At 37.1% G+C, this 144,179-nt stretch overlaps 1 pseudogene; it reads left to right on the forward strand.

Moving 5' to 3' along the window:
• Positions 1–35,760: 35,760 nt before the first annotated feature.
• On the forward strand, positions 35,761–106,651 carry LOC100057654 (kanadaptin-like; annotated as a pseudogene).
• Positions 106,652–144,179: the final 37,528 nt, after the last annotated feature.

The raw sequence follows: 144,179 nt of genomic DNA on the forward strand, positions 1-144,179 counted from the left end.
TGCTGAAATTTGTAAGAGTTTAACTTCTAGTAATACCAACTCTTCATCAAACTACATGTTAATTCATTTTTATACAACAAATATTTTATTTCACAGCTCACGTGCTGGGCACTGTAATACAGTGGTTAGAAAGAAAGCTGTTGATGCCAGGGAGCTTAGAGTTTAACCAGTGCTGTGTTAGTATAGTTGCTGAATTTCTTTTAGTTCCTCAAACGCATGGAGCATTCATGTCTCTCTCCCATTCCCTTTTCATCTTCGGGGCTGCACAAATGCTATTCCCTCTGCCTGGAGGACTTTTTCTCTGTTCCTTTCCCCAATCCTTCAATCCCTTTCATCTAGATACATACTATTTAGTCTGCCTGACTCAATATGGATTTTATATCTACAAAACAAATAATTCCCAGACCGACCTTCCTACCCCACCTCTACCCATACAAACGCTCTGCATTAGCACACTTACCTTGTGCTTCAATCAAAACAGATACTCTGTCCTTGCTTGGTACTTAGTACTTAACAAACTAGAGATTACCACCAGCAGAGGAGAATCTTCAAAGGCCAAGGGCCCTTATTCTGTTCCCTATTTTTTGCTTACTATCTAGCAAAACACCTGGGACATGGTGGCTATTGGATAAATATTTATTGAATTAAATATTTAATATACATTTAGTGTGCTCTGTGATGAACAAGTGAGGCATGTGTTATAACTAGACACATTTTTATAAGATAAAACTGAGTGACAATTTCTTCTTGATACCGGCTCAACACAAGCTTGACAGAAAGGAAGCCATATTGTAGAAAAGAAACCACACCGTAACTTTAAATGACCTCTGACTAACTAGCCTAGACACGCTCCATAGATTTTGTGGCCCCTCCCAGCTGCTTTAAGATGATAACTTTGTTCTTCGGAGCTCCTTAGGAATGTGATGACCCCGGGGCAGAGAGCCTATGCTGATAGCCATCTTCAATGACAACTGAAAGATCAGGGCATAGGGCAGCTGCTCCATTCTCTGACACATATCCAGTAAAACAAAGGACTATCAGGAACTGGGACCAGATGTCTGCCCCACCCAGACACCAGCCTCTTGCCCAACCTGGAGACCAGCCCCTCTATATCATTGGCCTGTAGCTTTTGTTCTGTGAGATGGTTCTTTCTGACATGAGTGGGCCATCTTCCCTCTTGCTAGCAAGCTGTAATAAAGTCCTTTCTCTCCTACCACCTTACCTCCTGACTATTGGCATGTCTTGCTGAGGGCAGATGAGCCCACTTGGGCGGTAACATTCTTTTGATAAGTTTAAAAGATAAGCAATGATAGCTATGTGATAAGGATACAAGGTATGTCAAATACCATCTGCACTGTTATCATTGGAATCATTTCACTCCTCTATAACACCTTAGCTTCTCCTTGAATATTTCCAGTGATCAGATCACTAATTTTTGAAACCATTCTTTCTTTTGCAAAACAACCCTGATTGTCTTATAGTTCTTCTCAATAATGAGCAACCATCCACCTTCTGATAGCTTCCACCTCTTTGTCCTGGACCTGCCATAAGATGCTAACTAGAATTTTAATCCTTTTTCTGAACGAACGTTAGTCATATATCTGAAGCCACCAATAATATATAAATCATATATCTGATACCAACCAGATATCATACATGAAGCCTTCTCCTCTTCTGCCCAAATCCTTTCTTCTTAAGGAAAAGAGCTGTTGGGTTTCTAAAGGAGGCTTTATAAGATGTGGCTTCCAAATTTTCATCATCTTATTTGTCTTTCTTTGAAGATGCTCTTACTTTTCATTGTGCCATTTACATTGAATAAAATATTTCTAGTCATCTGGACAATAATTTCTACTGACTGTCTTATTTTAATACTTTTCAGCAGGTGCTGTGTATTGAGGGCTTATCCTAAGCTTGAGGAAAACCCAAAACACTAGGTCATCTTCATTCGATGACAAACTTTGCAAGATGCTTAGATTTCTCCCTATTTTCGTAAAGTCTCCGTTGAAACCACTACTATGGTTATCAAGACCATATATCTAGTGTGCAGAAAAAAGGTCCTAAAGGAAACTGCAGTTTGTAGTGTCTGGGGCCTTGGGGAATAGCAAAGAAGACATGGACAGTATCATTCTGACTGCAGAATATAAAAAAGGATCAGGAAGCAATAGGTTGATGTTGACATCTAGACTCGAAAGTAAGTCTGCCTAAGAAAACGTGGTTCCTGGGCTCTCAATTTAGCAAAATGTTCCAAGGAGACTGGCACGTCTTTCTCCAGAACAGTTTGTCTTCTATTTAAGCTACAGGCCCTCTGCTCCCACCTTCAGATTCTGGAAATCCGTATCATTTCTTACAGAAGGAATGTGGAAAACACAGCGTTCTGACACCATTTTACAGCTATTCTTGTACTTTTTAATTTTTGTTAAGTGCCTTTTAAAATTAAAAGGAAATCCTCAGGACTCCAGTTGAGTTTTAGCAATGAATCTACAGTCTATTACATTTTAAGCCCTCACACTTTTGCCTTCTTTCCTCTTTTAACATTGAGAATATGGGATACAATAAATTATAGGTGTTAGATTACTGGCAAAATGCAGTTTAGCATACTGCACATTTTAGCACAAAGTGCAAAAAAGTCAATCTTTTCTGCTGTCATAAAGCTTATTGAAAACTACTATTGTGCCATTAAAATTAATGTAATCGCTTTTCTCTTTCTCTCTAAGTCACATCGCTCTTTCGCCGGAACCCTTCAGGTCATCTCCCCTTGAAGACAATGAGCCCTTTCTGGTTCTTCCACTTGAATTAAACACTGAAACTAATGCTGTGAAATGTTGCTTTTCTAATTCATACTTTACACAAAAAGATTTAATTTTCACATAAGATGGCTAAATTTCCATTTGGATATTTCCCGTACTCTTTGCATCATTGAAAACCCACTGCTACAGGAAAGTAGCAGGAAATAGGCTTTTTGAAATATGTTTGAAAATGCCTTCAATTCTGAAATAATTTATGGCAAGATTTTGATTTAAGACAAAACTTTGGGTGTTTTATTAAGCTTTAGCATGAGGCTTGGAAGTTATCTCCAGTATGATAATATTTAAATATAAAGAATGATGTATGCTATGTAATATAGATCTTAACTCAAAACGCAATTACGATGCATTCAGTATTAATTTAAGCATTTGCTTAAGAAAATGTAGCCTCATTTACAATGTTCTAAAATTAAATTTGCACCAAAGTTTCCTTTATTGATATCCAACCAGCTTGTGGGTTAACCTCACTGACCGTGTTAACCCAGAGAAGAAACTTGGGGACCACTTGCCTCTCGAGGGGGGTTCGGGTGTGTGGCAGCTGCTGAATGCAGGCTCTTTGAAGAGTGGACCCACTGGAGACCCAAGCTTCAGGTCCTCGAACTGGCTTTAGCCGGAGCAGATAGATTTGTTTTCCTTCTACCTCTTTCCTCCATCTCCAACTCTGGTAAAACATTCATTAGCTAATATAAAATTACTAAGCCCTCATGGGAAGGTGAATTTGTCCCAGGTCCCTGCTCACCTTCAACAACTTGTATTGACACACTGATTGGTCCTTGACCCTTAAATAGTCAGGGTTTAATGCACATTGCTTTTATGGACATGCATACCAGGATTAAGATGAAATTACATTCATATAAACTTTAATAACATAAAACTCACCAATGAATTTATATTAAATTTTACTCACACATTTTTTTCCCTGTCAGGTACATACACATCTATTTGGTCAAGAAAACCTATAATATATTTTATTGCATGATTGTATGGTATTCCCCACTTTATTTTCTGGCCACATGCAAGCAGGAACTGCGTTTACGCTTGTCTAAAGAGAATATTCCTGGGACTTGCCAAAAGGAACAAGTGGGAAATTAAAGAAACAGTTTACTCTTCACCATGGGCTCAGTAAAGAGAGAACGATAATTAGGAATTGCTTTTCCGTTTCATCATTGTAGCCTTTCATCTCTTTTCTTGCATACGTGTTTCTTTCTATCTCCTTTTGCATACGTTTCCTTCTATCTCCTTAGCGCCGAGATTGCCCTTGTCCCATCAAATACTGAGAGAGGTGTAGGGCTGTTGAGTAGAAAGCATAAGAAGCAGGAGCAGCAGCTCTCCGTTCCTCCATCCTGCGTCCCATCCCCCAAGACACGCAGCCTGCACATATGGAATTGGCATGCAAAACAACACCGAAACACAAACACGCCTTTCAGGCTATCGTAAATCATCCCTTTTGCCTTTTCTGACTCATAAAAATGTGCTCATAACCTAAACAAATGACTGCCTTCTTTAAGGTCTCATTTTGATATGAATGGTATTTTAAAATAATAGCATAAATTGCTAAAGGAAGAAAGAACTATGAAGAGATTTGAATTCCAATTAACTGTCAGTGATTGCTTTGTAGCTCTGGGTCAATTGCACTGAGAATTCCAGAGATCAGTGTTTTCTGAGGGTGCCAAAGGACAGCGTCCTGGAGACTTGCAAAGCTCCTCAATAGTCTTTGAGACCATGAGTTAAGCTTCAGTTATCTTGGAAATTTACTTAAGGAGTGCACCTCATTTCCTAAAGTCAGAAAAGTGAGGGGGGGTTTTCTATTCTTTTATGCATTCATATTGGACTATTTTCTTCAATTTTCTGAGGTTCTTTTGCCCTTCTGCTCTGTCTTCTTAATCATTTAATTAATAAATACCTTCAAAACAAAACATTTGAAATTGTTTAATCAAAAATTTTGCATGGATCAAAGGAATGTGGGGGAAGGTAAATTTTATATCTCAATCATGGAAAACCGTTAAATGGATGTTACAGTAACTAGCATTAACTGAGGCTTAATAACGTGCCCATTCAATAAGGGGATTATTTATATTAATTTAAACTTCATAAAAATCTTGTATGATACTATCCTCATATTATTCATGAGAAACTAAGATTTGAAATCTGTCAGTTTAGCTCCAAATCCTTTGATATTTGCCAAAAGACTACATAAATAGTTGGTATAGAAGTTACAAAGATGAAGTAAATGGCTTTTTCTTCAAAAATGCAGTCTTGAAAATAAACATGGTATTAGGAAAGAAAACCATGTATGGTGGGCAATGTCTTTCTTTTGCTTTGTGTGTCAGTGGCATAATGCTCTTGCTTTCCTTCTGCCTGCTCATTGACATCTCCAATTGGTAGTTGAGTATGTTTTGAGAAAGAGGTGTGTGGCTCAGCTTCCCCTCTTCCTCTAAGACCTGGTCACCTGAATGACAGCATGTGCTCTGTTCTGTTCCGAGCCTAAGCACCGTGTCACTGGATTGGTAAGTCTGTGTAATGCTGGAGTGCCAAACCAGGAAACCGTTTTCGCCAACAGCTCTATCATTAACAAAGCTGACATTTTAATTTCCATGTAGCTGTTTCCTGTGTCTTCCCTTGGTAGGTGTCAGACTTTGAAAATGTGGGTGGAAGAGAACAAGGATTTATTGGTTTTGTCAAATACCAACATGGCACCAAAGGATAAATGTTATTTCAGTGCTATTGAATAAAATGTCAGAATGTTACAGGACCCACTAAAGGAAGTCTCCAATTCTGCCATGAGATTAGAGGCAGGCTTCATAGAGAACGTAGATTTTAGCTCAGTCTTGAGTTAAGAGTAATGATTTACCAAGCTGGGGGAGATGGAAGTTTCAGGCAGATGAAGTATGCGGTATATACAACATGAATGCATACCAAAAGCTGAGCATGGGAGCATTCAATTCATTTTAACCAGACCACAGGGTGCATAGGGAAGGGGGTGGAGAGATTTTGGTGGCCAGATGATGAAGCAAAGCCATTTTTATTTGGTATGCAACACACTCCACAAAGATCTGTCATGCAGGTAACAAACATATCCAGAAGAAGCGAAGTCTGGAAACAGTAAAAAATGGCAGGTTAGAGCTTTAAAGGTTGAGAGGACATAATTTTGTAATCTGCTGAGACTATACCCTCCCCCACAGAGAGAAAATTTATCTAATTGTTGAAGGGACTCAAGAAGGCCTACAGAGAGAAGCAGAGAGAGAGAATGAGTTCCTCAACATTCAATGTGTTTTCAATCATTTTTGCGCTTCCTATGATTTGGCTCTTTGAGCTGATCCAGCTCCCTTGATCGTGTAAATTGTCCTTTTCTCGCCTGCAATCAAAGAATACCAAAGAATGCATAATTTTGGAGAGGCTAAGTGGGCAGAGCCCAAATGAGAAATTGTTTAAAAACACTTGCTTGCAAAATATGGAGTACATTTGGGACCAAAAATTGCATACAATTTTATTTCACTTCAATGACGAATGATTACTATTAATGGTAAAAATAAATGATATTTAATTAACACAATATAGTCGCAATAAATAATGACACAGTGACAGTATTACTGATTAGCGGTGTACACAAACTCTACCCTTTATTAATGGTCCACTGTGTGCCCGGAACCAGCACACTTGTCCCTTACATTTTTCAGTTCTTCTCAGTCACCCTGAAATATAGGTTAACTTACCCCGGTTCACAGCCGAGGAAATTAAAATCAGAAGCTTAGAGATTTGCCTGGGACGGCTATGAAATATCATTTTGGCTTTCAGCCTACTTTTGGCTACCTTTAATAACTCTTCTTTCCATTAAAATTTAATATATTTTAATTAAAAATTTTAAAAGGACACTTAGTGTGGCTTCTGATAAATAGGCAAAGGACTGTTGTTATAGGACATATCCAAGTTCTAAAATTACTTTCAAATATTTAGCAAAGGACAAAATAGATGGAGAATAGAATCTGTTTAGAAAGTCTACAAAAATTTGGGGGGTAAATAATACATAAAGATAAATGAACTTGCCAGGAGGAGACAGAGGCAACTGGAATATTTACAGCATGTCTGAATCTACTAAAATATGAAGCCCCATTGCTTACATATCCTCTCTTGCTTTTGCCAAAGTTTAAGACTGTACTGAAAATTATTACTGACTACCTTCCTACTCACTAGTGAATACAAACATCAGAAATTAAAATTTATTCTCAGGTTATTTATACCTTTACAATTAGAAAATTCTGTAAGTTTTTTACTATATGGCTAAAAAATTTTTTTTCGCCTCTATTTATTTCTGTAAATTGACAGACCCCTCCGGGCCAATCTTACTAATATCGTGCTTCGTGCTTATAGAGTTTGTGTGCGGGCATTAATAGTCACGGGCGTTCTATTTATAAGAAATATCTCCACTCTTCAATTATATAGATTTTTCAGAATATTTTATAACATTCATTCTTTAACTGATTAAACCCTTTGGTCCTATATAAGTGCGAATTTAACATTTACTTTTGGAGTGAACTATGAAATTCTAAGGCCTTGTCTTCTCCTGTGTAAAAGAAATTTACAAAAATTCACGTGCATAAATCAGGCAAATCAAGGTACATTAAACAACCCTCATAAATAATTAACGTGAAGGGTAGCTATTGCTGGGTGAAATAAACTGCACATTTTCCCATAAAATATTTATACTTGTTTATATATTAGCACCAGTACTTATTGAATGAATTCTCCGCATTGTTTGCCATCTATAAATCTAGACATTGTTTTATTGCTGGTTCCCCACGCAGTTAACTCTTGGTCCTATATTTTTACAATTTCATAAGAAACATCTCTCATGATCTATAGTACTTCCGAATTAAAGATGATTAATGTCACAAATTCCAGTATTCCATTTTCAAAAGTTATACATTTTTGTTTTCAGTAACTAATTACAAAAAATACATTTTGTATTTTCAGTAACTAATTGTCAAATCCTTCTTTATTTCTAACTCAAAAACATCTAAATGAGGCGCACCTTGGGGCCAGCCTGGTGGTGCCGCAGTTAAGTTCTCACGTTCTGCTTTGGTGGCCCGGAGTTCACCGGTTCGGATCCCGTGTGCGGACATGGCACCGCTTGGCAAGCCATGCTGTGGTAGGCATCCACATATAAAGTAGAGGAAGATGGGCACGGATGTTAGCTCAGGGCCAGTCTTCCTCAGCAAAAAGAGGAGGATTGGCAGCAGATGTTAGCTCAGGGCTGATCTTCCTCAAGAAAATAAAAAATAAAAAAAATAAATGAGGGGCACCTTTATGGTGAGGGATGAGAGAGGGAAAGAGATTCTAGGCAGTGATTCTGAGCATTGGCTGCACATTAGAATCACCTGGAGGGACTTTTAGATTCCCTGATTTCCAGGTTACACCTTGGGCAAAATAAATGGGAATCGCTTGTGATAAGACCCAGTTATGAGGATTTTTAAAGTTCCGAAGAAGTTAAAATGTGCTGCTGATTCTGAAACCAGTAAGGCACATCTAAGTGTGCATGTCCTGTCAATTGCAATCTGCCTGAATTCTTCTCAAGCTCTGGTCTCTGCATTTTTTTTTCTTTTTGGTGAAGTGGCAGCTGAGGAGACTCCAGTACTTACCGTGGCTGATTAAAAACAAAGCAAAACAAAAGGAAGACATCAAGGCAGTGCACAAATACCATATTAACACGAAAGTGGGGATGCTGGAAGTTTCTGAGATACAGAAGACGGCTGTACCACTTTGAACCTAATGAAAGCCATTGTGAATGTGCCCATGAGACAGATGAAATTCTGATTTAATGGGCTCCAACCAATGAAGCAGGCACACCTGCACAAAACTATAAACGCCACATTCCAGCAACAGGCTCACGGGAGGTGCCCACTAAAAAGGAGCCTGCTGCTTTTGTACCATACACGTTCCCGTAGATTTCCAAAATTCTCCATGAGCAAACCCCAATTTAGTTTCCCCACTTTCTGACCACTAAAGTATAGTTTTCTCTTTTGCCTCCAAAATTCCCTATTGTACATAAGGCAACAGGTAAATGTGCATGAGTTATTAGCCAATGTAAATTTTTCATTTATTTTTTTTTTGGTGAGGAAGATTGTCCCTGAGCTAACATCTGTGCCAATCTTCCTCTATTTTGTATGTGGCATGCTGTCACAGCATGGCTTGAGGAGCAGTGTGAGGCCCACACCCAGGATCTGAATGAGTGAACCCCGTGCAACTGACGTGGAAGACTCGAACTTAACTGCTACACCACTGGGCCAGCCCCTCACGATGTAAATTTTAATTGACAGCAAATGGAAAAGAGTATAGAAAAAGAATGCATAAAAGGATCCTATTTCTCTATTTGAAGTATGCTTATTATTTATTTTTATATTCAAGTAAGTTATTTTACCTGTACTGCAAAATAAACATCTTTCAGCCACAATCAGAAAGTCACCCCAAACTTAAAATACCATGACCTGGGAAAATATTGCTCCCATGGCTATCTTTTTCATGTCTTTTTTTTTTTTTTTGCTACTTATAGGTAATAAAGTTTTAGTGAAAAAGTTAATTTTTACATCCTGTTGATATCTATGATTTCTTTTAAAGTTAGGCTTTTCTCCATAGTTTGTTGAGTGCATATTTTTTCTTCTACTCATCATTTTTCTTTAGATTTGTTGGCTTATACTTGTGAGTGAATAAAAAGAGGAAAAAAAAAAGACGGGAGAAGGGAAAATTATGAGAGAAAGTCTAATAAGTTTATTTAGCAGAAAAATTCCTCCAATCACACAATAACCAGGAGCTTCTATTTAAAATTTAAATACCACCTCATTTTGTATATAAGTTCAAACAAAGATTTAAGTTCGGTGCTTAAAAACAATGTTGCTGATTTTTTCACATCAGACCCTCACTATACATGCTCTTTCTCTCTAGAATTATTGATGCTTTTAAGACAAACTAGGATTTTTGAGTGGATTGTATACCAGTGTGATTAATTGATTTATGACCTCAGTAATTGTTTATGAGAATTTAGCATGGGCCAAACGTTGTGTGGGCACCGGGAAGTCAATGGCAAAACAAGATAAATAATAAGAGTGTGTTGATGCCCTTAGAGAGTTTACAATCCAAGGAGGGAGAGAGAGAAAGAGAGAGAGAGGAGCCACATAAGTATAAAATTAAAACTGTGCTAGACATGGAACGTCACATGATGGGGACATGGCAGGGTGACTGGAAAGCTGCCTCTTGGGAAAGGGAAGTTGAGGAAGCTTCTCAAGTTAAAATCACTTTGGGCAGAGCAAGTGGGAGAGCTAGAAATGTGGAAAGTTGAGGCGCTTGAGAAACATTCTAGCAAGAAAAAGCAAAACCTGTGGCTAGAGGAAGAGAGCGGAAGATGAAGGGAAAGAAACAAGCCAGCTTTGAGGCTGTGTAGACAATTCCTGGATTATCTTGAAAACAGCAAGAAGCCAGGGACAAGGGATCAACATGAGCACACTAGTCTTTTGAAAGGTTCACTTTGCTCCTATTGTGAAAAACTAGTTAGAGTGGAACAAGACTGAATATGCTGAAATGAGTTGAGACCCATGTAGTAGTGCGTGTGACTTAAGTTAGAAGCAGTTTCCTGTTAATATTTTATTAACTAATTTACATAACTTAGAACTATCATTGTTTGGAAGTATAAACTCTTTAGCTATGGAACGATGCTATCTTCCTGGCCATTAAATAAAATGGATTCCTTATTAAACTTGTATTAAAGTGGAAATCTTGATGCCAGCATTCGTTAAAATAGCAAAAAAAAAAAAAAAAAACAATTTGCAAGATTGCAGGGATAAAAATAGAAATAGAAACTGCCAGAACAAAAGTTGATTGACTCCAAGATTACTGCGCGTGACATGAATTTTTACGTAAATTATTCATTTCACTTGCTAACCAAACTCTGACTTCTACAGGAGGCTGTATAATCATCATTTTAATGCTAGTATTTTAATAATTCCCTAATCAATTTTAAATTTCTCTTGTATAATAAATTTGCAACCTGAGAATTAGAAACCCTAGTGATAGTCTAATATGCATTACATGGAAATATAGGAACCGTCGTCTTTTAGGGAAAAAGAAGAGGCTTTGTGGGATGGTTAGGGTTCTCCAGAGAAACAGACCCAATAGGATTTATTTATTTATTTGTGTATTTCTTTATTTATTATAAGCTCACCCAGTATGGTGGCTGATAAGTCCAAAATCTACAGAGCCAATGTCTCAGTTTGTCTGAAAGATGGATGCTGCTATAGAGCCAAGAATGATGTCACAGTTCAGAGGCCATCGGGCAGGAGAATTTTCTTTTCCTCCGGGGAGGGTCAGCCTTTTCTTCTCTTTAGGCCTTCAACTGATTGCATGAGGCCCAGTCACAGTATGCAGAGAAACCTGCTTTCCCCAGTTCATCTCATCCAAAAACATCCTCATGGAAACATTCAGAATAACGAATGACCAAATATCTGGGCATCCCATGGCCCAGTCAAGTTGACACATAAAATTAGCCATCATAGATGGATTTAAGAAGGATTCAACAACAAAAACTTTGCATAAATTTAAAAATTGAAACCTAACGTCTTATTTTCATTTGTCAGTTAATTGTCATACATTGCTACTATATTTGCTTTACACAGTTATCTTTTAACATAACTAAAATCAGAAAACTGTCTTTTATAATTACCTTTATTTATACCTTTTCCAGAGTTTTTCATTTCATTTCTTTTTTTGTTGTTGTTGTGAGGAAGATTGGCCCTCAGCTAACATCTGTTGCCAATCTTCCTCTTTTTGTTTGAGGAAGATTGTCGTTGAGCTAACATCTGTGCCTATCTTCCTCTGTTTTATGTGGCATGCCACCACAGCATGGCATGACTAGTGGTGATAGGTCAGTGTCTGGGATCCAAACCTGCGAATCCCAGGTTTCCAAAGCAGAACAGGTGAATTTAACCACTACACCACCACACTGACCCCTTCATTTCTTTATTTACATACAATGACCTACCTCGGTATATTCCTTCAGCCTCAAGAATTTCTTTTGGTAGACAGTGGCAGACAGCAGGCTGTGCTTGCTGCTCTGTTAACACCTTGCTCCCATGTAGCCAAATCCTGTCCCAGTTCATACCAAAGCATCCCTTAACGGAAGCCAGTGTCATGGCTTACACTTTAATGAAAAAATGACTGCACTCTGCTGTGAATCTCTATCCTGGCTGTCAGACAGAGCTTCTTCAAGCCCCTGAAGGAATGAAGAGGGCAATCCTCCTATTTGTTATTTTTAAATAGAAAAAGAAAACAGGAAGGAAAGGAGAATTATGTGAAGAAAAATTATGTGTGGGCTATGTTTTCTTTAAATTTCTTTAAAAATGGTAGTGGTAACATTGGTTATTATAATATGATCCTGAAATAAACAGTTCTATTCACAACTGTGTAAATTACTGAAAGAAGGAACCAGTTAAAATATTTCACCTATTATTTACATATTGTTTCCAAATGAAAATTATTGTCCAGACTCTCTTAAAAAAAAGCTACCAAGAACACTGTATTTCCCCCATCAAAATGGGAAATTAAGGACAGATTTGCATACTTTGCACACATGGTGGAGAGAGTGGTGACTGGATTTTCAACCCCCGATTTTCTTGCTTTACAACAACATGCAGTGACCCAGATTCCCAGTTAAGTCGAGTGCCTGGATTTCCTTCCGCTTTTCCTGCCCACAGTGTTGATTGACATGAAGGAAAGGAAAGATGTAAGGAGGAAGGAAGAAAGGTCGGGCGATGCTTATCAGGCAGTACATGGCAGGAGCATTTCATTCAACAAACGCTTTCCTGACCGATAAAAACAAAAAATTCTTTTAATGAATTATCTCAGTCTTGTTTGTATGTATGCTTTCTCATTTAGACATTATTTAAGAAAGATATTTTATTGGACATAGAATTATGAATTGATGTTTTTGTCTTTCAATGCTTTCAAGGTGTCTCAATTGTATACTTCCAGATAAGGAGTGTGCTGTAATTTTTGTCTTTGTTCCTTCTTATGTAACGTCTCTTTATTCCCTTACAGCCCTCAAGTTTTTCCTGTTTCTCTTCATTTTTTTTGGCAATGTGAATTTGATGTGTTTGGAAAATTGTTTGGCATGATCTCTGAATATTTCTTCTTCCCCATTTGTTTTCTCTTATCCCTCATGCTAGATAATTTATTTTCCACAATCTTAGATGTTCCATTCTGTTTTTTCCCCCACCCCTTTCTTTCTTTGTGCTTTTGAATTTGAGTAATGTATGTTGCCCTATTTTGACTGGTTATTTCCTCAGCTATGACAAGTCCACTGATGAGCTATGAAGAAGTGATGCCATGTCTGGTCCAGCGGGGGGAAGAACATTTCGGGAAGCGTCAGGATCAATAGCAAATGTCATCAGGTGGCATGCCTACTGTTTTCACAAAACAGGAGGAGCCAGTGGGGCTGCAGGAAAGTGAATGGGCATGAGCGGCAACGGGGTAGCTGGAACTAAGAGGTATGATCAGAGAGGTAATAGGAGGTGGAACTCAAAACAATGAGGATATCATACATAAGAGTAAAGACTTTCAATTTCACTCTGAGCAAAATGGGAAGCCACGGCAGAGTTTTGTGCAGAGAAATGTCATAATCTGTCCTCTGTAGTAACAGGACAACTACGGCTACTATATTAGGAACAGAGTAAATGAGCCCAAAGATAGAAATGAGTAACCCAGTTCAGAGGTTATTATCATGATCCAGGAAGAGATGATAGTTAATTAAGAGATGTGATGGCTTTTCTGAGGTGTCAATCTGGCTCAGTTACAGTCCTCAGTTATTCAATGGATCACCAGTCTAGATGCTACTATGAGGGCATTTTGCAGATGTAATTATAGTCCCTAATCAGTCGCCTTTAAAGTAAAGGAGGTTATCCTGGACAATCTGGACAGGCCTGACTTAATCAGTTGGAAAGCATTAAAAATAGGGCTGAATTTTCCTTGTGGGAGTAAAAAGAATTCTGCTTGTTGGCCCCTTCTTTGGCCATGCACATGAATTCCAGCCTGCTTGGCATCTTCTTTTCCAGACAGCCTGCACTATTGGTTTCAGACTTGCTTAGCCAGTCCCCACAATCATGGAAGCCACTACTTTTAAATCTCTCTCTATGCATGTACGCACGAGTGTGCACACACACACACACACATATTCATTCTACTGGTTCTGCTTCTCTGCTTTTCTGAAGCAGAACAGTGATGAGATTGTGAATATAAGTCTGTAACTGGAGATCTATATCAACACCATATATTTATATATCCACGTACCAAAAAAAATGCATAAATTTGACTGGAGACCTATATCTATACCACATTTTTATATATCTACATACCAAATAAATGCATAAATTTGATCTAACTATTCTTCAATATGTCATAAAAATTGACTAGTCAATAAATATAGATCTATACCATCATTTTAATAGTTACGTTTCCTTTTGCTATATGGGAACCATTATTATTTGATTGTTTTGGCTTATTTCCTGTTTCAATATTATAAATAATGTTGATCTGAGCTCTTTTGTGTGTATGGATATGTGTGTGTCATATTTAAACATAATTTTTCAACTAACTGCATGGATATCTCATTACAAAGCATGCAAAAATTATGGTTAAATGTAACATCAGATGCTGACTCTAATACTATTTATTTGGTGAAAGTGTGTTTTTAAAAGTTCACTGTTCTTGGGGCTAGCCCCATGGCATAGTGGTTAAATTCGTCCTGCTATGATTCAGCGGCCCAGGGTTCATGAGTTTGGATCCTGGGCTCGGAGCTACACCACTCCTCAGCCATGCTGCAGTGGCTACCCACTTATAAAGTGGAGGAAGTTTGGTACAGATGTTAGCTCAAGGCTAATCTTCCTCAAGCAAAACAAAAAAAAAAAGGAGGATTGGCAGCAGATGTTAGCTCAGGGCTAATCTTCATCAGCAAAAAAACCCAAAAAAAGTTCAGTGTTTGTAAAGTGTATGTTGTTGACTATGTTAAATTTAGTTACATTTTAAGTATGAATGCACACTTAGATGCATGCAGGTTATAAAACTGCACTATGGGTGATTTGTAAAATCATAAATAGAAAGACTCTGAACATTAGATGACAAAGTAATGAATTTTACTCCCCAAAGAACTTTCTAAGATTAATCCAGAGTCCATTCCTCTTTAAAGAAAATTAAATGACCCCATTTTCCTCTGTTCGTTCATTATTTATGCAGTAATCCCCACATGATTTAATGGCTCGTCTCGAAGTGGAATGTGCAAGCCCCCTGAGAATGGAAATCTTACACACTGAAAATAGGCTCCTGGTAAGATTTTGAAAATGTAAACAGACTTGTCCCGCACAGTGAACTCCACAACTCATCCTTAACTTACTGGTATTTCAGTGGGCAGGGTCATCCTATGAATTCAGGGGTGTTTGCGGTTTGATAGAGTCACCCTCTACATATTAAAGACTTCTGCAAGTTGACATTTCAGAAAAGGACAGATAATAAAGAAGGATGGGAGGGGCGGGAGGCTGTTCCTTGTTCTCACAGCTGTGAGGACTGTTATTAGTGAGAGACACTCTAAGAATATATTTCGTTTTTGACAAGCAATCTCTGTCAAATGACGGCATGTCAGCATTTGGTGGTATTTTGAAAAGAATGTCAGGTGCAATAGAGGAAAGGATCACTAGTTTAGTGGATAGTTAAAACAATGCATTCCATTTGATTTCTGAATACGTTTGATTTCCTCAAACCTGAAAGCTTCATTTCTTCTCATTCTTGAAAAATGTTTCCTCTATTTTGGGAGTGGGGTGAAGAAAAAAATCGTTTTGTGTTAATCTAGACTTATTCCTTCCCCACGTCTATCTGTAATTACAAGTACAGCAGAAATATTTTAAACCGTCAGTTGCTTAAAACCTGCATTCAGGACTCTCTTCAGTCTGAGATATAGAGGATGTTAGTCTCTTAGCTGTTGAATGTATGTAAAATCCTGTACTTTTAAAACTCTCTTAATATAAACTGTGTTTTCTTTCCTGCTAAGAAAAGCAGATGTAAATTTTATTCTGATTCTAAAACAACAGCTAAATATACAATGATAAGGGGGATTCTCACCTTGCCATTTACTAGGTAGATAACTTAGATAACTTAAGGCAAGTTGCTTGTGTGTGTGTGCACACACGTGTGTGCGTGTTTGTGCACACCTAAGGTTTGTGACTGTACAATGGAGATATTAATAGGACCCACCTCATAGGGTTATTCTGTGGATTCAGTGAGTTAATGTGAAGCATTTAGAATATCACCTGGCACACAGATAAGGATGCAGCAAATGTTGGCTTCTCTTAGGTATTATGGTTATTTAATCTAAAGATGGCAATGCAGGTTCTCGTTATTGAAACCGATTTGACAAATCAATAGTAGCCAATACTATTAAATGGATCCCTTAAACATAGATTCTGCAGTTTAAAAATGCAGTTGGCGTAAAAGATAATTGTTTTAAAAGAAAACTCACTTCAATAGCAGGTTGGAGGATCAGCTCTATCTCCAGCTGAATCGGTGACCTCGGGCAAGTCACTGAGATTTACAAAATCACAGACCTTTGAAACTAGTATTTAAAGCTAGTAAATTTGACGTAATTATAATTAAGAAAATTGAAGGCAAAAATCACAGAGCTAATTGGCGGCAACATTTGAACTCTCTGTGCAGTCTTATTCAATTTCACTGCATTAATACAGTCAACAAATATTTATTAGCAACTACTCTAAGCCAGTCAATCAACGTCAACATCTATAAAATGGGATTGGAGAGACACATTATATAATGGACTTTTGAACTGGAAAATCCTCTTTCTCTCTGTAACAAAATTAAGAATCATTCTAACCACTTAATTGATTCATAAGTTTTTCAGAAATGTGAATTGAACTTTGAGACAGTTTACTTAAGGAATTGAGAATTCAGAAGCCCCGGTATCTACGAGGGCTTGTAAATAATGTAATTTCTCTGAGCTTCTGTCTTTTCATCTGAAGAGCTGGGCTAACAGGGCTATGACTCATGAAAGAGTCACGGGCACTTGGCACTACAAGCGCCAGATTCTCGCCTTTTCCACACTTAGAAGCTGGCGGGTGTATCAAAATGTTAACACTAAGTTTTATCACGTGCCCCACCTTGCTCCAGAGTTTGTGAGGTAGTTATCTTTAGGAATCAAAAGTGTCTTCCTATAAATGACATTGTAACATTACCAGGACTTATCCTTCTTTACAATTACAAAATGTTAGGGCTGCATGGGGTCCAGTCACTCAATTTTTGGTTGAGGAAATTGACAGACAGAAGCCTTATCAGCTAATCAGATGGTGAGTAGGAGGTGTCTGTAGTTCTTCTGAGCTCTGATTATTTTCTCAGTTTGAGTGAAGGGGTAACTGACATTGACTGAGTAACATCATCTTACCCCCTGTTAGGTAATTTAGTTCAGATCATCTTGAAATGACTATCTCTATACTGCTTTTTATTTTCAAGGTTATGTGATGCCTTGAGATTTAACACTATTATATCTTTCTTGAGCACTGATACTTTTATCATGATGAAATGTCTACATTAATCTCTAATAACAACTCTTGGCTTAAAATTGACTTTGTCTGATATTAGTATAACTATAGGAGCTTTCTTTTTATTGGACTTTCCATGGTATAACTTCATTCTTTTACTTTTAATCTTTCTATTTCTTAATACTTTTAGGGAGTCTTATAAGTAACATAGGGTGAGGTTTTAAAAAATTTATTGTTACAATCTTAGACTTTTTGTTTTAGAAATTAGTCTAATTATATTTAATGAGATTATTGATAAATTGGATTCATAATTGCCATCATACTATTTACTTTCTATTCATTTTATGTTTTCTATTCTATTTATGTTTTAAGTTCTTTTGTCTCTCCTTTTTTGACTCCTTTTGGAATATTCAACTTTTTTTTTTTTAAGATTTTATTTTTTTCCTTTTTCTCCCCAAAGCCTCCCAGTACATAGTTGTATATTCTTCGTTGTGGGTCCTTCTAGTTGTGGCATGTGGGACGCTGCCTCAGCGTGGCTTGATGAGCAGTGCCATGTCCGTGCCCAGGATTTGAACCAACAAAACACTGGGCTGACTGCAGCAGAGCGCGCGAACTTAACCACTCGGCCATGGGGCCGGCCCCAATATTCAACACTTTTAACATTCCATTTTTCTCTTTATTAGTTTGTTTGTTATTCTTGTAATTACCATTATGCACTGTTGTATATATTAGTTTGCCCTAAAGATCACCACATGCATACTAGGCTTATTGCAGTGTAGTACAAATTACTTGTACAAATTTCTTGGTGGTGTTAGGACTTGAGAACATTTTAATTCTATTTAATTATTTCTGTCCTTTATGTTATTGTTGTTATGAATTTGCGTTCTCACTTTTTCTTATATCCCACAAGGCATTTTTATTATTGTTTTGTATAGACAATAGTCTAATTGAGATAGGGGTTGAGATTGTTTTTTTTCCTCCATAAAAATATCTTATTGTTCTGGTACTATCCATTTTATTTGTTCTTGTTTTCCTAACTTCTTAAAGTAAAAGCTTAGATATTAATTTTACGCCTCTCTTCTTTTCTAATATTTAAACTTTAGCTGCAACTCCCAAATGGTTTTACGTATTTCAATTATCATTCTTTTAAAATATTTATATTTTTCCTCTTGATTCTTCTTTGACTAACGGGTTCTTTTGAAGTGTTTTTACTTATTTTTTTCTTCTAGATATCTTCATGTTAATTATTTTAATATTATTTTGTCAGCGAGCATGTTCCATGTGATTTCAGTCTTTTGAAATATACTGAGATGTGTTAAAGCCTGGTATATAATCTATCCTAGTGATGATTGCCTATGAAATGGGGAAAAAAAAAGGTGTGTTCCTTGATTGTTGGATGTAGCTTTCTATAAATGTCAATTAGGTCAAGTCAGTTGACTGCAGTTTTCAAATATCCTATATATTTGCTGGGGTTTTTTCCTAGACTTGTTTTAATAGTCATTGAGCAAAGTATTAAAATCTTCAATCTTGGTTATCGATTTGTGCATTTCTCATCTGAATTCTGTCAAATTTTTCTCAAGGCATTTAAAGCTCTATTTGAGGGTATATAAGCGTTTAGAAGTGTGTCTCCTTGATAAATTGATGCTTTTGTCATTATAATATGGCCCTCTTTATTTTTTTACTTTGAAGTCAACCTTAATATAGCCACATCAGCTTTCTTGTTCTTGGTGTTTGTATTCTTTATCTTTTGGTACCTTTTATTTTCACTCTGTAGTGTCTTTAAAGTGTTTCTTATAAAAAATATATAATTGAATCTTCTTTTTTTTAAATTTCCAGTTTGACAATCTGTTGCTTTTCATCATAGTGATTAGTCCATTTATGGAACACTTTGGTGCCCCTAAATTTCCTGTAATCATTTCAAAATCCAGCTCTCTAAAGTAGACTGAGAGAAATATACTTACCTGGGGAAAAGAAGTTCTCCTAAACACAGGTTGGCACCTATGGCAGGGTGAACAGAGAGACAACCAGCCTAGTTTCCCTGTTGCAAGCAGAGGCTGGAGGGACAACCTTGGCTCAAGATGCCCATCTGTTGACACATAGCATCCATCCCTGTATAAAAACCCACATCAGTAGCTGCTGAGGAAGGCTGACCATCTAAATGGCTTGCGCATAAGTGTTGAGAATGGTTTTTGGGGCTCCTGTCACAAAACCTGGGCAGGGCCTACTGATAAAGAGGTACATGTATGTCACTCAAGGACTCGAGTGGTCCTTGTTATAAATTAAAACAGATCAGGCGCAATATGGCTACACAATGGTGCTCTCAAATTCTGTATCCCCAACAGCTAGTGTGAAGATTCAAGTAGAATACAATCACTCTACACTTTTTGAAATTCTGTGTAAACTTTAATATTCTGTCAATGTTAATGGCACTTGAAGTGCCCTGTCAAAACAATTGCAGCTATGTTATGTGTAAAACATATTAAATGAGCTCTGCAAACTTGTAGTTTTCATTGTTTCTTTTCTTTTTTTTTTCCTATGGATGAACTTAAAAATAATTTTGTTTCTTAATTAAGATGCTATGCATGAAGATCCTGAATAATTTAAGACAATTGCTCTTTGAAATCGTTGTTAATTACACCCTCCTGGCATAGTTATTGTATTATGACTACACTTAGGGAAAATATGCTGTGCTATTTGGACTCGAAAATATTTCTGACATTTTAATGAACACACCACTTAGTTATATTTTGCAGAGTTTTTTGGTGAACCACAAAGGATTAAAAAATGTCATTCAGGGGTTGTAGATAATTAAACTGACTGAATATAAGATGCTTCATATGGAAGTGAAAATTATGTATGAATTTTGCTGGGCTGGAAAGGTGTTTCACTAAATGACTTTAGATTTGTTAATTTTAAGTACAACACAAAGGAAATCAAGGGGAATACCTTTTTCTCACCTCAAATTGTTCCATTTGCATACGCTACTTTATCTTTCAACGGCCCTTTTGATTTTTCATCTTAGTCTTGAATAAATTAAGAATTATTTAAAATAAATAAATGTCGACTTTGAAATATTGTTAAATGTATGCATTATAATACACCTGCTGGGAAATTGGTGCAAATCAGTCACAAAAGAACTCATAGATCATGTTTCCACTTAAATTTTAATAGAAGAAAATTGTAGATAGATGCAGTTTTCGGATAAGACAAGGTAAGAATTTTTATCAGTTCCAGAATAATGGTTTTACTTGCTTATCTACACAGCTGAACTTTCTCCTCAGCGCCATGGTCTTCTAAGTACCTCTGCTATAATTATATTAATGTCTTCCTAAATCTGCAAATTTGATTATTGTTCTATTTCCATGGACCATTACATTGTTCTTTCCAGCAGAGATCCCTGTAGTCAAGTTCCTGAGGGATTGCTGCTTGTTATTTTCTGTTTCAATTGTGTGCGTTTTATATTTACTATTAAAGTTTTGAATAGTGATACATTCTCCAAGTGGCTGTGGGTTTGATTGTGATAAACCTCTCTGGAGAATTCTGTGAGCTTTCACATCTGGTGGAAGACTCTGACGAGAACATCCTTAATGAGGAATTCCTGAAACAGGAAATTACACGTTATCTATTTTTCAGAAGACATGACAAGTTAGTAAATGCCTTTTTTTTTTTACATAAAAAGTCAACTTCTCTATTCAGTCTGAAGATTTCCTAACCAATTCATTGTTTTATCTGTTAATTGATCAAATGTTTCATTTATATTAGCTATTTTTCTCTCTAAAGTATCTTGACATAGAAATTACTTCACGTCTATATTACTAACCATGATTATGTATACCTTTATTTAAAGTATGCTTTTTATTGCATAATATCATAACTAAAATATTTTTTATGCCGAAACATTTCATCAAGCTTCAAAGGCTTTCCTCTATTTGAAGAAAGTAAAATTCTTAAATTTATTAAATTTTATCAAGGTACTTGTGTAAAGGGAAAAACTCATAATTCTGTAAAAACAACATTTTCTAGCTATTGCTCTTGGCAAGAGATTAACAATCTAAATTTTTGAAAAGAAAAAAGTGACAAATACGTGTTTCATAGTCATAATGAAAACATTTATGAAGAATTATATACTATTGCACATAAATTATGCACTTCCATTCTTAAAAATTATTTCTCATCTTGAATTGCGCTAAATTTCAAGTTGGGCTAATACAGTGTTTTTTCCTGAATCTGTATTTCTTTCCGTGGGAAATCATAGGAAATCATAATTGAATTGATAAGAAATCATAAGTTCAAATTCTTTACTGGTTTTTTATTTGAACACTACTATTCTCAGAAACCTCACCACAAGAAAGAGACATCTGCATTTGTCATTATAGGCTAGGAAATGCTTTGATAAACACCACAATCTCAGTGGTTTAACACAACAAAAATTTATTCTCTCTCACAGTACAGGTCCCACATAGGTCAGTGGGACCCATGTGCAGGCTGATTGAGGTTCCACATTCCAACCAGACTATGTGCTACACATGGTCACCTTTGTCACTATGGCAGAAAAGGATAGCACCTGGGGAGCAACCCTAGGATGTTTTACTGCCTCAGGCAAGGATTGACATGTGTCACTTTTGCTCATATTTCATTGGCCAGAACTAGTCATATGGACCCACTTAACTGAAAAGATACTAGGAAATGTGTGTGTGGGGAGAGGATAAAATATTTGGCAAATTTCACTGACCCTGCCACATGGATATCTGCCATCACTGACACCCTGGCTGTCACAATATATGAGCAAAAATTCAAGTCCCCCTGGGGTAAGTCATACATTATAAAATCATAACTCAAAACTTGGGAACAAATAATTTTCCTCCTATAGAAGACCTAACTTTAGTTTCATGTACATAACCTAAAAAATTAAGAAAATAAGAAAAATTTTATTTCTAGAAAGGACATACCAATTTGTTGTTTTAGTGTCTAATGTGGGTTGCAAATGCTTGATAAAATATGCTCCTCATGCTTTCTTTTTCTCCACAATGATATTGTGAGTTTAACAGAGTGCAGAGCAGGATTTGAAATAAAGACTGCTTGAAATTAAAATGAAATTTACATAAATATGTGTGGAAGGTTCTAAAGAGAGAAGAGCCAATTAAATATAAAGGATAGGCTAAGGGCAAAAAAGCGCATAAGAAAGACAGGTTTCATTTCAAGTGTATTAGTTTCTTGCGGCTACTGTAACAAAATACCACTGTCCTGGTGACTTAAAATAGCAGAAATTTATTCTCTCACAGTTCTGGAGACCAGATGGCCCAAGTCAGTATCATTGGGTCAAAATCAAGGTGTGGGCAAGGCTGTGCTCCCTCTAGAGGCACCAGAGAAGAATCCTTTCCTGTCTGTTCCAGCCACTAGTGGCTGCCAGCATTCCTTGACTTATGGCCATATCACTCCAATCTTCAAGTCCAGCACCTTCAGATCTCTGTATGCCCCATATTTATGTCACCTTCTCATCTGTATGTCTGTCAGATCTCCCTCTGCCTTGCTCTTAGAAGGATGTTTGGGATGTCATTTAGAGTCCACCCAGATAATCCAATGTAATCTCCCCATCTCAAGATCCATCACTTTATCGCATCTGAAATGATACTTTTCAAGTAAGGTAACATTCACAAGTTCTAGGTATTGGCCCCTAATAGCTCTTGGACTCATTAATCAGCCTACTACATCGTGGGAAAGCTTTCTTTTATTCATGCCCTAAACCTAAGGAAATCTATCTGAACAGAGGGAGATCCAAAGAGAGAAAGTCATTAAATAAAATAATCTAGGAAGGATGCTGGCCAACCTGGCTTTATGCCTTGTGGAACTCTACAGTTTTCTTTGCAGCATCATTTAAGGGGCATTGAGAAGCCTATCGGACCAAAGGTATCAACTCCTTCCTAAGCTCATTACTTTCACTAGAGCCACTCTAGGCAGAAAGGAAGCAAAAGGAGGGGTCCAGCAGATGGGAAATAAGCACTGGAAATAACTGCTTAAGAAGGTGAAGACAATATTGCCTGATTAATGATTTTATCCATGGTAAGATAGATGATTACATGATAAGTTAGAGTTCATCTGGCTTCCAGACAAAAAGGAAAGAGAGAGGTATGCAAGTCATGGCAGGTTTAAAAATGTCATGATTTTTAATGAAAACCTTAAAAAGGGCACACATCATTATTAGAAATTAATTAAGCAGCTCTTCTACCAAACCTACCAAGGAATGCTTTGTTTGTATTCATGTTTAAATAAAGAGCTAGCGAGGCCTGGTCTTCTAACCCTATACTTTTATGCTCTGTGTACACTCCCGGGCAATCTCCTGAGTTCCTGTTGTTTCATTGACTATCCACATGCTGCTGAATTTTGATTCTGTACCTCCAGCTATATCACCTGTGAAGATTTAAACACCATAGATCTACCTAATTGTCTACTGGTCATACCAACTACGTGTCTTCCACCTACACCTCAAACACAAGGGCTCCTTGTCTAATTCATCTCCAGCCCCAATCTCACCACTTGAACAAGAGCGCTTCCTCTTTCACCTCTCAGTTCAGGCTTTACCAAGCAGCGAATCTTGATTCTTCCCTGTCACTCACCACCTTTCTGTGTTGGAGAGTAAATCTTGCCATTTGGGTAAAAGTATCTGTTAATATATTCAACCGGACTCAGAGCAGCATACCTCTCTGGCTCTATCATTTCTAATTCCACTAGAAGCACCCAGCTCCTTCTCTAACCACTTCCAAGACTGATACTTGGCCTTTTGACTATAGTGAATAGAGTGAAAAGGAAATTCATTCAAATTATGACTTAGATAAGAATATAATGGCAAGAGGGAGGGTGTCTGGAGTGTGAGAAAAAGATGTGGTGATTGGTGGAGTGTGTGTTACACAAGTGTTAGAATGGGCTGCTCTCTGACTCTAGTTGCAGGGGGCCAGAGTGTGCCTGATTTATAAATGACACTCCTCAAGACATTGTGAGATGGTTTTGCCACCAAAGAATTTCCCACAATTAACAACAAATTCTGCAACTCTTATGAATTGAGATCTCAGGACTTCTCTTTATTTATGTCAGGATAACCTGTCCTAAATCTTAATATTTCTTTTCTGTCATCATTATATCTTCTGGCCAAATAGAAGACATACTTCCACATTATCTCTTCCCCTTGCCACTTTGGAATCTTGGAGAAGCCCAGTCTAGCACACATACAACACACATTGCACCAATTCAATGAACCATTTTCTTGATCGACTCTTTGGGTTCAAGTAATAGGAACCCCACTCTAACTAGTTAGGCAAATTGGAAGCTTGAAAGGGTAAAACTGGAGTGTAATAAATATCCGCTGTCACTCTTAGGTATTTTCTTCTGGGAAGACAGCTTTCCAGGTTCACTCTAGTTATCATCCCTGCTTCTCTCTTACTCTAGATTATCTTTTGGTCTATAAGAAGGAACAAAGAGCTCTCAGGACTCACAGACTTCGAAGTTCAAACCAGCAGGAAGGAAACGCTTTGCACTCATTGGCTCCAGTTTGAGAAACGCCAGGGAAGACTTCAAATGTGGCAATTTGGGTCAAGTGCCACCCTTGGATCTATCAATGCTGGCTACAGAGCAGAATCATCACATAGGAAAAACACCATTACTGCTGGCTCACCCTTTGTATGGGGTCATTCCCAGAGGATGCGGGAATATTGGTAGAAAGGTAATCCTCCATTTTATATCTATTTTTATTATCAAGTATTATAAAAACGCCTCCAAAATAACTGATTACTTCAGACACTTCCCTGTCACTCCCACTTTATATAATATCAAGACGTCATGGTTTCCGGTTCCCCAAACAGCTTTACTCTGCATTTGAATTTGTGTTCTCTCTGCCTGGAATGGTCACTCTCCTCCAAGCCCCCTCAACATGGAAATGTTTGACTTAAACCTCAGGTCTCAGCTTAACTGTCCTGTTCTTCCAGAAGTCTTTTCTGCTATCTACCCCTAGACTATGCATTAAGCTCCCTAAATTGTCCTGTGGCACCTCTATCGCCCCCATCACATTACTTTTAACTGTCTCCTCAACTTAAAGTGTGTGTTGTTTCAGAGCAGTAACCATGTTTTATTGCCAATTAATACAATGCAAGCATCCACTAGATACTTAACAACATATTAACTCACCTCCTAACTAGTGCTTCCTTGTTACTTAATCTTTCTGTGCCCCACTCTTCTCATTTCCAAAACAGGGATAACGATAGAATCTAATAATAGGATCATTGTGGGAGCAAAGCAAGAAAAGAAGAGCAAAGCACTTTCAGCGGTACCTGACCCAACAGTGATGGATAATAGGATGGCCTCTGGTCACACTTTGAGAATTTTTGATGACTTACAACAGTATGGAAAATGTGTGTGGGGCTGCTAGCACTATTACCGTGCATTGATGGAGGAGGTAAATGATGGCAAGGATTACTCTGAATTTCATAATTTACACATTTTATTAATCACCAGATTATGTATATATTTCAAAAATAATGCCTTTTTGGTATTTATATAATACTCAGTGCGCATATGAACATCTTCTTGATATTCAGGAGATTATAATTACAGTGCTAGTTATTACTACATCACTAGTCTTTCACTAGCAACAGTGACACTAGTTATTCAACTAGCATCTGAGAGGGAGAAAAAGAGCTGCTAAGCCCTCTGGATTCATTTTAGGGGACTTCAGCTGGAATAACAATGTAGGGGAGCTTCCTGACGAATAGCAAGATAACCTCAGTAGGGATGATGAGATCTGGGTAAAACCCGAGTGAATATGCCACCAGAAATTATAAAGCAACAAGGAAGGGATAAGAGCATGTGATGGCAGAGCCTGGCGAAGAACACAGAAGGGAAGAGGGGTAGAATTGCCTCTACGGAACAAGCAGAATATAGAGAGAATTCTGTCTGAATGGTGAAATGAAGCTCCATCTGCGGGGAAGTCAGAAATCCAGATCAACTCTTGGCACTGACACAGTGAGGAGGAGCGAAGACAGACTGGACAGAGAGAACCAACCACTGAGGAACTGTCCTTGGGAGGTATTTGGACGCTGACATGACTCAAGACTTCCTCGACTGATGTGACTTTGAGGGAGAAGGAAAAGCAGGGTCCAGAGAAAGTCACTCTTTCTCTTAAAGGAACTATGTGCTTGGTGTATAAATTTCACTCTAGGGGCTGGCCCAGTGGCATAGCACCTAAGTTCACACGTTCTGCGTCCGAGGCCTGGGGTTCGCTGGTTGGGATCCTGGTTGTGGACAAGGCTCCACTTGGCAAGCCATGTTGTGGCAGGCGTCCCACATATGAAGTAGAGAAGGATGGGCATGGATGTTAGCTCAGGGCCAGTCTTCCTCAGCAAAAAGAGGAGGATTGGCAGCAAATGTTAGCTCAGGGCTAATCTTCATCAAAGACAAAACAAGAACAAACAAACAAAAATAAATTCCAGCCAAAATTTCTGGGGGAGAAGACAAACTGAAGCAATCAGACAGCATTTCACGGAAGCTATGGGACGAGCATTAAATTCTGTGATGGGATGACTGGGAGAATAGGGCCACCAACATTAGGAAAAAGAAAACACGGAAAGGAACTGGTTCCCTCCCTTGCGGAAAAAGCAGAGCGCATGCCCTGGGCAAATACATTTATTCTTGTGTGACTTACTATTGGACCATTTCTATTTCTTGCTCCTCCAGTTTGCAAACTCTCAAGGAACACTTTTGGTTCTCCTAAAAATTCTCCCTACAAGACAGTGTCAAATGGCCTCTGTGTGATGGTCTATGATTGCACTCAGCTCAGGAAAATCAGTTAACCTAATCAAATATGTAAATTTCCGTATTTAATTTTTCTACCCCCAATAAAGAAATTAGGCTTAAAAAACTAAATCTACTAGTGGGAAAGATGGAAACTATTAAAGAATTTTTATTCAACTTATTTTCCAGGACAAAAAAGTCATTATTTTAATTTCTTTTTCACCTCCCCAAATAATTTCCTCATTCACGTACTCATTTATTCACGGAGAAAACCTTGATTGAATGCATCTTATGTGAGGGGACCGGGCTGGGCACTGGTCTTCTTTTTATTAGCATCTGGATCCCAACTCAGGCTGCAATTATATCACACACAGATGACTTCCATAGTAGAGAAGATTGCTAGAAGGTTCGTTTGCCCTTCAACAAATCCACAGCTAAGTTCTCATATTTGCTACATTATTGAAATGGACACATAATTCAGTGTAGACTGTATTGCAAGATTCTGACCACAATGGAGTAAATTTAACAACAAGCTTAAATAATATTGTAGAGAAGGAGAAAAGAGCTGGGTAAAAGAATATTCTATGTCGGCTACACAGACTTTTCAGACAGTTTGACTTGGCTATTTCTGGCATTACAAGACAAAAGATTGATATGATTTTCCTCTGCAGAATGATAGCCCAGGAGAAATACATTTTAATGGATCACATTCATATTAGAACAAAATTTTCCTCATTCTCTCAAATGGTTATTCACTGTACTACAGGCTATAAAGGGATTTTCATCTGCTTTATCTTCTTGGCTTTTCCTGCTGTTTTTTAATTAAAGTTTAAAGAATTAAATGAACCAGGGATGCTGAGGTTACACTGGAATGAGACAAGACCAAGCTGCCAAATCCGCTGAGGTGTGATGGGTCACAGGCTGATTCTGGAATTATCATTCACAATGACTTTTTCTTTTTTTTTTTCAGTCTAAAGACTAAACATTAATGTATTTAAAAACTAGACAGATGATAGAGATCAGAGTTCCAGGTCAGTTTCACTGAGTAAAACTATCTGGGAAAAGACATGCTTTAAAAAGTATTAGGAGGCTGTTTTATGCATCATCTCTGTCCATTTTGACTATTTCTGAATAATAATATGTTCAGTCTCTTGCATTTTTTGAGAATATTTGATTCCACTTAAAATGGCAGTGTTTGAAAGATAAACAGATGCATTCTTCTTTATAAAACTAAAATCTATGAAAACATAACGTAGTGCTGACTCTGGTCTCATGATTTTGGAGGTTCAGTTTAGTAAAAAATACAATCCGAATAGGCAGTGGACAGAGCTTAGGGGCGGGGGTGAGCTGTCACAGGGCGGCAGAGGCGGTGCTGCCCCCAAGGGGGCAACTGCGCCGTAACCACCCAGACCCCCACAGCCCGGCCCCGCGGGCCATCGCTTCTGCTCTGTCCCCTGTGGGAACTGCAGACCCTGCCTGTGGCCGAGAAGAGGTAGGGTTGTGGGAAGATGTCCTTGGAGATGGACCCCTCGCTGTGGCAGCCGCCGCCAGCCAATGCCAGAGCCTTGTCATCTAAACAGCCGCAGATCGGGCAGAAACATAAGTCCCAGGATCTCGAGGGCAGCGACATGCCCGCCGTCCTGTGCCTGGGCGGTGACGCCACAGTGTGAGGCCGGGGAGGTGGTAGGAGCTCGTCAGATAAACCCTGCCATTGCCTCTTATTTCTCCTCCCCTCCCCAAAGGTCTAGTCCCGTGTTGGACCCAACAGCACCCACATGACCACTTGCCGTCCTCAGAGAATTAGCCTAGGCCCTCCGTTGGTTGCTCCCACCCCCATTTTCAACCTCAGATGACAATTGGTGACCACGGATGAGTCCCTTCTCCTCTCTGGGTCTCAGTTCCCCCAGGTGCAAAGGAAGTGGGCTGGCCTCGGTGCTCTTCAAGCCCTGGAATCTTGTTCACCTGTTGCTGAGACACTCTCCTCACCTGTCCTCTTTGGCTGCTTGGGGCATGCCCTGTTCTAACCATCCTGCCGCTCCTTATTTCCCACAGGAGGAGTCCCCACTCAGCACCGCTGGTGCAGGTTTAAAAACGTGGAGAATGAAGTCTCTAGCTAACACCGTGCCTCGAAGACAGTATTGTTTGCTAGGGCAGCCACTCCTCTGCCCACCCCTGAAGATCCTTTCCTACCTCCCACTTCAGGGTCCCCATGTGTAGTCACCTGCATCTAAATTAGGTCCACTGGATGGAGATTGTTGACGTCCAAGTCTTCTGACTTCTCTACCAGTTAGGTCTTTCTGTGAGGGCAGGCCTGGGGCTCCTCCACTCTGTGGCCAAAGCAAGGAGTGCTGGGAAATGGGCTGTCCTGTGGACACGGTTATTTTCTAGACAGTTTCTGCAATGGTAATGATTCCCATAAATCTGGAGAGACTGTTCCTTGCTCTGTGCCCCAAATTAAGGAGAGTCTGAGCAGTTCAGAATCCTTCAAGGCACTGTGAGCTTCTGGACGTGAAGAAATCATATTACAAAACAAAAACAGGGGCCAGTGTGGTGGTGCAGTGGTTAAGTTTGCACGTTCCTCTTGGGTGGCTCGGATCCAAGGTTGGGACATGACATGGCTTGTCAAGCCATGCTGTGGCAGGCGTCCCACATATAAAGTAGAGGAAGATGGGCACAGATGTTAGCTCAGGGCCAGTCTTCCTCAGCAAAAAAAGAAAAAGAGGAGGATTGGTGGCAGATGTTAGCTCAGGACTAATCTTCCTCAAAAACAAAACAAAACAAAACAACATTATTAGTGACATTCAAAGCCACTAGGGAACGAATCCCTTCCCTCTATTCATTCCTGTTACGTATTTAGAGCTGTGTTATGAGGTATGTTTTCATAGGTTTAAGGGCTTCTTGCTTACTTTTTTTGGCATTATAGTGTTAATACATTTATTTTCATTCTATAGGAATCAAAATAATATCTTGTTTGTCTAGTGATTTATAATTATAGACTGTTCTTGCTTATGTTTTATCAAAAGAAAACTCCTCTGAGTTAGGGAGGAAATTTATTGCTGTTCTCATTCTCTGCATAAGGAAGCTGAGAATCAGAGGCTGAGCATCTTCTCTCATTGTTAGCATGCGCTCTTCTGCCCTCAGCTCTGGCCTCTAGCAATTCCAGAACAACAGCAAAAGTTCCACTTGATGTCCCATTACAATGGCGTAGAAAATATCTAGACCTTTATATACCAAACTATTATCGGTGATTATATCTGGGAAGTTGTATAGGAAATGGGAAGGAAAAATGAAGTTTCTGTTTTTATTTTATCTATCCTGTACTGTCTGCATCTTTTCAACAAGCATCTGCTCTTTATATACAAGAGAAATTAATTAAACTAATGTTCCTCCACAGAGTCTCCTGTGTGGCAGAGATCGCACTGTGTTCTATCATTATAAACCTTGGTTTTCAGTATATTCTTGGTCATTGACGATCGTCTTAAAACTGTGCCATTGCGCTCCGTGAAGCACATTTTTACTAGTATGCTCATGATTTGGCTACTAAAGTATCATTTATTGCACACCAGCAATGTACACAGTGATATGCCAGGTGCTATAAAGGCCATGGCGAGTCCATATATTTTCAATGGCACTCAGAATTCCCATAGAAAAATATTTTAACATATCTATATGACGTGACTGACCAAATGAAGGGGTGCTGACATCTCAGCTTTATCTTGTTGACTTCCTGAGCATGGCCGTATATGGAATAAATCCCCCCAGATTCAATATCATCTTAAGCAATCATTCTATCAAAGGGGAACAATAATGAAGCCAAGATCATTAACATTTATGGACATTGTTATTGTGTAACACTTATTGGGCTTAAAAAGAGTAAAACATATTCACATCCCTTGATAACTAGATATTTCAAATACTCATGTATTTTGAAAAATTAAAATTCATGAAACTGCTTTAATCTGAATGATGTGTGTGTGTTTATAGGTGCAAGTAGAATGAATTGAAATGTAAGCAAGTTTTGTTTTATTTTCTCTCACTATAGTCCTCCTCTTCTTTATCCCTCATACAGACATAGCATTGAATTTTAGAATCTTAGATCCAGGAGGGTTCTTAGAGGCCTAATTTCTTCATTTTTCAGATAAGGCAACAGGATTAGGGGTGAATTAGTGCCATGGATCATACGAGGCAATTTCAACATCCATCTCTATAACCTTCTTTCTCTCTTTTCTCCCAGAACTAAACACGGTCCCTTAGGTGTTGACAAGGAAGGTTAGAGTTGAAACTGTCAGATATGTTTCAAATAAGGCAACCCAAACCCAAATCATGCTCTGGGGGAGCTGCATTCACTGTTCACACATATTCAGCTTTTTATTTACTAAAATATTTCAGTCTCTTTACATGTGATGCTTTTAAACTAAGTAATCTCTGCTTTGCTTGAGTACATATGTATGCAGTATTTGTATGTCTAAGTGTGCACTTTCAAACGTTTGCATTTATACCCTCATTGCAATGAGTTCATCAAATCCTTATAAAAAACATTGTGTAAGATATCAAAGCCATGAAGATGAACAGGACATGACTGATTGGTTACTTTTCTCCAAATATGTACAGCTTGGTGACAGAGACGTACATTAGATAATTTAACGTGCGTGTCTGATACTGTGATGGAGGTATGTAACGAGAACCAGCCGAGTCTGAAGCAGTCATTGATGGCGGCCAAGGTACAACCCTTTCAGGAAATGATGCGATACACGTGTGGTCTTTTGATGGATGAATAAGAGTCCAGGGATGAAGAAAGGGAAGGTAAAAAAGAACCATGTAAGTGCAACTCACACAAGTCAGTAGGCACACACAGCTTGAGGGTTGCAGAGAGCTGCGTGGAGTCCTGTAATGGTAGAGTGTGAAATTCCACTCAGGAAGTGAGGTGAGAATAAAGTTAAAGAGCAAGTCAGTAAAGAGGGCATGAAGGACCAGAGAGCCTGGACCTTATTCCTCAACCAGTGGCAGCTACTGAGGTGTTTTAAGTAAGAGAGTAAAGTTGGTCAGTGTTTCATTTCCCATCCCTTTGATAGAAGTTGGGAGAATGGATTTGAGGGCACATGGTTAGCAGAAGAGGGAATTGATGAAGATTTGGCCTCCTTCTAAGAAATAGAGAGTAGGCAAGTGAATTGAGCCAATTTTAGTAGGAATGGAGGAAGAGAAGGATTGATATATGCTAGGTTGGTGAAATCAACGGGATTTGCTGATTAGGGAGAGAGTGGGGAGCATCCAGGCTCACGATCAGGTTTCTAACTGAACGCATGGTGATGACACAACATGAAATATGGACTATTGAAGAATATGTGTGGAAGCAAGGATGATGGGTTTGTGTGCTTGTAAAACATCCAGTTCAACATGTCCAGCAGGCATTTAGAAATAAAGGTTTACAAAAGATGTAAGGCCTAGAGATAAGATTTCAGTGATATTAGAATACATAAGAGCTTGACATACTTCTGGGAGAGTTTGTGGAATGAGAACAAAGTGGAGGTCAAGAAAAGAGCCATGTAAAACACCAACGTTGAAAAGCCAAGAAAGAGGATTCAACTAAAACACAAAATATACCGTAGTCAGGGAGACAGGTGAGAGCCATCAGTGTGCAGTTTTAAGAAGAAAGAAGTAATCTATGGCAAATGGAATAGAAAGGTCCAATAAGATAGGGATCAAAAAGTGCCCTTTGGATTCAACTTTTGCAATATTTATACATTGTTCTAAACTATCAGGATATTTTTTGCTTTTCTGATTCTTTCATGAACACATTACATGAATCCACTAAGAAACTCTTCACTCAAAACACTGATGACAGTGCACAGCCAGCAGGGGCTGAAGACAGAGTCCGAGGCTGGCGCTCCAGTACCCACCAGCCACATGTGGTTATTAAACACTTCAAATGGTGTTAGTCTAAATTGAGAAGCACTGTAAGAGTAAAATATATGCTGAATTTCCCTTGGCTTGTGCTATGACAACATCTGGAGCATCCTTGTTTTCCCTGTGAATTTTGCATAACCGCTGGGAGCCCAGCTCCAAGCCTGCGGTCCTCTATGCCAACATCAGCAGCCTGAATCCACGGTGGCCCTCCACTTACTTAAAACATCTTTGAGTTACTTATTACAGTTAGAACATGATTACACATGTTATATTATTCTCTAATTTACAATACAGATAATTCTTTTTCTCTAATTCTTTTAAATTGTCATATTTGAGTTTTCCTTCTAGGCTTTTTATGTATTCTATATCTATGATAATCCAAAATCCTGAAATCCATAGACTAAAATCATAGGATCTGGTAAAGGCAAACTATTTCTGTCTACCAACACAGAAATAAATCAAGGGTAGAATTTTCTGGGCAGCCCTATACTCATTCCTTGACTTATGACATTGTAATCACTGAATCAGGATGATAAATATTATTATTATTAACTTTTCAACATGGAATATATTATTAAGTTGTGTAATATTTAATAATATTAACTAGATTGAATGGTTGAAATGTTTAATTAGTTTCATATATTCCAAACACATACTAAATCAGCAGATAAATAGACCTTTTCCATAATAGACTTAGAATATTTCTATCTCTACTTTGAAATATAAATACATAATTTCTCTGTAAAAATTATGATGTACTCCAAAATTTTTCGTACATGATGTATTTCACTGTCAGAGTCAAAACAACATGAATTTAATTATTACTCTCAAATTGTACTAAATCATTAATTCAACATATGCTGTTAGTCAATACATTATTCAGGATTTTCTTCATTAGTAAGACATTTCATTGCTATAAATTAATACTAATTATAAAATAATTACTTAAAAAAGCTATCTCAAACAAAAGAATTAGCAGTTTCTTATTAGTCACTGCAATCATCTATTAAACATATGATACATTCATTTGTACGAGTCAAGAATGAAATTTCAATTTAGAACAATTATAATTTATTTTCGGTATGGGTTTAAACCTGATTAAAATAATAAGAGAATGTATTCTCACTATAAAGCGGGTAGCTAGCCAATATTATTTTATCTACCTATCCTATCTATCTATCCATCCATCTATCTACTTGATATCATGCTCACTTAAAATATTTTTACTTAAGAAACAGCTTCCTACTTTTAATTTCCTATGCATGGACTGAGAACAGACTTTATCTCCTTACACCAACAATGTAAATGGATGGGTTGCACTTTTTTGTTTTCACTTGTTAAGCTTAAAATATCATTTCCTCTTTTAAGGTTACATTTTGCATTAATGAAGTGTGTATAAAAATATTAATAAGGAATATATAATTATTTTTCTGCCCCTAGCTCATCACTCTATAGGAAAGCCAAACACGCATGCCTTATTTAAATTAATTAATTCCATTACAAAGGACAAACACTATGTAACAAGAGTTTCCCGAGCCAAATGTTTTTAAGTATGGAATTGTCTACCTTGACTGCTGAAAAACTCAAATGGAATTCCCTACTTAAAAAAACACACATTACATCTTACATGAAACTTTCAAAGAAACACGAATGTAGATTTTGCTGTCAGTTCTGTTGTTTTTAAGAGAACTAATGAATCAAAAATTGATTGTGAGCCCTCTTCCCCATCCAAGTTGCACTGTCAAAGCTCTCCATGGTGACTGCAAGAAGCCAGCCCTGCCACTGCCCCCTGCAGTGCAGGGGAAGGCTGGGCCACCAGTCTTCAAACCTGGGGAGGTGAAGAAAGAATGACCCACAGCACTCCTGGACCTTGATTGGCAGGGTTCCATGGGAAGAACAGCTGTGTCCCCCACCCATAGTGGCCTCTTCCCTGGAGGCCTGGCCATGGGCCCCTGCAGCCTGTAGAGCATGTGGAGCAGCATCGTCCTTGGCACCCATAGCCTGGAGAGTCAAATTGCTGCCTTTTCTGGCCACTACCTAGATATGATGTGTATCCAGAGCATCCTTCAGTATCTCTGTACCTAGTCGTATTGCAGCACAAGCCATTTGGTCCTGAAACGTAATGCTATCACCTTCTAATGTTAATGCTGTCTTTTATCTCTGTGATCTGGAAAGCACCGAGGGATGACACTTTTCTCAAGCAAACCCAAGTGCCACAGCACACCGTTAGTTGGATCTATCTGGGGCATGTTCTTAGATTTGCAGGTAGTATCAGCTGTTTATTCTGCAAGGACCAGAGGATCTGAGTGAACAGAAACACAATTGAAGGAACTGGGCAAGCTGCGACAAAGGATGTTGGAGAAGGTGTTAGAAGACTCAGAGGAAAAAGAGGAAATGGATATTACTGGAAGGAAGAGAAATACTGGTAATATGAGATGAGGAATAAGAAAAGATGCGGTCGAAGCCGGAGTTGAACAGAAGGAACCCTCATCTTAGAGTTGCAGCAAGAAAGAGAGGTCTTCTACATAAAGCATCCAAAAGAAGCTTCCCAATTTTTTATTTTTCATTCAGAAAGAGAAGAATTAGAATATAAACCTGCTAAACAGGGACTCAGCATTTCTCTCTGCAGGGTGAAATTAGATTCAACTGGAAAACAGTTGGTGGCTCAAGCCATTCACTCAGGAAAGAAAAAAGAGGCAATGATCTAGTGGTCCCTGGAAACTTGTCAGATCCTCTATACTTTGAGACTGCTGTTGCATCAGGAGGCAGTATCTCAGAAAAGGAAGGCCAAGCTGAAGATTTTTATAATAGTGATGCTGACAGATTCCTTAATCCGACTTGGTTGAGAAGAAGCCTCTGAACCAGATGAAGAAAGCTGATAAATTGACAAGAAGTCAGAGACCTTTTAATCATAGGCACAAATTTAAATGATACTGAAGAAACACACTCTGAAATCTCTGAGAGGCTGAAAGCCTCAAGCAAATCTCTATCAGATCCACCTTCTCAGGATTCTTTAGATACTTTTATGTTGGAAATGAAATCGAGGAGCGCATCAGGTGATGTGTCATAGAATGACGGCTTGAGTACTTCGAAGTGAGGAAACAGCAACAGAGACTTGAATGGTTGATAGAAATTGTAAAGGCCACAGAGATACTAAAGCTAAAAGAGACTGAAAATCACACTAAAGTTGTGGAAGAAAAGCTAGAAAGCTTATATTGATTCTCTTTGGTGCCATGAAAAAGGGAAACAAATTCAAATAAAAAACCGGGATGGTAGGGAATCTACCCCCCCAAGAACTCCCTCTGACTCTAATAAGAATGAAAGATGAGTGCGGTGTGGAGGAAGGGGAGGCTGAGGAGGAAGAAGAGAAGGAAGGGGAGGAGGATGGAAAGAAACAAATGGTGGTGGAAGCAGCAGACTGTGGCAGAAATTAAAGCCAGAAGAAGCAGTGCAGGAAATGAGTGCTCCCGCAGATCTCACATCTTCGACAGAAACAAAAGCCAGCGAAAACATGTCTCAGACACATGGAACAGAATAATAATTATCAAAAGATTTGCAAAACATCTTTGTCACTCAAGGAATCCCCAACATCAAAGAATGAATGCGAGGAAAATAGAGAAGCGTTGAAGAAAAGAAATCTCCTGGTCCAAGCAAATTTCCACCAACACTTTCTTTCCTTCGAATATCCAGAACAACTGTGGATGGGCCCCAATTGAAGGCCAGAGTGGTGGGGGCAACACCCATTTTCATGACAATAAGGTGCTTGATTGTTTCCGAATTCCAAAAGAAGATTCTGCATGGGTCTGGCCCTGTGGCCGAGTGGTTAAGTTCACGCACTCCGCAGCAGGCAGCCCAGTGTTTCATTGGTTCGAATCCTGGGCCCAGACATGGCACTGCTCATCAAACCACGCTGAGGCAGCATCCCACATACCACAACTAGAAGGACCCACAACGAAGAATATACAACTATGTACCAGGGAGGGCTTTGGGGAGAAAAAGGAAAAAATAAAATCTTAAAAAAAAAAAAAAAAAAAAGAAGATTCTGCAGATCAAGTGGAGTGGGGTATTTGGGATACTATATCAAGGTGAATGGCCAGAGAGGGAGTTCAGATGATCATTTGTAAAATGTGGTAACTGGTTTTTTCTTCCATGTTCTTGCGTTCTGAATTTATCTACCTATCTTATTCTCCTAAATCTTATATTTATGTTTAAAAGTGTTTGCGTGTGTGTGTGTGTGTGTGTGTGTATATATATATATATATAAAAGGAACAAGATATTTTGAAAATTTCTAAAATGAAAGAGTTGACTCTGTTAAATGAGAAGGTAAAAACGCTTAATTGTCTTGAGAAAGAGAGAAATACTTTGGTATGCTATGTTCACAGTTCTAATTTTGGGTTTACTGTTTTTCTAATTTTTAAGTTAAAGTAGGATATTTCCTTTCCAGATTGCAAGTATCTTCTCCTTTAGTAAGGAACAGAGAGATTGTATTTTTGAATTTTTTTTTTACTGTTTTTTGGTGAGGAATATTGGCCCTGAGCTAATATCTGTTGCCAATCATATTTTTTTTCCCCCCAAAGCCCAAGTACGTATTTGGATATCCTAGTTGTAAGTCATTCCAGTTCTTCTATGTGGGATGTCACCACTGCACGGCTTGATGAGCAGTGTGTAGGTGTGTGTCCAGGATCTGAACCAGTGAACCCCGGGCCACCAAAGCAGAGTGCACGAACTTAACCACTACACCACCAGGCCAGCCCCCATATTTTTAAATTTTCTAGTGTGAATTGGTTTTTATTTTATCAGATATTCTGAATTTTTCTTTTGAGGAAGATTAGCCCTGAGCTAACATCTGCCGCCAATTCTCCTCCTTTTGCTGAGGAAGACTGGCCCTGAGCTAACATCCGTACTCATCTTCCTCTATTTTGTATATGGGATGCCTGCCACAGCATGGCCTGACAAGCAGTTTGTAGGTCTGCACCCGGGATCCGAACAGGCGAACCCTGGGGCACTGAAGCAGAACGTGTGAACTTAACCACTGAGCAACCGGGCCAGCCCCCGGATATTCTGAATATTTGTTTTAAAATGCTATCTCATGTAAACTTCATCAACTACAATGCTTATGAAACTTAGTTTGGGAATTTAGAATTTTTTATGGTTGTGAAAGATATTTAAGATAAATATTTAGAATGTGCATTGTTTTCCTTTAAAGGAAAAAGAAGTTGTCCGTTTCTAGGGTTATTTGTGGGCAAGAAAAACAATGTATTCATTGAGAGGAAAGAATTCAGGAGAATGAGAAGTTTGGGTACATAATACTGCTTTGAACATATTATCTGAACACAATTGTTTATGGTTACCTTGCTTTTAAAGTAGTTAAAAAAATTCTGATGTTTCATGCCTGCAAGATAACATTTTGACAGGGCATCATCAAGTTGTCACCTGGTGACAAGATTTTGAAAACTGCTCTGAGAGGAGTGAGACACGGAGCCAAGTAAATGAAGATGACCTAGTAATAAACCTATAATCACCTCACCAAGTTCAGGAGGTACTGGAAATTTAACAAGCACTGCTGAATTCAGTGTAATTCATTCAATTCCCAAATATTTATTCTTGGTCTTCTTTAATTAGAAAATAAGTTAGCATTATATATGAAGAATTCAACTTGGAGTCACAAGCTGGTTGCATGTAGGATGAGTTGCACTGGCACATGTATTTCCTTTGGCTACAGTAGTGTTTTCTTTATTTTATTTTAAATTTGACTGTTTCTAAATAGGGCATATATTACCTGCTTCAGTGTTTTTCAAAATTTGAAAGCTACTCACAGTAAGAAACACATTTTACATTGTTACTCTTCTCTTTCTGACACGTGCACATGTGCACACACAGATACACACATATAAATACAAAACAGTACTTACTTTTACTATATCCAGGGAGTATGTTCTGATCTGATCTATTCTATTCTACTGTATTCTGTTCTATTCTTTCATTGAAAAAGGGCTGGCTGTGGCCCACTGAATTCAAATTGAAGCGCGATAAACATGGTCCACTCTCTTACCCTTGGCAAATGGCAACCTTTTCATTATCTACCTTGCCCTCAATACCATTTGCATTTTTGAACCTCTAACTAAAGCAGGAAAAATTGTTCTAAAACCTGGAGAAGATTGTCAGAAACTGGCCAGCTGACCAAACAGAGTGACACGAATAATGTTGGCGAGAGAGCAGAATCTAGATTCAGGAAGATAAGATAAATAACGTAAACATCGCTACTTACAATTAAACACTGGGATAGCCAATGAACCTTGAGAATCAGAGAGCATGCTTTTGGCTATAAGAATAGAAAACCCCAAGACACGCTGTTCCAAACAGGAAGGATATATATTAAAAACAAACTGGCTCAAGCAATAAAAATATTTATTATCTCCTGTGTCTAGAAGTCCAGAGGTTGGGTGACTTTATGCATGATGGTTCAATGATATTACTAAGGAGCCATCTTTTTTTCCATCTTAGCATTTTACTACTTTGCATATTTGATTCATTCTAAGGTTCATTCTCTTTGTGGCCATTAGATAGCTGCCAGTGACAATGGCATGCTTTCTTGGCGGTGACAGAAAAGGAAAATATATCTTCCTGGCATGAAATACAAGTCCTTACTCCAATCTGACTGGGCCAATTTAGAGCATATGCTCACCTTTGGACCAACAACAATCTTCAGGGGATTGACATTAATTGATTGGCTTCAACTAATTCAGATCTATTCCTAGACTTGAGAATAAGTTCATCTTCCCCTGAGTCACACAGTGGAGGAGCAGACTTTGCACCAAAATTGGGATTCTGTTAGGATGGGAAAAGTTGGGGGCAGGAACTGGATAATAAGTGCTGTGAAGGCAGCATGCATTTTTTTATAGATTCCTTTTGATGCAACCATCTTGTTTCATGGCTTCTACGTTCCTCAAATCTCTATGGCTTCTACGTTCCTCAAATCTCTATTGGCCTAATTTCTTATTATATTTAGAACTGTAGGCTTGTCTTGTTCAAGTCAATCTCCTTACCTAGGAGTTTGAGTCCTTCTCTGATACAAGACTATGTACACAAGACCATGTTTTCTGCTAAAAGATGTCCCCCTACCTATTAGGATCTCTGAATAGCTCCTGATGCTTGTTTTCCAGTAGCCACGTTTTATGGACACATCCTTGACTTCTACTGTAATTATTTAATAATATCTGCTTTTCTTCAAGTCCTCTTATTACATCTTGCTACAATTTCTAAGAACTAATCGACTCGAATTCCTTTTCAATCTGTTTCAGATTTTCTCCGATCTCTAGTGGTCCCTTAAAATTTTGAGCACATTTAGTGCAAGATCTGGGCCTTTCCACTCTTATCCATCCAATTGCACTTCACCCTCCAATTCCTGATAAGGTACGTCAAGTACCTTATCAGGTACCCCTTTTGCCCCTTCTGAAATGTCTGGATTGAGTGTGTCCTTTGGGCCCATAATAAAATTTACTATTTTGCATGATAACATTTTTTAGAAACTATAAAATAGACCCTGAAATTCTACCTTCCCATTTTTTCTACAATTTACTTATTAGCATTTAAGAATCATGAGACTAGAAATATAGTTCATTAATTTTTTACCACACTCCCTGCCGTAGAATTTGTCCTTGTGCCTAAAAACAAACATTCAGTAAATATATATTCAATAAATGAATGAAGCAATAAATCTCTTGAGCCATTAACCTTCCTTTTGTTCCACAAATATCTCCTGGTACCTATAAGCTGCCCCCAGCTATTCCTAACTTCCCACATTAAGTCTAGATAACTCTAATGTTTAGAGCTCTGGGTGGTGAAAAAATGGTGATGTTGTACTGCTGGAGGCACTGATCTAAGATTCAAATGGGACTGATGCACCCAGCCCTGCTAGTCTTCACTGCTGCTTTAGGAGTATCCAATCCTCAAGTCATGGCCTTGGCATAAATGGGAAAGTAGAAGCCCGCTGTTCACAGGATCAGCACTTTCTAAAGAATATGAAAATATTACTTTTGAGATTGGTTCTAGATAGCACAACATTGAATAGCTTCCTTAAAGGAAGTGGATTGAGGACCTTCTTTAAAGGTTAGTTGACATGCTAACATCATGTAGAGCTTGAAACAGTCAAAAGGGCATTACAGGAGCTCAACCCCAAATCAAATGTCCTGGATGAAGTCACAGAAACATTTAATATATCTTCAGCACAGATCTAAAATACACAGAGCTGAACTGAGAAAAAATATTTACAAACAAGATATTTTTTAGGAACGGGATGTGGTAAAACACTTGATATTGCAAATTCATCTTCAGGCCAGAATTAAAGTCTCTATGTGGATATTCAGGAACGACAACCATGGGATGGTTTTGTTTGCTTGTGGGAATATTCAAGGCACACGTGGGCAAGAAAATTTTAATTCAATAGGCTACATAAATGGATTCACCTTTCTTTATATCTTTCTTGCATGTTTTACTTTTATTTCTAACAGCTGGTTCCATGACAGCAGACCTGTCTGGGAGGGACAGAATAGAAGAATGAGTGAAAATATTGACAGAGCAATCCTCTTTGGAATAGGTAGTGGCACAAGCTGGAAAATGGCTAAAACCAAAAAAAGTATTTTAAAATTACCGTTTTTCATGATCACATTCAACTGATTGAAGAAAACACTACTTTTAAAAATACTCTTTACTTCTTAAAACCTTATTAGTTTCGAAGATTTTAATGCCCTGTCTGTTATCTCAAAGGAAAGGTCATAATGTAAGTAATGTTTTCATTAAATCTTGATAGATAACCGAATACAACCAAATATATAACAACCAAATACCCTAAGTTTTTGAGATAGTCCTCATTTCAAATATTCTGTTGTCTCTAAATATATTTCTACCTGTCAGTTCATATTTTCTGGTTTGTATTATTAAAACACATTCACCCTCCCAAAGATGCATGAACTTTATTTTTATAACCACGTTCTGTTTTGGTTCCTTGCTATTCAAAACAAAAATTTTCTTCTTTCCCCTTCAACTATGTCCCTCCGCTAAGAATTAGAAAGTACTGCTAACGTTTGTTATAATCAGAAATGCCAAAGTTCTAATTTTAAGGCAATGCCAATCTGAATTTTGTGGTAGAATATCAAATATTAAAGAAGTGATAGGTTGTGGCATTTCCATTAACCGTATTCATAATTGAATGCTTTGCTTTGTGTGGGTTCCAGTCTCAGAAAAATTTCATACTCTATGCCAATGAATTATCCAGGAAACAACTGTGCCTAAAATGGTAACAAGTCACTCTTGAGAAATGAAAAACAACTGGTGCAGATTTTTCATAAAATAAGAAATAATCAAAAACACTGCTTTCTTTGCCAAATATTATGTTTTAAAGTCAAACTAACTAATACATGTGACTATAGATGACGTTCAGTTTTATAGCTGCTTGTTCTTGCGGTAGAGAGCTATAGGCACCTTAGAAATCAATATTGTTAGAAAAAAAGAACAAATGGCCCCTTTTTGTCAATTTCACATTTGTTAATCAAATTAAGAGAGGAAGTATCGAATTAGGAGAGGCAGTATAAGCAGTGTAGGTTAGCAAGCCAACTCTGAGCTCATTCAGAATTCCTTTCCAATACTGGCTGTGCTGTTATAAACTGTGTGATGATGTTGGGAACATCTCGTAAGCAGGTTGTGAGGATAAAAAGAATTATTGTGTCTAAAGTGATTTAGCACATTGAAAGTATAAATACTAGTTGTTATTATTACTTTATTATCAAAGTTAGCCACCCTGTCTGCTGTTATGGTACCTGTAGGATAGGAGTACAGAATTAAGCATCAATAGTGTCGTGGACACATTTCCACCAAGGGGAGAAAGTCAGTGTACAATGAGAGTAACGGAGGCAAAATAAGCTGAGATAAGAGACCAGAAAATTCAAGTCCATGATTTCAGCGTTCCTAATACCTGTTTGCATCCCAGACTCTTTTGCAATTAGATTGATTAATCTTTTCTCATAACTAAGTTTAGTTTGGCGCAGATTTCTATCATTTGCAGCCAAACGAGTTCACATGAAGTACTGCTGAATGAGTTCAAGTACAGGAAATTGTAAGTTGCTACTCAAACACAGTTGGTAGAGTTTGATGGATACTAAGAAATAGTATCTTTTCTATCTTCATGAATTTGGAATAAATTGAGAGATAAGCACATGCTTTTGAAAGACAGAGATAAAAATAATGCTTTTATAACTGAAAAAAGTCAACTTTGATTGGATGTGCATTGACTTTCTAATTCTGGACTCAAGAATTACACTTCCCGTTGGTCAGTCAGAGCTGGGAAACCACGAGGTCTCTGAACAGTTGACTCCTTGAACTTAAGGCATAAAGTAGCAGAAAAAGTGTGTGTTCCATAGATAGACTGGCTGACTCAAAAAGAAAACCTAGATGGAAGCCTCTATGTCCTCCCAGGGGGAAGATAGAATTAAATATTCAAAGAAAAGCCAACATTATTACTTTCAACTGCATATACGTGAGGCCATGACATATAGTGGTTACTCCCTAAAATAAAAATCTCCTTGAGACTGCAGCATACAGGGGGAAGACTGAAATCAGATAGAATTTGAATCTTTCTCTTTCAGTTTTCAGATGAGCCATTTAACTTTTTGAATATAAATCTACGAATCTTTCAAATGAAGAATGTTATCTACATTCACGTGATTGTTGTGAAGCTTATATGATATGAGACCTGAATTATTTGATCTTTTATTACAATAAAAATTTTAAGTATGTGTCATTTAGTTTTTAACTTAATAGCAATTATCAAAATTTACTTGATGCATTAGAGACACTTTATACAGGTAATGTCATAATATTCATTTTGCTCAAACCAGGTTATATTAGACCCCGTCATTACGTTTCCCAGCTGGTGAAATTCACTTTGTCGTTATTGAGACTCCCTTCTAACCCCCAAGGTTATGCGAAGATCTCCCATGTTGACATACTTACTTCTCAAGACTGATCACCGGGGATTGGAAGCTCTGCCCCTTCCTCATATCTCATGAACTTTGCTAAAGTTGGGGACCCACAGACCTAGGGTTCAGCTAACCTGGGTGCTTCATGCCATCCCACGAGGAAGAACTACCACCAAACTGGAGATCTGAACAGGCAGGGAGCACACAGCTTCTAGAAAACTTATGGATTCCTTCTTTTCCCGAATGTCTTAGCTTCTTACGCCTCTATTCTAGTGTCCTCCTACAAAGACACAGAGAAAACTCAAATGCAAAAACTGGGTTGAAAGACCATCTACTGGTAGTTTTGACTTTTGTCCTACAGCAAAAGGCTTTTCTTCCCAGGAGTTCCATGTGTTTGAGTGAACTCTTTGAACCAGAAGGAGGATATGTGATTGAAAAATAAAATCAAAATAAGCCAGAAATGGCTATGTCCATAAATTATCCTGACAGTAATATTTTATTCATTTTCCCTACAGATTTAAAAAGTGTAATGCTTACATGGAATCACTCTTATAGAAGATGAAAATTAGTGCTGTGTTCTCTTTCTGCTTCTTTGTTCCTCTTTGGGTAGAAATCCCATTGAGGGAAAATTATATTTTAAGTATTTTTGTTTTTTAATTGTTTTGAAGTGTATACTAAGAAAATAAATACTTAGCAAAATATAATAAAACTAACAAAATGTAATCCTGATTTTCAGAATGACTTCAGTATAGTCTATGCAGATCACTATGAAATGGAAACTATTTTTAGTGAGGTGACGAAAAACTCATATTCTAATATCTAGCTTTTAAAATTGTTTCTGAACCAGTTATTTTTCCATGAAAGGAGATGCAGAACTTTCCTGGGGAAAAAAAGGGAAACTCTAACCTTTTTAAAAATATGTTTTAATCCTTGACTATTTCAGCTGTTCTTAGAGAACATGAAAAATTTTAAACTAGCCCAAAGAGATAAACAAAACAAGAAAACTTCTAATTTCAGTTCAAGAAAAAGGTTCTAATTCATTGGAACTTATTTACTATATGCTTGAGCAGTCCTTTGAGCTGCACAAAAGTGGATATTAATACATGAGCAAACACAAGACAGACAAGGCAGATGTTGCATTACCCAAAACTCTCTGGAACTGGAGAGCAGCTGTGTGGTTTGAGGTGGCCATTCTGGCACATAATTTATGCAAGGACCAAAATAGATGCTCTTCTATGTTAAAAAAACAAAAAAAATGAAAGGAAGGAAACCTAAGGAGAAGAAAGGTAAATTGCATTATAAGACCTGGCTAAAATCAAATTAAATCCCCATAACAATGGAGTAGTCAATCATAATATATGAGAATTAAGGTTTTCCCCAGGCAATAAACCCTAAATTCCCAGAGTCAATTGGAATGTAAATCACCTAGCCATCATTTTAAATCTAATATATCTTCATTAACCTAAAAGTATAGCTAGCCAATGCAGAGTCCATCTCAATCATAATTCAGAATAGTGCTATTAATTCACAAATGACTTCTAAATTCTCATCTGTCAAGACAATTAAGACCTGACAGCTCAAACATTCTGTATAGTAGGCTGCGTGTTATAATGCAAAGAGGATCTGACAGAACCAGATTCTCTCAACATCAATAGTTATTAGGGATGTTTTTGAGATAAATTTTTTCTAAATTTCCTGAACCTCAGTTCCTCCAACTCTAAAATAAGAATTTCTATAGTTGCCATCTCATCTATCTCCCTTTCTCTTCTCTAGACCCCACACTGGTCAGTCTTTTCTTCCTATCACTACCCTAAGAGAGCTCTTGGCAAAGTCATTAATGACCTCTGTAGCATTAAATCTAGTGATCAGGTTTCCATCCCTAATTTACTTGATTGTCAGCAACACTTTACAGTGTATACCCATTTAACTTGACTTTCTAGGACATCATTCTTTTGGTGAAACTCCTACTGCATTGGCTATTCTTTCTTGGTCTCCTTTTCAAATTCTCTCCTTTATTCTAAAATCAAAAATACAAAGAATCTTCAAGTTGAATGTTAGAGTACATGTTGCTTTATGTTTTGAGAAATGTGAAGTGTTTGAGAGTTTCATTGTTAGCAATCTAGTTAGTTAGCTAGCTGCAGTTTCATATATTGAAACTACCATATATTGGCAGAACACACGAGAATCTTGGGTCAGAGACAAAAGACAGTTCATTACTCACAGTGGTAGCAGTAATCAGAGTAACAATGTTATGTCTGTTATCCTAGCCCCTATTCCCCCAGGGTGATATGGTGAGAGCTAGCTGCTGTCTGTATGCAAAGTAGAGTGTGTTACAGGAGAGGAACATTGATATTAGGAAGCTCCAATCTTTATAGGAGGCTGTTGGCGAGTCTGCTCATCCTCCCCTGCAGAGAGAGACAGTATCTTTATTACCCTGTAACTTAAGTATATATGCAACCCTTGAAGGAGATACTGTTGTTATCATCCTGGAATGTAAGAATATCATTTCACAGGGAGAGCCATCTTTATCTTCAATGTCCTGGAATGTGAGCAAATTTTTTTGGGGGGAAGGAGACATGTCTATCTTCCCTGGCTGCCTGCTTGTACAAACATATCTGAAAATACCATTTGGAGCAAATTAGTCGTTAATGCCCACACATGAAGACACATGAGAGAGCAATGGAAAACTGTTTCCCAACACATAAACTTAGTTCCTTTTTAAATGATGAAACTGTGTTGTCTGCTTGCCTGGATTTGGCTTTACTATTAAAATTAATATTACTTTTGATGACTTGAAGTTCAGAACTCTTTCTAATTTCATGGTGAAGTATTCCACGATAATATCTACATCATCTTCTCTTTGCAATATTTTCATTTAAAGTATTTACAAAGAATTGAAGCCTATAGTGAATATTCAAACACTGAAAAATGTCAGTGGACATTATTGGGTAGCATTTGAATAATATAACATTTGGATCTCGTGGCAAGTTTAATAGCATTATACAAAATTACTTGCTGAAATTGCCAGTTTAAAGACATATTATTCTCTCCAAATATATTACTTCTTGGAATACCGCTCATAGAGTTTTCAAAAAATACACTATGCACTTAAACTTATTAAAAGTCATTTTATGTGCAAGAGTGATTTACTGTTAGCAGCGGACAGGACTGCAAACACACATATAAAACATAGCAGCTGGTATAAGCATAGTGATTGCTTCTTTCCTACATGCTCTTGACCCAGTTCATGCAAATGTTGGCCTTAAATTTCATGCCATGTGTTAGCATTTTCTGTTTTTTCCTCTCAATTTTATGTTAGTGGGTTTCTTCTGTCTTTATGTTGGCTGCTAAGCTTTGATACTTGCAGAATTATAATCCTTTTTTTACACGTTTTTCCAATTTATCAACTGATTTTTAATTTTTTATTAAGATTATGATAGTTAATAACCTTGTGAAATTACAGTTGTACATTATTATTAGTCATGTTGTAGGTACACCACTTCACCCTTAGTGCCCTCCCCCCACCTCCCCTTTCCCCTAGTAACCACCGATCAGTTCTCTTTGTCTATATGTTAACTACCACCTATGAGTGGAGTCATACAGAGTTCGTCTTTCTCTGTCTGGCTTATTTCACTCAACATAATACCCTCAAGGTCTATCCATGTTGTTGTGAATGGGACGACTTTGTCCTCTTTTACGGCTGAGTAGTATTCCATTGTATATATATACCATATCTTCTTTATCCAATCATCAGTTGCTGGGCACTTAGGTTGGTTCCATGACTTGGCTATTGTGAATAATGCTGTGATGAACATAGGGGTGCATGGGACTTTTGGAATTGCTGATTTCAGGTTCTTAGGATAGATACCCAGTAGTGGGATGGCTGGGTCATAAGGTATTTCTATTTTTAACTTTTTGAGAAATCTCCATACTGTTTTCCACAGTGGCTGCACCAGTCTGAATTCCCACCAACAGTGTATGAGGGTTCCTTTTTCTTCACAGCCTCTCCAACATTTGTCACTTTTGGTTTTGGATATTTTTGCCATTCTAACAGGTGTAAGGTGATATCTTAGTGTAGTTTTGATTTGCATCTCCCTGATGGTTAGTGATGATGAGCATCTTTTCATGTGTCTATTGGCCATCCGTATATCTTCTTTGGAGAAATGTCTGTTCATGTCCCCTGCCCATTTTTTGATTGGGTTGTTTGATTTTTTGTTGTTGAGCTGTGTGAGTTCTTTATATATTATGGAGATTAACCCTTTGTTGGATAAATAACTTGTAAATATTTTTTCCCAATTAGTGGGCTGTTGTTTTGTTTCAATGCTGTTTTACCTTCCCTTGAAGAAGCTCTTTAGTCTGAAAAAAACCCCATATACTTCCTAAGGATTACTGAGAAGGAATTCCTGTATAGAAATGCTACCCTACCCCAAGGTTGAAATGATTTTCTGTTACATTTTCTTCTAGAAGTTGTATAGTATTAGCATTTGCATTTAGGCTTATGATCCATTTTTTTAATCAACAAATTTATTATCAGTCAGTTTTGGGGGTCAAAGTCCAAAATGGGTCCCACTGGACTAAAATCAAAGTTGTTATTAGGGTTTTATTCCTCTGTGGCATCTCTACGGGAGAATTCATTTTCTAATCTTTTCCCACTTCTGGAGGCTGCCTAAATTCCTTGGTTCATGACCTCCTTCCACGTTCAACGCCAGCAATGGCTGGTCAAGTCTCCTTCAGATTACGTCACTCTGATTATTCTTTGCTTCCATCTTCCACATTCAAGGACCCTTGTGATTACACTGGGCCAACTCAGATAATCCAAGATAATCTTCCTATTTTAAGGTCTGTTAATAATTAAGTTAATTTTAAATTAATTATTGAGTTAATTTTATGTGTAGCATGAAGCAAGGGTTGATGTTCATTTCTCTCTATACAAATATACAGAGCTCAGTACCATCTATATGTGTAAAGTAAAACATAGGCAAATCTTAAAGTCTTTTATTTTCCCATTGAATCATCTCGATATGTTTGACAAAAATAAATTGTTAATATATATTGGATTGATTTCTGGATTATTTTTTTCTTCCACTAATCTATATGTATATCATTTCACTAATTCCATATTCTTTTGATTACTACAGATTTAAAATCAGTCTTGAATCAGGTAATTGAAGTCACCCTATTCTCTTTTTTCTTCTAAAACTGTTTTGGTATGCTAAATTGAATTTGCATATAAATTTTAGAGTCAGTGTGTTAATTTCAAAAAGTGTTTAAATTTTTCTTGGTGTTGAATTTTATCAATAGGTCAATTAGCATAGAATTGATATCTTAATAATATTTAGTCTTGCAATTGAAGAATGCAACACATCTCTTCCTTTAGGTCTTCTTCAATTTCCCTCAGCAGAGTCCTATACTGTTCAGTGAAACGGCTCAGATTTCCATTTCACTTTCAGTTTTCCCAGAAAATGAATAGTTCAGTACTAAGCCAGGGATGTGGTGGGCAGTGTTTACATGCTGAATCTGAGGTTCTCTCCCTTCTAAAAATTCCCCCTTATTCTTTGGTGATTCCGGTTCTCCCAAATTCCTTCCCTTGATCTCTCTACTTAGAAAGATGTCCAGCCACCCATGCAGCAACCACGGTTGTGGCATCTCTTATGATAAAACTGTAAAAATGGGCAACTTAATTTGATTAAACAATTTCCTCCAAATTTCAACTTCTCCCCAAAATCTATTTTATTTAATTCACTTCTCAGAGTCGTTGGGGAGTTGTGCTTCAGTGTTTTGATCTATGACAAGAATTTGTAATTCTTATCTGCAGGAGGGATGGACTTAGTAGCATACTCCTCCGTGATGGAAAAGGAATTCCTCCCATCCCTTCTGTGGTATAAGTTAAATAAAAGAAAATGCACATATTTAAGTGATTTTTTCCAGGTTTATTGAGGTACAATTGAAAAATAAACATTATATAAATATAAGGTGTACAATGTGATGTTTTGATATACATATACATTGTAAAATGATTCCCATAATCAAGCTGATTAACATATCCATCATTTCACAGTTAACATTTTTGTGTGTGTAGTGAGAATACTTAAGATCTACTCTCTTAGTAAATTTCAAACACACAGTACATTATTATTAACTAGAGTTTGATGAGTCTTGGGAATTATGGATAAACAACTAATCAGCACTTAAAACAAGATATAGAACATTTCAATCATTCCAGAAAGTTTTCCTGCCTCTTTTCAATGGATTTCCCATGCTCGCCCCAACATCAAGCTTAGAGGCATTCATGTTATTATTTCTATTACCTTAGATTAGTTTTACCTTTTTTAGACATCACAAAAATAAAATAATACAAGGTGTGTTGTTTTGTATCTGGCTTCTTTTGCTCAGTTTAATGTTTTTGGGATTCATCCATATTGTTGTACGTGAAAGCAGTTTGATTTTTTGCTAACTTCATGGTATTAAATTGCAAAAATATGCCATGTTTTCCTTATCCATCTTGTTGTTAGTGGAAACTTGGATCATTTCCAGTTTTATATTTTTATGAATAAGGCTGCTATGAGTATTATTTTCTAAATATTTTGATGGGCGCATATTTTTATTCTCTTGAGTAAGTGCATGGGACTAAAATGGCTAGATATGGCAATTTTATAATAAACCTTACAATAAACTTCCAAACTATTGAACCATTTTACACTACCATCAGCAATGTGTGAGTGTTTCTTGCCAGGATGTGGCATTATTGCCATTTTTGGGTGTTTTTAAAATTATTTTTTATTGCTTTCTCTCCTCAAATCTCCCCAGTGCATAGTTATGTATTTTAGTTGTGGGTCCTCCTAGTTGTGGCATGTGGGATGCCACCTCAACATGGCCTGATGAGTGGTGCCATGTCTGCGCCCAGGATCCGAATGGGTGAAACCCTAGGCTGCCAAAGCGGAGGACAGGAACTTAAGCACTTGGCCATGGGGCTGGCCCTGCCATTTTTATATTTTAGTCATTCTAGTGTCTACTTGAAATCTTTTTATAAATATGTCTAACGAAGATATTGCTCTTTTATTTTTGGTGAGGAACACCAAATGCTGAGCTAACATCTGTGGCAATATCCCTCTATTTTGTGTGTGGGATGCTGCCACAACATGGCCTGATAAGCCATGCATATGTCTGCACCCAGGATCTGAACCTGTGAACCCCAGGCAGCTGAAACAGAGCACTCGAACTTAACCACTACACCACCAGGCCGGCCCCTCATTCAATTAATTTAGCACCTTGGTCAATAATCAGTAAGTTATATGTGGTTCTACTACTGGCTTCTCTATTCTGTTTGTTCTACCAATTTATTTGACTATAGGCTGCGTACACTACTGTAACTTTGCAATAAGTCTCAAAATTTGATAATGTAAGTCCTCCAACTTAGTTTTCCTTTTTTCAATATCGTTTTGTCTATTTCAGGTTCTTTGATTTTCTGTATATAGTTTAGAATTCTCTTATCCAATTCTTCGAAGAAGATCTACCTAGATTTTGACTGACATTGTGCTGAATTTATAGATCAATTTTGGAAAAATGAAAATTTAACGATGAGTTTATGTATTCATGAACATTTGTTTAGGTCTTAAATTTCTCTACACAGCGCTTTGTAGTCTTCAGTGTAACTCTCTTACGCACTTTTCTTTAGATTTATTTCCAGGCAATTGATGTTTTTGTATATTAAGGTAAATGTTATTGTTTTTTATTTTATTTTCCATTTTTTGGTAGCTAGTATATAAAAATACAATTGATTGTTATGTTGACCCTTTGTTGCAACCTTGCAAATGCATTTATTAATTTGAGTAGTTTTTTGTATGTTTCACAGGGTTTTCTATATACTAAATCACGTTGTATGAAAATAAAAATAATTTCACTTTTTCCTTTCCAATCTTTCTTTGTAGTATTTCTTATACTTTTATTGTATTGTCTAGAAATTTTGGTACAAAGTTGAGTAAATGTGTTGAGGGTGAACATCCTTGCATGGCTTCTAATCTTAATGAAAAAGTGATCAATATTTAACCTTTAAATCTGTGGTCCTCATCTATTTTGTATTCTTCCATCTCTCTTTGCTTCAATGTGAAAGCAGCAGCTGGGAGTCTGTCTCTTTTCTCCTTAGAAAAGCTTATCCCTTTCTGAAATTTAGTTTTGTTAGTTTTCTTTGCATCTTTAGCTCTCTGACTGATCAAATCAAACAAATCAAAGTTATGACTTCTATGTATTTTCAGCTGTTTGATAAAACTAAAAAAAAGATATGTAACTCCAGCATGTTTTTATTGATTGCCTGGGAATAATGGCTGCTTGAGAATTTTGACATCATAACTAGAAATACTAGGATTAAATCTACCTCATGGCTTTAAATACCATCTCTGAGCCAATGGCTTTCAAACTAATATCCCCTCGCTAGAGACACGGTGTATCTCTAACACAGTAGCCCAAGCGATTCTTTTAAAACAGCAGGCTTATCATGTCAATTTTGTGTCCAAAACACTACTTATTCCCCATGTCACTCAGTGTAAAAGTCAGAGTCCTTACAATGACCAAAAGCTGTCTGTGATTTGTATTCTAGCCTCAATACCTCTTTGACTCATCACCCAAGATTTCACCCTGGCTTTTTCTCCTCCAGCCACATTGGCCTCCCTGCTGTATTGGAAGGAACATTGAAGACTCTCCTCACTCAGGACTTCATACTTGTTGTTCCTCTCCCCATAATGGTCTTTTCCAGAGAACACACAACATGCTGTCTCACTTCCTTCAGATTTCGACTTACACATTCCCTTAGCGGTGTTGTCTTCCCTGATCGTCTTTTATAAAAAGCAAACCCCAGCACTCTGTTTCAACATCACGTACCACTATTTGACATATTATTTATTCTACTGTGGATTATTTGTCCTTCCCAAGTAAGAGGCAGGGGCTTTTTATTTTTACTGTTATTTTCCTAAAGCCTAGAAGATTGATGAGGATACAAGAACAACTTAAAAATGTATTTGTAAATGAATGTAAAAATGAACTAAGGAGGCTTGGTTACCTTGAGCCTTGGTTCAAATGTTTCACTAAAATATTGGTAGCTTTCGACAAAATGACAAAAACATTCTCAATGGAGATAAATGTTTGTTGGTGGATACGATCTTTGTACTTTAGATAATTGTCAGGGGCACTTACATTTCAGAGTAATTCTTTCTTTAAGGATCTTTAAGTTATTTAATTTTATCATTCTTTAGGCACCTCCTTCATCTACCAAAGGTTTTGCTTTAGAAAAGAAAAGAAAAATAAAGAAATGTGAAGAGAAAATATTCAAACTCCCTTGAATATCTTCTTACTGAATCTTTTATATCCAGGAAAACGTTTTGGGCATCTATGCAGGCTAAACCCACTTCATCATTCCTTCCCCCTTGAAAAAAGTTTTCATTGTGCTAGATGTAACCCAGATAGGACGACCTGACACCGGGTGGCCAACTGGGATGGAATAGAACAAAGATTTAAAAAATGCATTTCCTGTTTTAGGATAAGTTAAATATAAACAGAATTCTTAAAAGCCATGAAATTCCATGTCCATATATCTGAGTTAATTTTATAGGAGTTGTATCCATCTGCCAAGAGGTGGCAGAGTGAAGAAGCAATTACTTCTGGGTACTTCATTTCATATGCAAGTACCACAGTGCCTGAAAGATCACGAATACTTGCTGATTATAAGAAGAAGTGCATAATGGGTCATAGAGACACAAGAATATTTCTTTTCTCTCTCTCTTCCCCACCCCTTTTCCTTGCATTTCACAGCATAAACAACAATATCTTTTATATAAGGCAGTTCCTGTATAAAAGTAACAGTGTTGCCGTGTTGCCTTACTTTTTAAACTTTACCAACATGAGTTTTTTCCTAGTTTACCCATAATAATGTTATAATTTCTTATTGTCAACCTGGTGAAAGGTGAATGCTGCAATGAAATGAGAGAAGTGATTATCCTTTGTTAATTCTTCAAGCTTATATGAAGAGATATCTTTTATACCATATTATTGTCCTCCCTAGGGCTTATCAAATGATGAATTTAAGATAGCCCTCTACTTGGTTGCTATTTATTAACACTGATCAAGGAAGATACATAATATAATATAATACAATATATTTATGTATGTAGAGGTATATATATCAAGGAAATATTTATATATATATACAGACCCACATATATACATATTTGTGTGTCTGTATAGATATAGGGTATGTATAGCTATCTATATCCATATCTACCTATCTATCTAATCATATTTTTCACAATGGGTATTTGACTGTTGTTGATACAGCAGTTCCTTTAGATGACAGCTTGCCTTTTTTGCTTTCAATTATTACAAATCTTTAGAATCTTCCACTTTTCTCCCACTAAAGCAAGTATTTTCTTTCTGAAAGAGAATAAGAAGTGTCATTTACTGTTGCCTTATTAAAAACATCTTTAAAATAGTTTTCTTTTGTTATTGACTACACATTTATTTCTGGAAAAAAGAAAAATGTGTCCTGACTAAACTGCCTTCAATGGAGAGCTGAGAGAGAGAAAGAGAAGGAGAGGGAGGGAGAGAGAGAGAGAAAGAGAGATGGAAGAAACAGCACAGTGGGTTTAAGATGTTCTAATCATTTTGCTCACATAACCCTTATGGAAAATGAAAACTCTTCATTTTTCTTTGAGTTCCTGTACTATGCATCAGGTGCAGCACCTGGAACCAAACTCAAGAAACAGTTTGTCACTGTGTATAATTGCTATGCAGCGTTTGAGAATCAAATCATTCATTGTCTTCAGAAACAGAAAACATAGTCAAAGATATCCTTTCATTTCCCCCTTTGTAAGGAAATCAGTGTTCCCTGTTCATTCAAGCTGGAGATGGGTTGACTCTCACTGGAGACAAATGACAACGTATATAGCTGTCTGTGTTCTACTGCCTTCTGGCTGCTCATTCTACCAGGGCTAGAGAGTGTTGTTTAGGGAGCAGAACTGGGACAATAAGAAACCATCAACATCAATTTTTAAACATACTTTCAAGGTACAGAATTCATATGACACTCCAACTTTATTGCCTAACTTCTATGGACTTAAACTAGAATTTTATCTAATTGTAATCTAAGTATAACAGCAATTTTGTGATTGTTATAACGAGTCTAAAATATATAAATGTGAAGTAAGAAAATAAAAATCATCTGTAAGTCCACATTTGCTGTTAATAAAAGTGATGGTGGGCAAGATGGCCCCATAGGGTACCCAGTGTCTATTCTAGGCAGTGAAGGTCAAGTCCTAGTAAAGGCAGGGCAATGCCATGAAGGCTGAAGACACAAAGTCCAGGCCACTGAGAGCCATAATGGATTTGTAGAGGGAGAGCTGATAGACACTGGAGCAGAAGGTTTTGGTGACTGGGCCCTAGCAGGACTGAGCACTGCCAGGTGTCCTACAGAGCACCTCTGAGCATCTCTCTGCAGGTCCAGGCCGGCTTCTTTATCATTTCAACCATCAGCACTTCTGCAGAGAGCTACTGAATCAAAGGGTGTGAGTATGAGTTAGGTGGAGGGGAAGATGGTCCTTCCAGAAGTGGAAAAATATACCTTTAGCCTTATAATTCTTTCCAGCATTTTGTATTCCAGCATTTTTTCACTTTTGATTTTCATGACTATTAATGGTTATATTTTGTAATGTAAAAATATAAAAAAATAAATTTATATGAGAAATGATTTATTAAGTAATTGTCTTATTCAGGGCTATTAGACTTGTTTCCAATCTCTGATGTAAAAAATGAGATCAGGTAATGTCAGCACCATGGCAGAGTGAGCTGTTCCCTTTGTCTCTCCCCCTTTGAATTAGAATTAAGTGCACATTCATTGACCAATGGAGGAAGCTCATACAGCACAATAGGACATCTGAGAGACACACGCAGCTACACATCTAAGGTAGATTGACTGGCCCTCCAGGAAGTGGTGGAGATAGGTAAGGACTCCCTGCCTTCCTCTGGCAGCCCTGTGCACATGCACAAACACTTTCCAACCTGGTGTGAGTGCCCCAAAAGTGAGAATGCACTCTGGGGCGACTGTAGGAAGGGGTGGCAGCAGCCCTTAGCTTGCTTATGATCATTTTCCTGGTAAGGGGAGCCCACCATGCCCCTACAGCCCCAAGGAGTGGCCCTGACTTGGTCACAGTAAGGAAGCCTTGCCCACTAAGCACAGTCTACACATGCACCCAAATGCACTCCAGGGCTTATAGTACCCCTACAACTTCCAGCAGATGGGGTGGGACAAGAAACTCTGCTACTACTTACCCCCTAGTGGTAGCTGCTGGAAACTACTACCTAATACTACCACAAATGTGCCAACAAAAGGTTAGTTCATCAAACACCATGAGAAACCACAGCAGCAATGCAAACCAAAAGGAAAATGACAATTCATGAGAAGCAAACCCTGAAGGGAAAGAAATTTGCAGTCTAAATGATGGAGAATTCAAAATAGCTGTCATAAAGAAACTCAACATGTTACAAGAAAACTCAGAAACACAGTTCAATGAGCTCAGGAATAAAATTAATGAGAAGAAGGACTACTTCACCAAAGAGACTGAAACTATAAAAAAAAAAATCAAGCAGAAATTCTGGATATGAAAAAAATAGTTAACAGAAAAAAAAAAATCTAGAATCCTTAAGAAATAGAGCTGATGTTATGGAGGAAGGAATTAGTAATTTAGAGAGTAAAAATATAGAAATGCTATAGGTGGAGGAGGAGACAGAACTAAGATTTGAAAAAAATGAAGGAATTCTTTAAGAAATATATGACTCAATTAGGAAAAGAAACATAAGTATTATAGGTATTCCAGAGAGACAAGAGAGGGAGAAAGCATGAGAGAGCTTGTTCAAAGAAATAATAGCTGAGAACTTCCGAAACCTGGGGAAAGAACCAGATTTACAAATACATGAAGCTAATAGAATGCCTAATTATGTCAAGACCCTGAATAGCAAAAGCAATCATGAGAAAAAAGAACAAAACTGGAGGCATCACAATCCCTGACTTTAAAATATACTATAAAGCTATAGCAATAAAAACAGCATAGTACTAGTTCAAAAGCAGACACACTGATCAATGGAATTGAAAGCTCAGAAATAAAATCACACATTTATGGACAGTTAATCTTTGACAGAGGAGCCAAGAACACACAATGTAGAAAGGAAATTCTCTTCAATAAATGGTACCGGGAAAACTGGACCGCTACATGCAAAAGAAAGAAAGTAGAGCATTATCTTACACAATACACAAAAATTAATTCAAAATGGATTAAAGACTTGAATATAAGACCTGAAACCATAAAACTCTTAGGAGAAAATACAGGCAATACACTATTTGACAGTGGTTTTAGCAGCATCTTTTCAAATACCATGTCTACTCGGGCAAGGGAAACAAAAGAAAAAGTTAACAAATGGGATTACAACAGACGAAAAAGTTTCTACAAAGCACAGGAAATCGTGAACAAAATGAAAAGACAACCCATGAACTGGGAGAAAATATTTGCAAATCATTTATCTGATAAGGGATTGATCTCAAAAAATATATAAGTAATTCATACAATTCAACAACAGAAAAACAAACAAACCAATCAAAAAATGGGCAGAGGATATGAACAGACATTTTTCCAAAGAAGATATACAGATGGCCAACAGACACATGAAACAATGTTCTGCATCACTAGTTATTAGGGAAATGCAAATCAACACTACAATGAGATATCACTTTCCACCTGTCAGAATGGCTCTAATTACCAAGACAAAAAACAACAAATGTTGGAGAGGATGTGGAGAAAAGTGAACGCTCATACACTGCTGGTGGGAATGCCAACTGGTGCAGCCATTGTGGAAAACAGTATGGAGATTTGTTAAAAAGTTAAAAATAGAAATACCGTACAATCCAGCAACCACCTATGGGGAATTTATCCAAAGAACTTGAAATGAATGATCCAAAGACATTTATGCACCCCTGTATTCATTGCACCATTATTCACTATAGCCAAGAAGCGGAAGAAACACAAGTGCCCTTCTATGGATGAAAGTGTAAAGAAATGTGGTATATATATATACAATGGAATACTACTCAGCCATAAAAAAAGACAAATTGTCCCATTTCCAACAATCTGGATGGACCTGGTGGGTATGATGTTGAGCAAAATAAGCCAGACAGAGAAAGACAAATACTGCATGATTTCACTCATATGTGGAAGATAAACAAACACATGGACAAAAAGAAAATTAGTGGTTACTAGAGGGGAAGAGGGTTGGGGTGGGCAAAACGGGTAAAGGGGCACATAGGTATAGAGATAGACAAAAATTTGACTACTGGTGGTGAGCGTGATGAAATCTATTCAGAAACTGATAAATAATAATGTACACTTGAAACTACACAGTGTTATAAACCATTATGACCTCAATAAAATTGCTGCAAAAAAAATAAGATCAACATTTTGGACACAGACATTTCTCTGAATTGCTATTAAATTATGACAGATACTAAAAACTAAACTGTTAGTTAACTTTTAAAAATTTCTCAATACATATTGTCACATTTATATCCATACCCTGCAGATGTTAATAACCTGATCTATTGTATATTGAACAATATTAATATCATTTGACAATAGCTTCTAATTGGTAAATTGAAAATAAATTCTTGTCATTGCACTAGGTTCACTATCTTTCCTTGTGAATGAGGATATGCATTTTTCATGTGTTTAGCAACTATTTCTAATATTTCTGTGTATTGTCTGTTCATGTAATATTGCTGTTTTTCAAATGGAAGTTTCAGTTTTACTTAGTTGCAAAAATCTTTACATATTAAGGATACTAATAATTTATTTTATTCTTGCAAATGTTTTACAAACTGGGATTTTTTTTAAATTTTATTTTATATTTTATTTTATTTTTTTGAGGAAGATTAGTCCTGAGCTAACATCTGCTGCCAATCTTCCTCTTTTTGCTGAGGAAGACTGACCCTGAGCTAACATCCATGCCCACCCTCCTCCATCTGATATGTGGGACGCCTACGATAGCATGGCTTGCCAAGCGATGCCACGTCCACACCCGGGATCCAAACTGGTGAACCCTGGGCCGCTGAAGTACAATGTGCACACGTAAGTGCTGCACCACCAGGCTGGCCCCAAATTATTTTATTTTTTAACTTAGTTTTTGATAATTCTTGATGAGCATTTTTGTCTTGTATGCCTTGATTTTTATTGATATTTTGTGATTTTTTCCTACTGTTTGATATTTAAAAGTTTATATACTTTAGATTACAACACCCTTATTTTCTTCTAGTCCCATTGTATTCATGATAAAATCTTGATTGATTTTGTTGTATTTCATTTTTCCATCACAATTTTCTTTGCATGATGTACTATTTGTAGTAGGAATGCTGGTAATAGGAATAACATTGATGGTAGTTAACGTGCATTTACTGTGTGCAAAACATAGATGTCAGTAAATTACTTGCATTGCTTTGTTGAATCCAACAATCCCAATGGGAAGTGTATTATTGCTATTTTACAAATGAGCAAATTGTGTTACAATATTGAGAACCATATGCTACAAGAAGAATGAAGACTCAAGTTCTAGTTCTCATTCTTCTAGTGACAATGTTTTATGGGAAACGTTTTGAACACACACACACACACATCATTGAACAAATACTTATTAGCCACCAAATGAATATTTTTAGAGCTTAGGCTCCTCAAATTAGTACCAGTCAAGCAACTGGCATGTGGCATATATGCAGATGGATTACAGCAGCCTATCGCCAGCTGTGCGTGTCAGACTTTTAAGCAAGTTTGACACTTGTGAGACAGATGGTGAAAAAGACTATTATAAATATATACTCTGCATTTTTAAGCTGCCATTATGCTGTCTATTTTGCCAGTGCAACAATTGGCATTTCTTGCTTGTCGTTCACCTTGACTTTAAAAAGTGTATATAGATATTGTATGTAATCCCAGCTTAATTTCCTGGTCACTCTTCAGGATAGCTTAAAGTCTATCTACTTGAAAGATAACTATCTGAGTAATTTATATCTATTCTGACAACCTCACCATCAATCTAGCTAGTCTATACAATACTGAGGGGTTGATGGATTCTATTCTGCCTCTAAAAGGAAAGCTAGAAGCGTTATGGTGCATTAAAACAGCATGAGTTTTGTGTCAGGAAAAATAATTACATCGTAGCTCTGTCACTACCTAGCTGTGGAAATATAAGCAAATTAGTTATCTCTCAGTACCTCAGTTTCTTTATGAATTCAAAATAAATAATAATATATGTTTTTAGTATTAATGACTATGAGAATATTAATTATGCCACTAATAATAGTGATAAGATAATAGCGATCATATCATGTATATGTTTATAAGTTATGGCCCGACGTATGCTTGTTGCTAGCTTCTCCTGAGTGCCTCAAATATATTATCTCCGTGATATTCTCAACAATTTTCAGGGTGAGTACTCTTAATATCCCATTTTACAGATGAAGAAATTGTGGTACGGAATGTCTTAAGATCATGCTCAAGATTATATATTTATTTAGCTGAGAAATTGGGAATTTAAACACTGGTCTGAAGAAGAGAAAGCTAAAGTTTTCAACTTTTCATAGATCCTTTATCTTTTTGCCTTATACGCCAAGGACTCAACTAGATTTACTCTTGTTCAGTAGCTGCCACGGTTCCTTATGTCTTTTGGCATCTTTTCCCCTCAAAGTGTGATTCAAAATTTTCAACAAAACCAACGATGTACCCAGAGGCCCAAGAAGAAAGGAAAAAAGTATTTTTCATTGCATCGATGTTATTACATTTCTTCATGACAAACAGAAGTTAAAAAAAAGATAGAGAGAACATGCATAGTGTGATTTTAAATTTTCTGGAACCTTAGGTAGACCGTCTTAGACCTTCTATGAGGTTTTATATTTTTCTCATAAATGAGCCCTATTTTGTGATTCCAATAACTTCACAAAGTCCTTGAAAAGAATGGCAACGTTTATTTTCAACATTTACCAAAAGAAACAACCATCTTGATTACATATTAAGTGGCAGAATTATTAAAAAGATTAAATTTCAGAAAATGACATTCACATAGAAAATGGTACAACGGGGAAAAAAACTTTAAAGTATGAATTAAAATATTATGGGCAACTATGTGTAGATAAATCGATATTTTCTTCAGTATATTTAGTTTATTCTTTGTCACGAAATGTAGGTTTACACTCTATGCACATAATTCTGCCCCTAAAGCCTGGCAGATTCCAGGAGTGTGGGTTCTTAAAATCACTACTTAGAAAATGAAACTATGGGGCCAGCCCAGTGGCTTAGCAGTTAAATTCTCATGCTCCACTTTGGTGGCCCGGGGTTTGCCAGTTCAGATCCCTGGCACAGACCTAGCACTGCTTATCAAGTCATGCTGTGGCAGACATCCCACATATAAAATAGAGGAAGATGGGCACAGATGTTAGCTCAGGGCCAGTCTTCCTCAAAAAGAAAAAAAAGAGGAAAGAAAAGCGTCAGAAAAAAAAGAAAATGAAACTATGGGGATACGGGAAACTTTCACAATAACTTCTGTGCAGGAATAAATGCTAAGTTTCCTAGATTATGGACTATCCAGTACACAAAAATATGGCGAACCCATTTTTGAATGTGGATATTTTATATCTGTGTATGTTAAGGGAGGGTGGGGTTTCCCTAGCCAACACAAGTGGCGATTTCTCATGTTTTAGATGTCACGAGGCCTTAGTTTTAACTTTAGCCTACTCCATCAACCACAACCTAATTTCAGAACCATAAAATTTATGAATTGATTATTCCACTCTTCATTAGAAGCTACTCCTTTTAAAGTTTTCTCGTTCACTTTATGGTTTTATGGTGCCAAGTTACATACATGCTTTGATAGAACTTATATTTTTGCACTGTAGCCATTATCCTCCAAATTTTCTATAACTTTCCCACATGGAAAAGACTTTGTCATCAAATTTTTTTTTCTTTAAAATAGACAGATAAAGGTTATATTAGTGAGTCCTTGAAAATAGCTCCATCTATGAGTCCACAGCACAATTTCATTATTGTTGAGGTGCATATTTGTTCACAAATTCGTGGTTGTAATTTGCTATCTTTATGTCATTTGTAGTACAAGTAATTGAGGTTGCTGCCCATGTCATTGGAGCTGCTGATTTGGCTCCATGTGAAATTGTGACCTGCTCTGATTCTTAAATTCAAGTTGGATGAGCAATTTGTATAACTGTGGTTTATTCTAGGCTTCAAACTTTTAGCATCCACACTTCGACTTCATCTAGTTGGTTACCAAAATTAATTTGTTTAGTAATTAACTAAACAACATTACTTGTTTACTAACAACTTTTTCTGAAAATGAAAATGTTATTAGATACACGTTATACACATATTCTGATATAATGTGTGTGTATATATATATCATATATGTATATACATGCTGATTATTTATTTATTTATTTATTTGTTTATTGTGAGGAAGATTAGCCCTGAGCTAACATTTGTGCCCATCTTCTTCTATTTTGTATATGGGATGCTGCCACAGCCTGACTTGATGAGCAATGTGTAGGTCTGCACCAGGGAGCCAAACCTGGGAAACCCAGGCTGCTGAAGCGGAGTGCATGAACTTAACCACTACACCACCAGGCAGGCCCCAGTGCCAACTGCTTCTAATTATTCATAAAAGGCATTTTGTATCCATTCTCACTATCTCCCTTTGGTCTAATTTCTAAATTTTTCACACAAATTAATCCAGCCACCTCCAGTCCATTTGTATCAGTTATCTAATGCTATGTAATGAATTATCTGTAAATCTTAGTAAATTAAAACAATACATTTATTATTTCAGTTTCATGGGTGAGGAAACAAGGAGCAGTAGGGCTGTGAGCCTCTGGCATATGGTGTCTCATAAGGTTGTAGTAAAGCCGTCAGCCAGGGCTGTTGTCTCATCAGAAGGCCCAACTGGTGGATGATCCCCTTCCAACCTCACTCACATGGTGGTTTTCAGTCTCAGTGTTTTTCTGGATGATTGTCAGAGACTTCAGTTCCTCATAGGCCTGTCTAAATGCTGCCTGGCATGATACGGCAGCTGGCTTCTCCAGAGTAAGTGATCCAATAAAAAGTGAGGGGACCCAAAATTGAAGCTGCAGTGTTTGTCTAAGTTAGTCTCAGCAGTGACATACCATCTGCTCTGCTGTGTTCTCTTCATTAGAAGTGGGTCACTAAATTCAGATGACACTCAAGAAGAGGAAAATTCATCTCCATCTCTCAAAGGGAGGCATAGTAAAGTGTTTGTAGGTACATTTTTAAAACCACCACGCTCATTCTCTGTGTTGTAGTCATGGTAATCATCCCTAAATGCTACTGTTTTGAACATTGCATGGTATCTTATTTTCCTAGCACATCAAATCTTCCCTGTAGTCAGCCTATGCCTGGAAAAGATGCACATCACCCAAACTAAAGAAAGAAAGTAACTTTAACTTTGTATTTCTTTTTATTTTATTTTATTTATCTTTTTAGCTCCTACATTTAAAATTTCTTTTCTTTTTTTTAAATTTTTTTAATTGCAGTAGCATTGGATTATAACATTACATAGCCTTCAGATGTACATCATATTTCGAATTCTGTGTAGATTACATCATGTTCACCACCCAAAAACTAATTATAGTGCATCCCCTCACATGTGAGCCTCATCACCCCTTTTGCCCTCCCCCCTCCACCTCCCCTATGGTAACCACCAATCCAATCTCCATTGCTAAGTGTTTGTTTGTCATTGTTTTCATCTTCTACTTATGACTGAGATTATATGGTATTTGACTTTCTCCCTCTGACTAATTTCACTCGGCATGATACCCTCAAAGTCCATCCATGTTGTCACAAATGGCCGGATTTCATCATTTCTTATGGCTGAGTAGTAGTCCATCGTGTATAAATACCACATCTTCCTTATCCATTCGTCCCTTGATGGGCACCTAGGTTGCTTCCATGTCTTGGCTATTGTGTATAATGCTGCGATGAACATAGGGGTGCATGTATCTTTATGCCTTTGCATTTTCAAATTCTTTGGATAAATACCCAGCAGTGGAATAGCTGGATCACATGGTAGATCTATCTTAATTTTCTGAGGATACTCCATACTAATTTTGTATTTCTGATGCAATCAGGTGTGTGTTTATAGAGCAACCAACCACCACATTATTCAAACACTGTATTGTAGCAGGAAATGTGGGAGAACACAGTTTTCATTCTTGCCCTGTGTAGTGATAACAACTTATACCTATTTCCTTCTTTTTATCTGCTAGTCATTATTCTGAACACTTTAATTACTTTATTTCACTTAATTCTCTAATCAACCCTAAGAAAGTGCTATCATATTGCCTATTTTATAGATGAGGAAACCCAGCTTAAAAGAGATAAGTAAATTACTCTAAGTCTTAGCTAATAAGGAGAGGTACAGGGATTAAAACACAGTCTTGTCGTTTAACCAATAAGCTCTTTCTTCTTGCGTGTTACCAAGGGGACGTGTCCAAGGTTTGACATTTCTCCACATCATATCAGTAGAAGAACTTCCTTCTACCACCACTAGAGAATGGCTTCTTGACTAGCTTATGTCAATCGTAGATAGCCTATATAAATCGTCCTATAGTCCACACACATACATCAACTGACTTAAGCCCTTTTTTAAAATCACAAGGTTAAAAAAGTTAAGAAAGATATTTATTGGGTTTGGGGACTAAAGAAAGCATAGAAATGGTTAACTTGCCTTGGCAACAAGAAAGGAGAATGAGACAGGTAATACGAAGGCCAAAAAGAGGAAAACTTTTCAAGGTTGGCGACCACGTGAAGATAAGGATGTTAGCTGTATGAAATCTCTTTCTTAAAGTGGTGTTGGGAGTTCGGCCATTTTTGCATGCAGAGTCAGGATATAAACATCAAATGAATGTGGAAAACATATAAATGGAAAAATCTTGTTTGAGTCCTGTGTTTACATGAGTGTACATTTCGCATCAGCTCTACATCCTTTGATCTTGAAAATACTTATTCATGTCTTGTAAGCTGAGTCTGAGGCATATTAAGCTGCTCGCTCAAAGGTTACTTAGCCAAGAAGTAACAGATTCAGAAATAAAACCCATGTTTGTCTAACTTCAAAGTCTATGTTGTTTCACTATATCACACTATCTTCCTAAAAGTAAGATAAAAAAAGATGATTATAGTCTCTCTGAAGAAGCAGGATGGACCCTGCTACTACCCCAAATTTGATCTGGATGTCGAGACTAATGATGCCACATATGTGCTAAAAGGATATGAAGAGGTGTATTACTTTTACGATGAGGCTTTCATAGGAGAGCAGGGCTGGCCTCCAAAACTAGTCTGAGTATGGCTTGAAAGAGCAGGGAAAAGAGACTGGATTGGAGTTTTTGTGGTGTTTAGTAAGTGAGGACACAGAGTTCCCATCCTGGTATGGGCTTACGTGACTTACACTTGCTCAGGCACTAAAAGACACCCAAGATTTCTTACCAACTTGCCAAGATGTTTAATATAAGGAGAAGAGGGAAGGGTGAAGCTTAAAAGATGGCAGCACTCAAACAACAAAAAATAAAATCAGATTCTATTACCATTTATCCTGATGTTCGATTGATGACTAACAGGTACCATATTTTTTGTAGTTGAGTAAGAACTTGTTTAAGTAAACCATTATTGTGTTTATGAGGCCCGCAGCCACAGGCCAGTAAGGGATGTGAAAGTTCGTTTGACTGACTTATTCAAGAGCTCAGCTTGTGGATGGTGAGAAATAAAGTGAGTAACTATCGATAAGGTGTGGAACTCCAAAGAGAATAAAGAGTGTCTCGATAAGGACTTGTATTGTGACTTTAATATGCAAAGAGATATATGTAACATTGATTTATATTTTGAGTATCCATAAGCCAAGAAATTCCCAGAATTTTTTACCCCAAAGTGGGCAGGTCTGGACAAAGAATTGTTATTGCTACCATTGGCCAGACCAAACAGCGAGATCATTGGCAATGGCCCGAGAGTCAGTAAAAATGTGTAGGTCAGGCTGGTTTTTGGCCGGGGCATTGGTGCTAAGATGATTACCTGAAATGTGACCAATTGTGCTTACTCTTGTGTTTGTCATTTATCAGTCGTCTCAGTTAAGGAAAAAAAAGCAGTAGCTGTCCAGTGAGCATGGTGGTGAAGCCATCAGTAAAGTGTAGGATCTCTCATTGCTGCTCACTCAGTTTATCCCAAGGGGCTCCCCAGGTAGTCAAGGAGCTAAGAAGAATGGTGGCTTTCTCCGGCATCATGTAAGGACCTTAATGAGTGAGACCACAGCATTAAGGCTGTAGTTATCCAGTGTGAGTCACTGTTCCTTCCAGGATCACGAACAGGCCAAATTGGGCTGTTATATGGAGAATCAATGGGGATAATCACCCCTTTTCTAAGTAGGTCTTGTATAATGAATTTCAAACGTCAAAAATTCTGTTTCGTGGTGCTGGCCCGGTGGCGTAGTAGTTAAGTTCACCCACTCTGCTTTGGTGGCCCGGAGTTCCTGGGTTTGGATCCTGGGCGTGGACCTCGCACTTCTCATCAAGCCATGCTGTGGCAGCATATCATATAAAAAATAGAGGAAGATGGGCACAGATGTTAGCTCAGGGTTAATCTTCCTCAGCAAAAAGAGGAAGATTGGCAATGGATGTTCACTCAGGGCCAATCTTCCTTACACACACACACAAATCTGTTTTGCTTTACATTGGGTTGTATTAACTATTTTAATGGGGGGCAAAGGAGTAGGTCCATGGAGTCTGATTGTGTCAATTTGTAAGTACCAAAAATGTAATTTAATTTTAATTTGTTACTCACTGCATCATGTCTACTATGCAATATTTTAGGGTTATGGGTGTTATCATCATGGGAATTTAGGCAAGACAATACTTCCAATGGCTAAGGTGAGGCATGCTTATTTGTCCCCTTTATTTTGTATTCAGTATCTCCCCTAAGATTATAGGTGGCGCCTTGTTTAAATTTAGTGGAATCTCAGATATAATTGTAATTTGTGCCTGAGTAATGATTAAGGCCATGAAGCTTTTTCATTTGGTGTATTTCAGCAGATGTTAAAGTTGATTCAGGATCTATTTTGTAGATGTGCACAAGCCCATTATTACCCTTTCATCTTTTTGTTGTATAAATTCTTCTAGTAAATTTAGTAAATTTTGGATTTCTGATTCAGTCAAATTGTGGACCTCCGTTTCATTTTTGTTTTTAATTTCCTCCTTTGGTTGTATACAGATTTCTGTTTTACTTTCTTTCTTTTTTTGCCCCACTTCTCTCTCTCCCTCTTTCTCTCTTTTTGATGGTTACTAGATGATCTTTGAGGAGATTCCTTCTACCCTGCTATTATTTATAAATTTCTTTCTCTGAGGAGCCTCAAATCAATATCATCAGTTTGAGTCTCTCCCATGGAGACGTTTAACCCACTGGTTGTGCCACGGGGTTGCCATAGATCTTTTTTCCTATAACCCTGAAGATAAGGATTTCTGGAAATGGAAGCATAGGCGGCAGCAGCAGCAGCAAAGGCATTTTGTAGAGTCCTAATGAGATACCTGCCTTTAGAAGTGCAGACCTCAGTAATTCAGATCTTCAAACAATGATCACTATTCAAATGGTGCTGTTCTTCCTTTACATGAACGACTGTTCAATGGGTCTGTATACTGGACAGAGCAACCTATAAACCCGGGGCCAATGCCTGGCGAGACACAGAACCAACTGGTCATGGGATAGAGTCTTTCTCTAGAGTCTAGTGTCAGTCACAATTTATGTTGAAATCAAGACACATGATTCAGGGGCTGGCCCCGTGGCCGAGTGGTTAAGTCCGTGCGCTCCGCTGCAGGCGGCCCAGTGTTTCATTGGTTCGAATCCTGGGCCCAGACATGGCACTGCTCATCAAACCACGCTGAGGCAGCGTCCCACATGCCACAACTAGAAGGACCCGCAACAAAGAATATACAACTATGTACTGGGGGGCTTTGGGGAGAAAAAGGAAAAAAATAAAATCTTTAAAAAAAAAAAAGACACATGATTCAATCAAAGATATGTCTAGTAATAGACACATGATCCGGAGCCGCAATTAGGAGGATCCAATCCCATACTCTTGTCTCTAAATATGAACTTTCAAAACTTCCAACTTAGGTCAGTGAAATTCATAACAGAGGCTTGGTAGAACTCAGCAAATGCAGCACAAGGCAGCACAGCTCAAAGTGCTTGCTTGTCAGGAGGCAGCAGAGCCAGTCAGCAAGCCAAAGCAAGGAAAGAGAGACTGCTGGTGGTGATTGCCACTGTCTAGGCAATCTTGTTCACAATGTCAGTTGTGGCCACTCTTAAGACAAAGCATGAACTTCCACTCAAAATTTGGTTCAGCTGTCAAAACTGATGAAAACACCCCCTCACCCCCAAGAAATTACAAAAGGGTTCATTACTTACATAATGAGGATTTCTAGACAGAGCAGAGCAGGCCTCCAAAGCTGGCCCAGCATGAATTGAGAGGCAGCGAAAGGTGACTGGCTTGCAGTTTTTATGGTGTTTAGGGTATGGGGCCAGAGTTGAGGGTTCCCATATTGGTAGAAACTTCCGTGGTTTGAAACTCCTATTGACACCAAAGGAGCCAATACCTAGGTCTTGTGATTAGTTTGACTGGATGCAGGACACATCTAGGCTTAAAAGCTGTTGACAGTCAAATATCAAAAAATGGAGTCCAATTTTTTACTGCAACAACGAAAGCATTTCCTCATTTTACCAAGAGTTTAGAGTGTGGTAGTCCATACAGATCTATAAACACTGTAAGCTCACAGGAACAGGGAATAACCATAAGCTGTACAAAACAATTGGCTAGAACTTGCAATTTTGAGAGCACTGATAAATGATCAGTAGAGTCTTTGCGGTAGATCATTTGCAAAGATGACAACTACTTTTCTGGTATGCCTGTTTTCAATACGATTTTGTTGCTTCACTATTTCATAAGGTGGAGTCTGTTTCCTCTCCTTTGAACTTCTGTTGGTTTGTTTTGACAATAGAATGTGGAAGAAGTAACTATCTGTTACTACCCAGGTTAGATATTTCCACCCTTCTAAATCAAAACTATCATGCTGTGTATAAGTCTAGTCTGATCCATTGTAGGATAAGAGGGCCTTGAAGGATAATAAGGATGGCCAAGATGTCAGCCAGCACCAACCGCATGACATATGAGTAAAGCTTCCAGCCACGATCTAGCCATTAGATGATTGTGGCCACATTAGTAATTCTAAGCAACACCAGATGAAGAAGTTCCCAGATTAACAACTCAGGGACTTATAAGAAGTAAAAAATTCTTGCTTGCTTTAAGCCATTAAGTTTGGATGGGCTTTGATGCATAACTATAGGTAATTGATGCATTCTTGCAAAATGATTCAGTCATACTGCACTTTTAAATAAACTGATATTGTTTAATCTAAATAACAACAAAGACAGTCTCATGTAGCATATAGCCACACTATATACATTCAACAAACTGCATGTGTAAATGTTCAAAAATTTGGGATAGCACTATGCTTAAATCTTTGTTCCCATTATAAATGAATTCTTTATAAATCTATATTGCATAGATTTCAAATCAATTCAGTTTACCAAACTTTTAGGTTATAACATACCTATGTTCGTGGATATAGAATAATTAAATCCATGCAATTAAGAAATGAATTAATTTTCCTTTAAATAATCTAGAGCTCACTAAAGAGAAAAATTTAGAAAGAGAAGATAAGCAGAAGACAGACTATATATTATCTGCCTCCTGGCCCTAGGGGAAGAAGCTGCTGAGACGAAATCCTACATGTACTACATGTGTTGAAGGAAGTCTGTGTGGCTTATTCTTCATTTGCAGCATCCTTTCCATTCCCACCCCTCTTCCATTTTCCTCCTTTCTCTGCACTCCTCTGTGCTCCAGTGTCCAGTTAGGTCTGCTTAAGGGAAGGTAGGATGAGAGAAAGTCCAGGGAATTTATTCCCACCTGGGCATTATCTACGTTCTTAGTTTAGAATGGAAGATAAAAGAGCCTCCAAGCTTTATCTGGGCATCTATAACACCATTGCCAAGTGACATGTCTATTACACCACTGCCAAGTGGCCTAGGGCTGCTAATGGCTTCCTATGGTTGCTATTGCCAAGGTGTGTTAACCATCCCTTGCATGGTCCCTCAATAGTCTCCTGACTTCTGTAAAGATTCCTTTCATTACCCACAGCTCCTCAGTTAAACTCTTTGAGGCTGTCATCTTTTTCCTGCTGAGATCTTGGTTGTTACAATACCCAAGACATATTTTTAAGTGAAAATATTTGTTGAAAAATTAAAAAAAAACTTACTTACAATTCCCCATGCTTGACCCTTCAACCCTTCTTGGCTGTTTTGAGGAGAATCTACAGGAAATCTTTTGTTTAGGAGATAAACCAATAGAGAGCAAATTGCTTTAAGGAAGGAAAGAGGTGAGAGGTAATGGGGGTGCTTGTGACTGAGCGGAGTGGAGGTGGCTAAAACCTGGGCCTACAGGGGCTGCAGGAAGGAAAGAAAGCAAGAGAAGAGAGGTGGCATTTGAAGTGAGGAGTGGTACTTTGGGTATAGCTTCATTTCTCTAAGAAATTTCCAGCAATATTTTGCATTGCTTTTCAATGTTTCTCAAATCAAATCTAATTGTCAGATGTGAAAGCATCCTGGAATATGTGTCAAACTGAGCAGATTTCAGACCAGGGATTTAGAGTTAAGAGTTGTCTTACAACAGAATGCACAGAAAGATCCCGTTAGTGTAAAAATTAACCAAATCTATGCCGGCAGATGTATAGAAAAATAAAATAAAGAGATCAATGTGCAGTGTACCTTGATAGTAGATCTCTTTTTAGAATTGTGAAGAACTGAACATCTATGTCTGTATCTATCAATTAATCAATTTATCTATCTAACGTTGTCAACATCAATCTAATCTATCCATCTATCTAATCTATCATCTATCTAGTTTCATTTCTGTAGTGTTTGAATTTTGTAAGTTAAATGTGGATGAAATTTCTAATCAGAAAAATAAAACAACAGAGATAATACCTGGTAAATATTAAATACATCTTTTTGGCTGTGAATGAAGAACTGAAATGACTATAGGAAATTCGGTGTGTCTCCCGGCTTGAGTGCTGAGAGAGATGGTACCTAGTCTGTTAAGTAAAATGTGCTGACCATTGTGTCTAGCACAGGCATTACATCATCAGATTTAATCTTTAAAATAAACCTACCTGGCGAGTATTCTTATCTCCTTGTTACTGGTGAGGAACAGGATAGTGGAGAAGTTGAAGAACTTGATGACATTCACATAGCCCCTGAGCGTTCTGACAAAGCCAGTTTGTGTCAGAACATAAACAGGTTCAAACTGGAATTTGAACCTGATATTAACTCTCTCTAGAGGCTGACATTTAATAGCTTTACTCTAAGCTTCCCAATGAAATTTATGAAGATTTAACGGATGGGGGCAGATATATTAGAAAAGAGCAATTCATGGTTGTAGATTGCAGAGATCGATATTAAAAGAGTAAATACATGTGCCTTAAACTTTAATTCATCATGTTAATTTACAGTATTTCTTATTCTACTTAAAACTTCTTGAAATAATATGAGTTGCCTCATCCTTTTACGTATATATTTTCCTTCTCTTTCCTCTTCCATTAAAGATTAACTAATAAACTAATAACTAATAAACTAATAAGTTTGGTTATATTATACTATGTAATGGTTAAATGAATGTATTTGTGAGTTTCTTAAGAAAATTTTTGCAAGAGTTAAAAATTAATGCAATCAAATATTGTCAGATAATTCTCTTATGCATCATTTTTTTAATGCATCAACTCATCTAATTCTGAGATGTCTGCATGCAATGCTTGCCCTTAGCGTCTAGATGGCAGCAGAGGTACAATTATTATAAATATATAGCACAATATATTGACAGTTTGCTTATGAAGAGCATTAAAACTTTTAAAATCTTGAAATCTAATGAAGAAATTACATAAGCTTAAAATTGATACGTGATTTATTTGTGTTTTAGAGTATGTTTGGTAATTATTTCATGCTATTTACGGTATAATAATTTTAACACAGTTTTGACTTCAAGGAACCACTCTTCAATATAAATAAGAGTTAATGATACTTAATATGCATTTCATTTACTGAACTAAATTTTTCGCTTTTTCCAGTTTCTAGATTTGTGAACATCTTTAAGCTCTGTAGAAGAAGGAGATATGAATAGAGTGAGGTTGAGTGAAAGAAGGTTTTGAGACCATGTGAATTAAGAAATGCTAACATTAATTCTGCCTCTTGCAGTCCTTAGAGTAACCTGCAATTATGTTTAGGAGATTAAAAGCATCAACTCTAGCAGATGAACATCTTTAAAAGGTATTGTAAGATAGCTAGTCACTAATTACTCATTGATTGTACCATCTATTTAAGGCACCATCAGATTTAATATAAAGGAATGGGAAAAAAGAGATAAGGTATTACCATAAAGTCCATATTCTAATCAGATAACGTTGACATTTTGATTTGGCCTTGCTAAGAGTAGACTGTAGCCTTCACATCCACTGAACTGCCCTTTCAAGATCCTGGCAGGAGCACCCAGCAGGCTCTTATCGGGTGACCGAGGATGGTTAATAAGGGGGCTCTAGTCAAAGATGTGGGCAAGGTATAGGGAGTTATCCTAAGGGAGCAACAGATAGGAGTCCTACCAAGTTAGACTGGAAGCGGCAAGTGGAGGAAGGTTAGAGACCCTGAGCCAGTAGTCAGAGATGTAGCGGAGGGCTGCTACACAGGAGCTGTGCTTTTAAAGGAGCGCCAGATACGTGAAGACGTCCGACCAGAAGAAGCCAGGAAAATAATGCCCCTGTCTTCCTTGCTGCTGTCTCTACTGATGCTTCCCTTTCACTGAACCCAGCTTGGAGGCATGGTGTGGGGGAAGTCGTTGCTTAGGGTTCGTAAAGGTCAGTTTCTGCAGAACAAGAGAAGGATGGAGACTGGATTTGCAGGAGCAAAGAGACACCGTCCTGTATAACCACTGTATTGTTGCCCAGGGAGGTCATAACAGACTAGGGGACCTAAACAACAGAAATTCATTTTCTCACAATCCTAAAGGCTGGAAGTCCAAGATCAACGTATCAGCATTTACTACACAGAAAAGTGACTAACACAAACACTAATAAACCATATAGAGAAAATCACTGAATTCTTTGCTTTCAATAAACCAATGATCTGTTTAAATGTCCTTCCAAATACCCCTGGTCCCAGGTGAGAGAAGAGATATTAATCTATATTTCCTTTAAAAAGAGGGTTTTGTGCAAATGAAATACAGTTAAAATAATAAAGTATAGAAAATTGAAGAAAACACACATTTCTTTTAGAGCTTCTCCAAGCACGTTTATATACTTAAGGTTCTAAGAATACAAAAATTTTCTTAACCTAGCCTTAAAGTAAAGAGTCAAATAAAATTGAGGAAAATCAGCCATCTGTAGGTGAGGGGCAGAGAACTCAGGAGCTCTTCTGGGCTCTGAATTGTACCAGAGCTTTATATCGTGTTCTTGTAATTCCAGGCAAAGCTCTAAAGGTTAGTAAACACACACCAGTCAGATGAATGAGGACTCTTTATGCATGCTAAAGCGGGCAGGCAAAGAGCATACTTGACATCAGGGAACACCTCCATACTGAGAATTCAATGAGAAAAAAAAACTTTTATGAAAGAATAACTTATGGCTTAGATGACAGCTGAAATTAAAGAGGATTTTTGTTTAATTCAGGAGTGTGACTTTGATAATAAAATGCACCCTTTCTGAGAATGCACTTAAAATCTCACAGGTTGGAAAGTTTCTTAGGTCCTTTTCTGTCACCTGGCAACCTAGAGACATTTAGCACACTGCAGTGCACTAAATACTGTCAAGTTAATGCCCCAAATTCAAATTTCAACAATAGAATAATGTAATAATAGGTGTAGACTATACTAAGAAGTCAGCTCTGAAAAATGGCGGTCTCAGTTTTCTCATTAATTTGACTGTATCAGTCTAATCTTACAGGACAATAATACGACCACTATGTCAAAGGGAGCATGTAGAAGAAAGAAGAGGCAGGGTTGGTTCTCTCATTCTAGTAAGAACTTTGGTTCTTATTATCCCAATTCCACTGCCTACACACACACACACACACACACACGCATGCACACAGTAACACATACTCACACACTCACACGAACTCACACAGCAAGCCGCACATACTCCCATCTATCAACTCACCTGTATTTCTCATGACTCGCAGTTTCTGGTTAGAGTCAATTTCCATAACAAGCTTTTGTCTAGAGCAAGATAAGTACTTCTTTCTAAGCAGGAGAGTATTCTGACTCTTCTTATAGCCTTTCCTGAGACAGAAATAACAGGCAGCAAAGGAGTCTAGCCTTTACTCCTCTAGCTTCTTGGAAGTAATCTCAATGGGCATGCCACCTCTATTCTACAGCATCAGTGTTAACAAACGATACGTGCAGAAATGTGTCTCTCTGGAGTGTCACCAACATCACATGTTCCCTTTGGTGCAAAAGTGAAATCCATCATTCAGAGAAAGTTGCTTAGAAGTTTTGTTATAACATATAGGAGAACAACAGTTAATGATCACAATTTGTGATATTTTTATCTCAGAAGAAAGAAAACTTAACACACTATGAATGTTGGGGAACATTAGGCTTATAAATGGGAATTTGACCAGACATCTCCTGGAATGAACTCATTTTTTATACACAATATAAATTTTTATTAAAAAATATAATATATATATATGTCAATAAATGTGATCTTAAAAAAATGCTTACCCAGAGACACTATCTAGATATAGCTGACAGGACCATCAACAGAATGTGGATGTCACTTCTGAAATTTTGGTAAGGAAATGAAAAACCAAAGGCTTTAAAATTCACATTTGTAATGCCCATGCTCCAAGCAGTCATGAGACATAACCAGTATATAGGAGTCCAATTTCCTATAGTGGGTCTTTCCTCAGAGTGCAGCCATAGGAGAAGGCAACCTCACTGGAGTTCTGATGTGATGGTTAGAAAGTTCTGTATGTCAGGAGACACATGCCAGCACACTTTCATGGGCCAAATAAAGGTGTGCTAAGACATCTAAAAAAGGAAATGAATATGCCAGAACTATACCAGGGGGAAAACTATCTACCCAATAAGTGTGGATTTGAGTATTTCTATGTGTACATGTATATTAAAGATATATAATACATAGCCCAACTTTAACTTCTAGATAATATTTCAATGATTCATTCGTTTTGTTCTGTGCAGAAGTCTTCTCTTCAGAAAATTATGAATGCCTCAAGAAGAGAAATTCTTTATTTTTTTTAAATTTTTTTTCATTGAGTTATTGATAGGTTACAATCTTGTGAAATTTCAATTGTACATTAATGTTTGTCAGTCATGTTGTAGGTGCACCACTTCACCCTTTGTGCCCACCCCCCACCCCACCTTTCCCCTGGTATCCACTAAACTGTTCTTGGTCCATAGTTTTAAATTCCTCATATGAGTGGAGTCGTACACAGATTATCTTTCTCTTGCTAGCTTATTTCACTTAACATAATTCTCTCAAGGTCCATCCATGTTATTGCAAATGGAATGATTTTGTTCTGTTTTGCAGCTGAGTAGTATTCCATTGTATATATGTACCACATCTTCTTTATCCATTCGTCTGTTGATGGGCACTTAGGTTGCTTCCACGTCTTGGCTATTGTAAACAGTGCTGCAATAAACATTGGGGTGCACAGGACTTTTGGGATTGCTGACTTCAGGCTCTTTGGATAAATACCCAGTAGTGGGATGGCTGGATCGTATGGTAGTTCTATTTTTAGTTTTTTGAGGAATCTCCATACTGTTTTCCATAGTGGCTGCACCAGTTTGCATTCCCACCAGCAGTTCATGAGGGTTCCTTTTTCTCTGCAACCTCTCCAACATTTGTTGCTATTAGTTTTAGATATTTTTGTCATTCTAACGAGTGTAAGGTGATATCTTAGTGTAGTTTTGATTTGCATTTCCCTGATGATCAGTGATGATGAGCATCTTTTCATGTGCCTATTGGCCATCAGTATATCTTCTTTGGAGAAATGTCTGTTCACGTCTCCAGCCCATTTTTCGATTGGGTTGTTTGATGTTTTGTGATTGAGTTGTGAGAGTTCTTTATATATTAAGGATATTAAGCCTTTGTCAGATATATGACTTGCAAATATTTTTTCCCAGTTAGTGGGTTGTTTTTTTGTTTTAATCCTGTTTTCATTTGCCTTGAAGAAGCTCTTTAATCTGATGAAGTCCCATTTGTTTATTCTTTCTATTGTTTCCCTTCTCTGAGAAGGCATGGTGTCCGAAAAGATCCTTTTAATACTGATGTCAAAGAGTGTACTGCCTATGTTTTCTTCCAGAAGCCTTATGGTTTCAGGTCTCAGCTTTAGGTCTTTAATCCATTTTGAGTTTATTTTGGTGAATGGTGAAAAAGAATGGTCAATTTTCATTCTTTTACATGTGGCTTTCAAGTTTTCCCAGCACCATTTGTTGAAAAGACTTTCTTTTCTCCATTGTATGCCCTCAGCTCCTTTGTGAAAGATAAGCTGTCCATAGATGTGTGGTTTTATTTCTGGGCTTTCAATTTTGTTCCATTGATCTGTGCACCTGTTTTTGTACCAGTACCATGCTGTTTTGATTACTGTAGCTTTGTAGTATGTTTTGAAGTCAGGGATTGTGATGCCTCCCGTTTTGTTCTTTTTTCTCAGGATTGCTTTAGCAATTCGGGGTCTTTTGTTGCCCCATATGAATTTTAGGATTCTTTGTTCTAATTCTGTAAAGAATGTCATTGGGGTTCTGATTGGGATGGCGTTGAATCTGTAGATTGCTTTAGGTAGAATAGACATTTTAACTATGTTTATTCTTCCAATCCATGTACATGGAATGTCTTTCCATCTCCTTATGTCGTCATCCAATTCTCTCAGAAAGGCCTTGTAATTTTCATTATATAAGTCCTTCACTTCCTTAGTTAAATTTACCCCAAGGTATTTTATTCTTTTTGTTGCGATTGTGAATGGTATTGTATTCTTGAGTTCTTTTTCTGTTGGTTCATTACTGGAGTATAGAAATGCTACTAATTTATGCAAAAAGAAGAGAAATTCTTGATATTTTCTTTTTATGGTAGATATTTCTCAACACGCAGTATCTTCTGTTTGTCCACTGCCTCCTAAGCTGTAGGCCGTGTGTTTCTTAGAAGCACTGATTCATCAGGCTACAGCTGGCATCAGATTACTTCTAGAGAGAAAGCACTCGCAAATTTATGTGTATAATTGAAACAAGCCAATCCGTTCTTCACTGGTTGTGGAGTAGGATATTGGAATGCCATTCTCACAGATGTTAGCCATGTAAGCACCAGATAGTGTAGCGTGCTGAACACGAATGGTACCCATTCAGCCGTGGACACCGGAAGAGCTTTTTCATGTTACGTATAGGCAATTCAGATTAGAAGTAGTTGATGCCTATTGTAGCTTTCGGAGGGTTGACAGGAATCTATTATTAATCTCATTACCTAGCATCAAAGAGTTCTAGACTACTGGAGTTGACTAATTAATATACTGCTGAGAAAGTAATTGTAATGGAGCAAGCACAACCACAGGAAAATATTCATCTTTCACGCTGACAAGGGGAATCTGAAAAAGTGTCATTTTTTATAAAATAGATTTATTATTTTTTGACTCCCTGGATAACTCTATAAAAGATAATAAGTACGTTTTAAACAAAGGTGAACAGGTGTGCTCTGTAATATCATAGAATCAAAATATGGGCACTTGAAAAGAATTAGAGATCGTTTATTTTGAACTTATTTTGGTAATTTTTAATCTCTTCTCCTCAGAATGGGAGAGTGTGGAGGGGGAAGAGAGAGGGCCAAGAAGGTCTGGCCCACCCCAATACCCCATCTCCTACTGAAGCAGCTCAGCGCTGATTTATTTTACATATTGGCTTTCCACTTGAGCCGATGTTTGGATAAAATCTTTGCCGTCTAAGAAGTCTGGTGGGCAATGGCATCTCAAGGAAGAGCAGTGACTCTGGGGACAAGGTGGCTGCATGCAAATCTCTGTTATTTTGCCCCTGTCAGATAGCCCCTTTCTCCATTAATTTCCTTAACTGTAAAATGGGAAAAATAAAAGTGGCCCTTTTTTAGGGCTTTTAAGGGGATTAAACATGTTACTAAACGTAAAGTGTTAAGAACAGTGTCTGTCACATGTATAAATGTTAGTTCTCATCTAGACATCAGATAGACCAATGTTTTAATCTTTTCTTGGTGACTAGGAGTAAGTTATGTTAATAAAGGTACTCCTGGTCACCAAGAAAAGATTAAAACATATTTAGTCTAAATGTGGGAATGCTGACAGTCCCTGTTTTAAAAATTCTAATTTTTAATTGAAAAATTTTCATTCTTTAATAACCTTTTTTAAAATTTTTTTTGAAGAAGAAGATCAGCCCTGAGCTAACATCTGCTGCCAGTCCTCCTCTTTTTGCTGAGGAAAACTGACCCTGAGCTAACATCCGTGCCCATCGTCCTCTACTTTATATATGGGACGCCTACCACAGCATGGCTTGCCATGCGGTGCCATGTCCGTACCCAGGCTCTGAACTGGCGAACTCCGGGCAGCCGAAGATGAATGTGCGAACTTAACCGCTGGGCCTCCAGGCTGGCCCCCAATGATAACCTTTTTTCTAGTAATGTGTTTACATACAGATTTCTTGATGGTGCTAGATATATGGAGCATTACTCTACCACAAGTTAGTTATGTCTGATTGCCCATCTTTTCCAGCTTCAGTCTGACCCCTGTTCTCATCCTTGAAATAGGGCTTTATCTGAGCAATGTTTGGGTTAGAACCGAGCACAATACCTGGAGTAGGTTAGGTGTTCACTAAGATTCCTTGAATAAATCAGTGAAAGAAGAATGGAGCTCTCGTTTCCGCTGCTCCCATGTATAGCCCACTTTTTAAGAGCTGTGTGGGAGGCAGGAATGCTTCACAAGGCTGAACAGTTGGTGGGCGCTGCTCAGATCCCAGGGCGAGGACCCACGTGGGCTCTGGAATCAGCCTTGCCCAGCTGCTGTGGAGAGGAGTCCGCCCAGAGGGAGGGGCTTCTTGCTTCCTGCTTTGCATAAGGTTCCACTCCAGCTGTGTATCAGTGGCGTGGTGTCTGCTGAGAGGAGGCTCATTTTGCTATATCCCACAAAGGCGACTTTCAGGCAAGCTGCTTCCCTGCTAATGATCAGATCACAGTTCCCTGTGGCTCAGTGTCTGACATTGTTGAGTCGGTCTCCTGTGGCTAGCCTTGCAGCTGGCCTCCAATTTTTATGTGTAGGTAAGCATTACCTGTCAGTCGACATTTTTGACACTTATTTGTCTCTTTGTCAATATCTATGTGGCTCTCAATAGTGTGTTAGTTCTGCTAGTTAACTCTATTTTTCCACGTTGACCTGGCCTCGGCCCATTTGGTCAAGCACAGTGGAATCTGCCCACTGGATCTCAACCAGATGCAGGTCCCCTCCAGCCCACATCTCTTCTGTTCTCTTATCAAACTTGTTCGTACGATGTCTTGATTCCCACCTGTGTTGCCCCAGACAATCTTATCCTGACAGTCTTTTTTTGAATTCTAGTCCTCTTTCGTTCTGCTTTTCTGCTCAAGTTCATACTCTACCTCTCTGCCCTTTGGGCTCCCTTTCCCAAACCCTGATCCCTAAAGGAACATTGTCACATCCTTCTCATGCTCATCTTTGCATCTCCTCCTGACCCTCCAGTTATCAGTTGTCACCAGAATATCTAGAAATAAACAGATCCTTCCGGTGTCTGCCATCCTTTAGACAACCAAATTCTGGTTCCAATACTTAGCTTGTATCTATACAGTTTTGTTTTCATGATGGGTAAAACAATTTTTTAAATATATAGTTTTATTCACTAAAATCTTTAAAAATTCACAAGCATATAAAATAATGTTTTCCCACAATTCCACTTTTTTGACAGAGATTTCAATGATTTTTTTTTTTTTTTTTTTTTTTTTTTTACAATTCTGAACCCAATTAGACAGAAATTTAGCTACTGAGAAGGCATCAATGGAATGGAACCTTTACTGCTGCTGCTAACTGTCTTTGTGTTGAGATCTGAATTAAGGTTCTAAATTTCTATACTGGGCATAAGATGTCTACTTGAAATATTCAATAATCCTGTCTTACTGTTCTGACACTGTACGCAAGTATAAGGTATGGAAATATAAAAGGAACAGGCTACAATACGCATATTTTAAAATTTGTGTTTTGTGAATCTCATCATATCAATTTGATCACTGTGAGTCTTCATCTTTTATAGTATTATGTGCCCTGTAAGGGATCATTATAAAAATCAGTATTCTTAGGTTATTTTTGAAAGCCAAAACTTAATTTCATTCTTTTTACTCCTATAACACTGATACTCAGTGTTCAGTTTTAATTTTTGTTTAGCAGCATTTTCTTCACTAAAGAATCATAATTAAAGAAAATCATTTAAAAAACTTCACAAGCTCTTAAAGGGTCGGAGCAATTAAGCTAGGTAATTAGAAACATGATAAAAGAGTAGCTTGGGAAAAGGATTTAAGCCCCTATTGTACATTTATATCAAAAATGAATAAGGAACAAATAGAATGAAAAGCATACTTTATATCTGGTGCGAAGAGGATAAAGCCAATTATTCTGGAAAGTGCTTATTTGTCTAGATTTAGTTATTCGTAATATGTAGAAAAATCAGAGGTGCTGGAAGAAAAAAAGTAATTGTTCCGTTTCATCTTGCAGGCAATAAAATATACTTACACAGGGAAAGGATTTTCTACCTGGCAATATTTTTCTTTTCAGGTTTTCAAACTATAAATGAAAGAGATAGCCAGTATGTTTCTGAAGTTAACCAGGTAAAATTATCCACTATGCTAATCAGAAGATAAATTTATAGAAAGAAGCACAGGCCTACATGCAGAGACTAATCTGGGAGCTGACAGTTAATGGCATTGCAAAAGAAAGCCGTCTTGACATGTTTCCTTGAACAAACAGGATGTTTCAATTGGGCGTTTGGTGAGCTGAACTATTGCCACAAAAGGGATGTTCACAGATTTGGAACAAGCAGAGAAAGAAATCTAGAAAAATTAGTAAATATAAAGCTCACCTTGGAAGCACTCTCTGTAACCTGAAATGAACAAAACCAGCCCTTTCTATTACTTATAGGAAGGACATATTTTTATGCCCAAATTAAAAAAAAACTAATCTGAAAGACCTATAATGATTTTAGGTTTCTAGGATAGTGAAATGAGGTATGTACCAGAAACAGCTTATGCTGTAGTGTTTGCGCATTTTTTTTTTAGCATTTTATATTTTCCTGGCCATATGTCTCCCTTTTTAAAAAAATTATAATAAAATATACATAACGTAAGATTTGCCATTTTAAACATTTTTAAGGGTGTGGTTACGTGTCATTCAGTACATTCACATTGTTGGGCTACCATCACCATCATCCATCTCCAGAATTTTCCATCTTCCCCAGCTAAAACTCTGTGCCTATTAAACAATAATTCCCCATTCCTCCCCACGCTACTCTCTGGAAATTGCATCGTCTCATTTTCTGTCGCTATGACTTGGACTAGGAACCTCATAAAAGGTTGTTTAATGACTGGCTTATTTCACTTAGCATAATGTTTTCAAGCTCTGGTGGTCTAGTGGTTAAAAATCAGTGCTCTCACCTCTGCAGTCCAGGTTCATTTTCCAGTTAGGGAACCACACCACCCATCTGTTGGGTGTCATACTGTGCTGGCTATCTGTTGCTGTGATGTTGAAAGCTATGCCCCCAAGATTTCAAATATCAGCAGTGTCACCCATGGTGGACAGGTTTCAGTGGAGCTTCCAGACTAAGACAGACTAGGAAGAAGGACCTAGCCAACCACTTCCAAAAATTGACCATGAAAACCTTGTGAATGACAGCAGAGCATTGTCTGGTGGAGCACTGGAAGGGTAGAGGGTGGTGCAAAAAGACTGGGCAGAGTTCTGCTCTGCTCTCCACAAGGTCACTAGGAGTCAAAATCCACTTGGTGGCAGTAACATAATAAAGGTTTTCAAGGTTCGTCCATGTTGTAGCATGTATCCAAATGTCTCTCCTTTTTAAGGCTGAATAATACTGCATAGGATGTATATACCACATTTTCTTTATCTATTCCTCTGTCAATGGAACCTTGGTGTGCTTCCACATTTTGGTTCTCGTGTATAGTGCTGCCATGAACATGAGTGTTCAAATATCTTTTTGAGTCCCTAATTTCGCTTCTTTTGGGTGTATACGCAGAAACAGAATTGCTGGATCATATGGTAATTCTGTTTGATTTTTTGAGAAACCATCATATTGCTTTCCATAGCTGCTGCACCGTTTTATATTCCCATCAACAATGCACAAGGGTTCCAACTTCTCCACATCTTCACCAACACTTGTTATTTTATTTATTTATTTTTTAATAACAGGCATCCTGTTGATTTTGAAGTGGTATCTTATTGTGGTTACACTTCTCCCTTTCAAGAGTATTTACAACCTAAAGTAACTAACTGGCAAGAACCCACCAAAACCAACGTTATGACACTTTCGCCGTCCTTGCTCACCATAACTTTTGCTTGCAAACATTTATTTCTATCGTTGGAATTCCAGAGATCTATATGGTCATAAATTTGGGTATAAATTTCACTTTTGACAGTAGACAAAACAAACTCTGTTAGTGGGCATTAAACGCAGTCGATGTGTATAGATATGATTTCAAATGTATTATACTATGATCTATCATGGGCATTGTGAAAATTAATTGTGAAAATACACAAATTCTTAACATAAGATTCTTCCTCAGTAGGGGTCCTTTTAAATAAAATGTCATAATTTTGACAGTTAATTATGAACCAAAAATATGCAGATTGAAATGACTTTGGACATGGGGAAAATATTTGGTATATTTTATCTAAAAGGAGTCCTGTGTAAGCCCGTCTCTTTCAGGAACAAATTAGTCAAAAGATAAATGACTTAATTTTGCTCCTTCCCCGCTTTAGGCTTATTTTAAATATCTCAGGTGGTCTAATGGAACTGGGCAATAATATGACAGTTAACAGAATTTTATTTGCCTGGTTACCACCACTCTTGCTGACACTCAATTTAAAAGTACAGACTAAGAATTTTCTCCAATTGTGTCAAAGACCTCATTTACTTTTTTGTTTCCTCACACAGTCCCAAGTCATAATAATCTCTGTTTTTACTATTGCAAGTTAAATTGATGAATTGACAATGTTGATTGCTTAGCAATTAATCAGATTGCTGTTTCTATTTTTTTGTTTATATTTTGAATCTTTGGAAAGACAATTTTCAAAAATGTATTTGCTCAAAATATTTTACACCAACACCTTATTTAAGCAATTGAATTTTTTTGTTTCTGCTCCCTGAAATTACATAATTTTAGAATATTTGGGTTGAAAGGAAATAAAGAAATTAACCCAAACTAAATATTAATTTTGAAGAAGAGAGAATTGATCTCTAGAAAAAGTAGACTTACGCACATGAGATGGGCTCCCTGGTTAATCCATGTGGGCTCAGGTTAAACTTCTTGCTGGTCAAGTAGTAAATGGTCAGTTACTTGCTTTACGTCAACTGTCGTGCCTCAGCCTCAATGCAAGAAAGACTATGTGAGGTAGACGAGCAGGCAAATTATATCCAAGTATTAGTTTATTAATACTTAACCATTTGTGTTGGAAATATTTCTAAAATATTTTCATTGTTCTTGCCCTTCTTAACTGATGTACAAGAAAGATTCTGACACTCATCGCAAGTGCTGGTTACTATATGACGTCGTTTCGGAAAATGAGGTTGTAGGAAACATATTTTTACTCAGTGTAAAAATCCTCCATTCTGTCATAAAGGAAAGCTCTGTGGCAAATGTTTATGCACTGAGACAGTTCTTTCCCATTCTTTGTGACTGAGATTCAGGAGACCAAAATGGCATCAACTCCGACCTCTAAATAAATGAGCTATTCCTGAAATTATATGGAGAAAATTTACTGCCTTTTTCTTTTGTTTTAAATATTGATCATCAATCATGGGTTCAGAATTGAAATTCATGTTTAGGGACCCATGAAAATAGGGTTAAGATGGAAAAGTCTTCTTCCTTTGCTGGTGCTATCCCTTCCCAAACATTTTCCACATCTATTTTACCTTCTACTTGTGGTTTGAAAATCCTTTAAACATACCAATACTTTTTAAAATTAGAATTCATTGAATCTAATAAAATGAAATGAACTCATTTAGGTGTCGTGAATAGTATACAACATGACACTTTCCCCTGAGGCAAACGTCTCCTGCACTTTAAAAATTTAATTCAAACAATAATTGTATTCATTTATATACATTTGTTTTCACTCCAGAAGGGAATAAAGGTGGTGCCAGGAGTCCCAAACAAAACAAAACATACAGCATTATTCGCAAGGTGGAGATTCAAACATAATGCATGTCTTGAAGATTTTTCTCTCCCTGAGCTTTACCATTTAATCTCCACAAACGTTTCTATAGAATTCTTATCACAGGGACATGTTCTGGAAACATATGGACACAGATGGTCCTGAAAATTCTGCCTCACAACATGATGCCTGACCTCAGCCGCAGGCTTCCCATATGCTTCCTCTGAAGGATGCAGCTCTTCCTGGGCTTCCAGGACCTCGGGCGGTTTGGACGCTCCTGTATCAGCTGGCTGTGCCTGTCCCAGTCCTCCACATGTGGTGGTACTTCCTTAGACTGTGCAATGCTTAATTGGATCACATATTTAATTCACCCCCTTTAAGGTCCACCAGTGTCAACATTCACGCATTTCGCTCTGGCGAAACACAATTGCAAAATACCAGAAACATTTGTTCTATTGATTTCTTAAAACATTTGATGACCCCAAGGCCAAGGTAATATACAAGTACAAGCATGATGCCAGAGAGGCAGTGTGGCTTATATTGTGTGCACTTATGAAGAGTGGCAGGCCAGGGTGCTTGAAGGAGCAAAAGCCATAGAGTCATGAATCCTAATTCTATGAAAATCACCCACTTAATATTCCATTCTGACCAAGACCCTGAGCTCACTATCTCAGTCTTCATTGTGGTGATAATCATAACCAAGAATTCATAAAAACCCAGGGGAAATAAATGACCTTCCAAATGCAAACTATTTGAATTATCTTAGTACTATATTTTAAAGAGAGATGACTACACTCTATTTTTCTTGCAACCTAATACTAAATTCCTCAGAAATTTCAAAATAGCCACATTGCCGAATTCAGATTTTATATGGGCACCATACACTAAGTTAGTTATGGAATTTCAATATTTAAATGACTTCATTAAGAATAATATCCAATAAACCAATGAAATGTTTACATTGCATTTTTTTTCTTTTTTCTTTCTTTTTTTCCTGAGGAAGATGATTAGCCCTAAGTTGACATCTGTGCCAATCCTCCTCCACTTTATATGTGAGTCGCTGCCACAGCATGGCTGACAAGTGATGTAGGTCCATGACGGGGATCTGAAACCATGAACTCAAGCTGCCAAAGCAGAGCATGTCAAACTTCAACCACTACTCCATGGGGCCAGCCACTATTTATTTTTCTTAATATTAAAAATTTTCCATAGTAAGATTGGGTTTTATAAATATGAACTGTACCATCATTTTCATCAGAGTAGAGATAATATTTGATTTCTTGAATAAATGTGCACAGTATGACTAAAACTATGAGAGGCTAGCTGTGTGGTAGGCACATCCAATTCTCACCAAGCTGAACCAGAGCGAACAGTTATTTTTTGGGGGAGAAGAAAGGTATCTGGTGTGATGAAATGCATTCAGAAATATTCTTGTGGCCAGATTTTTGATGGATTCCTCTGCTTAAATATGCTAAAAGCAAACTGCTTAATTTACATATTTATTCATAATGTATTGACCCTTGAGTTCCATCCTCAGAGGTCCATGAAGATCAGCATAAATTAAGACCCTGTGTTCTAAATATTCACTGAATCAAGCCAGTCCATAATAAAGATGAATATTTGAACCATGTTGTTTTAACTCCTTATAGAATTGCCTTTATTTGCTTTTAGTTTTTTCTAGTACCAGTCAAAATGATAAGCATGGGAAATAACTTAATATAAAACGTTATGTGTATTTTATGGATGTTTTCCTTTCATTCACTCATTCCTTCATTTAAAAAGTATTTATTGAACACATTCTGTGCCAGGCACTGTTTAAAGCCATAGTGATATAGTGGAAAAAAAGATTTAAAAAGTCTGCTCTTCTAAAAATTACTTTCGGGTAGTTGTGGGGAACAGAAATAAATGATAAAAATAAATAAATGGCATATTCTCTTATAGTGTGATAAATGTTGTGGAAAAAGAAAAGCAAAGAATGAATGGTTGATAAGGACAATTGCAATTTTAGAGTAGCCAGAGAAAGTCACTATGACAAAGTGACCTTTGATCACAAACTTAAAGGAGTATACCATGAGGGCATGTGAATAGAAGGGCATTCCAAGAAGAGGAACAAGCAAGTGCAAAGGTCCTGAGGTAGTGGAGTACCTAGTGTGCTAAAGGAACAGCAAGAAGATCAGAGTGGCTGACAGAGTGATGGAGGGGAGAGCCTGGAGAGAGGGCCAGAGTGGTAACTCTGTGTGTTACAGACTAGAAGTTGGGGGTGGGGGGTGGGTAGCATTTGAATTCCAGAACTGCTACTCACTGGCTATGAGACTTTAAGCAGGTCATTTAATACCCCTAAGCTCTAAGTTTCTATTATCTGTGCTCCCTATAACTGTGGCCCCTTGGCTCCTAGTATAATGTAGAAGGCAGAGATAATTTAGGAGATTTTATTGGCTCATGAAATCCAACATGCCACAAGAAGCAAACTTTCATCCCACGGTGGAACTCAGAGCTTCTCAGAGAGAAGCAGATTTAAAAGCTTCAAAACACCAATAACTCCCAAGTCACCTTCAAGCTGTTTTTCTACAACAGACACTCATATGTCAAAGTGTCTTCTCTCCCTCTTCTCCTCCACTGACCAGCTTTCAGGGGGTTTTAATATGTCTGCCATCCCCATGTCGTGTCGCCTGCTCACTCTGTGGGCTCACCCACTCTAGCAAGACACGTCTAGTAAGGTCATCATTGCCCTTCTACGCAGTTAGATCTTACCTTACTTACTGAGCAGTATCAAAAAGTACTGAAGCCTTCTCATTGAAGCACTCTGCTATGGACTGTCCCCCTCAAATTCATATTTTGAAGCCCTAACCACAACTCCCATGGTATTAGGATCCAGGGCCTTTGGAAGGGAATTAGAGATAAATGAGGTCATGATAGTAGGACTTTCGTGATGAGATTAGTGATTTTATAAGAAGAGGAAATGAAAGAGATCATTCTCTCTCTACCACGTGAGAATACAGCAAGAAGGTGGTTGTCCACAAGCCAGGAAGAGCGCTCTCACCAGAAACCAATCATGCTGGCTCTCTGATCTTGGACTTCCAGCCTCCGGAACTGGGAGAAAATACATTTCTGTTGTTTAAGCCACCTGGTCTATGATATTTTTGATGGCAGCCCAAGTAGACTAAGACACACTCTCTTCCCTCATCGTCTAACTGGGCTTCTAATGCTACCCTGGATGTTCCCTTTCCATTGTGGCTGCTCCTGCTTTGCCTTATTTCCAGGCCATCCTCTTTTCCTAACGCTTAAGGGATTGGATTTCCTCAAAACTCGGGCATAGACTCCCAGCTCTTCTCACTGTCTACTCCTCCATAAATATGACCCATAATTATGGCTTCCGTTGACATCTTGCTGATGGATTCATGTATATTTCCAGTCCATGATTCTTCTCTGATATCCAGAGCCATGTACCCAGTCACCTACTTTGGTTTTTACTTGTATTTCTTGAAGATATTTCCAAATTAACATGTCCAAATCTGACCTCATGATCTTGGTGAACGATACAAACAATTATTCTGGATTGAAATCTAGTGGTCATCCTGAGTGCTTCTCTATCTTCAACCACTCACCATCAAATCCACCAATAAATCTTCTAAATGTTACTTTCTGTAGATCTTTCCAATTTATTACCTTGTCTCATCTGCATTGTCTACTACCTAATCCAATTATTTCATCTGGTTTGCAATTACTTCCTAATTGGTCACTCTGAATCTACTCTGCCTCTCTTCTCTTCTGTTCTCCACACTGCATTCGAAGCAATCTGTTAAACATGGAGACCCAAACAGGATTTTATCCTCCTGCTTTGAAAGCTCTTCTCGCAGCTGACCCACAAGATCTTCCATGGGCTGGCCGCTGTTTATATCTCCTGCTTGATTGTGTTCTCCCTTTTTCTCTGATTTTTAGCTACACTGGTTTTATTTCACTTCTTGGAGCATGCCTTGCATTATTTCATCATAATGCCTTTTAAATATTATTGTCTTTCCCTACAACGTTCTCTTCCTTTCTCACCAAATTAACCCTGCTGTTGAATATTAGCTCATTTATCATTTTCTTAAAGGCTCTTGCTTTCTATACAGGTCTTACTGCAATTCATTCTACTTGTCTCCAATCAACTCTTCTTCATGTCACTTAATGTCATTGCTATTTTCTATTTATTATTTATTCACGTGGGTCTTTGATTAATAGTTGTCTCCTTGAGTAGACTGTGAACTTCATGAGGATAGGGAGCACGGCTGTGTTTTTGTTTTGTTTTGTTGTGTTTTAGCTTTCACTTCCTATTTATATGCTCAGAACTGAAGTCAGTGCCTGTTACATGATAACGCTCCATAAATACTACTTGAGTGAATGCAGGAAAGAAACTCACACCACCAATGGGGGATATGGCAGACAGGTACTTGTCAAAGCAAAGGACAGATACAATTTGAACTGTCTCAACCTTCCAAGAACCAATAAAAGCACTGGAGTTTCCAGATCTCAAGTTGTCTTATTTACAAGCACCAGTAGCTCGTCTAAGATTCTTTCAGAGGCAATAAAATCTATAGTCAAAACAGTTGTTGGAAGAAGTAGTGACAGTTTTTAATTAATTAACTGAAAACAATAGGCATACTGTTATCTGGACATTCATACACTTCTGCCTTTAAACAAATTCAGATAAAATGAGATGGAGTAAGATTATTTGAGTTTCTGATAATTTTTAAGATTACCCCTTGGATTCAGTATCGTTTCTGATATTGTAACTCAACAAAGGTCTGTACTTATTCAGCTGCAAGGTCACTAGCTCTTGAGATATGTTTACAAGTGATTTCAAAATATCCTTTAATTTCCTGAAGAGTTGGAGTAATGTCGGAGTACTAGTGATGTTCTTGATTGGGGAGGAGATTAGGGACAGTACCTTATGGTTATCTATGCGTATTATTAAAGGAGCTCTTTAAGGGAAAATAATACATCTTAGTCAGCTCATCTTTTTAACCCCAATCTATGGCTTATGTCAGACATTTAATTAATATTTATTCAGATTCGACTATTACTTCATGAATTCTATTGTGTTTTAAATTGAGCTTAATATTATCAGTAACATAATGCAATGATTTTATCTGTTCCATTAACGAACTTAAGTGTCTATGAGAGATATTTCACATGCTTCCAATTTAAGTAACATTTGAGAAACTGATTCATTTCTCTCTGGTACAAGTATAATTGTAACGGTAATACTTAACCTGTGAAAAGTTGCATGGATCTCCTCAGGCAATGTGTTTCATAGAAAATTGCCAAATGGAATACTCTCCTTACCTAGCATTCCCAATATAATCCAAAATAAGCATAGTCAAAACCAAGTTAAACGGAAATATTTAATTATCAGAAAACATCATGTGACACGTATAAAATAATATTTTCTTGGGCAACTTCAGTCTGCAAGTTCAATGATCCCACTCACGTGAATTAATGTTTTAATCATTTTCATTCCTCTGCAGGAAGATATGAAATACCTGGAGGCACTTTTGCATTTGAGTTTAGTCTCCCAAAGTTGAATGAGATTCACTGTTTCGATTCTCTCAGACTCAACCTCTCCTACATGAGCAATTGAATACAGCCAGCACCAGGCCATGGAAATTGGAATCTGGCGAGAAAATTCTTCTCTGACTTGCCTCATCAGAGGCTCTGAGTTTGGAGTCTTGCCCTGCTCGTTGACTGTCCCTCTTGTCCTCTCCTTACAAATTTACTTTATGACATTGTTGTCATGAAACAGAAAGTTTGTGCAACATCCTCTGAAAAATTTTATTATAATGTGTAGCATTCAATAAAATGTAAAAAAATGTTTTTCTTAATAACTCTTTATCTATGCTACTGGTCCCATTCATCTTGCCTGCAATTAATTTTCTGTTGCTGCGACTATTTCATGTGGTATTTTAAGTATCTAGTGCAGAAGGAGCTATTCCTGTGGGGAATGTGTGAGATTAAAATGTTAGAGTCTATCTTAATAATAACATTCAATTTTCTTATTGAAATATTTTTTCCTTTTTTCATGTTGAAGTATAATTATATTTTAATTTAATCTTATTTAATTTGACTGCTAAAATGTAGTAAAAAAATAGTTTCTGATTTAAGGTCATGCAATAGTATCCGACATCCTCTATGGAACTGACGCCAGACCAATCTCATGGGAGAAAGATGGAAGGTGATTTGATTTAGATAAATTACCATTTCCAGTTTGCCCTTTTTCAAGTGATTAAAATATAAAATAAAATTACTTTTCATCGTATTTAGTCAGAGGAAGCACTAGATACAAATTAGGGGAGGTGGAAAAGAAGAAACAATCTTACTTAAGGCATTTGTAGAATACTTAAAAACAAAATGGGCATCCCAGAAGACAAGAACAGCATGTGGGTTAGTGGAAAACAGTATGGTCCAATCAGGAAGCTTTAAGGACTCATGTAATTATCAAAAGAGTTTTCAGATTCTTAGGTGTAGACAAGGGAGCCAATGAGAGATTTTTAAGCTAGAAAATGACAAAATCACGTGATCACATTTTAGAAATGTCAGTGTGGCATATGGTGAACACTGTCAGGGAACCAGACAGGTAAGGTGGAGGGTGGCGATGGGTCTATGGCATCTTTCCAGTAGGGTACAGATAGTAGCCTGAACACAAGGATACTGATATGAGGCAAGGAAGGATGTTACAGAAGTCTTACTGCATTACATTACAATGAGCTAACAATTAGTTATGTTTTCTTAAGGCACATATCATGATAAGAAACCAATGCCCAATGCTATTTATTTCTATGTTTGTGTCCACTGTCTTTTTTGAAAAATCCTACTCTATGGATAATTTGTGTGACTGCATATGGAAACAAAGAGGATTAAGCTTTTAAATATTATTCATGTCTAATATTATATGATAAGCATTTATTTTCACTTCAGCTTTATTCAAACTTATTAGACATCCACTGAGAGCACAGGTTTTATGTCATAAAAGTTAAATATTCAGGACACTCAAGTACATAGGCTATACTTTCAACAAATCAATAAAAGAGAAAAATTAAAATATATTTAACTATATATATATTTGTTTGGTTTATAAATATAACTTGGATTTGGATTTTTATGGACAAGTACGTTAATTATCAAGAAACTGACAGATCTATTATCTTTTTAAAGAGGATCTCTCTGGCCCTTATTTAATAAAAGCTTTTCTCTTGGTTCATCTAACTGTTGCCCTTTGATGAGCTGTAGACTTTATCAGTTTAAGGAGTGCAGCCCTCAGATTAATGGGCAGGCTGAGAACCAGATGTCTGTTGTCAGGGCTGAAAACCCAATTAAAATGAAGGTCGTGAAGTTGAGAGGACGAGAAAGGGTCAACAAGAGCTAGTCTGAGCAGGGCACAGGCTGGTAGGAATCAGAGGTTTTGTGCTATAGTGGCAGATCTGCTAAAGAAACTAATCCATAGATACTTTTATCAAATGCTTTGAAACTTCAGAACCTTCCGGCATTAGGGGAGATATTCATCTCCCCAAAAATTTCAGGAAGAGTTTTCTCTGAATGCTAATCCCAAAAGAAAAACACAATTTTGAAAAATCCATTGAAACATATGTATTAGTACAGTTATGAAGTCCCAGTAATAATTTTTAAATCATATCTGAAATGTCTTTCTGCTTGTATATACTATTTGAATAATCCACCTACTTATTTATCTCTACCTAGTCAATAAACTATTGCAAAACTTTCTTACTGCTTCCTATTCCTTTAGCCTCTCTGCCTGTCATGCCATCCTTTCAAGCATTTCAAGCTAATCTTTCTAAAGCAGCACTCTACTATGTCAATATTTTTTAAAAATCTATGAGAACTCCCAATTGGTTGCTAAATAAAGTATAAACTGCTTTCTCTCCAAAGCAAAAATTAGTACGGATTGAACCATCTTCTTTGCATTCATGTATTCGTTTGGTAAATATTTATTATGTACCCACTATATACCAGACATCCATCCAGGCTCTGAGGGTACAACTGTAGATAAACAAAGCCCTCACCCTCATTCTCATAGGAGGAGTAGAAAAATAAACTAAGGGGAAAATAAATACACACAAACACCGAGGATGAAAGGTACTCTGGAAGAAAACAAAGCAGTGTAAAAATGGGTAAGGATTGCTACGGTATTGATTATAGTATTGTGTGGGGGAGGTTCTTTTTCGTAAAAGGTATTTAGAAAGCCTTTACTGAGAGGGTAACTTGTGAGTGGAGGTTTAGAGGAGGTGAGAAATGAATATGGAAGTATTCGAGGTGAAGGAATAGCAAATGATGATCTTGAAGAAAGATCCTGCTTGGTCAAGAACTAGGCAATGGCCATGGGACCTGTGCAGAGTGAGCAAAGAGGCACATAGTAGGTGATGTGGTCAGAGAGGTGCCAGGGAGGCCAGATCAGGTAGGCTATTCTAGGGGATCATTAGCCCTTTTGGCTCTGGATAAGATGGTGAAAAGTCATTTAAGAATTTTGAGAAAAGAGTAACAAGGTATGGCTTGTATTTTAAGGGACCCCTCTGGTTGGTGTGTTTGAATAGACTATGGGAGGAAATAAATATATGGGGATCCTGAATGTATAGATGATTTTATAGCCAATGATTTTGTGAGTCCACTCAGGGAGAAGGTACAACTATAAAAGGGATGGAGTCTGGGAACTACCTCTGGTGTGGCAATATACTCAGGCAGAGGAGGGAGGCAGTGACAGATGCTTCAAAGGAGTGGTCAGTGAGCAGGAGAAAAACCAAGAAAAGGGTTATCTCGTATGAAGAAAGTGATCAAGGAGACTCAGGGCATCGGCTGTGTTCAATGCTGCCAGTGGGTCAAGTGAGAGGAGGACTGAGAATCATCACTGGATTAACAAAACAGTGATTGTTGGTGATCTTGAAAAGAGTATTCGGTGGACTAGGATGTGTGAGAGCATAGGTGGAGAGGACCTGGAGAGAATAAGCACAGACAACTCTTAAGGAGTTTTGTCATTAAAAAATAAACAACAAAATATAGATAAGAATGATAGATGAAGGGTGATATAAATTAAAAACAAGTGTTTTTCATGAGAGAAATTTCAGTATATTTGCATGTTGATGAGAAGGAGTTCCTAGAAAGGAAAAAATAATGCTACAGATGGGGGGGGGGGGCTCTTGAGAGAGCGCCAGGAGAGGGCATAAGCTAAGAGTTTGCCTTCAGATGGATCCGGGGAAGTTTGTAGGAATTGGAGGGAAGCAGAAGGGTATAGACAGATTGGAAAATGTGCTGCGGATGTGGAAGTTTCCTTTTAATAGTTTTTAATTTTTCAGGGAAACTTGAAAGGTCTTCAGCTGAAAAAGAAGATGGATGAGAGATGTGGAGGTTTGAGGAAAGGGAAGATGTAAAATAATTGTCTAAGAAAGCAAGAGATTAAGGAACCAGGCAAATGTAGGGCTAAGAAGTGTTGGAATCAAGGCAGTAGAGAAAAAGAATGTAAGCTGGAAAGTTATCAAGTCGAGAGTGGAATGCATGAAACTGAGTTTTCTGAGAGAGATCAGTCATTATTAACAACAAAGGCTATAGTGTCACCACGACTGTAATTTGCTGAGATCCTGTGAACAGCATTGTGACCACTGGAGTGGAGGGCAAAGCATTCAGAGGCAGGGTACTGGAAAAATGATCTATACGATTATTGAAAACCTACCAAAGTTGTGAGGTTAATTGTGGACACTAAATTACAAGCTACAATCTTGAAGGAATAAAGAGAGTGAACCGGAAGTCTGTAGGTGACTGCAACAAGGAAATACAGTCTGTGGGAGAATGTAATGGCTACAGCTTCAAACTTGCAGTTTCTAAAGAGAAGGGTGGATAAGGTTGGAGGAAACGATGTGGATCAAAAAAACCTACACCACTTCCAGGCCCAGTAGGACAAGGGGTACAGAAGAGAAAACAACAACTGATAGAGAGAGCCACAAGGAAAGCCTTGTCTTCAGCGAACAGCTGGGTATCAGGAGAAGTGAATATTCATAGAAGCAATGGAAGATCTAGGAGATTTCTCTAAGAATGAATTGTAAGTTCCAGACTGCACTGCGGGGTCAGGAGATAGTCTGATAAGGGATTGGGGTGACTTGGACTACTGTATTTCTGGTGATGACTGATAGAATCAGGAATTAATTTAGGGTGCAATGTAATCAATCCTGTCTCTAAGGCAGATTAAAAGGGCGGTGTGTATTGATGAGGGTAAGAAGGACAGGGGTAAAGAGAGGAAAGCATCACACAAGGGCATGAATATGAAGACGTGGGGACCACTGGAAGCCATCTTAGAGGCTGCCCACAACAGCTGCCATCACATCCACAGCTCAGTTCAAACTCACTGTTCCTTCCACTCCCTTGTGATGAATTGAAATGGATAATATTATACTTCTCGGACGCCAAAGGAGGTATGGAAGTCAAGAGAAGAGCAATCTTATCAGGAGCCCTTGAACTTTGAGGTCCCCTCTTGACTCCTGCAGTTGAAGGCATGGAAGTTTAGAGAATGAAAGGATAATGATATTAAGACAAGTGAAGTTCTGGGCCTTTTCTTTTCATTACTTTTCTCACTGCTCCTTATTGTACACGTTCTCTCCATCCTCTCCTTCTCTGTTTCAGTTGTTTGACTCCTTTTTGTTTTTGCTTACGCTATTTTCTCTCTCTGTAATGACATCTCTGAAAATTTGACTTACTCTATCACACTTTTCTTCATGTGTCCAGTCCGTATCAATTCTTCTCTCTTCTTCCTTTCTACAGTATTGTAGCACATTATCACCCTCCCAGAGATCCCTAGGAGATGTGGTTTATTTGACAGGAAAGGATACAAGCAGCTAGAAGAGAATTAGGAATTCCAGTGGTGTTAGAGATTTCCCTTAAGAGACTCATTTATCTTATCAGTAATTAATTATAGTTTCGCTGAGCATCTCAGCAGATGTTGCACATATAGGACACTGCTGAGGTTTATCAACTAGAAAGCACATATACACTATTATCTATTGTCTTGTGATGTTTTTGCACTCTGACCCAGGCACTCTACATTGTCAATGTATAATATCTGCATCACTTTGCAGCTCCCACATCGTGGCACCTGCATCATGGCAATGCTCCTCATCCTCGGATGAGCAATCAGAATAGGCACCAGTGTGTCATTGCATCGTGTATTTTATTTATACCTCTGTGAGCTCCATGAGGGAGGGGATACAAATCTTCATACACTCTGTATAATTACATCAAGTGCCTTCCCTGTGTAGTCAACAAATATTTATGAATGAATAAATGAATGCTGGTTTTCAAAATATTGTTAAGAGTTACAAAAATGAGTGAACATAGCTCAAAAACAAAGTAGGTAACTGAAAGATAAATTTGAGGTCATTTCCCAGAACACACAAAATACAAAGAAACAAAAAAACCCCCAAAATATCAGAAAAAATTACAAAATCCTTAAAAACTTAAGGATAAATTAGAAGCCAGGACCCAAGCCGAGTAGGAATTCTAGAGAGTAAAAATAAAGAGAAATGAAGAAACGAAGTAATCAAAGACATGAGTATGTACATTAAAGACTAGTCAAATATTGAGTAGGAATAATAATAACAAAAAGATGCTCGTTTTTATCTTTGTGAAATTTCTGAACTCCAAAGAAAGTTGAAATTCTAATGAGTCCAGAAATAAAAGCAACAATAACTGTTACTTAACTTAGTACAAAAATCAGAGGGGCATCCAGTTTATCATTACTCAAATGGGTCCTTATAAACTCGCTGAAAAAGACTTTAAAATTATAAAGAAAAATGTTTTAAAGCTAGTATTCGACATCCTGCCAAATTATCTGTTAAATTTATGAATAATATGCAATTTTGTACATATAGGACTCTTGCATCTTTTCCGGGAAAAAGTCCAAGAAATTTACTCTATTAACATACTTTTTAAAAATCCAGGAAAGAGGATGAGGTGGATTATATGAAAGAATGGAATTAATACGCAAAGGCTCTGAAAAAGAATCTCATTGTAACAGAAGTGCAGTGGGCCAAGGAAGCAGTATTTCCAGAACACAATCAGAAATTAGAGGGCTCCATACAAAATGTCTTAGGAAGAAAATAGATGCCACTGCAGAAACTCTATGATTAAGAAAATGTAAATTTGATGAAATGACTTCCCTTAGCAATGAGATTTGTAGACTTTTCCTATCAATTGAGTAGAAAAGCATAAATAAATCAAAGAAATATAAAGCAAAGAATATGTCCAGGTTATTCACAAACAAATGTATTGCAAAGTTCTGCAAATGAATGGAAAGATTCTCAAACTATTAGTGAAGCAAAGTAATAAAATATCACTTAGTACAAGTTGACGAACTGTACCAACAGACTTGAAGGGCTTTCCATAAGGTATTACTGAATAAGGAATGCAAGATGCGAAAGTATTTATAATATAATGGATTTTTATAAGGTGGGAAATTAAAACATTTGTGCTTGTATGTGTACATGTACATACACACAAGATGAGCTTTCCTATATATTGACTGACACATTCAAGTAGTGGCTTATAGTTGCTTTTGTATTTGTATTTGAACTTTGAAAACTTTGGGAGGACAAACATCATTTTGTTACCCTTAATGAGGAATTGATTTAGTAGATTTCACAAAGGAACATTAGCAGTTACTAAAATTATTGCCTGGAAGACTAAGGGTAAACTGGATATTTTCATGATACCAAAGCATCACTCCACATTATTACCACTTGTTCTTAAGGGATAAAAAAACGTAACTTTATAAAGGACAGTTAAGGCTGTGACAACGTTAGTGTGATCATTTTAGCAATGCTATTAGGATAACTAGGCATTATGTACATCATGAATGTGATGCTATAGAATAGAAGAATATGTGATATCCTTTTTTTCTTCCTAAAAAATAATTTTAAAATACACATTTTAAAATTAGAAGTTCACAGCTTGATAAATGTTCACAATGCCAACAGTCATGTATAACCAACATCTAGGAAAAAATAGATTATTATCTGCACAACAGAATTTCCTCTCATAGTCACCAAGTCACAAATCCCCCTTCCCATAAGTTCTCACCCTCCTGGTTTCCATCACTGCCTGGGAAGTAAGCTTTCCATAAACGTTGAACTTGAATCTGACTGGTCTTATAGGTCTAAATTCTGTATATAAACCTACGGAGAATAGAAGAGCTTACTAAATGACAACATGAGTAAATAATCTGACAAGTCGGGAAAGTGGTACATTCCAAGGTCAACTTGTCTGATCTCTGCAGATAGGAAGTGGAGAAAAGGAAGCAAATTTCGTAGACTAAAAAAGACAAAAGAAAAATTACAGTAATTTGAATTCATTGTCTTGATTGGATCCCGACTAGAAAAAATCAGCTATAAAAGATATTTTAGGACAATTTGGGTAATTCGAACATGGAGCAAGGATTTATTATATTAAGGGGCTATTTTCAACTTTGTTGGTTGAGGAAATTATATTGTGGCTATGTTGGGTGGGATCGTTTTTTTTTTTTTTTTGGAGGAAGATCAGCCCTGAGTTGACATCTGCTGCCAATCTTCCTCTTTTTGATGAGGAAGACTGGCCCTGAGCTAACATCCGTGCCCATCTTCCTCTACTTTATATGTGCCCCGCCTACCACAGCATGGCTTGCCAAGTGTGCCGTGTCTGCACCCGGGATCCGAACGGGCGAACCCGGGCCGCCCGAAGCAGAACGTGCACACTTAACCTCTGTGCCACCGGGCCGGCCCCGATTGGGTGGGATCTTTTTTGGGGTTGCACACTGAAATATTTATCGATAACATGTTAAGATATCTGTACTATATTTTAATTTAATCTATATTTTAATTTAATCTATATTTTAAAATAGATATGTTTTAAAAATAGATGAGTAAGTACGACAAACTGTAACCATTGCCTAATCTAGACTAAATTATAGGTATATATATATATATTATATAATTCTCTCTCTTTTTCTATGTGCTTGAAAAATTTTATAATATAAAGTTAGAAAAAGACACATAAAGGGCACCCATATATTGGATATACAATATCAACTGTACAATGAGGAATGTATAAATTAATTTATTAGTCTAGATTTCCCTGTGTTATACATTCGAACTTTTGTACATGTTTTAATCGTAGATGTTTTCTTTTTCACCTTTACTTTTCAGACTTTATATTCATATGTCTATTTTATTGATGCTGTTACCAATTTATGCCTTTCTAGAGTTGATTCCAAGTTTCCTTACAAAGGATTTCACACTAATAGATATATTTGAGCTTGTTTCAATTTCAGTATTACTGGAACCCACTTAATAGGTTTTGCTTTCAAACTTCCATTTTCTTTTGCTCTGTAGAAAATCAATATGAAGTTAAGAAGGGATGGCTAGCTAAAATTACAAGAGGTTAACTCTTCTTCATTTATAGATATATTTACTTTATAACGGTGCTAAGTAGATTTCCTATTCCTCAATTTCAAAATGGAAGTTTTTGGAAAGATTCTTTACATCTGAATCTTTCTCTTATTACGTAGATTCTTTTTCATCTTTAAAATGGTATTTGAACAGAAAAAATATCCCTTTTAACAAGAATAGCTAACAAACCATATGATTAAATACTAAATATAATTATAGATAATAAACCCAAAATCTGGTAAAAGCCAGAAGCAGTACCAGCTTAATTTATGCTGTGCTTTCAAAGGTCTAGTCTAGGATGTTACTGAAGTAGATGTGAGAAGATTACTTCGATATCTGTCCTTTGATAGTGTAAGTCATTTATGGACTCTAGATGGTATAAATGCTAATTATTTGGTTATTTTCTTAGAGAAAAATCCTTAAAGTGCAAGCATATTTGGGGCTTTATTATTATGATATTCATAATCTGTTTGTGGGGCTTCCTGTCTAAGCCAAACTTTAGTGTAAATGTGAAATTAAACATTTTTGAAAGTTCACTAGCTAATACAGTATAATCTGAGCTTTCTATTATAAAAATATTACAAAAATTTTATATAGATTTGTAGCTCAGTTTGAACTAGAGAAATAAAATGTCTTCAAACATATAGTTAAGCAATCTGATATCTTAGATCATTTCAGCTCAGTTAGAAACAATTTAGACTCACAGAATAAGTACCATTTATTGATTTGTTTACTTAAAGATACACACAGTTCCCTTGAAATTTCGATGATCTTAATTGCACCCACTGTCTTCTATTTGATTGCCTGGTATGGAGAAATTTCACTGATCTGCTGCCTGTTCTTTTCAGCAAGTGAATTTTAATTTACTCTCCTTCTGCAAGAAAGCAGCAAATTGGTTTCTCTGTGCTTATGTACCTGGATCAGGAAAGAAGTCCTGACACTTCCAAATCCCATTTATAAAAGTATGCTTTAATTTTCTCTTCACCTTCATTCAGAATCTATATCATGGATATATAAATATCCATTAAATGTAATAATCAACATTATTTAAGTAATAAACAAATTGAAAAATTGTTGAATGATAAATATGTGTGTACTATGAAATATTTCATCCCAGGTAATATAATCAACTGCAGGCTATACATGTGCTGTGGTAATAGGGCATTGCTGTGTGTTAATTTCCTAGACTTTGGTTGGCACAATTTGCTACACTAATTTAAATTGTTCATTAACGATGTATTTTCCTATAGAATCTTAAGATACGTGTAGCCGACTGCATTTTTTGTTTTGTTTGAATTTAGGAAAATACAATTTAAAAAAGGTCATAAATCCTCTTCATTTATGCATCAACCCAGCAGATGATTTTGATGAAATAGTTAATTTCCTTCTATATTTTCTTGATACAATTAGGGAGTAGGATGTTCTGTTTCGTGCTACAGTGTATAATATAATATAATGAAAAAGTATCTCTGTCGGAAACTCACAATCTAACAGAAATATTAGAATTAGGCTGAAAATAACAAGAAACCTTGCTAGAATAAGAACAAGGTCAGCGCCAGAAGACATGCAACAATAAATTGCTGGAGACTAACAAGGGAACAAAAGTATAAACTGTTCTTATTAGATGAAGATACATGTATCTGTAGAAAGGCTGTGGTTTTAAACAAAAGCCACTACAGGGGCCATGATTGTACTAAAAGTACCCTTAGAAATTCATGTCTAAAATATCTCAGAATTTTAAATTGTTTAGCACTTGAGAATTAAATCAGTAAAAATGAGATAAAGAAGAAGAATTTAGTTCATTATAGCCCTGGACCTTTATGACAATGAAAGAATAGTTCCTGGCAAAGTATTAATCCTAATTAATTGTCTTAACATATTTTTAAAAAAGAGAGATGGAAACCTGCCAAGATCCTTAAAATAAATAGTCAAGAGCTAAAATTCAAAGCTATTTCCAGCCTTTCCTTACCAAAAGGCAAAGGAACAAAATAAGGGCCTCTAGAGGTTCACTTTGCTTTAGAAGTCAAAGAAAGCTAACGATTCTTTTACCTGTCATGGGCCAACTATACCAATACTGCCTAAACTTTTTTTTTTTTTTGATGAGGAAGGTGGGCCCTGAGCTAACATCTGTTGCCAATCCTCCTCTTTTTGCTCGAGGAAGATTGTCACTGAGCTACCATCTGTACCAATCTTCCTCTATTTTGTACGTAGGACCCCACCACAGCATGGCCTGATGAGCAGCGTGTGGGTCTGTGTCCGAGATCTGAACCAGTAAACCCAAGGCCGCCAAAGCAGAGTGTGCAAACTTAACCACTACACCACCAGACCAGCCCGTACCTAAACATTTTATTAATAATTTGGCTTTATTTTTACAATAACATTATATAAATGTATATTCACTTTTGTGTACATAAAAAGCATCAAGTGAGTTATAACTAGTTTCCTTTGTGATTTATGTATAGAGTAATTCTCTTTTGAAATTAATTATTTTAAATAGATTTTGAAGAGCTTGATAAGCTCTGGAATCACTGAAAGAAAGAAGTGTTGAAGTTCTAATCTTGAGAACCAGTCTCTAAACTCTGGTTCTTAAATTATTTCTTTAAGGCCTGTGCCAACAGTGAATTGTCCATCTTACTGTTATTTCTGTCTTGACCTTGTAAAGTCAAGAGACATAATATGTGCCAAGTTTGGAGATTCTTTTTACTTCTATTGCCCATATATATTTTTGGATATTGATTTGTTTCCTTGTGGTATGAAAATAGTTTGTCAAATATGTCTACCTAGGAAGATTTGCTCAATTTAAAATTCCCTCACTCTTAGAGAAAAGTCATTGGAAGAAAACATCTGTTGTATAAATAAAATTTGCTAAGACATTACTTTGATGGTCAGAGTCCTTCTAAATATGTTTCAACCGGAATTAGAACCTTTCCAGGCAGTCTGAGATGAAACTTTTGTATATGTATGATGAATAAAACGAGACGTTTTCAGCTCAACTCTTGGCTGAAGACATTTCTTCATACTTAGTGTACAAGTTTTGCTTTGCCATTAATTGTTTAGTTCATGTTTACTTTTTAAATTAATCAGTTAATTGAAAAGAAAATGCATGTGAAGCACAAGTAACAGAGGCCCATTCTGGGAGATACAACGATGAATACATTCACTCATTCACTTATTCATTCATTCATTTGTGGGTTTGTTTTATATTCAATAATATATGATAAATATATGACTGATTAACAAGTTCCAGGAACTGTCCTAGGTGCTGATCTTATAATGTTGAAGAAAGATAAAGTAGTCCCAGAGCTCATGGGTTTAGGAGTATTGATAAATGAAGAAAGTTGAATGAATTAATAATATTACATACGTTATTTTTTCTACGTGAAAATATTAGGGACCAACAGTATTAAACAGAATATGGTAAATGGTTGAGAATTTCACTTATTGTATTTTGAAACTGGCATTGTTTTCTGAAAATGGAAGAAAAAAGTATGTTACATAACCAAAGCAGGGTGAGTCTTTTTGTTAGTTAACCTGGCTTTTGATGGACTAACCAGATTTGAGGCCCAAGAGTGTTATTAAATTTAAGAACGAAGTTTCCAGCCACTAATACTCTGTCAAGAGTCCAGATGGTGCTTTTGGGAGAACACATTTTCAGTAATTTGGTCTCTTTTAATTCCATCATTAGTGAAGAGAACTTTGTATATTGAGGGGATTGTGTTATACTAAAGTTTCAATATATTAATTTTTACCATATGGAAACTATACAAGACGTGAACATCTATATTTAAGATGAAATAACTTTCTAAGAAAGTCAATACGTAAGTGTTAGTCTTGAAATGGGATCCCTGCTTTCTTTGAAACTCACTGAATATCACAAAGGCAAATGCTTTGTTATATTGATCATTGTGTCCAAAATTTTAAGCTTTTTAGTTACTGTTTGACACAGCCAAATTCTCTTGAAGGTAGGTGATCCATTTCTAGAAATATGGGAATACCAACTGAATCAGTGCAATTTGGGGTTATTAATAATAATTTGGTGTTGATAATAATAGTCCTGCTGTGGTCCTGTCCTAGCATCACACATTGAACTCCCTCTTCTGTTCTCTTCAAAATGCTTGAAGCCCTGATGCAATTTCAGCTGGAGTCTCTTCCCCGTCTCCTTAGTGTAAGGATCGGTCACTCATCTCAAACTCACTTGATGTTCATAATGTCCCTCATATTGTCAAAGGACTCCCATGGATTTCTAATTGCCTTTTTTATGTACTCACTGTTTATTCAATGATTTTATTTAAAGGATTTCAGACCAAGAAATATGTAAACAAATGGCTTATAAAGAAGCCATAACCAAACCATGGTGAACTCACCCAACACAGGAGAGTACAGCAGAACACCAAGAAGCAAAGGTTATTGGTGGTGTGGATCACTAACACTGTCACAGTTTCACAGGAAGCTGACTCTGAGATGATTAGCCTGCAGAAGGTGTGTTAGGGAGCTTTTCTGGAATCAACAGTGAGGGGAGAGAAGGGAAGGAAGCAGGAGTGAGTGGGCAAAGGGAGAAGTTGTCTGTCGTGAAATCTTGATTGAGGCTTCAGCCTGATGCACAGAAAGCTTTTGAAGTGGGGAGGACCTTTCAGAGTTGTACCCGGTTGGGGCGAGGCCATGGTGCTCTATATCCCCATGTCTGACCAGTCATTGGAGGAGAACTGACTAACCCAGATGGCTGAGAGTGGAGGCTGTTCTGCCAGCAGGACTCTCAGCAATCCTAAGGTCCTAAGGGGACATCTGAGTGAAGCACGACAGCATCCATTCCCAACATTCAGCATCCATTCCCAATACTCGTTGGACAATATTTTCCACTGAAACATTCCACACTGCCACTCATTGCCTGAGAGCATGCGGGAGTGCTCAGAAAACGAGGAGAAATACATACAGTGTTATTTCACTGATTTGTTTCATATACGCACACACATACACATGCATATAAGTATATGTGTGTATGTATGTGTATATATATATATAACAATCTTTTTTCTTTTTTTAGTAAGGGAAATTGGCCCTGAGCTAACATCTGTTACCAGTCTTCCTCTATTTTGTATGTGGGATGCTGCCACAGCATGGCTTGATGAGCGGTGCTAGGTCCATGCCCGGGATCCAAACCTGTGAACCCCAGGCTGCTGGGAAGTGGAGTGCATCAACTTAACCACTATGCCACTGGGCCAGCCCCTATATAACAGTCGTTTTTAAGACATAGTTCAACTATCACTTTTAGGTGTAATTAATTCTTACAATTAGCTATATATAATTTTATTTTTTCTGGAAAATATTTCAAAGAAGTGTGGCAATATAAATAAACCAGTGGTGAGGGTTGACATAACAGAACATAGTTTTCTAAATGTTTATTGACTAAATGATTAGAGGAGATGCTTGCTATATAGCACTATGTCTTCTCAGTTATGTTTGCATCTAGCTTTGTATTATAATTTTTCTGTACTTAATTATCTTATTCCTCCTACCAATTTACAAAGTCTAAGATGGAAGAGACTTCAGATTTCTCATTATGACTTCAGTAACTTGTATTGTGAATTATATAATCAAATGCTCTAACTTCATAGGCTAGGATGAACAGGACATTTTAGATAGTGGCTTAAAGCACTTTATTACTTTTCTCGTGAAATTTTCAAATATTTCTTTGTCTCTTTGTGACGCATTTTTTCTTTTTCAATTTTTTTTTTAATTTTTGAAAAAGATGTTGAAATTCCCAAGCAGAAATTCTATGACATTTCTATGGTGTCCAACCTTAAAAGTGACATGTAAGCTGCCCTGTTGATTTAACAACGTGAGCCACCAATCTTTCAATCTGATTCTTCGACCACCGTGGGTCTCAATTTATTCCAATTTAATGACAGTCATTCTTTTTTAACACGACCTGATTTAGTGAGGAACAAGCTGGATTGAGACAACCAGTTCATTTAAAGTTGGCCAACAAATAGTAAACAGATGGTAACAGCTTTCGCTCAATTCAAATCCAGGCCAGAAATCAAGTAATGACTGTCAGGTTTCCACCTGACAGTCTCTATGCTTTTATTTAATTTACTTAATATCTTTTGCTTCCTAGGTACATGTTCAAGATACATTTTTTTTAAGTAGGGAAGATTATTAATGAAACTTTTAAAATATCACCCTTTTGTTTTATATATATATATAAAAATATACATGAATTTATATTTATGTATTATATATAATATATATTAGATAACATTTAAATATACATACACGAATTACTGAAAATCATTTTTAATTTAGATGATAAACTACAAAATAAAATGACTATTTTTATGTAAGAAACATGCATATTTGAAATTTCACTTTCCTTGGTGATCTTTTAAAATTAATAGTCAATATATGTAGTGTAATTTTGGGGTAGATGGAGTTGATGGTGGCTTATTTTGGCTCAGCATTCACTAAGAATATATATAAACTATTTAATGAAGACACTAGGATGCTATATTCATATGGGGAAGGACATTATCTTCTTGGTCATTGCTATGCCTTTGGCTCTTAGCATAATGCTTGTTTAATTGTTGCTCAATAAATATTTGTCAAATAAGTGAATAAAGGTATGCTTTAAGTGACATTTACTAAATCTGTCAGCATAAAATTCCTTTATATACACTCTTTCAATAAGGCAAAATTTACTGAATAATATTTGTCTCATAGGTGTGGACAGAGGTGGATGTATTAGGAGTATATATTCTCTTCCAAAACTCATAATTTATTACTGGTCAAAACAGAAAACTAAAATATCTTTTTGGAATGCATTTGTGTAAATTATGGCACAAATAAGTGTACTCATTCCTGGGATTAAATTAATTTTGAAAATAAGTAGATTTATCTTTGCATTACTTAAAGGTACTCTCTTTCTTTCACACTTAAAATGTTATGTTATACGTTAAAGGACAGAACATAATGTCATTGGCAGTGTTCTTCATAATTCTTTTAAAATGCACTAAATGGTATTCTATCTGCATCATTAGGTTACCGTACAACGCTGTCCTTTGAGAATATGGTTTTGCTATCATTTTTAGTTGTAATTACTTCCCACAAAAACTGCACAGGCTTATTGAAATGACTTGATGTGTGAAGGTTGAGAAGACAATGTCTACCAGAGCTGTATATAAATGCAGCCTGATGGCACGGCATGTTTATTTCACATAAGTTTACCCCTACAAGGTGCCATATTTCTGAGTGTGGTTTTCTAAACTTCTCCAGAATTTACGGTTTCTCTATACAAGTCTGAAGTTAGAGATTTCCTGTACCTCAGAGTTTCTCAACCTCGACGCTTTTGACATTTCAGACTGGATAATTCTCTACTTTGGAGGTGAGCTGTGCGTTGTAGGATGTTTAGCAACATCTCTTTTCTCTGTTTACCAGATGCCAGCAGCACCCTCCGCCTCATTGGGGAAATCAAAAACATCTCCGGACATTGTCAAACGTCCTGTGGGGGCAATATCGCCCCTGGTTGAAAACTACTGCATGACTTTCTCTTTATTGTATGAGTGAGTGTGTGTATAATAGGATTTTCAGGGAGATGTTAATGTCCCAAATTACACCAGGCTCAAAACTGAGAATATGTTAAACACCACTCAGTTTAAAGAGAGGTGCCATGGAGCTACAAAAACACAGGAACCGGGCACCGTGCTCAAGGGCTTTCTTAGAGGTGGAACCAGCTCAACGCTTCCAAAAGTCACCTTAGTCATCGTCTCCCCATAGTCCAGACTAGAGGAGAAGACAATGATCAGAAAGGGGATTCCTCCCCTCCTGGGAGTGCAGAGTTTGCTGTGAAAGGCTTGCTCACAGCAGTAAACTCTGCTGTGGGAACTCCGCGATACTTCTGAAGTATTCACACGTGCACTGGGTGGGAGTCGATACTAAAGTACTGTACAAATAGACAACTGGCTTAACTAGTCACCTGTCACTGTGCATTTGGGTTGTTTCCCATGTTTGACTGTAATGTGTAACAATTTTTTGAAGGTTTTTGTCTAGTGTTCTTCTTTATTGGTTTGCTTGTTTTTGCGGTGGTTTGTGTGTGTGTGTTGTCATTTCTTTTATGCAAATACAAAAGGCTAAAATTCCTAGATCAAGGAGTGATAGGTGTATGTTTAACTTTATAAGACACTACCAGAGGTTTTTCCAGAAGGTATCAAAGGCCAGTTGTTAGTGTTTTGTCATAAAGGCATCAACAATCATAAAAAGAGGATAATGACTTCACCAGATTAGGATTTCTCTATTTGTCCTCTCTGTCCCAAAACACTGGGGCGACTAGGGCCATGATGATAGTAGAAGAATGTCGCATGTTTAGGATCAGATGTGAGATCGGAAGGTTTAAAATGAATTGGACCAAGTTTAATGACCAAAACTCACTAGAAATTAATGAAATCTTCCACAAACGATATTATAGGATGGGAGACGAAGATATGTCAAACCAAGGCTGGAAGAAAATATTGGGAAAAAATAAAACTCTTCTATATTTATTCCTCAAAGGGGTGAGACTATTGAATAAACTTGTTTCACACAGACACAAAAGTTACACACATACACATATTGGTGAATATGCGACCAAGTTCAAACGTACAGTCAAAATACTGGGAGATGAGGAAAGTTGAAAGCCATCTTAAAGTCTATCTTTCAAGCCAGTTAGGGCTTTTGTTTTCATTGATTTTAGAAAATAAGCTTACTGCATAAATTTTTGAAGTAATTTCATACAGTTATATTTATGTGCAACCTCAGCTCCTGTGTACAAATGGCTTGTAGTCATTGAGTAGTAACTGGTGAAAAAGAAGGTGTGGTCTGTGAATGAGCTCACCTATAAGAACTTCACGATTTCTTCTGTTTTCTGTTTTATTTATAAAGGAGGAAGGGGATAACTTGCTTTGAATAATGACCGTATGTCATACATGGGTTTAGGGATCTTAATGATGTCTTATTTATTCAATATGGATACTGAAAAATATACCCTGTTAACATCTGATACCAACTGTTATTTTAGTGAACAAGATGTCATGGTTTAGTCCAGGGCCCAGCCTGGTGGTGCAGTGGGTAATTTCGCACGTTCCACTTCGGCAGCCCCAGGTTCACTGGTTCGGATCCCAGGTGTGGACCTATGCACCACTTGTCAAGCCATGCTGTGGCAGGCATCCCACATGGAAAGTAGAGACAGATGGGCATGGATGCTAGCTCAGGGCCAGTCTTCCTCAGCAAAAAAGAGGAGGATTGGCGGCAGATGTTAGCTCAGGGCTAATCTTCCTCAAAAAAAAAAAATAAATAAATGAATAAATAAATTCTTTTTGAAAAGAAGATATATTGGTTTAGTCCAGGAAGCAGCTACTAGTGGGATGTACCTGCTGCTCCATGTTAAGATTGAGCTTATAGGTGGGAAGAAATCAAATAAATGCATATAAACATATATACAAGCATAAATAAACAAAAAAAAATAAATAGCTGTGCTGCTTAAGAAATTAAAATGTTTGGTAGGATGAAAGACAAAAGAGGAGAAAAGGCATTAAAAGCAAGCTGATAAAAAGAACAAAGAAAAACACAAAGCTTACAGAGTAAATTAGCCAGTGAGCTATTTGAGTGCTCAAAGATTTCAAGGATTTTAATCTCCCATCTTCTTGTAGTCTCTTATACACATGTTTTATATGACGCCCAAGATTAAATACAAAATATCATAAAGAGTTTATCTTTAAATCTATTGAAACTATTCAGTAAATGATATTTGTGGGAAATGAGAAAAAGGAGATTGAGTTTAAAATCTGATAAGAGGAAGAGAAGAGAATAACTTGTGTGCATTGAGATCCCAGGAATGTTGAGGCGGAAGTAATAAAGGCCCCTGAAGATCATGGAAATCACAAGAAAGTTTGGCATTCCATTGAAAACATCTCAAAGGACCAAGAACCCTCAGATGAATCAAGGTCAAATTTACAATGATTCCATGAGGGGAAAGATTCTAATCTCTGTCTTGTGAAAAAAGAAATGAAATCTCCAGGGAGATAATGATTTACTCAAGACCCCTAGTTGTTAGTTACAAGAATAGGATTCATCTCAGGAGAGGTGAGTGTAAGTCTGCACCACATGTATGTTCCCTACACTTTGGATGGATGCCACAGATGGAGGGAGCTGGGAGCAGCTGTAACAGTTTGAGGAAGGTTGTGTCTCTCTTAATCCCATATCTTGGTGCATGTGCGTGTGTGACTCATGAACATTGAAAATACAAATGGTAGCCAATAATCACGCAGTAAGTACTTTTGAGGACCAAGCTTTACTGGCAGTACAGTCAAGTTGAAGTAAACTTGGTTATGTCCATGCCTTTTTTAGTACTTATTATAAAACCTAGGTGGAAAAAAGTGACAAAACTCAAAACGTTCAAACATTTTTGTTCGGCATATGATGTGTGACTATAATATTATAGGGGATAATTTAACAAACAATTTTATTCAAATATTTAACTAAAATAGCATGAAATTTAAGACTGGAGAGCATAATTCTTATACATAGATAATTCATGACTATATCATATATTTTATGTCCAGGACAAATTGTAAAATACCACAATGCATTTATCTTTAGCCCAATTAAAGATTTTTGGCAAATGGCATGTAGCCCTTTTAACAAAGAAAAACTTTAAAGAAATTCATTTTCCCAAAATAAACTGATGATAGTGTGCTTGTAAAAATCAAAACTTCGAACACCATTTGAGCAATTAAATGAAATGACTTGTTAATTCAGAAGAAAACCTTGCATAAATGTGAACTGGTGTGTGGAGAATAATTAAGTTGTAATTCCAAAAGGTTACTGTAGCAATTTGCTTGTCCTGATTTTTTAATTTAGATAATAGTGCAGACTTTTGCAATATGGCAAGCCAATCTATAATTTATTTTCCACCATATATGGGAATAGTACATCTGTGTTAAAGTTTTTGTGTATTACTCCACAATAATTTATCTGATATCAATTATTTTTATATACTGCATTCCAAATTGTATTAGCATTTAAGTTTTAGTAGTTTAAAACTATTCTGAGTGCAATAATAACACAATCAATTTATATATAAGTTGAATGATGAATATCTTCACAAAAGAGTAGTGAATTTATGCTCTATAATGCTGTAACAGATATTAAATTATTTCTTATTTACTGCTCTTAAAGTCCCACTTTATTCTGGGCACATTCAGTTTCTCAGGCAAATTTTGTTGATCGCTTTGACTTATTTTATGTTCTTCTTTTTCCAAATTGACCATTAATGATATTAATCAGGTTCCTGGAAAAAAGATGAGTTATATTTATTTTCAAATGATACAATATCTAAGAAAATTTCTTATTTACCAAATCAAAAACCATAAACTCTCACAACCAAAACTAAGTCTATAATGTGTTACTATATTATAATTTGTTGTTATTAGTGCTGTCCTGGTGACTCAGACTCCTAGCGACCCTGTGTCCAGCAGATCAGAACCCTGTCTGGTCTCTGCTCCATCCTTTCACCCTTGTGTGCTGTATCAGAAAACGTTCCACTTCTACTCATGGGGTATTCATGGCCAATTTTTTGGAAGTGAGTGGCCGGGTCCTTCTTCCCAGTCTGTCTTAGTCTGGAAGCTCCACTGAAACCTGTCCACCATGGGTGACCCTGCTGGTATTTGAAATCCTAGGGGCATAGCTTTCAGTGTCACAGCAGCATGCAGCCGCCACAAGATGACAGCCACAGATGGGTGTTGTTTCCTGAATGGAAACAAACCTGGGCAGTGGTGGTGACAGCACTGAATGTTAACCCCTAGACCACCATATTATAATTACAGTGTATATTTTAATTTCCTTTCTGTTGTTTTTCTTACTCTATAGTTGACACTGGTAAATACCTTTTAGTTTATTTTACACAGCATACTTCTAAAAGGTAGGCATGTGTAGTATTTAAATTTTTATACTGTTGTATGTTGTATACTTACAATGTGATTTGGAAATTAATTTGCATTTGAAGATATCTTGGTAAAAAATAGAGTATCTGAGAACCAATTTTATTACTTTTATAAGGAATGCATTTTTAAATGTTATTCTTAAAGTCTTCATCTGATAAAATGCATTAGATAAAGCATTCTTTTTGAGAATTTTAGGGGTATATTATTGAAGAGCCTTTTTAGTCACTGATATTAAGTATATTGACCAATTTATCCAGTAATTTAATAGCCTAAAATTTTAATATAATGTCTAATGATGGTTGCAGTTGAAGAGTTTACAAATAAGATATGAAATTTCTTCACAGTGTGCCAATAGTTGCTTTTTTATATTATTTATTTTTGGCACATTAAGCTTTATAAACGCTGTATACTTTACTTAAGAGTTTGTCGGAGGACAAAGGTAAAGACTGTGAATCTCTGATAGGAATCTGACAATTTCTGGATGATAATGGGACCTAAGGAGTAACAGCAAGAAGAAATATGAGGGTCCAGAATTTCTTTACAAGTCCGTGTTTTCAGCCTAGACTTCCTTACCTAATATGGAAAAGCAAACATTAAAATATTGGCAATGAGGCAGGATTTAAGGATAAAAATGGCATAAGAAAATGCACTTAAAAGCAAAAACAGACTATCAGAAAATAAATTAGACATCAAATACACAGAATTTAACATTAATGAAGATACTCAGGATTGATCTAAATTAACATTTTACTATTTACTCCTTTATTTTTACTCTAAAACTAAGGAGTAGCTCTTAGAGATATTGTGGTTATTACTTTTTTTTGGCAGATGGTATTAAACAACTATTACATCAATTGTATTTTATATATACACAAATTTATATATATATAATTTTATGGTATTTCTACATGATTATATTTTAGGAAATTTTAATTATTTCTTGGATTTTTTAACTTCATTTATGAATTTCACTTATGTATGCAGACGTGAGCTGTATGTGACTCAAATGCTCCTTCAAAGGCAACAGAAATGAAGTGAAGTCTACCTATTTGACTTTAAAGTAGTTTTTCCAAAATGCAGTGGTAAGCAATATTAAATATGTTAGAGATATTATGGGGGCTGGCCCAGTGGTGTAGTGGTTAAGTTCATGCACTCTGCTTCGGCAGCCAGGGGTTTGCCCATTTGGATCCTGGGCATGGACCCACACACCAATCATCCAGCCATGCTGTGGCAGCATCCCACATAGAAGAACTAGAAGGACTTACAACTAGGATAGACAACTATGTACTGGGGCTTTGGGGAGAACAAAAATAAAAAAGAGGAAGATTGGCAACAAATGTTAGCTCAGGGCCAATCTTCCTCACCAACCCCCCCCAAAAAGGAAAATCATTCCTTTAAAAAAAAAACATTATGAAAACCCGAGGAATATCACATAAGCTTTTATTTTGCAATAAAATGGGAATATAATATATGGTCTTCCCTAGGTATCTATGTGGGATTGATTCCAGGATCCTAGAGGATGCTCAAGTCCCTTATATGAGATGGCATAGTATTTGCATATAATCTGTGTGCACCCTCTGGTATACTTTAAATCATCTCTAGATGACTTATTGTACCTAATACAGTGTAAATGCTATGTAAATAGTTGTTATGCTGTATTGTTTAGGGAATAAAGGCAAAGAAAAAAGGTCTGCACATGTTCAGTACAGATGCAACCATCGTACGCCTTTAGATTCAAGGTTGGTCAAATCCAAGGATGTGGAACCTCTGGACAGGGAGGGCCCACTGTGTGTGTAAGACAGAATGGTAGAATTTACCTTGTTTCATAATTCACTTTTGCAGTAGAAAATAAAATGATGTTTAAACAGACACAGAGAATATGCTAATGAAGAATGATTCTGTGGTCTTTCCAAATTTATGATTTCTATGTCTTTCATCCATTAACGTTTCACTATAGATATTTGCTTTAGAAATGGACTTCTCTCATGTGTCATCAATGAAACACAATTTCTCTAATTATGGCGATATTTCTACATGCATTTGGGCTTTAGACATGGAATAGGATTGAGAGATAGAGGATAGGAAGTAAGTGAAGTGGGAATGTTTTAGTTAAGTGATTAATGAGGTCTATAAATCTATTAAAAATTCTGTGGACTAAAAAACCTCAAAATCCTTAGTCTAACACACATTTATATTGTAATTTATAGTAAATATTGAACTTTACTAAGTAATTTTGAGCAAATTGATGACAGGAACTGTGTATGTTTTATTTTTATAAAACCAGTGTTTAGTGTATTAAGACTTATCTCTCTTCCTTTGAAAAATATTTTTTAATAAATTCCATTATATAAGCTTTCATACTATTTTAATGTCAAAAAATCAATTCTGGGGCAGGACCAGTTGCATAGTGGTTATGTTCACATGCTCCACTTCAGTGTCCCAGGATTCTCAGGTTCTGATCCTGGGCTCAGACCTACATACTGCTTGTGAAGTCATGCTGTGGCAGCATCCCATATACAAAAAATAGAGGAAAATTGGGACAGATGTTAGCTCAGGGCCAATCTTCCACATCAAAAAAAAAAGAAAACCAATTCTGTGATTGCTTTGTGGCCATTTGTTTTTTGGCATATAATGAAGTCTTTTTATATCATTTCTGTAATGAGTGTCATGCAAACACATAGGTGTAGAGATACACACACACACACTTACTGTGTTATAAATATTTTAAATTTTCTGTATGTTATGATGTTTTGACATCTTAAAAATCCTTTCTGGCTGAGGAGAGACTGCTCCTCCCCAAGCTAGCCAATTCTTACAGACAGCAAAATGTCCAACCAGGAAGATGCCTTTGGTATGCAACCTAACCAATACAGAACCATACCTCCCCTATCTGGTCCTTGCACCCAGGAGGTAATATTCCTCTGCCTTAATCACCCCAGGGTGAGGTGCCAGATAACTAGGGACCAGCCCTATAGCCCAAAGCTCTCCAAAGTTATTCAAACCAGCCAACCCTAAACCATTTACCCTGCCCTGCCTGCGTGGTAAGCCATGCCTCCTTGTTTCTAGGACCCGTGAGTACAATAAACTGATTTTTCCTGTGCCTCTCCTCTATCTCCTCTTATGGTTGCATCTAACTGACTATTTCATAAAAGAATACAAAACACTTGCTCGCGTTTTTTTTTTTTTTTCCTGATGTAAGTTCGATGGATATGCAGAATGAAATCATTTATCTCATAAAAGAAAAGTTTCATTTGGGAAACCTTCAATCCCAAAACACAGTTATTACAGAAATTACTGTTTGATTTTCCTAGAACCCAATTGGGAGCATGGTGTTATGACTCTGACGAACCATGAGTGCTATATTTCTAGCATCAATTGTCCATATTGTTTTCTAATTTCCAAATCATGATGCCAAATAATTAGCAGGAACAACTAAAATCAACAAAGGAAGCATGATTATGAATAGCTCTCTGCTGTAGGACTCTGGAAAAGCGTTAATTTTTCTATTCATGATCTAATCATCTGGATAACTATTAGAAGAAACAAATCAAAGCCTGGCCACATGATGGAGCTCATGTAGAAATGATAAAGGTGCTCTCAAATGGTAACAAGAAGAAATTAGGCAAAATAATTGTGTTTCTGTTACATTCTACTGGTTCCCTCATGCATTTTGGTATAGATAGAGCCCACATAATAAAATGCTCCTGTCATTTAGTTTATTGAAAAGTTATCTTCTATGGTACATACTGAAGCTTATGGGCCATGACTTGACATTATACTCATGGCTTAATTAATAAATGCACATGAATATGTAGGCTCATAAAAACATAACTTTGTTTATTAGAGCAGTGCTTCTCAAACATTAGTCTTCCTAAGATCCATCCAAAGAACTTAGTTAAAATACAAATTTCTAGTCCTTACTCCCAGAGACCGGCTCAGTGAATCCTGTGTGGATCCCAAGTAGTTGTTTTTCTAATAAGCTCCCAGATGACACTGGGACAGTATTTCTAGTCAATACTAGAATAGTTAAAATTAATTGCTCAAAAGTAGTTTTAGTGCCATATGCTAATATAGATTGTGAATCAGAAGAGAGACGTTTCGATGTATTCAATTATTCTATTCGCCAATTCCTACAGACCCAGTTTTGAAAGACATTTGATATAAACAAAAGATGAAACCAAAGTGTTGAAGTGCTAACTTCCACCCATGTAAATATTTAGTATATATTACTGACCACCTACTAAGGGTTTGCACCTGTCAATGTGCACAGGGTGGTGAGATCTACGGGCTTACGCTCATATACTCAACTCGATGCCTGCATGAGCTTATGTTTTTGAAAGGGAGATATACATTAAATGAAGACACATAGAAATCAACATATACTTACAAATTCTGATAAATTCTATGAAAGAAAAGTGGAGACTACGAGAGACTACTAGGTGGGACCTCTGTGAAATAAGGTAGCTCAGGAAATCTACTCAGATTAAGCTCCACATTTAAAGCCAACTTTGTATGTTGAGTAGAAGTTAGCAAAAAGAAGGGGAAACGTGAACCAGGAAGAAAGAATATCAGGATCAAATACCACCTTGGTATGTTGACAGAAGATGAACGTGCTGAAGCATAAGAAGGAAGCCAGGCGCAGGAATAAGTATGAGTAGGGACAAGTGGATAGTGCCTTGTGTTCTAGGTTAAGGAATGTAGATTTTAATCTAAGTGCAATAGAAAGTCATTAAAGGATTTTTCATAAGTGTTAAAGATTTTCTGTGCTTAAAGATCACTTTTGATGCTCTTTTTAAAATGGATAGAAGTGACTAAGAGTGGAAACTCCTTTCCATTTAGAAGTCTGGCAGAATTATCCATTTCACATACAATGGCAGTGTAATCCTTTATATCAGTTTTCTCTTGCTTCCTTTAGTTAACTACAATTAACCTATCTGGAATACTCTACGCCTGCTCTTTGACATATTACTATTTCCAGTAGTTATTGGATATCTTTATATTTCACTGGTGGTTATCAGTGAAAAGTACATATTTTCAGAAGGTCCTGTGACTTTTCTGCTTTTCTTCCTTAAAGACCCTTTGGTGTCAGCTCCTGGCTGGTTCATAACCCCTCCAGCAGGCCATGGAGTGGTGAGTTGTGGTTCATACCTCAAGCTTTGAGGTCATACAGCCAAAGTTCACAAGAGGGTTCATATCAAGATTCCTCTGCTAACAAGTTATTCAGCTTTAGTCTGGCTACTTAACTCTCCATCTTGATGTCATCATCTGCAAAATGGGAATTAAGCAAAGTACTGAGGACACTGTAACACAGAAAACCCTACATAAGTCTTAATTATTATCATTATATTTTTCTTATGTAAAACTAAAATAGAAACAATTTTATAGAATTTTATGCTTTATAGTTATCAAACTTCCCTGTAAATATTCTATGTAATTACAAATGCAGGTGATGATTTCCACTTAGGGAAATATTCGTTGCAAACATTAGTTACTTGTTAAGGTTAAAAACTGGATGCATCTCATTTAGTCTCAATTAAATCCAGTGCAGGTCAGCCACTGATGTATTCAAAGAGAAACAGGATGGAAAAAGTACTGATATTTGAAGGTTGTAGCTTTTTGTAATAATTTTTTTTAAAGATTGGCACCTGAGCTAACATCTGTTGCCAATCTTCTTTTTTTTTCTTTTCTCCTTCTCCCCAAAGCCCCCCAGTACCTAGTTGTATATTCTAGTTGTAAGTCCTTCTGGTTGTGCTGTGTGGGATGCTGCCTCAGCATGGCCTGATGAGAGGTGCCAGGTCCCCGTCCATGATCCAAACGAGCGAAACCCTGGGCCGCCAAAGTGGAACACGCGAACTCAACCACTTGGCCATGGGGCAGCCCCCATAATAAATGATTTGAATAGACAATGGAAAGCTGAACAAGCAGATATCTGTAGAAACAATTACACATTATGTAAACATAGACAAAACCTTTTAATAGTGCACAATCAAACCGAAGGTAAACCTGGTGTACCTTTCACCTGAGAGGAAATTGATCAGAAGATGGAAAATAACAGCAATGATACAAAACAAGCCACAACACTGGGGAGAATGAAGTAAAATCCCTTAAACATCTTTGAAGGTCAGATATTTAAGTTTTTCAAGTACATTATTTAGTATCATTGACATGAGCTCTGAAATGTCACTCGGTGAACTGACTCAAGACTGTTCTCATTATTTTTATTATCGTTTTATAATGGAGAGGACAAAACTAGAGGTACTTATTATATTTTAACAAAATGTTATCTTCTAATGTAACACCCTAAGTCTTCTAAAAGCAAAAATTTTGCTGAACAAATTTACAAAGGAAATTTCATCCATTTCTAATGATTTACAAAGGAATTTCATTCTATTTCTGATACATCCCTGCCAGTGTATTACTCAACGTTAATATTCAAAACATGAATGTTCATGCTTGTAACAGATTCATAAAAGCAATATCAACCAGGAAAACATTGATTGATTACTTTCCTTACAATAATTGCTTACAACTAACAAAATTCTCTTGTATTATTATAAAGTAACATAATATGAACTAAGATATAGTTTAATAGAATGAAATAGGGTTTGAACGGCAATTATTTAATTTCACTGGTATCTATATATGTGTGTGTATATATACATATATAGACATATTTTAATAGTCAAATAAAGATCCATATCATAGAATAATGGATCAAATCCATTAATTTGTTCATTCAGCAAAGTATTTATTGAGCATCTATTATCTATCAAGCATTGTACTATTTGCTTGGGTTTGATAAAATTAACATACCAGACCTCATGGCACTTACTTTCTCTAGGGATGGACATATAATATATTGTTAAATTGTAGGTATACAATATATCTACTAAATATTTCAGGTAGTGAAAAATAGTATAAAGGAAAAAAATTAAGGGAATCAAGAGCATTTGAGTGATTGCGGTTCTAGAAGAGGTAGGTAGGGAAGGACACAGAGGAGAGTCCGAAATTTGCATTTTGTTTTTAAATCAAACTGTAAAATTTAAAAATTGAAAACTTTTTCCTGGTGGGATTTATATCTCAAGCTGTTTGCCTATCTGTAGGTCGAGATAATTTAGGCAGCTAAATATTATAGAAATGCGTTGGTTATCTCCAACTCTTGATAGAACATATTTGCATAGTTGAGTAGCAAAAACTTTAAATCTAAGCTGTTTTGGACAACCGGCAATATGATTTTAAGTATGAAGATGGCCTGCGTACATGTTGGATGGCCTTCTTGTTTCTTCATCACCTAAAAGTGGTTTTTATTTCCTTCTATCTGTATTTTTCTAATGACTGCTGAATTACATATTCTATCTTGTTATTTGAAATCATCACATAGAGCTGCTAACAAATGTCTCAAATTTAATCCATACTGAGTAAAAAAAAAAAAATGGTGACTGGCCCAGTGGTGTAGTTGTTAAGTTCGCGTGCTCCACTTCAGTGGCCCAGGGTTCGCAGGTTAGGATCCCAGGCGTGGATACGGCACTGCTTGTCAAGGCATGCTGTGGTGGCATCCCACATAAAATAAAAGAAGATTGGCACAGACATTAGCTCAGTGACAATCTTCCTCACAAAAAGTGAAAAAAAGGAGAGTTTGAATGAAACATAGGAACCAGGAAGACATCTGGAAAAAGAACATTCCAGGCAGAAGGGAAAGCCCGGATAGAAGCTTTGGGTGGCGATGGCCTTTGGCTGTTTTCCAAACAGCAGGATGGTCACTGCAGCTAGAACAGAGTGAGTATGGAGCAGGGCAGGAGTAAATAAAACTGGGAGGTAAATAACGGCCTGATAATTTAGGAAGGACTACAAGGCCTGTTGTGAAATTCCAGTTTTATTGAAGAGAAGTCATTGGAGGTTTTTGAGCAGAAGAATGAGTGAATCTAAACCAAGTGTTAAAAGGACATCACTGGTGGCGTGAGGAGAACTGACTTATAAGGCCCGAAAGTGGACGCAGGTAGACCAGTGAGTGAGCTGGTGATCCAGGTGAGAGATAGTGGTTTGAACAAAGATTCTAGTGGTGAGACTGTAAGAACAGGTGAGATCCTGGGATGTGGGACATATTTCGAAGAGATTTCCTGGATTTGCAATCCTTAGAACAAGTAAGCAGTCCATGATACCCCAGTAATTGTCAGATGGAATCCTGATGTCTTTAGGATTCTTCATGACTTGGTTTCTGTCTCCTGGTCCAGTAAGCTTGCTTGCCGTTACATGCTCACATTTTGTTTTCTTGTGATTGTTTTGTTTCCCTCTGCTTCCGTATTTGTCTCTTTTTAATGCTTGTAGCATCCGCTCTTTTATGCCTCCTAAACAGCTCAAAGTCTCCATTCAGGATTCCTTTCTTCTGGGAAACTTTCTCCAAACAGCTAGGGCAAGATGAAGACCCCTTCCTGGGCGATATGAACCCTTGAAACTCTCTTTCTCTGTCTTCTCTATCTGTCTGTCTGTCTCTGTCTCTCTGACACACACACACACGCACTCACACTTCCAATGTACATATACATACATTCACACAAGCCTATACCTTACTGTCTTGCAATGTATGTTTGTGACCTTTTTTCTTCCCACTAGAACATACAGACTGTAGGCTCTTTTAGGTGAAAGATATGGTTATTTTATTTTCCATCATTAATTTCTAATTCAAGGCCAGATACATTTTAGGTGCTCAGTAAACTAATATATTGGGACTTTTTCCTTAATTTTATATTGGTTTTCTAAAAAGACATTTTATGAGGCCTAATAGAGAGTGCTTAGTATATATTAATTTCCATGACATAAATATTTCTGAAATATTGAATATTTTATGGGTTACACTTGACAACTTTACTAATGCATAGTTACTTAGAGAGAAAGGCTCTTTGAGAACTGTCTGGGAAAAAGGCTGATTTTTGCATCCTACAGAGTGCAGGTGTGTTTGCAATATCAGAGCTGTAGGAAGGCTCATTCTGCATAGACAAATACATTTTTCTGGCAACAAATATAAAGAACACGTATTTTTAAAAAAATTCCTTTATTTTGTTGAAAGAATTTTTGAGAATTATAAATGAGATTCACTGAACGACAAAACATGAAACTCTTTACATTGGCTTCTTTTATTTAATAATTTATAGCACTACAAATTCAGCAACTTATTAAAATAAAAGAAAAATACCCATCAAGTAAAGACATAGAGATCTTTATTTCTGAGGTATATTTGCAGACACTTTTCACATTCACTTAATAACTCCTATAGTAATGTGAAGGTATTAATGTTGCTTTTTTCCCAAAAAACACACAACACAGTATTACACCAATACAGTTCTGGAAAAATGCATTTCTTTCTACCCAGAAGTACAGGATAAAAGTATATGATGCTTCCTGTAGCTTCAACAACTCTCTTTAGGATGTCTGCCTCAAGAATATGGATACTTTCAGAGAACATACTGTAGTAAAAGGAGAGGATATCTTCATACATAGCAGTGGGAAAAGCACAAAGTTCTCATTAAGTGCTGTGAAAACTGTGGTGGCGATTTTGGGGTATTCCGCTATTGAATTAAAATAAAACTCTTTCAAGATCATTTTTTACCTTACAGAGTATGTGCTCCACAGCAATGTGGGATCTAGTAAATATACAAGACACACATAGTCCTTCAAAAATAGCCATCTATTGAGATATAATCTACAGAACACATTCCACACAACTAGCAATTCAAGTTCATAAAGGGGTGAAAGATAGTCAAAAAGAAAGATAATCTTCTATGACACAGAAATATCAAAAAAATCCCTTGTCAAAGATTTTATTTAACTCAGTTAATGAGGGATTCAGGGAGATGTTGTAAAACAGAACTCAAAATACCATACTTCTATACTCAGGTAAAGAATGTTTCTGAAATAAAGTTACAAATAAATGCAAAGCTATCAAAAGTGATTAGTGTCCACAGAACAGCAATCACGTGCATTCCGCTAGACAAAATTTGAATTTCTGTGGGCAATAATTGTTACAGTATGAGATTTTTGTTTTGTTTTGTTTTTTGCAAGTTAGTTGTAAAATAGCTCGAAGGTAATGAAAATGAAAAACAAAAACATAGAATCAGATAACCCTGAAGGGTGTGCTCTAAACAATACGTAGTTTTCTTGAAGACATCTAATATATTTTGGTTCTTTTAGTTCTTTCACAGCAGACTTGTCCTCATGAACTAGGTACAGTAATTTGATGCACAAGCTCAGAGTATGCAGAGTAAATGAAAAATACCTCTCATATATAGTCTGAATTTAAATTATTGTGCCATACTATTTTAGACGATAGCCTTTTTTCCTTAGTGGTTAATCATCTTATATTCAGAAATTATTTTCATTTTCATAGATTCTCAATTCTACTCCTTCTGGACCTTATGCTAGAAAAGTACAAGAAATAAGGCACGTCAATATATGAACTTTAATTCAGATTGTTTCTAGATTTAATCATGAGATTCATATTTAAGCAACAAAGGAAACCCTTTGTAGGCTTTAGAAAGATAGGCATTTTAATTATTGAAAAATAGGGTGATAAAGATTCTCCTAATTCCAAGGGAAAAAGAAGAAACGAATGAGAAACTGAAAGGAGGCCATTGAATAATTGTGGGAATTGACTTGGAGGAGAGGTAGCCATGGCAGGGGTCTACAGTTGTGCCTCTCTCTCTGTTATCTGTGCTTTGATGTCTAGGAATTCTTGTTAAGTACCCCTCCAAAATGAAACCTCAGTAAGCATTCTAGAATAGACTTGAATGCGTCTTTGACATCAGTGTACCACGGAAACACTATTGGCGTACTTGCCCCTACATTTTCTTATGCTTTAAAAGGTTTAAGTATTATAGAAACAGCATGTACTTTTGCACACAGCCTAGCACACTATTTGGTACTAAATATTTTCATAAAATACGTGTTCCAGGAATATATTACAATTTTATGGATTTATAAAAAAGGATGCTGTTCATTTGTTTCAGACTACAGTTATTAAAGTATGTCTAGGAACATAAATTACACCTTTTATTTGAAGATTCTCCTGTTTAATCTCTTTTAGGTTAGCAGGATAAAATTTCTAAACCAGGTTGCAGAATCTGGCACAATATTAAAGTGACATGGATTTTGAGTTTTGACCTGCACTTGGATTTTCATTCATGGAATTCAACCTGGGCTCTTAAGTTGTCATCTTTTCCTTGTAACTTAGTGTAACACTATATGCATGGAGTTCTAGAGGAAATAAGCTTGACTGGCTTTTTCTTTTCTGATTAAAAAAAATAATAGATGTGACCCTGTAAAGAATTCCACAACGAAGAAATAAAGCATTTTAATGGAATAAATAGAAATATAACTTTTCTCTGCTTTGAATATGTTATTCTACAAATCAATATATATGATTTCTCCTATCTTAAGACAAGGAGGAGATGTTTCTTGTGCATTCATAAATATTTGTGAGAATTCAAAGATAGCTAATCCATTTTACATTATGAAAAAAATGTTAGTAAGATAGCAAAATATTTGTGTCATTTATTCAAGACTCTTCTATTTCTGGCTTTCGATAAATAATAGTTCACTGAGCACATACATTTGTATCTCTATTTTTCATAAAATTTATTAAAAAGAAAATATCAGATAGGCAGATGTTAGGACATAAGTGGCACAAAGAATTTAATAAATTGCTGGAAGATGTAAGTTAGAGGAAATTTTGCTGATACTGACAGAGTTCAGTTCAGGAACTGTACCAAGAAGGATTCAGGGAGCCATTTGCAAGAGGCAATTACAGAGAGTGGAAACGAAAACAAGACCAAAAATGAAGATAATGGAAAAAAAGAAATTTGTATTGGCGATCAGGATCACCATCATTATTCACTTGCTTCCTCTTTTCCATTTGAATATTAGTAGATGAGCAAATTTTTCACTTAGTATTTGAGGAAATCGGTAAATTTGTAAATCTGTGAATTAGTAAGTTTGTCAACTAAGAATGTGTACATTGATAAATTAGTAATTTTGTAAATGTTAAGTTGTAAATTTGTAAATTAGTAACTATAAATTAGTAAATCGATAAATTTGTAAATTCATCTCTGCTTGAAGATTAGTACATTTGACCCTATAAAAAAATGAGAGACATAAAATTCTAGATTCTGCCTCTCAGGGAGAAGAGAAGAGAATTAATTGTGTTTCGAATTTGGGAGAATTCCATCTCACTTCCTGTACCATACTCCTGCACTCTAAAGAAGCCAGCCCCACAAACCCACTGTCCAGAGTTCCTCATTCAAATGAGGAGCCAACAATGGCCCATGGTGTTAAACCGAGCCCTTAAATCGGAGATATGAAGTACAACCACAGATTACTAGGTAGGAGGATAACCCCATTGGACACATAGATAATTTAGAGAGAACTTTAAAAATTCAACAAAAGTAAAAATCATGATCACATTTAAAGAGTTACAATAAAAGTGCTTCAAAGAATAATTTTAAAAATCTCTGAAGTTTAAAACTAGCAAGTAAGACACTAAAACTCCCAAGCTTCTAGTATTCAGAGAACAATGAGGGAAGGACATAAGTAAGAAAATAAAAGAAGAAAAAAATCTCTAAAGCTGAAAAAGGACACAAACTTTCATAAGCAAACTTGAAAGAGTCTTCTAAAAGTACCAACCAAGAGGAAGAAAAATGAACATGTTCTTTGAAAAATTTTCAATATGAAGAATTAAAATAAAATTTTAATTAGCATTGCACATAATAGTGAGAAACTAGATACTTTCTCCTTAATATCAGGAATGAGGCAAGAATATCCTGTATCTCACTACTCCTATTAACGTCTCTGAGCCTAGAGTAGTTGCTTTGGCTCCTGCCATTGTATCTGCATTCTATACAATTGAGAGGAAGAAAGAATAGGAAACACACTTTCAAGTTTTTGAAGGTCACGACTGGAAGTGTCACGCATCCTCTCTGCTCTCATTCTGAGAGAACGTAGTCACACTGAAAGGGAAGCTGGGAAATGCAATCTTTACCAGGATGGCCATGTGTGTAGGTAAACTCTATGGCGTGAAGGAGGCCAAAACAACATAAACAGTCAGCTAAAAATCCCTGTCATGCATGGAAATCGACCCCCTTTTCTCTTTTGTGGGAAAATCTTAGGTTTAATTGATCAAACATTTTGCCTCCAAAGTTGTGATCCCCAAATTTCTGCTACATGGTTCTTGGGACAAGAAAAATATTTGCCTTTGCTCCAGGGTCTGTCTTCAATGGGAGCTTGCAGGTGAGCATTCAGGTTTGGCATGATTTTCTACCGGATGCAGTGGGCAAATATTTCACATTTGGATGTGATATCATTGGTCTTCTTGGGCCAAAATAAACAAAACAAAATAAACAGAAATGTGTCCATAGGAGGTCTTGGGCTCTTTCCCTCCTCAAAAGGCCAAATGGAATGTGCAATTAATGTTTTTTGAAATGGGGAAACCATCAGCAGTTGCCACTGCCCTCACCATAGGTAGCACACGATCTGATGCTGTATTATTTTAACCAAGTGTGTCAGTCAAGGTCTTAAAGATAAGCAGCAGAAGCTGTCTATCTTAAACAAAAGCAAAGTTAATAACAAGAACAGAATAATTACACAGATATTGGAGGTTTATAGAATGGAGGGCTGCGCTAGGAGATGAACAAATGCTGAGGCTGCTCTGAAAGCTTTAGAGCCCAGAATAGCTAATACTGCCACAAGAGTCAGATTTGCAGCCAGACGTCCAAATTCCTGTCATTACGACAGTCTTTGTGTCACTGGTTCAATAGTAGAACATTAACTCTGAGGCTGGCCTGGTGGCGTAGCAGTTAAGTTAATGTGCTCTGCTTTAGCAGCCTGGGGTTCGCAGGTTCAGATCCCCAGTGTGGACCTACACACTGCTCATCAAGTCATGTTGTGGCGGCATCCCATATACAAAGTAAAGGAAGATTGGCACAGATGTTAGTTCAGGGCCAATCTTCTTCACCAAAACAAACAAACCAAATAGCATTAACTCAATTCAGGCATCCTCTACAGGAAACACAGAGGAAGTATTTGGCCCATTGACTTTGCCCTTTTGTAAAGACTTGAGAACTTCCCTCACAGAGAGATGTAGTGGTAACAATAAAAAGGTGTTTAAATGCGGATAGTGAAAACAAGTCAACTATTCACTGTACCATTGTGGTTTATGCTAAACACAGGACCAAAATTGCAATTTCCCTGGAGGAAATATTTGTCCTCTCTTCTTGGAAAACTAGGGCTTTCTAACTTAAGATCTTCTAGATTTTTCCAGAGTCACAAATTTGACCAACACATAAAGCTTTCTAGCATATTTGCTATAGGACAATATCCCACATCCCAGTAATTCCTAAGTGATCCTGAATCACTTCTTTATCTAAAATGAGAAAGCATTCTCTGCTAAGCCTCAGTCCATAATGGAAGCTTTCTAATGCCACTACCATCACTGCCATGTTTTGCCCAGCTTGGCACCAAATAATCATGTGATGAAGAAGGTCACTGTACTCTTTGGATAGCACTGTATATAAGTTCCCCAAAGTTGTCTGTGAAAATTTTTTTTTTTAAAGATTGGCACCTGAGCTAACAACTTGCTAATCTCTTTTCTTTTTTTTTTTTTTTTGCTTTTTTTCTCCCAAAATCTCCCCCAGTAGATAGTTGTATACTTTTAGTTGTGGGTCCTTTTAGTTGTGGCGTGTGGGATGCCGCCTCAACATGGCCTGATGAATGGTGCCATGTCTGTGCCCAGGATCTGAACCGGCGAAACCCTGGGCCGCCTAAACGGAGCATGCAAACTTAACCACTCAGCCAAGGGGCTGGCCCCATACATAAGAATTTTTATAAACATCTTTCTAGTTTCCTTTGCTCTTTTAAATATGTAATTCCTAAGTTCCAACAACTGGTATACACGTGGAAAAAGAAGGAATATTCCTGGTCAAACGTCCTGTGCTATATAAGATTCCAAGCCCTTGAATCACCATTCAGATACCACCTAGCCCTTATTTACAAGATTTTTTTAAAGTATGTTTTTTCTTTTTTTTTTTTTGTGAGGAAGCTTGGCCCTGAGCTAACATCTGTTGCCAATCCTCTTTTTTGTTTTTTCTCCCCAAAGCCCCAGTACATAGTTGTATACCCTAGTCGTAGGTCATTCTAGCTCTTCTACGTGGGATGCTGTCACAGCATGGCTTGATGAGCGGTGCATAGGTCCACCCCCAGGATCTAAACCTGAGAATCCAGGGCCACTGAAGCAAAGCACAGAACTGAATCACTCAGCCATGGGGCCGCCACCCCCGCCAATGTTTGTGAAGGTATGTATTAATCTTATATTTTAGCTTTGATTTTTATTCCTATGGGTTCTTCATAAATCTGTTATAGTATATGTCTACTTCCAACAAATTCTTTAATTTCATAAAATTTATGCTTTGGAGATGTGACTAGTTAGCATAAGGAAAGACCTTATCTTTTAATGTTCACTCGTTTTACTGTATATTATACAGATTTATTGAGCTTAGCAGACATGGTATAGGTCAATGGGCAACTTATTTCCTGTATTAAGCTGATACGTATGAAAACAATCCCCAAATTTCAGAGACCTAACCTATGAGATGCTTATTTTTTAGCTCACGTAACATCGTGATGGGTGATCTTCCATGCAATGATTTCAGCATCCTAGCTCCTCGCCTCTGTGGCTCTGCCATGTCCTAAATGTCAGTGTTCTCCATCACCTTGAGGGGAGATGGGATGAAGGACTGTGAAGGATCACATGGGGGGTTCTCATGGGCCTGGGTAGGAATTGGCAAACACTATCCCCATCCTTTTTGTCAACTGAAACTCAGCCACATAGCCATACCTAACTGCAAAGGAGGCAGGGGAACATAGTCTAGCTGTAAAATAACCTTTCAGGAGGGAAGAGAAAAAGAGTTTGGTAAATAAACTAGCCAGTCTCTGCCACAGTCGTCTAGACAGACCAGCACTTCAGAGACTTTCTGTCAATGCTCCTGGAAAGTTTAATCAAAAACTGTTACGCTATCTCGACAACAAGCACCTCCAGGTAATTAATTTTTAAAACTACCCTTTTAAAGAGTGCTCTGCATTACCAAGGGCTCCTATTGTCAAGCAGATAAAGTGCCTCACAATAAATATATACTATCTTCTCTTTGAACCTTTATCCATAGGCATCTTGTGATACCAATTTCTCAAATCCAACTCTGAAAGTCCTGGCTCTTTCGATAGCAATTGAGGGCAACGTGAAGAGAGCACTGTTTTAATGCACTTCCCCCAAATGTGGTACTTCACCAATATCTAAATAGGGTCTGATTTATCCTACTCTATCCCTACAGAGAAAGTATTTGGCTTAAAGGGCACAGAGCTGTCTGCATTAATTTGGTAATTCTTTAATAACAATCATTTAAATTATTTCTTTAAGACACTACACCCTCCAGGACTGTTCTTAATATTATCCGGGGTGATATTCTGTACGCTTCCAGATATTCTCATCCTACATTACATCCAGGGACAAGAGATTCAAATTCCTCAGCCTCTCCTTCCACTTCTATGCCCCGAGGGGGTACTCCAATTAAATATGTTGTGATTTAATTTGGGGAAGCCTGCTGGGATAATGCTAACTTTAGAAGAGGGTTGTGCGTGTGTGTGCGTGTGTGGTGTGTGCTTGGGGTGGCTAGAGACGGAGCCTTTAGTTTTACTTCACAAAACATAAGTAGGAATAATGCCGAAATGTCACCTTCAGCATAGTGTTTACTCTATCAAGTAAAATATTTAAGTATGTTACAGTTGGTCAGTATCCATCCATTGACTCTATATCTTCCTCTTCTGGCCATAATGTCTCCACTGTAACTGGCACATACTTTACAGTGACAATTTCTTTAGAAGTCTCCAGCCTCTTGGTCATATAGCCAATATATAGATGAATCCATAAAAAAACAAACAATTACGATTATTTGTAATTATTTATAGCACTAAACACCAAGACGGTACTTTTTTCTTTCATTTCATCCTATATGTCTCTAATCCCCTGAAAGTGAGAATTTCAGCCTTGATTGACATGAACCTAGAAATGTGGGAGCCAGAATCACTATAGTATTTTTTCTTTTAAAGATTTTATTTTTTTCCTATTTCTCCCCAAAGCCTCCCGGTAGATAGTTGTATATTCTTTGTTGTGGGTCCTTCTAGTTGTGGAATGTGGGACGCTGCCTCAGCGTGGTTTGAAGAGCAGTGCCATGTCCGCACCCAGGATACGAACCAAGGAAACACTGGGCCGCCTGCAGTGGAAAGCGCGAACTTAACCACTCGGCCACGGGGCCAGCCCCTAACCCAACATCTTTCCCAGTCTTCCTCAGGCGGCACTCAAACTTTGGGAGGTTTCTCTTCTTCACCAGTTTTTATGCACGTGCTCGCTTTCCCCAAAATAATAATAAATTAAGGGTGATCTCGATTGCTTCCATTCAGAATTTTTTTAACAGCTTAACATTTTAAGTCCAAAAGGCTTTTTTCCTGGGTTTCTTGAGGCAGGCAAATGGGGCTTTCATGTGCTGCGATGAATCACGTTGGTGCCCGAGCACGCAGAATCTTAGTGGTGTCGTTTTGGTTACATGAATTACTCTTTTATTTCTCTTCTAACGACCTTGTATAGATCTCCTTTCTTTCTTTTCTCCTCCTTCATATGCAACAGTTCCTGTAATTTAAAGAAATAAGATGAAGTGTTTTGCTCTCATAATCAGCATTTTTGCTAAATTATTCCACCTTGAGTAGATCCAGTATTTAAACATCCTCTAATCTTGCTCATTTTCTGTCATTCCCACAAAGTCACTAATATTAAAACAGAAGAGAAAAACTCTTCCTCTCTTTAACATGTGACTATAACTTGATGAGATCATTTCTTTTGGTTACAATATTCACAAATGTGAGCAAAAGAATATTCAAGAATATAATTTCCATTAATGAAGCAGTATTTGTCTTAATTTTGCAAACATGTATTGAGCCCCAACTCTGAAATACAGAGTTCCTAGTGCTGGAATACACTAGTGAACAAAATAGGTAAAAATGCCTGTCTTTATAGTGCTTTCATTCTAATGGAGTGAGACAAACAGTAAACATAATAGATATGTAAATTTTATCGCACGCAATTTGAAAAACTCCATTTCACTCCTCCGGATTCTATTGACTGTTTTTTTCCTTCCTAAAGCACCTTTATTTCCAGATCTTCTGTTGCCTGGGGCCAACCCCTCCTTTGCTCTGGAATTTCTGGACTCTTCCTATCTATTTTTGAGGAAGATTAGCCCTGAGCTAACATCCACCACCAATCCTCCTCTTTTTGCTGAGGAAGATTGGCCCTGAGCTAACATCTGTGCCTATCTTCCTCTACTTTATATGTGGGACACCTGTCACAACATGGCTTGATGAACATTGTGTAGGTCCATGCCCAGGACCTGAACCAGTGAACCCCAGGCCGCTGAAGCAAAGTGCACAAACTTAACCGCTATGCCACAGGACCAGCCCCGGGACTCCCCCTTTTGAGGGCTACCATTTCCACGGCTGAAGCTGCTTGCCCAGTGTTTCTAATTCCTCTCACCACTTAAGGTCTTTAATAAAATTTATGACATCCCATGCGGCCACCGAAAGGAGAAACTAATTCAACATTAGATCTAGTTAATTTATTTATTTAACAAATGCTTTTTTGAACACTTACATCTGGCCAGACAGTATACCAGTTCCATCAGATACATCAGTGAATCAAGATCTCTGCCCTCATGGAGCTAACAATCTAGGAAGAGTCAGAGAACCAACAATAAAGTATTTTAGAAGGTGGCAAGTACAACAGCAAAAAAACAAAAAGTGAAACAGGACAAGGAGGGTTGAGAGAGCTGGTTACAATTAGGAGTAGAGTGGTTACAATTTTAAAGAAAGGAGCGAGGACAGGCTTCAATGAGGAGGGAGCAATTGAGAAAAGATTTGGGGGAGGGTTGGAGCAGGATCAGTGAGGGAGGAACAGATAGAATGAAGACAAAGAAGTCATTAGGATCAGCTCTTGTTGGATACAGGAAGAATCTGGGCTTTTAGTCTAAGCGAAATGAGGAATTGTTGCAAGATTTTGAGCAGACGAGTGATATGGTATGAAAGAATGTGTGTGCACGTGTGTATACATATACATACATACAATTGGTACATAAGACTGCTGGGTAAATAACTCACATCTCCCTGACTGAGGCCCTCAACCCTCCTTTCATCTGTTCACTTGGATTCCAAACATTGTTGGAAGCATGGCGGGCAAGAATTCACATGTGCAATTTACTCTCTGTCCTGGCTACTGTTCTTCATAGTTGCCTGATTTCTACGGCTCACAGCCTCACTTCAATGCTACCTATATCAGGCAACTGGGCTGTTCTACTCTCCTTTGTTCAGAAGCAAGGACGTGCTTTGATGGCTGACATTATTGAAACGTCTACTTATGTAGTCCTGCCATTTTAATTAAAAAAAAACAACAAAAAAAAATAAGTTGTGTGGCAGATTACACTTGAGTTGCCCATGGAGTGGTGGGGAATTGCCCTTGACTTCAAAATTTATAATCTCTCTGGCAAGACCTGGACATAATGTCACTTTCTCAGGTCTGTTCTTTGGAATATGAGTCCTTGTCATCGTTGTGTGGATCTCTGGTGACACAGATCTTTTATCAAACACACAGCTTTCTCTTTCCCAGGGTGAATGGGTAGTGCCAAGGGGCTATGTCTGGGAGTTCAACTAGAGATTCATGCTGTACCCAGCACCATTCACTCTGACCTCAGGTCCTGTAGCTATGCTTTCCTTTCTTGACTTATTTCCAACTTCTAGTCATCTTTTCCTTTAGTGTACTCATTTTCCTCCCTTAAAAGCTAGCATCCATCAAGATTCCCAGAACATCGGCATATAAGAAATTCAAGCATAGATGGATTTCATGTACATTCCAATGTGTATGACAGGATGCATATAAAAATTTATGATGGATGAATATACACTGGATATGACTATTTAACACAACAACTGGCATATCTAGATAATCCAGCTATTACATTTACTACATTAAAGAAGTACTGTTCAAAATAGGAACGAATTGCCTCAAAATATAATGAACTGTTATTCACTTGATGTGCTGTAGATATAATGACCGTTGCTAGGAATACTCTGGAGGAAATTTCTGAATTTGTTTGGAATGACTGCTACCAAACCGAAGTGTCCATTAGTCTTTTCATTCAAGGAAAATAATTGGTTAAAAAGGCTGTAGCTCTTAGGATCCAGGACCTCTAAATTCTGGAGGTCAAGGTATAATAAAAGGCCAACAGCAGAACAAACATTAAGGGAGTAAGGAAGGAATAGTTCTGACTTGTCATTGTCTCACCTGGAAACTAAGGGTGGAACTTGATTATAGTCAGGCCAGATCTCAAACAGGAAGTCAGAAACTTAAAGATCAGACATTGAAGTAGGTGGTCAGCAACTGTAATAGGCAAAGAGGAATGTAAAGGGGAAGTTAATCATGATGCCAAGGTCAAGGAGACCACTGCATCAAGACAATACTCTGCCCCAATAACAGCTTCTCTTGTACTCTGTCTTTTGGGAAAGAAAATTTTCCCAAGGCATGACTGTCTTAGAGCTTACAAGTGAGAATAGAAACAGGTGAATGCATGAATGGGACTGGTTAGGGTACAGAGATGGTGGCACTCAAGGCAGGTCCTGTAGCTGATTATCAATTCTGGGCTCTTTACCCACCAACCCCTCCCTCTCTCCTCCATCACATACATACACGCACACACAAACAAACATGCACACTCCTCCACATCGTTGTTAAAGAAAACTGCATAAGTATTTTGGTTAGAAAAGCTCTTGGATGAGGAAGTATTTTGTGTACCTTCTCAAATTTATTATTGTGACCTTGATTATTTTGGCAACTCTATAGAGCTATATCTATACGGACAGCGACTATTTAAGTATTAATATGCATATGTTAGAATTGTGAAAACATACTGTAAGTTATAAATCGCCTTTAGAACATTTCAAGAAATTTCCTGAGCTTAATGCAGCACAGATTTACAAAGTGCAATGTTATAATCCTGAACCAGGACTGAAAGCCATTAGAATTGAGTGGATTTGAAATTTTGCATTTTGTTTATAGGGCGGCTATTATTTTAACTTCTTTTCATGATGATAAGGAGGACACATAAACTTATCTGCAGGAAACAGGCTGCTCATTTCAAAATTCCTTCTCACGTCCCACAGTGCAATCATATAAAGCCAAGATGCAGTTATGCAGAACACAGATGAAGTTTCACCCCATATTACAAATGCATTCATTTAAGCATGTTCTGCAGGAGACCATTGGAAGATAAAACTATTATCCTTCCTACTATGAGCATCGAAATTTTATTTTTTCACTTAACTCTTGATAGAATAATATGAAATTCAATTGTGACAGAGATTGCTATTAAAAATTTTAACCTATTTTCTTTTTTGATGGACTGTGAATCTCTAGCAGAAGTATCTTGAAAAGCGAGCTCAAGGTCAAAACACTCGGGGTGGAGAAATAAAGAGAGAGGGATGGAGGAGAACCAGGAGTGATCAATTTTAATGTCTAATGGGATGAACTCAGTTAAATTGTAAGCAAAGAAATACAGTAGCATCAGTGCTGGAAAGTATTTTTAAGCAGATTCTATACAAAATATATAAAACACTAAAAAGGCAGAAGTCTACTGAAAAAATATTTGTTTTTCATCGACAAGGAGGTAGCTCTTATCTTCGTTATTTCCCTCCTGATGACTCCGAGTTAGATTGTTCAGGTAAAGCCTTGTATTGATTTGTTTAACTTTTAGGAGTTCGCATCTGGGCACAAGACCAAAACAGAAATGGAAAAAGTTACGCTGATGAAAGTTCTCAAGCAAAATCACAGGGAAAAAATATAGCTTGAGTGATGTATCTGTAGTTTTTGAAAAGAAACCTTTTCCAGTGGAAGAAACACAGAAGCAAAGATAGAGATATCTTTAAAAATTAATGTTTTATGATTCACCATGGATTTATTATCTCAGGCTTTGTCTTTACTCATTTTTCAGATCAAAGGCTTCCCACTATCCAGATTGGGTTTAGCACTCAATTGTGCGTAGAGCAGATAACAAAGAATAATTGCTAAAATAATTGTTTGAAGAACTTATAGTCTATTGCCTGATACATAATAAGCCTGTAAGACATATTTGCTAAATAAATGAAAGTGAAAAAGGTCTATATATATGATGGAAATAAGTTGAATTTGAAAATGGATCTTTGTGGGTGGCATCCAAATTAATAATTAATTAATTAGAGAAAAAATAAAAGAAGAATTATGTAAAGTCACTTTTCTGACTGTTTCTCTGTGAACTAGAGAAATGTCACCAAAAATAAATGAATACAAACTATATGTGATTATACTGTAGATGGGGTTGGAATCCGGCAAGCAGATCTTAATTGTGTTCTCGTTGGGTAATATTTGAGGTCTACATACATGTTTACTACCCTAAATTTTCTCTCCTCTTTTCAAATGAACTTCTTAGATTAAGAGTTTATCCTTTCAACTCATTCATTCATCATCTCATGAAAATCTAGTGCCAGCACCATATTGCATGCAACACAGTATGCCTGTGGTCACCAATGGCCTCCTAAATGCAAATCCAATGACTACACCTTCCTTCTGAATTTTTCTGATTTCTTTTGTGAATTAGTCTTTTTCCACGATGCCACTGGATGTTCATCCTTTGTGTTTCCCTGATATTTTACTACATGCTGGTCTCTGGACTCAGAGATTGCTTCTTTTGCTTTACACGGTTCTTTGGTGTTCACTTACAATCATGGTTTACGCCGCTGCCAAAATACTAAGGGCTCTCAAACCTATAACTTATATTTAAGAGTCATCTTTTTCTGCTTAACATTTCTAACTGATGATCTCAAAATCGCTTCACACTTGTTAAGTCCAAAACCAATTAATGTATTAGGTGTTGATACACTCCATGGAGTTAATGAATTGTGGATAATAGAAATGTAGATCCAATGAATTTAAACCATTCATTTGAAGAATTTGAAAGTAAAAGTTGAGAAAATATAATAATAGTTGGCAAAAAATTAGCTGTGGTTCATCGGAGTTTGTTTTTATTCGTGTATATTATTATAAACAAGTATTCTAATTTATTAATTAAAGAAATACATTACTACAGAGCAGGCTGCAATAGCAATGTTTTTTCAAGGTCACAGACAAAGCTACATACTTATCTGAAGACTTTCTGGACATCATGAAACCAGCGTAAGAGGACTTTGATTATCTTAGTGGCAACTGGAATACACTTTATCTTTAAATTTGATGCATGTCCACTGTGAATAAATACTAATTTTCTCTTTCATTTTTGATTCTCCTCCTGTTTTTCTGCCTAAAATGTTGGCATCATCATCCAGTCATCCAGTCGTTCCTCAAATCATAAGAATCAACTTGGTATCTTAAACACGTCTCAACCGACCATCACATTTACTGTCGAATCTCTCTTTTACCATGCTCATTGCCCTGTCTTAGTTTAGAGCCTCTTCTCACTCAGATTGTTGCCACAGCCTCCTCGCTGTTGGACCTAATCACAATTTAAACAAAATTATGCCTCTGCTTTAAATATTTAAAAAATTGCAGATTTATTTTATAAATAAAATAAGATAAAATTCGTGCTTCTTAACAAAGCATATAAAACTCTCAAAGAACTGGCACTTTTCTGGCATAATTTTCTCCAGTTGCTTACTCTCAAATGTTATGCTCCAGCTATGTGAAACTAAGTAGTCCTTCAAGTACAATGTGCTGTGTCATACCTCTGTGCCCTGAACCACAATACTCCCTGTGATAGCATTTCCTCTCTTCTTCACCTGGCTGCTTCCTAGCTAGATTTTAACATTCAGTTCAGGGGTCAGCCTGATGGCATAGTGGTTAAGTTCATGCACTCCGCTTCAGCAGCCTGGGGTTCATGGGTTTGGATCCCAGGCATGGACCTATGCATGGCTCATCAAGTCAGGCTGTGGCAGCATCCCGTATACAAAATAGAGGAAGATTGGCACAGATGTTAGCTCAGCAACAATCTTCCTCAAGCAAAAAAAGGAAGATTGGCAACAGATGTTAGCTCAGGGGCGCTCTTCCTCACACACGTACACACACAAATTCAGTTCAAGTGTCACATATTCTGTAAATCCTTTACTAAATCCAGCTCCACCTCATCATAATCTTTCATTCATATTGAGTCAAGTGTACCTCCAATGTAGTACAATTGCAGTTTGTGAGTATCTCTGTCAGATACAAATTTTATTATGTATATATTATCTTCCCATATTTCTCTTTGCCTGATAAGAATGCTCACTCCTAGAAAACAAAAGTTAATGAAATTTTATTTCTTTTTAAACACGTAGTTCATTAGTTTTATTTACTTAGAATATTCCCTGCTATATAGTAGATACTCAGAAACTATTTAATTGGATTGAATTGTACTGTATAATATTGGAGAAACCAAGAGGTGGGGAGAAAACTTCTACGTATGACCTATCTTGATTGCCTCAAAAATATTATGAGACATCACTGTGTAATCATTAAGAATAGACTATTTAGGGGCTGGACCCATGGCATCATGGTTAAGTTTGCACGCTCCACTTCTGTGGCCCCGGGTTTTGCTGGTTCAGATCCTGGGAGCGGACATGGCACTGCTCATCAGGCCATGTTGAGGCAGCATCCCACATGCCACAACTAGAGGGACCCACAACTAGAATATACCACTATGTCCTGGGGGGATTTGGGGAGAAAAGGCAGGAAAAAAAAAAAAAGAATAGATTATGTAGAGGCTGGCCCCATGGCATAGTGGTTAAGTTCAGCATGCTACGCTTCAGTGGCATGGGTAGGTGGGTTCAGATCCCAGGCCCAGACCTACATCGCTTGTCAGCCATGCTGTTGTGGCGACCCACATATAAAGTGGAGGAAGATTGGCACAGATGTTAGCTCAGGGCTAATCTTTGTCAGAAAAAGAGAAAAAATAAACCAAGAATACATTGTATATTCAGACTGACATTGGTTTGACTCCTAGTTCTACCACTTGCCCTGTGCACATGAGAAAATATAAAGCTCTAAGACTTTCGTCTTCTCATCCTTAAACTAGACATAATAATAATAATTACCTTATAGACAGATGAGGGTCCAGATGTTTTGAGCCTGAAGATTACATTATTTTGGAGGCTTCTTTTAGGAAAAAGAATACAAAACTATAAATGAAGAATTAAGTGAAAAAATAAGTTTATTTAGGGGACCAGCCTGGTGGGATAGCAGTTAAGTTCACGTGCTCTGCTTCTGTGGCCTGGGGTTTGTGGGTTCAGATCCCAGGTGCAGATCTATAAACCACTTGTCAAGCCATGCTAAGGCAGTTGTCCCACATACAAAAAAAAGTAGAAAATGGGCACAGATGTTAGCTCAGGCCAATCATCCTCAGCAAAAATAAGAGGAAGATTGACAGAGGATGTTATCACAGGACTAATCTTCCTTGATAAATAAATAAGTAAGTAAGTAAATAAATAAATAAATACATACATGTGTTTAGGAGAGTGTCAAGATGGCATCAAAGTTGGACTCTGATCTCACCTCTTCCCATGGACATAACAAATTCATAACTGTTCTTGAAAGAATTACCCCTGAGAGAGAACTGAAAACTGGACAAAAAGAACCCCCACAACAAGGGACAGTGCTGACTGAGGAGGCAGAGGCAGAAATTCCCTTCTGGAGAGAAAAAAAGCCACCTTTTAGCTGCAGTACTTTATGGCCAGCCAAGAGCAATCTTATGGTATGAAGGCTTCCCTGGTGGAGTCGGGGGTCCAAGTTGCAGAGCATTACCAAAATAATCAGCTTTTGGACTCAGCACAACTGAGACAAGTGTCATGACATCTGGCTTTGCTGGCTATTAACTACGGGGGGAATACCCCCAGAAAAGCTATCAGACATAAGAGGGAAAAAACATCTGTATTGATGAAGTGTGTGGGGCCTCTGTAGTGGGGTGACAGGGTCCACTTCAGTGGGTCAGGGCATGAACACAGTGCAGGACTATGTTGACAGTGTGTGTGGCTCTTTAGGCAGTGGGGCTTGTCAGTTGCAGCAGACATGTTCTTCTCAAACAGCCACATAAGGGATTGGCCCCACCTTCCAAAGCCTGAAACTGTTGGGTGTTCCCATGCCTGGGGACAGCCCCACTCAGGTTCAATACTGAGAAAGCTGACAATAGCCTTGTAGGCTGGAGGCCTACAGCAATTGTAAGCCCCTGAGACTAGCAATCAGCCACACTGGGGGGCCTACTCACTTAACAGAAAAACTCAAACAGGAGTGTGCTATTAGACCTTGCAGCAAACTGTGTTGGGCCTCCCCATGCCCAATAAAGTGACTGAAGGGACCAGAGCAATCAGGCACAGTGGAGCCTGACTCACAATTGAGTCAGTGAAGAAATCAAAGGAGAAATAAAAAAATACTTGGAGACAAATGGAAATGAAAATATGACACGCCAAAATTTGTGGCATATAGCAAAAACAGTTCTAAGAGGGAATTTTATAGCAATATAGGCCTACTTCAACAAACAAGAAAAATCTCAAATAAAAAATGTAACGGTGCACCTAAAGGAACTGGAAAATAGAAGAACAAACAAAGCCCAAACACTGTAGAAGGAAACAAAATTGATAAACCTTTAGCTAGACTCACCAGAAAAAAAAAAAAAAAGAGAGAAAAGGCTCAAATAAATAAAATCAGAAATGAAAGAGGAGAAATTATAACAGACACCTAAGAAATACAAGGGAATACTACAAAAAGCTATATGCCAAAAAATTAGATGGTCTAGAGGCCAGCTTTGTGTCTGAGTCCTAGCCAGAGCAATCAGGCAAGAAAACGAAATAAAAGGGATTCAAATTGGAAAAGAAGAAGGGAAACTATCACTATTAGCAGATGACACGATGTTCTATATAGAAAACCCTACAGAATGAACAAAGAGCTTTTAGAAATAATCAATGAATATGGTAACATTGTAGGATACAAAATCAACATACAAAAGTCCGTTGCATTTCTACACAGTAACAACAAAGAAGCAGAAAGAGAAATTAAGAATATAGTCCGATTTACAATTGCAATAAAAAGAATAAAATACCTAGAAGTAAACTTAACCAAAGAGGTGAAAAACTTGTAAACTGAAAACTATAAAACATTGTTGAAAGAAATAGAAGACACAAAGAAATGGAAAGATATTCTGTGCTCTTGGGTTGGAAGAATGAACATAGTTAAAATGTCCGTACTTCAAAAATCAATCTACAGATTCAATGCAATCTCTATCAATGTTCCAATGACATTTTTCACAGAAATAGAAGAATGAATCCTAAAATTTATATGGAACAAGAAAAGACCCTGAGTAACCAAAGGAATTCTGAGAAAAAAGAACAAAACTGGAGGTATCACACTCCCTGATTTCAAAATATGTGACAAATCTATAGTAACCAAAACAGCATGATACTGGTGCAAAAACAGACACAGAGATCAATGGAATAGAATTAAGAGCCAAGGAATAAACCTACACATATATGGACAACTAATTTTCTACAAGTGAGCCAACAACCTACAATGGAGAAAGGAAGTCTCTTCGATAAATGGTGTTGGGAAAACTGGATAACGACATGCAAAGGAATGAAAGTAGACCATTATCTTACACTATACACAAAAATTAACTAAAAATGGATTAAAGACTTGAATATAAGACCTGAAACCACGAAAATTCCAGAAGAAAATACAGGCAGTACGCACTTCGACATCAGTCTTAGCAGCATATTTTCAAGTGCCATGTACCATGTACCATGTCTGACCCAGCAAGGGAAACAATAGAAAAAATAAACAAATGGGACTACATCAAATACCGAAGCTTGTGCCCAGCAAAGGAAAGCATCAACAAAATGAAATTCAACTTGACAATTGGGAGAAGATATTTGCAAACCGTTTGTCTGATAAGGGATTAATATCCAAAATATATAAAGAACTTGTACATCTCAACAAGAAAAAAACTAACAACCCAATTTAAAAATGCACAAAAGATGTGAACAGACATTTCTCCAAAGAAGATATACAGATGGCCAACAGTCACATGAAAAGATGTTCAACATCCCTAATTATCAGGTAAATGCAAATCAAAACTACAATAAGATATATTTTTACTCCTGTCATAATTATATAACAATTATATAATTAACAAGACAGGAAATAACAAGTGTTGGAGAGGATGTGGAGAAAAGGGAAGTCTCATACACTGCTGATGGGAGTGCAAACTGGTGCAGCCACTATGGAAAACAGCATGGAGATTCCTCAAAAAATTAAGAATAGAACTTCCATACAATCCTGCTATTCCACTGCTGTGTATTTATCCAAAGAACATGAAAACATGAATGTGTAAAGATACATGCACCCCTATGTTCATTGCAGCATTATTCACAATAGCCAAGACTTGGAAACAACCTAGGTACCCATCAAGGGACGAATGGATAAAGAAAATGTGGTATATACACAGTGAAATACTACTGAGCCCTAAGAAATGATGAAATCCTGCCATTTGTGACAACATGGATGGACCTTGAGGGTATTATGCTGAATGAAATAAGTCAGAGGGAGAAAGTCAAATACCATATGATCTCACTCATAAGTAGAAGATAAAAACAAAAATAAACAATCACATAGAAACAGATTAGATTGGTGGTTACCAGGGGGAATGAGGGAGGGGAGAGTGCAAAAGGGATGATTAGGCACGCGTGTGTGGTGATAGATTGTAATTACTCTTTGGGTGGTGAACACCATGTAATCTACACAGAAATTTAAATATAATGATGTACACCTGAAGTTTATTTAATGTTATAAACTAATGTTACTGCAATAAAATAAAATAAATATGCTTATAATGAGAAAAGAAATCATATCAAATTATACATTTTAAAAATCTGATAAACATTTCATTACAATTCTCAGAAAAATAATAGAATTTTTAAATTAATTGCCTCATTTACCTCTGTAGTATTTTCAGTGTTTGGTTTCATATATTTTTATTATTTCTTAATATAACCAGCATTTTGTAATATTTTATACAGAGAAAATAGAAAGGCAATTCAGTCTTTCTTCTGGAATGGTTTATCAACTCTTTTATTATCATTGATTTAGATTTCTTTTTCAAATTCATAATTTTCACTTGGTAACATGCAAATTTGGTATTGTTTAATAGAGGGAAACTCCTATTAAGCTTTCATACTGTTTACAAGATTCGGAAAAATTTTCCAAAGACTGCCATCTGGCTTTGGACATTTCCAACCTTATCCCTCCCGACTAGCTCCATAGACCAATGTCTGCTCTGTGGTCTTCCAGTCATGATGCAACATGAATTGGTACACTGGGCGATAGGAGTATTTCTGGAAGGCATTTCTGCTTCAGGCCAGCTAGCTAACAATAACTTCACTATAGAAAGAAGATGCTGCAAACCAAATGGATCCCCAGCTCAACTTCTCTTTATCTAGACCACTAGGATGGCCACTCTATTGCCACCAATATTCAAGTGAACTTTGACAGATGATAATTCATCTTGGAAAGAAACAATTGCCATATCAGATGGCAGTTAAAATATTTTACTTCTGCAAAATTTACCAAAATATGTGATTAGGGCCTCTCCTCATGCTTTGGAAACAATGTGTGTAAGTGAGAGGCTGAGAAAGTCAGGTTCATAGTAAGGGTTGCTGCTGGCAGCATCGAGCTTAGATAATAAAGGCAAAACATTAACTAGTATTTGGCCTGTTGTGCGTGTACAACAAACATTCATTTTATTTTATTATTATTAGATATTATTTAATATTTTAATAAAAATATCATCATTAAAATTACTAAAAATTTTATTATAATTAAGAAAGAATAAGTGTATTTGGCTCTACAAACTAATTTAGATCTGTCAAAGAAACCTGTTCAAATTAATGTATCATGTGTTGGTATACCCTATGGAGTTAATGAATAGTAGATGGTAAAACGTAGACCCGAGGAGTTTAAACAATTCATTTAAAGAATTTAAAAAACAAAAGTAGAGAAAATAAAATAATGGAAAAAATTATTAGTGATTCATGACAGTTTGTTTTTACTTATGTATATATTTATAAGCAAGTATTCCAAGTTATTAACTGATAAATATATTACTAGTAAAGCAGACAGTAATATCAGTGTTTTCACAAGGTCACAGACAATTACATTTTTATCTGAAGATTTTCTTGTGATTATGAAATCAGAGGAACAGGGGTTTGATTATCTTAGTGACAACTGGAATACATTTTTTTTTAATTTGATGCATGTCCACTGTGAATATATATGGGTCTATCTGACACCCGCCTAGGGAAAAGGATTTTGCTAAATTGTTGATCAGGGCACTTTCTTTACTGAACCATCCTGAATCCAATTTGTCTATGGAGTCAAGGCATTTTGCACCAGGTATCAGTGCAGAATGAGAAATTAAATAGCTGGGCAGAGAAAGAGAAAGCATCAAATCAAAGCTTTTCAGAAAGCAGAAAGTGATCTTACCCAGAATAAAGCCCAGTTCAGAGGGTTGGCCTGGCATTCTCCAGGAGTTTCCCTCGAGATAAAGTACAAGGAAAGAATTTTTTTAGTCTTTTAAGGTCATTCTGTCCTCACACTAGATTGGTAGTCTGGATAGAAATAGAATTCTAGGTTGAAAGTCATTTCCTTGAAGATATTATTCTAACAGTTTCCACTTTTCATTATTGTTGGAAGAAAAGGTTAATGTCATCCTGAAATTTATTCGTATGTATTTGTAAATTTTGACTCTGATTTACTCTCTCCCGCCCATTATCGATTGTGTTCTAAATTACAGAAGGGTATATATTTATAGTGGGTCTCCCTTTTTTCACTCTCCTAGGCACTTGATATATATTTTTAATCTGGAAACTCCTTTGTTCTAGAATAATCTAAAATCTTGTATTATTTTGTCTAAAAAAGTGTTTTCCTAATGTTTCCTCTGTCTGACATTGCTAGAAATGTTGGATCCTCCACATTGATTTGAATATTTTTTCCTAATAATTTCAATTTCCTTTACTTTTTGCTCTCTTTCTGTGATGTTGTACTATATTTTCTAACTTGTTTTTTATTTTTTTTGGAAGGTTAGCACTGTGCTAATATCTGTTGCCAATCCTCCACTTTTTTGCTGAAGAAGATTGGCCCTGAGCTAACATTTGTGCCCATCTTCCTCTATTTTGCATGTGGGACGCCTGCCACAGCATGGTTTGACGAACGGTGCTAAGTCCACTCCCAGGATCCGAACTGGCGAACCCTGGGCTGCTGAAGTAGAATGCATGAACTTAACCACTGAGCCACTGGGCTGACCCCCCTCACCTGGTTTTTAATGTTTTTCAAATTAGCTTTCGTATTTTTAATTTCAAAGAGTTTATTTCTTTTTCTGTTACAGGCCTGTTTGAACATCATTTTGTCATTGCTTTCTTTAATGAATGTAATGTCTCCTTGTATTACACTGAGGGGTTTTAAAATTTTATTTCTTCTATTTCTTACATTATATCTGTTTTCACAGTGTTTTTGTTTGTTTTGTTTTTTTATTGAGGCAAGGAATCCACTTGGCAGACTAGGAAGGATGTGTGTTTACAGCTGGGGTGAGAAGCAAGAGCCGACCATTTAAGCTTTCAAATGATCTCTATCCAATTTGAGTTCTCTGAAGAATAAGCCCCTTTTATTTGGAGTGTGTATAGGCAACTAAGTACGGAATTGGTAGGGTAACAGATTGTTCCATATATTTCAATATATTCCCTTATTTTTTGCCTTACGTTGCCTATCAGTTCTAAGGTCAAGGGTTGTTTTAGGTTTCCACAGAGTGAATGGTCTCTCCTCTTAACATTATTTCTTCTTCATATGTTTTTGTTTGTTTGTGTTTGGGGTTTTTTTTTTGATGAGGAAGATTGGCCCTGAGCGAACATCTGTTGCCACTCTTCCTCTTTTTGCTTGAAGAAGATTTCTCTGAATTAATATCTCTGCCAATCTTCCTCTATCTTGTACGTGGGACACCTCCACAGCATGGCTTGATAAGCAGTGTGCAGGTCCATGTCCCGGATCTGAACTCACAAACCCTGGGCCGCTGAAGTGGAGTGTGCAAACTGAAACACTACCCCACCAGGCTGGCCCCTCTTCTTCCTAAGTTCTAGTTGTAGCCTTCTTTGCCCTGTTAAATCACTTCCCACTCCTCTGTCTCCACCACTTAAAAATCTGTTGAAAACTTTCATCTACCATTCTCTTTATACTTCTATGTTAACACCATTTAATTTTTAATTTCATGTCAGTGGCTCTCGGGCAGAAGAAGATAAAAATACAAACATGTTTAGTAATTTCTAAAAGAAACCATCAAATATGATAATTTTTTAAAGTATACTCTTGGACTATTGGGAGTGTTTTGATAGATAAAAATGACTTCATAGTTCCTGTAATTTTTTTAGAAGTTAGAAGTAATGTGTTAGATGATGCAGAGAATACACATTTTGAGAGAAATAAATTCTCTAAGTATTTCTAGTAATATTCACTCCATTGCAAGCTTCCCTTTCCATATGTTGTCGTTTATATAGAGAAGCACAAGCTCCACACGTTTGAGATGGCCAGATGGGAACTCTTCTTTTCATTACTGAAACGAGATAGGGAATACAAGAGCTCCCGGGTGAAAACACACTGCAGTATTTTGTTTTAAAACATATAGTTTTGAAGTGAACATAAGTTTGCTTTCACCTTTTTAAAAAATATTTGTTCTCTTTTTTAAAACTACACTGATAACAAAAGAAATGCACTGAATTCAGTAACTTGATTTTTTAAGTGAGAAGTGAAAAGCTAAATAATATTAGCATAAGACATTTGCAACTGATACCTAAGAGAATTCTGATAGCTGCCTCAACTTCTTGCATGGCATCTGTAATTGTTTCTGTCAGGAAAATGGAAACC

The sequence above is a fragment of the Equus caballus genome, chromosome 30, assembly GCF_041296265.1.
Source record: "Equus caballus isolate H_3958 breed thoroughbred chromosome 30, TB-T2T, whole genome shotgun sequence".
Lineage (NCBI taxonomy): Eukaryota > Metazoa > Chordata > Mammalia > Perissodactyla > Equidae > Equus > Equus caballus.